The sequence below is a fragment of the Henckelia pumila genome, chromosome 1 (assembly GCF_033568475.1).
Source record: "Henckelia pumila isolate YLH828 chromosome 1, ASM3356847v2, whole genome shotgun sequence".
NCBI lineage: Eukaryota > Viridiplantae > Streptophyta > Magnoliopsida > Lamiales > Gesneriaceae > Henckelia > Henckelia pumila.
In genome coordinates this window covers 138,865,609-139,000,008 of record NC_133120.1, presented here as the reverse complement: position 1 = coordinate 139,000,008, position 134,400 = coordinate 138,865,609, and the positions used below count along the sequence as shown (strand labels likewise).

Sequence of the window (134,400 nt, the reverse complement as noted above, 5' to 3'; positions counted from 1 at the left end):
TAAGAGTCAGGACAGAAAGAACCAAGACTTTAAGAGTCAGGATTCAAGATAAAAAGTCGGGAGACAAGAAAGTAAGAAAACAAGACGGCAAGAGTCAGGAAGCAAGAATTAGGAAGAAACACGTTATCTTCTTGGCTCTTGATTCTTGACTTCTTGTATCTAACCAAATATGAGAGATTCGTTATTAATAAAAGCGGCATTTTCGGAGCAAACAGAACGCCCGCCCGTTTGGATGATGAGGCAGGCAGGCCGCTTTATGAAAGAGTATTGGGACATTAAAAACAAATACATCGTTCCTTGAAATGTGTAAAACACCGGAGATTGCTGCCGATGTTACCATGCTACCTGTTGACCTGTTAGGGATTGACGGTGCAATTTTGTTTTCAGATATCCTGGTAACAGGCGAAGCCATGGGCGGCGACCTGAGCTTTAATGCAGGCGTTGGTCCGCTGTTTGCAAACCCGGTACGTACACAGGCCGATGTTGACAACCTGCAAACAGATGTATTGGACAAACTGCAATATGTTGGCGATGCTATCAAAGTTATTCAGCAACGTCTTGCCGGTCGTATTCCTTTAATTGGTTTTGCAGGCGCGCCATTTACGTAATGAGTTATTTGGTTGAAGGTGGATCATCAAAGATTTTAAAGCGTACCAAACTGATGCTGCACAATGAGCCTGAAATGGCCCATCAGCTGTTATCAAAAATTGCAACTGTTACAGCCGATTACCTGAACATGCAAATTGCAGCAGGCGTTAACGCCGTGCAGATCTTTGACAGCTGGGCACAGGCTTTAGCATGGGATGATTATAAAGAATTTAGTCACCGTTATATTGCCGAGATCATCAGCAAGCTGAACCGTAAAGATATCCCGGTGATCTCTTTCTGTAAAGGCAGCTCGGTTTTCGCGCCGTTAATGGCCGAGGCTAATCCTGATGTGATCTCAATAGACTGGAATGTTGATTTGTTGGATATCAAAAAACGTTTACCGGCATGTATAGCGGTACAAGGCAACCTTGATCCGCATATTCTTTATGCCGATAAAAAAGTAATTAAAGAACGCATCTACCGCTTGTTCGACCGTATGAAGGGCGAAAACGGCTTCATCTTAACCTGGTCCACGCATTATGCCCGATATCCCGTTTGATAATGTGAAGTACGCGATAGAAGTGATAAAAGAATATGCCCCCCAGCCCCCTAAAGGGGGAGCTTAACAGCAAAGGGGCTTTAACAATATAATAAGCCTGTCCCTCGGGACAGGCTTTAGGTTTTACAAACTCCCCCTTTAGGGGCCGGGGGGCAAATGTACCAATACGTTCTCGCTATACACATCATTTTTGTAGTCCTGCTGGATGGCGGGGCTGTTTTATATTGTGCGCTTGTTTATCTATCATACCGAAGCACAGGATAAACCTGAACCCGAGCGCACCATCCTTTCCAAACAATTTGAAATTATGGAAAGCAGGCTATGGAACGTTATAGCCAAGCCATCCATGTTGCTTACCATCCTGGCGGGTTGTACCATGCTGTATTTATATCCGGCTTGGCTAAAAATGCCCTGGCTGCATATCAAATTGCTTTCGTAGTAGGCTTGGTGGGCTATCATCACATTTGCGAATCCAAAATAAAACAAATGCGTAATGGCGTTTTCAAATGGACATCGGGTCAGCTACGCCTTTGGAATGAACTCGCAACCATTTTTCCTATTTGCCATTGTTTTTCCTCGCTGTAAAAAAAGACACTTTAAGCTGGGTGTTTGGCGTAGTTGGAATAGTTTCTTTAGGCGTGATATTGATGATTGCCGTTAAGATTTATAAAAGGTACAGGGAGAAGAAATAAACACCAAATCCGCTATCTCAATTTTCCTGCCAATTCAATAAATCTCTTTTGGCAGATGGACTACTCTTATAAATTAACCATCTACACGAGGCACCTACGGAGCCCCCTTTCCGATTTGATTGTTTGCTACAAACACGATACTCCTAACGGAGTTTTGAAATCGCCGTTTACCCCAGCGGGGTAACGTGTTTATAGAAAATATTAAATCAATTTTAAGGGCTCCGTAGGTGCCTCGTATTTTAAAGCGATATCCTCTATTTTGCATTGCTTTTTATCCAATAAAACTATTTATCAAAATATTTACACCACCATGCAAACCATTTACATCACTCCGCCATCTTACTTATAAATGATGTTTTTGGAACCTAAATATACCATTCAGCAATTGATAGACCGCTGCCGGGCCGGCGAGCGGAAGGCACAGGAACTGCTTTATAAACAGTTTGCCTCAAAAATTGCTGGGTATGCATGCGCTACGCTACCGACCGCATGGAGTCCGAAGACCATGTTGCAGAATGGTTTTATAAGGGTGTTCAAAAAAATGGATGATTACCGGGCGAGGGATCGTTTGAGGGTTGGGTTAGGCGCATCATGGTTCACAGTTCAATTGAGTATTACCGTAAACATCATAAAATGATGCAGGTAATTGATATTGAAGAAGCAGGGCACGAGCCGTCGGTTAATCCGCTCGCAGCGGCTAACCTGGATGCAAAAGTGCTGATGGGCATGATACAGCGACTGGCACCGGGATACCGCATAGTGTTTAACCTTTACGCGTTGGAAGGCTATTCGCACAAAGAGATAGCAGAAATTGTTGGCATTACCGAGGGTGCCTCAAAATCGCAGCTATCAAGGGCTCGTACAATATTGAAAGAACAAATTGCTAAAATGGAGGGCAAAAGTTATGGATATGCAGGATAAGGAACTGACAGGCTGTTTCAACGAAAGCTTGATAAACTGGAAATACAACCATCGGCGCGGGTATGGCAGGATATCAGTGCTGGTTAAACGCCGATAAGCGTAAAAGAATATTATTGCCCTTGCTAAGCGCTGCAGTGGTGTAATATTGCTGATTACTGCGGGAATCTTGTTTATTCCTAAGCAGCCTGTTAAAGATAATGGCAAACATCATTCAACAGAAATAGCTAAAACCCGTGAACCAATAAAACAGCCGTCAGCAGTTAAAGTTGAGCCTGTGGTGCCTCCAACCCCGGCCCAAAACAAAGTACCTGCAAATCCGGTTATAGCATCAATTAACAGTATAGCGCAAACCAGGAAATTAAATCAAAAAACAATTTGACACAAGCCATACCGGAGTCAACAACCGCTGCCCCATTACCTGTAATTACCCATGAAGCGGAACCTTTATTTGCAAGCGACCCTGCCACAAATCACCCTGTTGTTAAAACCGCGGCCCCGGATTCAACAACAACAATCAGCCCTAAATCAGCTATCATTAACGGTGAAAAAGTGCAGCCCGTGTTAATAGCCCAAACACCTGTACAGCCTGCTCCGGCAGCTTCAAAACCTGTTAAAAAAACATCGGATCCGTAGTCTCGGCGATGTTTTTAACGTGGTAATTGCCGCTGTTGATAAACGTAAAGACAAAGTAATTGAATTTAGCAATACCGACGAAGACGATGCCACTATTACCGGCTTAAATCTTGGCTTTATTAAAGTGAAAAAAGACAAAGACAAATAATATTTTTAGCGAACGATATATATACCACAATAATATGAAACGCCTGACTTTTACCATCATAATGTGCCTTGCCGCGAGTTTTGTTTTCGCTCAAAGCACCCCAGCTGATTCTGCACAAAGCGCTACAGACACTACCACCCATAAAAAGCACGTCAAAGTAAAGCTCGGCTTTGGTGATGATGTGGCACAGGTTAATATTAACAATGACAGGTCTGATACCGCTTACCATGCTCACAAAGCGCCTGGCTTTTCATTCGGTGTAACCTTTTCAAGGATCGACCTTGGCTTTGCTACCTTAGTAGATAACGGCAGCTTTACCCTATCTAACAAGAATAAATTTTTAAGCTATCGCCAGTGGAAAACCAGCAATTTTGGTTTTGATGTGCTGCAATTTGGTTACCGTTTTAACAGCGCTTTCAAGATCTATGTTTCCGGCGGATTCGACTGGACACATATCCGCCTGCGTAATGATATCACCATACAGCGTAATGCCCCTGTGTTAACATACGTTCAGGACAGTATTCATTATAGCAAAAACCGTTTTCATCAAGCTATCTCCGCATTCCGCTATCGTTCTACTACCGCAGCCATGAAGACGACCGCGGAAATTACTTCAGGTTAGTTGCCGGTCCGGAGATTGGCATCTTGCTCAATGGTCGTGTAAAACAGATCAGCGATGAAAATGGTAAGCAGAAATTTAATGATGATTATCATTTTGCCAAACTTCGCAAAGGTGTATTTGTACGTATGGGCTACGGTATCATGGGCCTGTATGCCAAATATTACTTCAACGATATGTTTGAAAACAGCCCCGATCAAAAAGGCCTGAGGAACTTCTCGTTTGGATTAACATTTGGCTTCTGACCGTTGATCTTTTTTGATTACGTTGATTTCGCTGATGTTGTCCGCTCTTAAAAGATCAACGCAATTGGCCTAATCACAACTAATCAATGGTAAAAAATCAACGCAATCAACGTAATCATAACCATCAACGGTTTATCTTTGCCCTTGATGTCAGATATTCCTTTTTTGCAGGCGGTTGCCGTAACTAAAATATATCCTGGGAAACAGCAATCCGGTGTAAAAAAGACCGGATTAGTTATCGAACCGGGCAAGATCACAGCGATAATTGGCGAAAGCGGAAGCGGCAAAAGCACCTTACTGCGGTTATTGTACGGTTTGCTTTCTCCGGATGAAGGTACCGTTTATTTTAAAGGCGAACGCATCTGGGGCCCGGAAGAAAAGCTGATTCCCGGTCATGACGCCATGAAAATGGTTACCCAGCATACCGATGATCTCAACCTTTTTGCCAAGGTTTGGGATAATGTAGCAGCCATGCTTCCTGCAACCAATCTTAAAGCTAAAGCAGAAAAAAACTGAAAGGGTACTTAAGCAACTTAATATGTTTGCTATGGCCGATAAGCGGGTTGCCGACCTAAGCGGTGGCGAAAAACAACGTGTAGCCATTGCACGCGCTATTATCACCCATCCTGAAGTATTACTGCTCGACGAACCCTTTAACCAGGTTGATACATCATTCAGGGAAGGTTTGCAGCATGATATCAGGCAGATTGTTAAAGAGACCGGCTTAACGGTGATCATGGTATCACACGACCCTGCTGAAGTACTCTCGATGGCAGATGAGCTCATCGTACTGAACAAAGGTGAAATAGTTGAGCACGGTAATCCGAAAGCACTATATAAACATCCTAAATTTCTTTATACCGCCCAGCTGCTCAGCAACTGCAACGTACTTAATGCTGCTGAAGCAAAACTTTGCGGTGTCGAAATATCGAAGGATTACGCGGTTATTTATCCCGAACATATTAAAATCAAATTAATAGCTGCTACCCGCAGTTGGGTTGTTAAACAGGTATTATTTAAAGGTTTTTATGAAGATCTGATCCTTGAGCATGGTGATATTATCCTACGGGTTTTGAGCGAAGAAACAGGGAAATATACTGAAGGAGATTCGGTAGCGGTGCGGGTGGAGAAATACCTGGAATATTAAAAAACAAACCGGCGCCATACCTCGCGTTGGCTACCGGTTTTCTTAAACGTATATTTAAAAAAATCTTAATTCCTTAAATTAAGGCTTAACATTACCAGGTTTTTGTTTTCGATATATGCGGTGCGCTCGTTTAGCCTATCCAATATCTGATCAAGTGCAAGGCGGGTCTTTTTCTTTTTGATATTAAGCTTGCTGTAAACCGTTTCCTCGTACATCAGCTTATTATTATCATTATAAAATCTAACGGTTTGTACACGGGGTAAATCAACGTTGTGTTCTACCACCCAAAAACCGTGGGTGTTTGTTATTTTATTCTGAGCCTGCACTGCAGCTGCTGCAAATGCCAGGATGCAAATTGTGATAATTAACTTTTTCATGGCGTTATTTTTAATTTATAAACTAAAATTAAACGCCGTTAAATTGAGGTAAAAGTAATGTAGGCACACTACCCGCCAGTTACGATAAACTGCATTTTAGCACGACGAATAAACTTTCGACAGTAGAAAGCGATGGTAACTGCCCTATTCCCGGCTGTTCGTCATTAGTTGATTGCCGTTTGTCGCACTTTTGGGTAAGAAACCATTCAATTAAACTGTTTTACAGTAAATTAGCATTATGAATAATGGCTTCGATATCATGCTTAATAATGTCAGGCTGCCGCGCTTTTGGCAGCATGTGATATTTTGGGTGATTGTATCATTTTTCATCACGACACTTTATTCGTTCCAAACCAATTTTTGGGTATCTATGCGTAATAACGTTTTGTATATGCCTATACAAATTGCTTATTATTATGCCATTGCCTATTGGCTAATCCCCAAATATGTTTTTGAAAAGCGTTATGTGATGTTTTTCCTGATGCTGATCCCGCTGGTGTTTGCATGTATGTTCATCAGTCGCACAATCGGGATCTTTTTTGTTGCTCCTTATCTCATCAGGGTGATGCATGTTACTGATGCAGGTTATATAGCCTCAACCCAGCGTCCGTTTTTTGAGCAATTAATGGATGGGCAAAGCCTGGTAAATTCGTTTAAAGGTACCAACCTGTTCACGGGTTTTGTGATTGCCATTAAGCTGTTTAAAATGTGGTATGAGCGCAAACAAGCCGCATTGGAAGCCGAGCTTAATTGCGCTGAAAGCCCAGGTACATCCACACTTTTTATTTAACACACTTAATAACCTTTACTCTTTAAGTCTTAACAACTCGCCAAAATCACCGCAGGCTATTATCGGCCTGTCGGATCTGCTGCGTTACATGCTTTATGAATGCTCCGATAATGAAGTTCCTTTAGAGAAGGAAGTGTTTATGATTGCAGCAGTATGTAAAGCTGGAAAAAACTCCGATACGAAGACCGTATTGATATTAACTTTACCATCACCGGTAACTTGAAGGATAAAACCATAGCACCGCTGCTGATATTGCCTTTTATCGAAAACGCTTTTAAGCATGGCACCAGCGAGCAGGTTGGCGCTACCTGGATCAATATTGATATAAGTGTAACGTTAAACCATTTTAAGCTAAAGGTAGCCAACAGCAAACCTGATCATCCTGTTGATACAAGCAATACGCCGGGGCATATCGGGTTAAAAAATGTAACCAAAAGGCTCGACCTGCTTTACCCTCATTCGTCACGGTTGAAAATTGTAAATGAAGATGATACTTTTTTTGTGGCGCTCGATCTCGATCTGAAAACCGTAAAACAATCCACAGCACAACAAATGGTAACCGCATGAAAATACGTACCCTCATAGTTGACGACGAACCGCATGCCATTGAGGTGTTGAAAAACTACCTTGCGCGCTTTAGCGAGATGGAGGTTACCGCCACTTGTACCGACGGTATTCAGGCTTTCAGGCTGCTACAACAAAAACCTATCGACTTGATGTTCCTCGATATCCAGATGCCTGGGATAAAAGGAACAGATCTGCTGAAAAGCCTAAAGAATCCGCCCAAGGTAATATTCACCACAGCCTACAGCGAGTATGCGCTCGATGGCTTTGAATTAAACGCGGTTGACTACCTGCTCAAACCTATATCTTTTGAGCGCTTTTTGCGGGCAGTTGATAAAATTTATCAACTTAACGAGCATAAAAGTAAACCCTTGATCGCTCATGAGGAGCCGGTAAGCGATGCGCAATACATTCATTTATTTGAAGGTAGATAGAAAAACGATCAAGGTAAATATCAATGATATTTTATGGATAGAAAGCCTGCGTGATTATGTTAAGGTCGTTGCCGTAAATAACCAGACGCACATCACCCGGCAAAAGATCAGCTTATTGGAAGAAATGCTGCCCGAAAACAGTTTGTACGCATTCACCGCTCATTTATAGTTGCGCTCAACAAAATAGATTCTTTCTATGCCTATAGCATAGATGTTGCAGGGCATGAGTTGCCTATCGGTCGTAATTATAAGCAGGACGTGCAGAAGAAATTAAAGAGCGAACGGTTGCAGATGGGGTAAAGGGTGTTACCTCAATTAACAGACTTAAAACCGGCAAACATATCACCGGCTTCTTTTAGCGTATTAAGCGGAACATAATCACACACTTCGGCATATTCGCCCCACATTTGTTGTACAGCCTTATTGCTATGCGCATTGGCAATAGCTTCGGCACTCAGCCATTCAAAAACTTCAATGATGGTACCGTCAGTTGCCTCCATAATGATGGATTCACGGTTGGTTACCAAACCTTCCTGTTTTAGGCGCGGCAAATGCGTTTTCATTAATTGTTTGAGTGCTTCCTCTTTGCCCACTTTAGGTTTATAGGCTACAATTACAATCTGTCCCATGATTTTCAGGTTTTTATGGATGTAATTTACGAAAAAACTGTAGAGCTAATAAGGCTTAATCGTCTATGGCTTGAATTCAGACATTAGCAGTGTCCACGTCATATGAAAAAAGCGCGGGATTGTGTGATTCCCCTCTTGAGAGGGGTGGAGGGGTGTGTTACTGTGCTTTGCTTATCGCATGCAGAAACACACCCCTGCTGCCACTCATTCCTACGCGCCCCCTCTCAAGAGGGGATTTTTAAAATGAAGAAGATGTTTAAATCTGTAAAGGTTAAAGTAAAACCTTTATTCCCCTTCAGGGAAATCAGCACCTACAGTAGTTGCTTCCCAGGTATCAAAATCCTTTTGTAATTCCTGAAGCTTGTTGCGCGCGCCTTTTAAGGCTGCCTTGCCTAACAACAAACGTAACGGTGGATTTTCGGTTTCAACCGCGTCAACAATAGCTTTGGCAGCACGTTCCGGATCGCCGGGCTGTTTACCACTGTAACCACGGATATTGTTTTTGTTAGTGCCTGCTGTTTCTTTATAATCATCAATAACGATTTTGCTGTTATTAGCCGAGCGACCAGCCCAATCGGTACGGAAACCGCTCGGAGCAATCACAGTAACCTTAATACCTAAATGTTTCGTTTCTTTAGATAATGCTTCAGAGTATCCATCAACAGCAAATTTAGTAGCGTTATAAAAACCTACTGCCGGGAAACCAACCAAACCACCAATAGAAGCTATGTTAAGTATATGTCCACTTTTGTGTGCGCGCATAATTGGTAATACAGCTTTGGTCATGGCTGCGAGGCCAAAAAAATTAATCTCAAACATACGGCGTACTTCCTCATCCTCGCTCTCTTCAATAGCGCCAAAATAACCGATACCGGCATTGTTTACCAATACATCGATAGTGCCGAATTTCTGCGTAACCGTTTCAACAGCAGTTTTGACCTCCTCTGGCTTTGTTACATCAAGTTTTAATGCTACCGCGGTTTCAGGATACCTTCAACAATGTCCTTTACATCATCGGTATTACGCGCGGCAACGCCCGCTTTATAACCTAACTGCAAAACAAGCTTCGCCAGTTCACGGCCGAAACCGGTTGAGCAGCCTGTTATTAACCATACTTTGTTTTTCATAATAGTTTGTGTTTGATACTGTGAAATTAACGGTAGCAGCCGCAATTGTTTGTCAGATGAACTTCATTGTTACACTGTGACTGCTCACAATCCCCGATATAACTAACAAAAAACGGCGATGAGCTTTTAACTCATCGCCGTTTCTATAAAGTCACCCCTTTAGAGAAAATTTAGAGGGGAATTATTTTTTCCAAACGTTATTGTCCTGGTTGTAATCAGGTAATACTTTGTCAGGATCATAAGTAACCGATTCAATTTCTTCGGTTGATGGATATTTGAATGTCCATGACGCGTAACGCTCCCAGATTTCAACCGGAAGTTTCATACGCTCAACTTTACCACCTTTTGTTTTGATTTCCAGGATAACCGGCATTGCCATTTTACCCAGGTTATCTAAAGTGATCAACGCGCCTTTAGTTGGATCGTTATCAACATATTTTACATCGCTTACGGCAACATCTAAACGCCAGTCGTTCAGGAACCAGCCTCTCCAGAACCATTGCAGGTTTTCGCCGGCAGCATTTTCCATAGTGCGGAAAAAGTCGTCAGGTGTTGGGTGTTTAAATGCCCAGCGGTTGATGTACGTTTTAAACGCGAAATCAAAACGCTCAGGGCCTAATACCTGCTCACGCAGCAATACTAAACCAGCACTTGGTTTTGAGTAAAGCAGGGTACCTGTATTTCTTTCTTTCAGGTTAGCCGGCTGGCTCATAATAGGCTCAAGATCTGGCCTGGTGAAGTTACTGCCAGTGGCATGCATATCAGGCACACGGGTGCTTTTGTACTCGCCGTTGTTGAAGTTAGCTGTAGACAGGGTGTTGATGAAAGTGTTGAAACCTTCGTCCATCCAACCGTACATACGCTCGTTTGAACCTACGATCATCGGGAACCATGTATGACCAAACTCGTGGTCGTTAACGCCCCAAAGGCTTGCTTTTTTAGCTTTAGATCCGCAGAAAACAATACCTGGATATTCCATACCGCCTACAATACCGGCAACTGCTGTAGCTGCAGGGTAAGGGTATTCAAACCATTTTGATGAATTATACTCGATAGATTTCTTTACATACTCGGTTGAGCGGCCCCATGCATCGTTACCATCGCTTTCAACCGGGTAAGCAGATATCGCGGTTGATTTTTTTCCGCTTGGCAAGTCCATCTTGGCAGCATCAACAATAAATGCGGCAGACGAAGCCCATGAGGCGTCACGCGCGTTTTTGATTTTAAAGTGCCAGGTTAATTCGGCTTTACCGGCAGGGCGTGATTTTGGATCGGTAACTTCATTAGCCGAACGGATGATCACAGTACTTTCGCTTTTTTCGGCGGCTGCCCAGCGTTTCAATTGTTCAGGAGTATATACTTCCTGTGGGTTCAATAATTCGCCGGATGCTACTACGATGTGATTTGCAGGAGCAGTGATATTCAAGTCAAAATCACCATATTCAAGGTAAAACTCGCCCGGACCACTGTACGGTAAGGTGTTCCAGCCCATTACATCATCATATACACATACGCGTGGGTACCATTGTGCAATGGTATAAACTTTACCATTTTTAGTTTGCAGGTAACCCATACGGTCTGATCCGTAGTTTGGAGAAACGAATGAATATTCAATTTTCAACTTAGCCTGACCGCCGTTGGCAGCAATTTCCTTCGGAAGGAAAACCTGCATCCTGGTGTCGGTAATTAGGAACTTCACATCAACATACTCGCCTTTCAGGCCTGCAACTTTAACCGATTTAATTTTATAACCGGCGTCAAATGCTTCACCACGGCCCCAGTTACGGCTACCCGCAGGCGGAACGATGGCTGTACCACGAGAATCAAGCTTAAATAAGTTTTGATCCAGCTGCATCCACATAAAACCTAATGTTTGCGGACTGTTGTTTGGTGTAAGTTAAAACTTCTGAACCGGTAATTTCATTGGTTTGATCGTTCAGTTTGGCAGCCAACTGATAATCGGCACGGTTTTGCCAGTATTTATATCCTGGTTCTCCGCTTGCTGCGCGAAATTCGGTACCGTTTTTAGTATAAAACCCAGGACCAAAAGTTTCGTGATAATCATAAACAGATCCGGCGGGTGTTGTAGTGGTGGGAGGCGCTGGCTGTTGCGCGTAACTGGCGCTCGCGGCCAACATAAAGGCAAGGCTGCAACCTGCCATCAGTTTTAATTTCATGTTCAGTCAATCTATTGAGTAAAAGAACAAGTATACTACAAATTAGGTAAATGCAAGGGATGGTAAAAACGATTGTTACGGATTTATTAAATAATTTAATTCATCAGCAATATCTATATGTAAAGTAGATTTAACCAGAAGTTGTCTATCATCGGCAGGTCTAATTATTATTTCAAAACATATACTTTAACTTTTTATGTTACGTTTGTGCCATAGAAATGTAAAGGTTAAAAAATAAATAACCATAACCATCCTAATTACCTATGATCAAATCGAACTTCCCCTGGATCGAATCGCCGTTTTTTTATAAGATCCTCGAGACAAAAAATCTAAGTGCCGAAGAAAAAAAATTGTGTATTGATTATCACGAAAATGGCTTTACGGCATTAAGCAACTTTTTCCCTGCCGACCTTATTGATAAAGTTCAGCAAGAAACAGAAAATAAGGCTTTCGACACCAACTTCCCTATAAAAACGCATCGCACCAAAACCAGGGTTCAGGATTTTTGGGAGGTTTCAGAGTCTTGCAAAGATTTAGCTGCTTATCCCCCCTCCTTAAATTGCTCGAAACTTTATATGGCAGGAAGCCTATTCCCTTTCAAACATTAAATTTTAGTGAGGGTACACAGCAACTCGCCCATTCTGATACCATCCACTTTAGCTCGTTACCGGCCAAGTTTATGTGTGGTGTTTGGGTAGCACTGGAAGATATAAATGAAGAAAACGGTCCGCTATTTTATTATCCGGGTTCACACCGTTTACCTGAATATAATTTTGCCCAGATTAAAGAGAATGCCACCAGCAACAACTATGACAACTATAACGAATACGAAGACTTTATAGAAGAAATTGTAAAGGTAAGCCCTTTGAAAGGAAAATTTTTCACGCGAAAAAGGGTGATATGCTAATTTGGTCGAGCAATATCCTGCATGGCGGTATGCCCGTTTTAAAGGAAGGTTCATCAAGATGGTCGCAGGTAACGCATTACTTTTTTGAGGATTGCTATTATTACACCCCAATGCTTAGCAATATGGTTACTGATGAACTTTTCTTAAGAAATAACATAACCAACATTGCAACCGGCGAAAAAGTGACACCAAATTATAACGGTGAAAAAATTGATTATTTAAGGGTAAATAAAACCCAATATATATTTAACCCAACCCGGGACAAGAAAGCCCTGCTTAAGCTGTTATATAAAGCAGTATTCAAAAAGGAATAATGGTTTAACGAAAAAGCAAGTCATTGCAGTATCTGTAATGACTTGCTTTTTATAGGTCGTTCACCTCGCCGTTGTAGTGTTGTCACCAACAAGTGTCCGGAAGATGAAATTATATCTTAAAAAAAGTATGTCATTGCGAGCGCAGCGTGGCAATCTCGTAGCTATTCAGGCGGACATGCATTAGCTACGAGATTGCTTCGTCTTGCCTCCTCGCAATGACATGGCTTTGAGCGTGTTCATAATATTAAGCTTTGCTCAAAATCAAATTACTTCCCCAAAAAATGATCGGCGTAAACCTTTTCATCAAAGCCGAAGAACAGGAAACCATTATCCTCAATAACCGGGCGTTTGATCATGCTGGTTTTTTGCTGTAATAATTGCAGCGCGTCGGTATTGGTTTTGATGCTTTCTTTAACTGCCGGGTCAAGCTGTTTCCAGGTGAGGCCCTGTTTGTTCATGAACTTTTCGTAGCCTGCTTTAGTATCCCATTCCTGTAGCTTTTCGGTGCTTACACCCAGTTTTTTAAAATCCTGAAAATCGTAAGCTACCTTATTTTCTTTAAGCCAGTCGAGGGCTTTTTTTACTGTATTGCAATTGGTTATTCCGTAAACTTTCATGGCGTAAATTTACGGTTTAAACCAATATGCCTGTAGTTACAAACTACAAGTTTATCGATTCGAAGTCCGGAGACTTCGAACAACTTGTACCTCTATACCTCAGATCAATCTATTTTATAATAAACAAAAAAGGCGCTATTACGCACCTTCTTCACAAATATCTGTTAACAATTATCCATTGCCACCGCTGCTGCTTTTGCCCCCGCCTTTGGTATCATCATTATTAATACCGCGCTGGTTCTTTTTAATATCGCTGCTCAACCTACCAAACTTATAGTTAAGCCTGATTGCGAAGTGACGATAGCGGTTATGGTATAATGATTCCTGGTCAAAATCGACGGTGTGAGTTGTTGACCGGAAGGTACGGTACTTGCTGTATGGGTTGTTGGCCACTAAGGATACTGTCAGCTTTTTACTCAGGAACTCTTTTGAAACAACATAAGAGTTATAAATAAAATTGCTTGATTTACCCTGTAAGGTAACATCGCCACTAAAGAAACCGGCATCCAAACCAACGCGGTAACCACCATCAAACTTGTAGCCGATATTGGCGAAAGCATTACCTGTATAGCCGTCGTTTTTATAAAACTGACCGTTATAAGTACCTTTTAACCAGATGTGCGAAATTTGTCCGTTGATATTAACGGTGAACTTTTTAGTAATGGAAATATTGGTATTGAGGTTTAATCCTAACGAGCGGTTACTTCCCAAATTCTGATATGTAGTAAAAGTAACTGTATCAATATGATCGCCCATGTTGTTTTGAATAAGGCTTGTTACATTCTGGATAGCATTATTGGAGAACGCATAACTTAAACCTACGTTGATAGATCCTTTTGAAAAATTGCTATAGTTCAATTCAAAAGTATTGTTCAACTCAGGTTTCAGATCGGGGTTACCGGTACTGATAAATTTGGGGTTCGATTTATCAATAAAAGGGTTCAACTGGTAAATACCCGGCCTTTGAATACGCTGGGTAAAGCCTAAGCTAATGCTGCTGCTTTTCAGCGAGCGCTGGATAGATACCGACGGAATAAGGTTATTATAGTTTTTATCAAGCGGCGTACCTGTAAACACAGCACTTACCTGGGTATGCTCCAAACGTACACCTGCCTTACCTGTCCATTTATCAAATTTTAACTGGTACGAGTTATAAGCACTGTACACATCCTGGTGATAATCAAACTCACCGGTTTGCCCGGCATTTACGTTATAAACAGAGCTTGTTGAATCTTTATCCTCACGTCTGTAATCGCTAAAGTTATTACGGAGGATAACTTTACCCCCAGCCTCAATACTGATCTTTTTTAACGGGTAGGCATAATCTAACTGAAATGTATGTTCGCGGTTACCGGCATTATTATACTGCCTGAAATCGGGCTGAAGGGCGTTGTAATAATTAACCCTGTCCGAAAACTGGTTATCAGTAAAGTTTTTGCTTGGCCCGTAGCTGTATTTGTAAGATAATGTCAGCAACTCATCTTTATGCCCTTTAAAGCCTAACTGGTAGTTGATAGACGCGTCAAGGCCCTGGTCGTGATTGTAGCCATTGCTCAACAGGTTATACCCCTGGGTAAGCGCACCTGCGGCGTTTGTTTGTGCCGACCGCTGTGAACCGTCCTGGTCAAATTCACCATGAAAGTATTCAAACGAACCTGTAAGCAGGTTCAGGGTATCTATTTCGTAACTCAACTCGGCATTGGCATACCGATATTTACCACCAAATGAGTTATCGCCTGTTTGCAATATCTCTGATTCGGGATTAAAGAAAGTTTGTTTTATGCTTGATGTATTGGTATTACGTTTCTGGTTACCAAAACCGGCATAACCCGAAACACCAAACTTACCTTGCTTAGCCGTCATGTTCAGGTTATAACCCGGCCCCCATACACTGTTATAACGCATGTTGACACTGCCGTTATAACCCTGATCGGCATTCTTTTTGGTGATAATATTGATAATACCGGCCAAGCCTTCCGCATCATATTTAGCGGGTGGTGTGGTGATTACCTCTATTTTTTCGATATTGGTAGCAGGCATCGCTTTCAATACGTCCGACGGGTTTTTAGCCATCAGTGCCGATTCTTTACCGTTAATCAATATCTTGTATTTGCCGCTGCCTTTCAGTTTAATGTTATCGTCACCATCTACCGCTAAAAGGGGCACTTTACGCATCATATCCAACGCGGAAATAGCCTTACTTTCCGGATCGGCAGTTACGTCATAACTAAGACGGTCAACCTCCTGCTTCATTACCGGCCTTACGGCAGTTATTGTTACCTCGTTTAGTTGTTTGTTTGATGTAGCTACCAAAATGCGTCCGGCATCAAACGTTTTACCAGTTATTTTTACAGGGAGTACTTTGGTCGCGTATCCAACCGAAGCAACAACCAGCTGGTAAGTTTTACCCTCGGGAGCTTTCAGTTCAAAGCTGCCGTCATCTTTGGCGAGTGTGCTTTTTACGGGCGCTTTGGTAGCGGCATCCTGCAAGGCCACCGTGCCATACCCCAATGGCTTGTTGGCTGCCGAATCTATCACGATACCTTTAACCGTTATATTTTGAACAGGTGCCGGTGTTGCTGCCTGCCCCATCACCATGCCCGTGACACAACAGCATAGCACTGTTAGTAGAAATTGTTTCATAATTGCGATTTTGGTCATAAGACGTTTAAGATACCCGGGTGTGACAGCAAAAAATATGCGTTTAACACTTTTTAACGTTTGTTTCTGTCACCCAACGGGTTAATTGTATAAGTTTTTAATTGCGGCTTCCGCTGCTGGTATCATCATTGTTAATACCACGTTGATTTTTCTTTATGCTGCTGTTAAGCCTGCCAAATTTGTAGCTCAGGCTCACGTTAATGGTGCGATAAAAGTTGTTGTTGGCTGTGTAAGTATCAAAGTCAGGAGTTTTGGTATAGAAATCGAGTTTGTTGAATTTTTTGAACGGATTGTTAACATTTACCGATAAGGTGGCCTTTTCCTTAAACATGGTTTTGGTTCCGCTGATGGAGCTGAAGAAGTAATAATTGTCTTTTCCCTGCAGCAATACATAACGGCTGTCATAACCTATGTTTACACCCGCGCGGTAGCCGCCATCAAACTTGTAACTGGTATAAGTAAAAATATGCCCCTGGTTGCCGCTATTCTTATATAACGACCCATTATAATAGCCCTTCAACCAAACAAATAATAATTCGGCATTTACGTTTACATTTAGTTTTTGGGTGATAGGATAATTAATATTTGCATCAAAGCCCCAGTTTTTGTTAGAGCCTACATTATCATAAGTATTGGTAGTTACCCCTGCCGAATCAACACGTGCCAGGTTTTGTACCGTATTATTGGCAAATGAGTAGTTGGTGCTCAGGTTAATGGAACCTTTGGCAAAATTGCTGTATCCCAGCTCAAAGTTATTGGTAACCGCGGCTTTTAAATTAGGGTTACCCATGTTAACATATTGCGGGTTTGTCCTGTCGGTATAAGGATTTAACTGGTAAATGCCCGGGCGCTGGATCCGTTGGGTATAACCTAAGGTAAGGCTGCTGCTTTTTAACGAGCGTTGAATAGATACCGATGGAACAAGATTATTGTAATTCTGGTTAACGGTACTGTTAGTGGTTGAAAAATCGGCATTTACTTTGGTATGCTCTAAGCGTAAGCCCCCTTTAAAAGCCCATTTACTAAGTTTTACCGAGTATGAATTGTATAAACTATAAACATCCTGATTGTAGGTAAAATCATTAGTTTGGCTATCATCGGTTTTATAGCTTCCGTCAGACTGTTTCAGGTCGGTAAAAAAGTTACTGTAGTTATCCCTTAAAATAATTTTACCACCAGCTTCAAGCGTTAATACTTTGCGGGGCTGAATATAATCGAGCTGGAAAGTATGTTGTTTTGAACCCGATTTGTTGTATTGCCTGTAATCGGTAGGCGCTTTACCAATGGAATCGGCAGCTACAGTAGCGCCATTGTTTTGGCCATTATTATTGTTATTGTATTTATAAGATACGGTAAGCAATTGGTCTTTATACTTCCTGAAACCTATCTGGTAGTTCAAGCCTAAATCCGACCCGTGAAAAGTGCTGGTTCCGGCATTAAATAAGCGGTAAAACTGGGTAACCGCGTCTACGCTATCCTTAATACTGGTAACCTGGTTGTTTTGCTGTTTACCCTTACCGTCATAAAAATCATACATACCGGTAATCAGGTTAAGGCTGTCAATTTCATAACTTAACTCTCCGCTACCATAAACGTTATTGGCTCCGTTACCTCTTGTACCGGTTTGGCTAAGTGATGATGGCGGATGATAAAAGTTGCTAATGTTTTCAAAAGTTGAAGTTTGCACCGGCCTGTGATTGTATCCGGCGTAGCCGCTAAAACCAAACTTGCCCTGCTTAACAGTTACGTTCACATTAGCGCGTTCGCCAAAAACATTATTGTAACCGGTGTTGATATTTACGTTATAACCCTGGTCTGCATTCTTTTTGGTGATGATGTTGATGATACCCGCTAAACCTTCGGCATCGTATTTTGCTGGCGGTGTGGTGATCACTTCTATCTTTTCGATATTGGCAGCCGGCATTGATTTTAATACGTCTGATGGATTTTTAGCCATCATGGCCGATTCTTTACCGTTGATCAGGATCTTATAGTTATCGTTACCTCTGAGCTTAATATTATCACTTCCATCTACAGATAGTAATGGCACTTTACGGATCATATCCAAGGCTGTGATCGATTTGCTTTCCGGGTCGGCCTGCACATCATAGCTCAGGCGGTCAACCTCCTGTTTCATCACGGGCCTTACCGCGGTAACCGTAACCTCTTTCAATTGCTTACTCGACGCCGAAAGCAGGATCCTGCCCGCATTAAATGTATTACCGGTAAGCTTTACGGGGATGGTTTTAGTAGCGTAACCTATAAATACAGCTACTAACTGGTACGTTTTACCTTCGGGTGCTTTCAGTTCAAAACTGCCGTCGTCTTTTGCCAGGGTACTTTTTACAGGGCTTTGGTAGCCGCATCCTGCAGGGCAACGGTAACATAGCCCATAGGTTTGTTTATAACCGAATCAATGATAATACCTTTTACAATAATATTGGGAACTGCCGGAGCTGCGGGAGTTTTTGTTTGAGCAAATAAGAGCGTGGAAAAGCAACAGCAAAGTACCGTTAGTAGGATTTGTTTCATAAGGTTATTTAGGTTTACAAGACGTAAGAACATCATGCCGCGTTACAACGCGAATCATGATTTGAACGGGAATTTAACTAAAATATTAGTTTGTAACAGCCATGTTACTTATTGTAACGAGTCATGGTAAGCTCGGTACCAATGGTAGCAAAACTCTTTACCATTTCTATCGAGCGATCAATAAGTGCGGGAAGTTCGGGCTGTTCATCTTTATCAAAAGCACTAAGTACAAAATCAACCTGACGACCTTTGGGGTAATTATCGCCAATACCAAAACGCAACCGCGCGTAGTTGCTATTGCCAAGCACTGCCTCAATATTTTTAAGGCCATTGTGCCGGCGGCACTGCCTTTCGGTTTTAAACGCAGAGTGCCAAGCGGCAGGGCAAGGTCATCTACAATAACCAAAACATTCTCAACCGGAATTTTAAGATCTTTCATCCAATGGTTAAGGGCTTTACCACTCAGGTTCATGTAGGTAGTAGGTTTATAAGGCAAAGGATACGGCTTTTAAACGATACCTCGGTATAGTAAGCTAAACGTGAGTTTTGAAACCTTGTTCCCTCCTGCTTAGCCATTTCATCCAATACCATAAAACCTATATTATGCCTGGTATCCGCATACTCCGGACCAATATTTCCTAAACCTACAATTAAATATTTCATGCCCCTAACCCCCTAAAGGGGGAATTTTTGATTAACTTAAATTTTATGCGAAGATATTATTTATTGCTCAAACAAAAACAGCGATAGAGATACTCTACCGCTGTTTCTTGTTTTAAACTCCTGCTCCCCTTTAGGGGGGGGGGCTTATTTTTTACCTTGAGCTGCTTCTTGCTCTGCCTGACGTAATGCACGTGAGGTAGTTACAGAAACAATGGTATCTTCTTTAGCGTTGGTGATAGTTAAGTTATCTAATTTAATATCAGATACTTTTACTGATTTACCAACTTCTAAAGACTCGATGCTTACTTCAATAGCATCAAGATGATCTTTAGGAAGCGCTTTGATACGCAGTTTCCTTAATTTTTGAACCAGTTTACCACCTACTTTAACACCTGGAGAAGTACGGTTAATTTAACAGGGATCTCGATGGCGATAGGTTTTTTCTCGTCTAACAATAAAAAGTCAACGTGAGTGATTTTTTCAGTTAGTGGGTGGAACTGAATGTCCTGGATGATAGCTTGTGATTTAACACCGGCAACTTCAAGATCGATGAAATGAACAACCGGAGTGTAAACTACGGCTCTCAAATCAGCTGCGGACACTGCAAAGTGGGTCTGGGTAGCACCACCGTAAAGAACTGCAGGCACCAGGCCATTGTAACGCAGCTCTTTCGCGTCTCTTTTCCCTACGTTCTCTCTTAGAGAACCGCTAATAGCAATTGATTTCATTTTATTTATTTGTTTATTTATTTAGTTCATGGTTCATAGATCATTGTTCTACTTTCCACAAAGCTTTTTTTAGTTCATGGTTCATAGATCATTGTTCATGGCCTAATTTCCCAATTACTTTATTCTTTTTTATTTTCCATGATAAATGTTCACTATGATCTATGAACCATCAACCATGATCTACCTGCTACTCTACCCTAAACAACTGGCTTATCGAGCCGTGTTCGTTTACGTTGCTTATCGCTTTTGCAAACAATTCGGCAGTTGAAAGCACCTTAATTTTAGGGCTTTGTTGTTTAAGCGGTATGGTATCTGTTACTATCAGTTCGGTTAAAGCCGAGTTTTCGATAGTTTCATAAGCCTTACCTGACAATACCGGGTGTGTACAAACGGCGCGTACGCTGCGTGCTCCACGCTCCATGATCAGTCCGGCTGCTTTTGCCAATGTACCTGCTGTATCGCAGATGTCGTCAATCAATACAATGTCCTGATCGGTAACATCACCTATCAGCGTCATTGCCTCAATTTCGTTAGCACGTTTACGGCGTTTATCGCAAATTACCACTTCGGCATTAAAGAACTTGGCAAAGCTACGGGCCCTGTATGAACCGCCCATATCAGGCGATGCAATAGTAAGGTGACCTAAGCCAAGGCTTTTGATATAAGGCACAAAAATGATAGAAGCATCCAGGTGATCAACCGGAACATCAAAAAAGCCCTGAATTTGCGCTGCGTGCAAATCCATGGTCATGATACGGTTAATACCGGCTGCAACCAACAAGTTAGCTACCAGTTTTGCACCAATGGCAACACGTGGTTTATCTTTCCTGTCTTGCCTTGCCAAACCAAAATAAGGTATAACGGCATTTACATAATGGGCAGATGCGCGACGAGCGGCATCAATCATCATGAGTAACTCCATTAAGTTATCGGTAGGCTGATGGGTAGACTGGATCAGGAAAACATCACATCCCCTTACAGATTCATTAAAATGCGGCTGATATTCACCATCGCTAAAGCGCGATATAACAACTTCACCTAATTCGCGGCCGTAAGCATCAGCTATAAGATGCGCAAGATCCTGCGAACCGGATCCTGAAAATAATTTAACCGGGTTAAATTGTAAGGGCATTTTCTTTGATTTTGGATTTCGGATGTTCGATTTCGGATTGATTACTCTGCCTTATAAACAATAAGACTCCCGCTTCACAAACGCCTTAAAACACAATTCGGATTTCAAGTTTTCCAATCAGAATAAATCCGAAATTGAAAATCCGAAATCCGAATTTTTATTGTTGCCCGACCAGGATTCGAACCTAGACAAACGGTACCAAAAACCGTCGTACTACCATTATACTATCAGGCAATCTCCTTTGGTTTGTATTACTCCCGAAAAGGAATGCAAATATAGCGCTAAGATTTGAAAGTCAAAATAGAATTTAAAAAAATTCATTAACACCTCAAATACAGCAAAATAAAATTCAAATACGCTTCAAAAGCCCGTTTTTGATGGCAACATCCCAATAGTTTTGTTATTTTCGGCTGCATTAATCCTGTTTTTTATATAGCATTCAAACATGAATTACAAAAAACTCAACAATATATTTGGCTGGGTAGCCTTTATTATTGCCACAGTAACCTACATTTTAACCCTTGAGCCATCGTCAAGCTTTTGGGATTGCGGCGAGTTTATTGCCTGCATCTATCGCTTACAGGTAGCTCACCAACCCGGTGCCCCATTATTTACCATGATAGGCAAAGTATTCACCCTGTTATCTATGGGTGATAATACTAAAGTAGCCTACTGGGCCAACATGGCATCGGCACTGGCCAGCGGCGCTACCATCATGTTCCTGTTTTTGGACCATTACCGCCCTCGCCAAAAAACTTTTGGTTAAAACAGAAGAGCAGCTTAATAACACCAACCTGATCCTGATCATTGGCTCCGGCCTTGTAGGCGCTTTAGCCTATGCCTGGTCGGATACTTTTTGGTTTTCGGCTGTTGAGTCTGAAGTTTACGCGCAATCATCACTTTGCACTGCCGTAGTATTTTGGGCTATATTAAAGTGGGATGCCCACGCTGATGAGCCTCATGCCAACAGGTGGATAGTTTTTATCGCTTATGTAATGGGCCTTTCTATAGGCATCCACTTATTAAACCTGCTGGTGATACCTGCCATTGGCCTCGTGATCTACTTTCGCAAGGCTAAAAGCGTTACTACCAAAGGTACATTACTTACCTTTTTGGCCAGTGTTGTGGCATTAGCATTTGTGCTTTGGGGAGTTATCCAATACACCGTAAAAGGCGCGGCTTTTTCCGATCTGCTTTTTGTAAATACCCTGGGCATGGGCTTTGGCAGCGGCGCTGTGGTATTCTTTATTTTATTGATCATCACCATTGTAGCGGGTATTTATTATACTATAAACCCGGTTAAACCTGCCATTATTTTAGCGGCAGCATGCTTTGTGCTGATATTAGGTATTAGCGGTGGCATTATTGGCCTTATAGTAAGCGTAGGTATTTTAGCCTTATTAGAGTATGGTGTAAAGATCCGCGAAAAGCGCTTTGCGCTTAACAGCTTTTTGATCTGTTTGCTGTTTATCCTGTTTGGTTACAGCTCATTTGTAATGATTGTGGTACGTGCAAAAGCTAACCCTAACCTTAATAACAGCGACCCGGAAAATGCCTTCGCCCTGAATAGCTACCTTAACCGCGACCAGTACGGCGATACCCCATTATTGTACGGTCAGTTTTTTGATTCGGAAGCTACAGCACAAACTGAAGGCGCTAATATTTACCGTCGCGGTGCAACTAAATATGAGGTTGCAGGTAAAAAATTAAATACGGTTTACGACCGCAATACCATATTCCCACGCATGTTTAGCGACAAACCTGGTCACCCGGAATTTTACCGTGAATGGACCGGCCTTGGTGAAAGCGAGCATCCAACCTTCGGTTCAAACATTAACTTTTTTGCTAAATGGCAAATTAACCAGATGTATACCCGCTACTTCCTGTGGAACTTTGTTGGCCGCTCTAACGACCTTGACGGCCAAAGCCTTGGCTCCGGAGCCGATGGTGAATGGATTAGCGGATGGGATTTCAGCAAGCCCCTTCCCTACTCAGTTACCGAAAGCAAAAGCTATAACCGCCTGTTCTTTTTACCGCTTATCATAGGCCTTTTTGGCGCGGTGTTTCATTTTGCCCGCAATCAGCGCGAAGCCGGTGTTGTTGCTATCCTGTTTGTTTGTACCGGTTTAGCAATTGTGCTTTACCTGAACCAGGATCCGCTGCAGCCTCGTGAGCGTGACTATGCTTATGCAGGCTCCTTCTATGCCTTTGCTATATGGATAGGTTTAGGCGTGATAGGCATTGCCGATGTATTGAGCAAAAAGCTTAACGCCAGGGTAAGCGCTATCATCTCTACAGTAGTTTGTTTAGTTGCCGCTCCTTTACTGATGGCTAACCAGGAATGGGACGATCATAACCGCTCAACCAAGCTTACCCCGCATGATATGGCTTACAACTACCTTAATTCATGCGCGCCAAATGCTATTTTGTTTACTTATGGCGATAACGATACCTATCCGCTTTGGTACATTCAAGAGGTTGAAAACGTCCGTCCGGATGTTCGTATCGTAAACCTGAGCTTGCTGGGTACCGACTGGTACATCCGCGGTATGAAAAATAAGATGAACGAGTCGGAACCATTGCCTATCAGCATGACTAACGATAAGTTTAAACCCGGTGTACGCGATGTGATCTATTTCAACGACCAGAAAATCCCGGAAGCAACCGAGCTAAAAGATGTTTTTGACTTTATCACTTCTGACAAAAAAGAAGCTATGGTTGAGTACAATAACGGTGATGTTGCCAACTACCTGCCAACCAACAAATTCAAATTAACGGTTAATCCCGACGAAGTTGTTAAAACAGGCACCGTAGCAGCAGCCGATAAAGACAGGATAACACCTGAAATGGACTGGACATTTAGCGGCCGTTATGTTACTAAAGATGTGTTGGCCATGATGGATATCCTGACCCATAATGATTGGAAACGCCCTATTTATTTTTCGGTTACCGTACCAAACAGCAATATGATTGGTTTGGATAAGTATATGTATAACGAAGGTTTTGCGTATCGTTTATTGCCGCTAAAACCGGATACAGCTGTTGGACCGCTTGAGGCCAGCAACACCGGTAAAATGTACGAAAACATGATGACCAAATACAGGTGGGGCAATATGAAAAATGCCAGCTACCTTGATCATGAATCAATGACGATGTTTTACCCGCTTATCACCAGGCTGTACTCAACCCTGGCCGATGACCTGGCAAAAGCAGGCAAACCTGATTCGGCCCGTAAGGTGCTTAAGAAATATGATGACGTAATGCCAACCACCATCAACTCGCTGGAGATTGCGGTACGCAAATATTACATGATTGAAAACGCTTACCGCCTAAACGACATTCCGTTAGGCAACAAGCTGGCAAACCTGGTTGACGATTATGTAAACAATCAGCTTACGTATAGCTATGCCCTGTTGCAAAAAGGCGAAACCAACCTCGAAAACCGCGATCTGCAATATTCTATGCAGATACTGGGTGGCTTGGTTGAGTTTAGCAAGCAGTATAAACAGCCGCAACTGTTCAACAAATTCAGTACACAACTGAGTGGCTTTGAAAAGAAATTTGGAGTGACAGGGAAGAGATAGATTGCTTCTTTGATATTTTGAAAATGCCCGCCAATGAGCGGGCATTTTTTGTTTTTAGCGGTCTTTATACTGGTCGAAGTTTAGCGAAGCGTAACTTCGTCCTAAAATAGTCCAAGCTTTCAGCTTGAGTGCCTTTATCTGAATACTATTTGAAATAAATTTTAACCGGAATTGCGGAAGCAGAATGCTTCCGGGGTTTTAGGACGAAGTTACGCTTCGCTAAACTTCGACCAGTGACGGAAGGATTGCCTTGACCAGTTTAAACCATCACATAACTGATAGAAATTTATAAGGATGGCGTCCGTCCGGTAGCAGGGGCGGTACCTTGCGGACAGAGGTACTGATACAGTAGCTTACCAATAACTGGCCGAAGCTACAATACCGCCAAACTTCGACCATTTTTAGATAAAACTTCATTGCCGTTGGTTTTAACCAACGGAATAATAAATGGCGAAAAGAGGGGCTTCAGCCCAAATCCGCTTGCATAATTAGGCTAAAGCCAAGACTTTTCAGCTTTTTCTACCGTTGGTTAAAACCAACGGCAATGAATATTTTGTATCCTATTTGCAAGTATCTGGGGACTTGGCAGAAGTTACATTTACAGAGTATCATTTATGCTTAGGTGTTCAGGAGGTTCGTTTTGATAATTCTTTATATTATTCAAATAGTGAAGTATATATCTTTTCTTCTTTTTATTAAGCATCATCTTTTTTAACTTTGATGATAGGCGTTTATAAACAAAAGCTCGTTATCAATAAGGTAGCATGACAATATTTGAGGCTTGTTTATTTTAGATGACTCAAGCCGCGCTTCTAACTTTTTTGTTTGTGCATTCCAGGTATACTTTACCAATGTTGAATCATCAACTATCATAGGCCCCCGCTTAGGATCAGCTACATAATGATCATATTCGGTGGTATCCTGAAATTGTTGGTGGTAAACAAACTTCATGACTAAAGGATTAGTATGTTGAATGGTCGATTCCAGCCAAATTTCACGAATGCCCCATGGCGAAGGCTGTAACAAGTTTGAATTCATTAATTCATTTAATACAGGGATTAATTTATCGCCATCGTATTTATAAAAGAAAGAATTAAACCACCAAATACCCGAACCCTCATTAAATTCCATTCGCCGGTAACTATACTTTCGCCATCCACATTTTTAAAGTATTGCACATTATCAGTATACCTACTGTAGCCACTTTGCTTTGCTATTATTTTATTACCCTTAAAAAAATACAGTTCCGAGCTGTCGCAATGTCCCGCATCCCCTACTAATATTCCAAATTCGTCAAACTTGCTTTTCTTACCGCCAAAAGGATAATATTGCAAATAAACATTTCCTTTTTTAACAGAATCAAACAACCCTTTCGCTGTACAGGTGCTATCAAATTTTAGTTCGCCAAATATGCTTCTGGCATCAACTGGTTTTATCATCCCCTTACGTATACAGCTTTTCAATAACGTGAAATCAGCATCAGACAGCACCCTGCTCATAGGCTCTGTAAAATTCTCAAAAACAGAATCAGCCCAAAAAGCAGCTTTATTAGCTAAAGGCTCAACAGGCAACCTACCCACACTATCAAAAAAAGCAATAAGCTGCGGCTCGGTGTATTTAACCTCTACATATTCCTTTGCTTTTGCCTTAACCGCTTTTTTAGACGGCTTTTTATGTATCGGCTTGCTTTCATGATGACAGCCTAATATGCCTAAAAGTAGCACAAGGCACACCGCGTTGCTGATGATTTTGAAAGGATTAGGCATAAGCTGGCTTACAATTAATATCGCTTTAATTTAACGATATTCCTGATCAGTTTAACTAAAACATCACATAACTGGTTGAAGTTTATAAGGATGGTGTCCGTCCGGTAGCGGGGGCGGCACCTTGCGGACAGAGTTGCTGATACAGTAGCTTACCAATAACTGGCTGAAGCTACACTACCGCTAAACTTCGACCATTTTTAGATAAAACTTCATTGCCGTTGGTTTTAACCAACGGAATAATGAGTCGCAGTAAGACGGGCTTCAGCCCAAATCCGCTTGCATAATTAGGCTAAAGCCAAGACTTTCCAGCTTTTTCTACCGTTGGTTAAAACCAACGGCAATGAATATTTTGTATCCTATTTGCAAGTATTTGAAAATCTCGCAGAAGTGACATTTAAAGAATAATACTCATGCTTACTGACCTTCACCAGATTCCGTCAGTGGTTGAACTTTATAAGGATGGTGTCCGTCCGGTAGCGGGGCGGTACCTTGCGGACAGAAGTGATACAGTAGCTTACCAATAACTGGCCGAAGCTACACTACCGCTAAACTTCGACCATTTTTAGATAAAACTTCATTGCCGTTGGTTTTAACCAACGGAATAATGAGTCGCAGTAAGACGGGCTTCAGCCCAAATCCGCTTGCATAATTAGGCTAAAGCCAAGACTTTCCAGCTTTTTCTACCGTTGGTTAAAACCAACGGCAATGAATATTTTGTATCCTATTTGCAAGTATTTGAAAAATCTCGCAGAAGTGACATTTAAAGAATAATACTCATGCTTACTGACCTTCACCAGATTCCGTCAGTGGTTGAACTTTATAAGGATGGCGTCCGTCCGGTAGCGGGGGCGGCACCTTGCGGACAGAGGTGCTGATACAGTAGCTTACCAATAACTGGCCGAAGTTTACCGATATTCCTGTTGAGTTTAACTAAAACATCATGCTTATTTATTGTTTATACTAAGCGTAATATATATTTGCCACAATGAAGATCTTGTTAATTGAAGATGAACCCAAACTGGTATCCATTATCCAGCGCGACCTTACTGCCGAAGGTCACGAAATAAGTGTTGCCCTTGATGGTACAACCGGGCTGGATATGGCCATGAAAATGGATTTTCAATTGATCATTCTGGATATCATGCTACCCGGCATTAATGGCATTGAGGTTTGCAGACGGTTGCGGCAGGCCAACCAAAACGCTGCCATACTCATGCTTACCGCCCTGGGCACTACCGAAAACGTGGTGGTAGGCCTTGACAGCGGTGCCGACGATTATATGGTTAAGCCTTTCAGTTTGGCCGAGCTTAACGCCCGCATCCGTACCCTCGCCCGTCGTAATACAAACCTTGCGCAACCGGCAAACGTGATCCAAATTGCCGACCTGATCATCAACGGCGACGAAAAATCGGTTAAACGGGGCGATAAGATCATTGACCTTACGGCTACCGAATACCGCCTGCTGGAGTTTCTGGCCAAAAACAAAAACCACATGCTCAGTCGTATTGAAATACTGGAGCACGTTTGGAACATTGATTTTAACATGGGTACCAACGTGGTTGATGTGTATATCAACTACCTGCGTAAAAAGGTTGATAAGGATTTTGACAACAAGCTTATCCACACGGTTATTGGCATGGGTTATATTTTAAAAAATAACGCCGCATGACCATTCAGAAAAAAGTAGCGCTGCTGTTTTTTTGGGCTAACAGTATCGGTAATATTGATACTGAGCAGCGCTGTTTTTTATTTTGTACACCAGTTTACCTTTGATGATTTTTATAAACGGTTAGAAACCCGGGTAAACATCTCCTCGCAAATTCATCACCTTAATGACCGCGACAGCCTTGGTATGTACAAGGAGATCAGGCAGCGCTATCTTGAACGCCTCATTGCCGAAAAGCAGTATGTTATTAAACCCGAAGTTTATACCAAAGGCAAAACTATAAAAGGCGTTCCCCGCGAACTGATAAATAATATCCTCTACAACGGAAAATCAAGGTTTAAAGCCAACAATGTATTTTACGCCGGCAATATATTTCATTTCCCGAGGGGGATGCCATTATTGTTGTTTCGGCAACCAACCCATCGGGCCTTAGCGAACTTAATGACCTTGAACAGGTGTTGATCATCTGCTTTCTCAGCTCCATATTAATCGTTTATATTATCGGTCGCCGGTTTTCATACCATACTTTTAAGCCGGTACGTAAGATCATAAAAAAGGTAAATACCATTACAGCAAGTAACCTGCACTTGCGTTTGGAAGATTACAGCGGTAAAGACGAGATAGCCGAGCTTACCCAAACGTTCAATAACATGCTCGACAGGCTGGAAACCGCCTTTGAAACCCAAAACAACTTTATCAGCAATGCCTCGCATGAGTTGCGTACCCCGCTGGCTATTATTAAGGGCGAAGCCGAACTTTCGCTCAAAAACATTGATACACCGGGGGCCGATCTGCATAAAAACCTTAAAGAAATCCTGACCGGCACTCAAAGCTTGCAGGATATTATTACCAGTTTGTTAGGATTGGCACAAAGCGGATTCGACGGTAAAAAGCAGAATTGGGAACAGATCCGTGCCGATGAACTGGCCTTTATGGTAAAAGATGCAGTAGACCATATCATCCCCACCAATAACCTCAGCATCGATTTTTCGTCGCTGCCCGATGATGTGGATAGCCTGGTAACGCAGGGAAACATCAACCTGCTTAAACTGGCTATAAGTAATATAGGCCTCAATGCCTGCAAATATTCTGAAAACAAGCCGGTAACGCTTAGGGTGTATACCGAAAACAACAGCATCATCTTTAGCATAAAAGATCAGGGCATAGGTATCCCCGAAAGCGATGTTCAGCATATTTTTGAGCCATTTTTCCGCGCGTCAAACACGGGCAAGTATGAGGGGCATGGTGTAGGTTTGCCCCTGGCGCTGAATATTGTGCGACTGCATAAGGGTAATATCGGCATTATCTCTAAAGAGGGCGAAGGCACCGAGATCAGGGTGATGCTGCCGGTTTATAAGGGGTAGATCCGTTGAACTCTGAAAGAGAAATGACAAAAGGGGATGTCACCCTGAGCCTGTCGAAGGGTCGCGCGCAGAGGCCCTGCCCACCATGCTTCGACAGGCTCAGCATGACACCCGTTATAGGTAAAGTGAAATGACAAAAGGGGATGTCACCCTGAGCCTGTCGAAGGGTCGTGCGCAGAGGCCCTGCCCACCATGCTTCGACTGGCTCAGCATGACATCCGTTATAGGTAAAGTGAAATGACAAAAGGGGGCTGTCACCTTGAGCCTGTCGAAGGGTCGTGCGCAGAGGCCGCGTTAGTGATAGTAGCGGATACCTGCCTTGTGGATAATGCCTGTGCAGTATGAGCGGATAGCACGGGCCGGAGGCAACGCCCATAGTCACAAAACGAAAACTTAATAGTAATAACTCACAAATAAGTTTTTATAAAACACTAAGATAGCCGGCTGAAGGGCGCTCATTAATACCCATAAAAAGCAAACTATAATCAATAATCCCCAGCTTACAGCGCAGCTATGCAAATCCCTCTGTATGGTTCGCGATTGCTTCGTACCTTGCAATGACGCGGTGGTGATGCAACAAAAATCAATTCTAATCACATTCTAATTTCTTTCTTAAACCGCTTTAATGCCCGGTACCTACTATTGTATCAACAAACAGTAGTAAACACAAAAAAGGTATCATCATGAAAACATTAAACATCATTATCCCGTCTGATTTCACCTTATCATCATTAAACATTATACCTGTTTTAGCCCAGCGCTATTCAAAACAAAAACTGAATATATCGCTTGTTCACTTCCTGCAACTATCCGACTCTATATCCGACCTATTATTGTTATCCCGCCGCAGCCGGGAATACCAACTGATCGACGACGATTTTTACGCGGGCTGTACCATGCTGAAAAACGACTATGCAGATCAGATAGAGAACATTACGCCCGACTTTTTTTATGGCAACACCGTAGCTGTATTCAAAAACTATCTGGAAGCAAAAGAAACCGAACTGATTGCCATGCCCGAAAATCATAGCTACGCAAGGCTAACACCCAACAGTTTCGACCCTACTATACTCATGCAACGAAGCGGGTATAAGATAGTTACCATTAAAACTGAGGTTAAACAGCCTTTAACCTTGGTGAAGAACGAAGCAGAGCACGAGCTGCTGGAGGTTTAATATTTATTAATATCATTTAAAACATTTATCTATGTTACTAAAAGAAAATATCCCGGTAAAGTATGTGGTGGGAAAAATCAAGAACGAGCTTTTACTTGTTGCCGGTTATGCCATAACTATCGCCCTGTTCCATCGCTTTTTCCCTGAATACCGCATTTCAATCCCGATAGCTGTTCCGGCTATATTGGCTACCATCATATCATTGTTGCTGGCCTTCCGCTCAAACCAGGCTTATGACCGCTGGTGGGAAGCCCGCAGCATTTGGGGAGCCATAGTGAACGATTCGAGGTCGCTTACCCGCGAGCTGATTAGCTTTTTAGATGGCGATAAAGCTGACTGCGAAGAAATAGAAGGTTTTAAAAAGCGCTTTGTTTACCGCCAGATAGCCTGGTGCTACGGCTTAAGTCAATCTTTACGCAAGCAAGACCCTTATGCCAAAAACGCCCATTTACTGGTTGATGAAGAAGTGAAGTTTACCCACCGCTTTAGCAACGTACCTAACAGCTTGTTAAAACTGCACGGGCTGGATTTAAGGCTGGCCTACAAAAACGGATGGCTTAATGATTATCAGCAGGTACAAATTGATGGTACACTTACCCGCCTGTGCGATGCCATGGGTAAATGCGAGCGGATCAAGAACACCGTGTTCCCGGTTACGTACAGTTTATACATCCATTTTTGCCTGTACCTGTTCATCATCCTGCTGCCCTTCGGCCTTATCGAGTTCTTCGGTATGTTTGAAGTACCGCTTATCATAGCTATAGCAGCAGCATTTTTACTGGTAGAGAAAATGGCTATTCATCTGCAAGACCCATTTGAAAGCAAACCAACAGACACCCCAACAACTGCCATTTCGCAAACCATTGAACGCGATTTGAAGCAGATGCTTAACGATAAACATGAGAGTGAAAAGGCAGCAGTTCAACCTGCCGCCGCTAAAGCAAACGTGTATTATATACTGTAAGCTTTACACCCTGTGCGGGAAGGCACAGGGGTTCACTTATTTATTCTTTAAAGCCTAAACCTTCTTCTTTCATTTTCTCCTTCACTATCGGCACCGAACTTTTGCCCACGCCGTGCAAATGCAAAAACTCTTTCTCGGTTAGTTTTGATAACTCAAGCAACGATGTAATACCGGCATTAGCCAATGCACGCCGCGCCGGGTTACCCAGTTTACCAAAGGGGCTGTTTAATTCTTCAGTGTTCATAACAAACGGTTTAATTGATGATCAAATTTAACGATCATATTAATAAAAGCCATGTCATACAGCTACGCAATTTCTTGCGCTCGTTTGTAACGAGCGCTTAACATGGGCTTACGTTTGTAACGTAAGCAAACTAAAAGCTTACAGTTATAAAGCCTCTTTCCAATAAGGTAACTTCCAATAAACCTGGTTGCCCGACATAATTAGCCGCCGAACTATAAATATAATGTTCAGGATAGCTTACAATCTCTGCTTTGACCGGATTGTCATGAATGTAATCTAATTTTTGGAAAAGTATGTCTTCCCGGTCGCATTCAATCGAGTGATAACCATCTTGCCATACTTTATGATTTTGTATACGGTCGTCAAATTTTGCATGGTACTTGAACCGATATAACATCCAATCTCTGCGACTCTCATTTTCTGTTTCAATGAGCTTGATGATCTGTTTATTGGTATGCTTTTTAAAGTCGCGCACAATGTCGGGTAACCTGTTGGGCGCTACAGCGGATACTAACAAATGAAGGTGATTGCTCATCAAACAAAATGCGTATATGTCAAGACCTTTATTTTTCTGACAATAAATAAGTGAGTCAATAATAAGTTGCTTGTAACCGGGCCGTATAAATACATCAATCCAGTCTACTATCGTAAAAGTTATAAAATGAATTTCTTCATGGTTTCTGACTCTGTATTGATGTGACATTGTGAAAAAGAGGTTTAGGCTAAATTAACGATCGTGCGATGCAATCGCAAGACCATGTTAAGCACTCGTTACAAACGAGCGCAAGAAAAGTTCCTCTATGGAATACTCAATAAAACCACACTGTTCAATTTTTGAAAGTGTAAACACTTTACGTTTTGTCCCGAAACTGAACATCTAATAATCAGACACTTACAAATCATCGAGTTTATTTAAAAACACTATTTGAACAAATTACTACTGGCAATCAACCACTTACAATGCCTATTTAAAAAACATTGAACACCTCGTTTTTTAAAATTGAACACTGACAAAATAGTGCCACCAACCGCAGGCTTTTTAGTGGATAAATTTGAGTGCCCTTCATGATTGCCGGCAGGTTTGCGGCAAATAGCGATGGATTGTACCGCTTTAACTGCGGGACGGGGCAATAATTGTTATGGACCATACTTCGGAGAAACCTCTGGTTGTTCAAATGATTCAAAAGGATGTGAGGGATATGGCGGATGCAGCCGCGCGTAAGGGGCAGATTGTGATGTCGGACCCGGATGCTGTGGTTGAGCTATTTGACATTTACCCGGCCAATGAGTGGATGGTTATGGAAACCGAACACGAAACGCCGCAGATGCTGTTTGGCAACTTTTGGCTGCAGGGCGAGTTGTGCATCCTGTTTGCCGATACCAATATGGGCAAAAGTCTGCTGGCTGTACAACTGGCCGACAGCATTAGTCGCGGTGAGCCTATAGCACCTTTTACGCTTGGGGCCGAAGCCTCGCCGGTATTGTATATTGATTTTGAGCTTAGCGGCAAGCAGTTTGAACAACGCTATACCGACGGCCAAAACCGCTATCATTTTGCCACCGAATTTTATCGCGGCGAATACAACCAGTTTAACCGTGCCAGCTCGCACTACCAAAAGCTCGATAAGTATGTGATTGAGGCTTTAACACGGGGCATTAAGCGTACCGGCGCAGAAGTGCTCATTATTGATAACATTACCTGCCTGCGCAACAGAACCGAGAGTGCCGGGGCCGCCCTCACCCTGATGAAGGAACTGAAAAAACTTAAAACCCGCCACGGTATCAGTATACTGGTGCTAGCCCATACGCCTAAGCGTACCCCCGCCTGCCGCTTAGCCGCAACGATTTACAGGGCAGTAAAATGCTCATCAATTTTTGCGACAGCGCCTTTGCCATGGGCGAAAGCCACTCCGCCCCCGGCCAGCGGTACCTAAAACAAATTAAGCAGCGCAGCACCGCCGAAACTTATGGCGCCGATAACGTATGCCTTGCCCAACTGGAACGGCACAACGGCTTTTTAAAGTTTGTTTTTACGGTAACGATTGCGAGAAAAACCACCTGCGCGATACCTCCCGGCAAGAGCGTGAACGCATGAACCGCGAGGCTAAAAAATTAAGCGATGAAGGTTTGAGCCAGCGGCAGATAGCCGAGCGGCTTGATATGAGCGTGGGGAGTGTGAACAGGATGTTGAATAGCCGCTGGTAAATCGAATAATAAAAAAGATCGGGAGTATCCCTCCCGATCTTTTACGCTGTTAGTTATACAGAAATTATATTGTCCACCAGGTGTTAGTCGTAGCGTTAAAAAACGAAATCTAATCGCCCTTGTGCAGTTAAGGTATTCGTACCCGTAACATTGGCTACTGTAACTACATTTGAGGTTGAATCTGTTTTTATAACTGCAATCTTGTAACCTGCAAAGGCTGCTCCAACCGGCGGAGTTATAGTGAGGCCTGCAGGAGTTGCATCGGCAAAAATCACTAATGAAGATGTTTCCTGAATGGAAAAATCGGTGGCAAGTACAGTGTATGAAGCATTTTTAAATAATACATTTCCTTTTGTAGGGTTTAAAGATGTGATATTAGTATTGCTTCCGGTACCGTACGTAAAAAGATTGCTGTAGCTCCCTGAAATATCCAACGAACCAAATACTACAGAATCATTACTATTGAGTAATGCATAAATATTCAGTTGATGAGTTGCATCCATTCCGGTAGTGCCTGTAATACTAACCGTGTTTTTATCAATTATAGATTTTTCGCAATCGGCAATGGTGATCAAATTAATGGTATTTGTTAATGTAACCCCACTTAAGGTAATGTGATTGTTTGATACGATAAAATTATCAGTTTTTCCTGTGGTGTTTCCCTGTATATAAATAGCCCGTTGTGCAAGCGTAGCGTTTGGAGAAATATTTATATCGTTGTTCGAAATCCGCAAATTGGTAAATTTTTGCTTATATGGATTCGTTGCTTCCGCTCCACGACAAAGAATACCATAATTTTCATTAATGATTGTGTTGTTGCTAATATCAATATTGCTGGCATCACATCTGATACCGTAATTCCCTGATCCGGCAGAAAGATCATATTGTATGGTGTTATTAATAATAAAGGTTGGTCTGTTGGTGGTAAAGGTATTAGGTTGAATAAATATCGCTTCCTGCGAAAAATTCTTCATGGTATTTAAAGCAATTACCGCACCACTTGGGTTGCCAAAAATAAACCCGTCAAGCGCCCCGGGAAATGAACTATCAACCGTACCGCTAAATCCTTCAGCATAGCATTCTGTAATAGTCGGGTTAATGTTAACACCATTGTCGTTATCAGTAAAAAGAATATAAGCTGCAGGGCTTCTATTGGTTTGTGCGTTATTATGTCCAAGTGGCGAATAAAATTTGCACCTGTTTACAACTAATTGTTCTGAGCCATTAATAAACAACGCTTGGCTAAATCCTGTAAAACTACAGTCAATTATTTGAGTGCCGGTTCTCGTTCCATTACCATTGTGCCCAATACAATGAGTAGAGCCTGTAGTTAGCCCATGGGTGCTCTCGAATTCTATATTCATTATCTTAACATTCATGAATTGGTCTTGAAACCTCAAAAGTGTATTACCGCTACCATCAGCGGGGGTAACAGACGAAGTTATTTTTGTCCCTGTTTCTCCCAAAAGCTCCAATCCATCAGCCGCACTGCTTCCGTTAACCTGTATACTTGTTGTAGTTCCAGCTTGTACAGTTTGTATAGAATATGTGCCTGCTGGTATAAATAAGGATTTATTGGCAAGCTTGGCAGCGGTAATGGCACTAGTTAAAGTAATTCTATCATCAGCAATACCATCACCTTTTGCACCAAACCACCTGGCATTCATGGCACCTTCATATTGTCTTACCCATTTGCCCGAGCCACTGCCAACAACAGTTCCGCCATCTGCAGAATGGCTTCCTGATGTATCCCAATTAAAAAGACCTTCGCCTCCATCTCCAGTTGAATAATAGCCCAGAAGAAAAACAGATTCATTACCTGGTGTGTACACGTAGGTTGTAAGCACACCATAATTTGCAATTGTTGTCATAGATTTAAGATTTATTTTAAGATTTAAAGATTTACGATTGAACGTATTGACTGCTGTTTACCACGGTGGTGAATATGCTTTTATTGTGTAAGTTATTTAATGGGTTTTATAGCATTCACGCAGCTCATGTTGTTAAATTGTTAACATAATATATCAGATTGCTTCGGCTTTCTGCGTACCGGGTTATGCTTTGAGAGTTTGACATAGCCCGGGCAAGTTTCCCAGAAACTTGTTTTGATTAGGATCCACATTAAGTGTAATACAGAACTATGAATAAACCGTTGCCAACTTTTTAGTGACGGCTTAATGGTTTTCTGGTGGCCAATGGTTGCTATAGTATTCAGGTCCATGAAAAAAATAAGGTTTGATTGCAAATATACTAATATTTTTAGCAATTTCACAAAGTAAACCAACCATTAATTATGCACATGGAAAAAATAGCATGGGTAGTAACCGACCTCAGCAGTGGGCAATCGACCTGTATATCAGTATTGTATTCAATACCCCCTGCTACCGCCAGCAAATCCAACACTTAGCAAATAGCCCAAAAGGCACAGCCTTGCAATAGCAAAAAAATCAAAACGCTGCCGCAAGGTTGTACCTTGTGGCCAGCATGCAGGACTAAACAGTAAGCAGAGCTTGCAACTGTATTCCCCCTCTTTCGGCCCTTGAGCCCCGGCCACGTTAGGGATTGCAACGGAAAACCCACAGCCCGCACAGGCCTTCGCGCGTAACGCCCAGGGCGAGGATTTGGAGTGTAAAGCCCGGGCCGCAGGCAACGCCATTGTTTTAATTTCGGAATAGGGATTTTTGATTTCGGGGTTAAGGGGTTGTGGTGGATATTACAACGGGTGTCATGCTGAGGCCCTCGAAGCATGGCGGGCAGGGCCTCTGGGCGCGTCCTTCGACAGGCTACCCATGCATAATTAAAAATGGGGTCATGCTGAGCCTGTCGAAGCATAGCGGGTAGGGCCTTTGCACACGAGTCTTCGACAGGCTCAGACTGACAGCCCTCCTTTTTTCATTTCTCCCTCACGGAACATCCCAACGCTAAGCCGGGTGCTGAGCAAAGCGTTTACCTGTCGCGCGTATCCCACTGTTACTTCTGAGTTCACAATTCCCTCCCTGGGAGGGGTGCGTTAGGGTTGCGGGTTGGCAGGGAGGGGTTTATACGCCATTTAGTGAATAAGCCTGTCGATGAAACCCCTCCCTACACCCTCCCTGGGGAGGGAATCGCACAGCCCGCACGCTTAAAAACTTCTTACTGTCTTTTGATGGGCTATTAGCCTCTCAAGAGGGGTTTTTTTTTGCCCAGGGCAACTGCTCACTGCCAGTGCTACTAAAAAAACTGCCAACTGAAACTACTGCAACGACACCACCTTGTACAAAATCCAGCTATCGGTTTCGTAAACACGTTTGTAGTTTACGCCGCTGTTTAGCCTACGGATTTCGGGAAATGTATCTGTCGTTGAGTTGTGTGTAGCCGGTGAATGGGTTTTTAGGGGTGGCTATCAGGATATAGTCGTCGTATTTATATGGGGTTTCAATGGCCGATAGGAACGTGTCAAGCTGGTACGGCAGGGTTAGCTTTTTTACATTATTGGTAAATGCTACAATGGGGTATGATACGGCATCGTCCATAAGGATGTGCGTTTCATCGGGCAGCTTGTTGATATACTCTGCCATCTCCTTGCTTTCGCTTTGATCTGTATTCGGGTTGAGGCGGTTAAGCGTGGTAATAAAGCGGCGCTCGTCGGTAATAAGCGAATGGGTTAAAAAGATGTAGCCTGTATATAGCTGCAATACAATAACAAAGGCAAGTCCTAATTTAACTGCCAGCTTGTTTTTGATGGTATGCACCTTAAATACCATACACAGTAGCGACACAAACAAAAAGATCAGATAATACTGGTAAGTGAGGAACAGCTTATCGTACTTAATGTGCAAAAACTCAACAAAGGCAAACAGGGTGATAACGGTTAATACCTGGTAGGTGCTTTCGCGCAGCAGGTACATGCCAAACAGTATAAGCGGGCAAAAATAAATTACCCTTAATGATATCAGGATGCTGAGTTCGGGCAGCTGGTAGTTTACCGCGGTTGAAACGGTATCGTAATTAAGCTTATCAACCAACACGTTCCAGGTAGCCAGCGGACTTTCAATAAAGTAATTAAGATCGCTGGCGTGGGTTTGGTTAAGCAGCTTGTAGCATATCAACGACGCTATTGGCAGTATAAACAATATCACGTAAATGGCAAAGGTTTTATTAATGAGCTTACGCCTTAACGAGGGACTGTTAAAGCTCATGAACAACCTGAAAATAGACTCCTTTTCGCCAAGGTTAAGGCTGGCCAGCGTTATAGACAACACCAGCGGAATAAAGAACAGCGTAAGCCAGATAAAGCGATAATCGCAAAAAATAAGTGTTACCAAACACATACTGGCTACCGATACGTGAAATGTAGTATTGGAGCGGTAAAACTTAAGCAGGTTAAGGAAAAACAGGTACAAAAACGTAACTACCAGGTAAATGGCTTTGCCCGAGCAGGCCATATAAATAATACCAGGGTGCAGCACAAACAGAATGGCTACCATAAACAGGTAAAAATCGTCCTTAACCCTGATCAAAAACGAGCGCGAAATAAGGTAGAACAAACCTGCCGTACCTATTGCCGATGCCATTACCGGCGCCAGGTAACTGTTTATTGACGAAAATATAAAAGTGGAATAAAAAGGCAACAGCGGCGCAGTAAGGCCCATTACCTTAAGGCGGTTGCCAAGCCCTTCAAACACTATTTTGGTTTTTTCGATATAAAACAGGCTCTCCTGGTTATAGTAGCCCAACTGGTTAAGGTAGATACCTATAAACAGGTACCAGCCTGCCAGTGCAAGGGTAAAAATAAACAGGTATGTACTTTTGGCAATTTTCATTTAACAACGTTTGTGGGGTTATTAACCTTACTTAAACCGTGGTTGGTTTTTTTCCCAGTAAAAACGGATTGGTGATAAGCTGATACAAACCCATGTATGCGGCAACCGAATGCAGCAGCCAGTAAATAGGATTAGCTATAGCAAACAAAATAAGCTCAAAATAACGGCGCTTAAATACGGCCATCATGTTAATATATATCATGAGGATATTACCCACCATGAGGTTGAATATGGACATGAACAGCACCCAATCCGGAAACAGGTTGCGGATGGTTGAAAAATCAAATATCAGGTAACACACAAAAATGATAAGCAGCACCGGGTAAATCAGGAATGTTGCAGATGTAGCACCGATAAAGAAGTTAAAACCCAGGAAGCCTTTAAAGCCTATCCTTTTTATAAGGCCTACAGGGTTACGCATGTGCACCAGGTAGGTTTGCATGTAGCCCTTGATCCAGCGCGAACGCTGACGGATCCAGTTCCAGTAGTTGTTGTTGGCTTCCTCGTAGGTAGATGAGTTTACGATGGCCACCTTATAGCCTTTGGCATAAGCACGAACGCCAAGATCGGCATCTTCCGTTACGTTAAATGGGTCCCAGGCGCCAAGCTCAACCAGTGCATCCATTTTAAAGTGGTTGCTGGTGCCGCCAAGCGGGATGGGGATATCCAGTGTATCCAGGCCGGGCAACATATAATCAAACCAGTACGAATACTCAAGGGTAAACATCCGGTAAGGAAGTTCTCGTTGCGGTTAAAGTAGTTGAGCGCACTTTGGATGCAGATATAGTTTTCGGGCAGCTTTTTAAACAGGGCTACCACTTTTTTAAGCTGATCGGTATCGGGGATATCTTCGGCATCATAAATGGTAAGATACTGCCCCCTTGCAAAATGCAGACCGTAGTTACAGGCCTTGGGCTTGGTTTTAGGCATGTGGAAAGGCACCACAATAACCTCAAACACCGATGGAAAGTCGAGATTTTTTACTGCGTTTAATGTTTTCTCATCATCCTCTTCAATAACCAGTTTAATATCCAGCTGCTCGCGCGGATAGTCAAGACTTTGAAGGTTCCAGATAAGTTTTTTGATCAGCTTATCTTCCTTGTAAACGGGCAGCAATATGGTGTATATAGGCAGCTCATCGTTTATAATATTGGCGAGGTCTTTTTTAGTAACAGCCTGATGCAGTTCAAAGCGCGAGCCTACCAGTGCTAAAAACAGCTTAAAGATTATCGCCACTAAGAAAAACGAACTGATAACCAGGTTAATGCCGATGGATACTGTTTTAAAGTTAAGGAACAGGCCAATGGCGATAATGCCCCATATGATAAAAATAAAGGCGAGTTGCCGTGGCGTGAAAGTTGTTGATGCCGAACTTTTAGGATCGCGTTTAAACCAGGTCAAAAACTGCTGCCTTAACATATTTATCACCCAGAAGCTTGTGGCTTAGCCAGGTAATTTCAAGGTCGGACGCTACAATAACTTCAGGTTCAAGATCGTAAGTAAACCTTACAAAATCCAGGAACAGGTCATTACCAGGGTCGGCCATGATGGTAACCACCTTATTATTTTCGATACGGAGCGGAAGGCCCAGTTGATCGTTCACAAATTTCAGCTCTGCCTTGTCCAGAACATTTGGTCGAAGGCTTCATTGCGGATGTCGGCAAACTGGTAGCCGGCATTACCTAAAGCGCGTTCGTAATTTTTACGGGAAACATAGCCAAAGTTAAGGGCTATTTTAAGGTATGACATACCCGATCTTTCCGAAAAAGCGTGGATCTTTTCCTGGTCGGCCGGCGAAATAAATCCGTGGGCAACCAAAATTTCAGGAATAGAAATACTCAGTGTATCCATATAAGGTGTCTAAACAAAAGCTAAAAGAGCCTCACCCCGGCCCTCTCCAAAGAAGAGGGAGCTCTTTTTTTAAGCCCTCTCTAAGCTTTTTTTCTTAAAACCCTCCTTTGGAGAGGGCAGGGTGAGGTATTAATCGTTAAACAGATCCTGCGATTTTTGAACTTTCGAACGCACATACAGGAACGAAAGCAGGATCAGGATCAGGATGCCTAACAAAATGTACAGGTTATAGCTGTCCCAGAAACGCGTAAGGCCGCTTTTGGTATCAATATATTCCAGGTTTTCGCTCGATTTGTTGATGTTGAACAGGTATTTGTTAGAGTTAACATCAGAGATACAAACGTTGCTCGACAGGGTTGAAAGCTGCTCGGTAATTGATTTTGATACCGCCAGAAAAGCTTCGGCAACATGACTACCCGTTGCGGTAAGCACCAGCGTGGCATTATTACTTCGCCCGTAAAGATCTGGGCCAAACCGTTTGATACCGTATCAGACAGGGAGTAAACCGGTTTATTGTTATCGGTATAGTACAACCTGAAATCTTTATCAAACTGAATTGGCGCATCGGCAAACTCCTTCAGGATCTTGTCGTCCTTTGAAAGCAGGGCTATGATGTTATTTTTCTTCAGTTCGTTAACATCAATGTCTTTTGAGTAAACAAACTCTGGGAAGTTATTGGCGTTGATGTATTGTTAAGCTCGTAAATGATCTCGCCCATAGCAGCGGCAGCATATTTGGCGTATTGTTCGCTTACTACAATTTTGGTGGTACCGCTGTTAAACGCCTCAGGATACTGGTTAAAAGCTCAGGTCGCTGGTGATGAACGGGTTTTTTGATTCGAGGTATGATTTATCAACATCAACCTCGGCAAAAAAGTTGGTGAAGCTGTTACGGCAGTTACCATTGGTAGGGTAAAACCTGAATTCGGCCTCAAGCGTGTTGTATTTATGGTGCTGATAGCGGTTAATGGTAATATAGAATGTTGAGCTTACCTGAAGCATCAAGCTTTTCACTGCTGATCAGTAAACCATTCAGGTATATATTGAAGAAACCACGGTCGCCAGGGGCAAGACCGCTGTAGTTAGCTACAAAACGGATCTCCACTTCTTTAGGAGTAAAGCTAAAATCACTGTTTTTAAAGCTGTAAGCGCTTTTTAACGAACCAATACCCGATAGAAAATCGCTTACACCACCAATTTGTTTCAGCGATAATTTCGAGCGGTTTCATCAATGGTTTTGAAGAAGGTATTCTCGGCTTTTTCAATCAGCAGGTAATCGCCATAGGTTGAATTAAGGATATTCATGTTACCCAAAGCAGTAATTGCTTTTTCATAACCGGCAGGGTCGCCGCCGGTAACAACAAGATCTCTTTAGGGGCTTGCTCCTGTGTTACTGTTTTTAACAGGGGTAAGCTGGCCTTTAATATCAATCATCCGGGTAATGGTATCCGTTATAAGGCTTACCGATTTATGCAGGTAAAACAACCCTTGCGAAGCCTGTGGTGTAACTTTTACCAATTCACGCTGATCGGCAGGCAGTTTATCTACAGTACCTACCTGATGTAGTTGCGCACGCTATCTGGCAGTTTGCTTTCTTCATAAACCGCTATTTCACGAGTTTGGGTCTTTTTTAACCTCGAATAAGCCCAGGCCACAGCCTTAAGGTCATGCAGGCTTGGGTTTGAAGGATAAACTATCGCTTTTTTTGAATCGAAGCAGTTGCTGATATTTACGTTATCGAAGAAGTTTTTATTGCTTTTAACCAAACTCAGGTAGGAGTAATTCTTGATTTTAACCACATAGCCGGGTTATCCAGGTCCTTACACTGGTCATCGGTGATGGTAAGCAGGGTTTTAAACCTGAATTTTCAGGAACTTATCAGGGCTCAGGTCGGCACGGCTCAGGTTAAGGGTAATCTTCTGGATAGAATCCGGACCTAAGCGACTGCTGTATGCCGGCTTATTATTAATAACCAGTTAATATATGAATGCGATTTTATCAGTGCCTGCGATGGTTCAAAGAATAACACCAGCTTACTGCCATTCATTTCAACCAAAGGCGTGATCTTGAAATAAAATGAAGTTGCACCGCTCATGCCATATATCATGTCATCTTCATGGCCATAAGCTTTAAAGGATGCAATGCTGTTGCCCTGAGCCTGTGAAGCCGTGCTGAATAATAAAATAAAGGCTAATAAGGTAAAAAACTTATTCATTGGGTATAAATATTAATTTATTACGTAAAATTCTACTCTGAAATAATTGCCGTTGTCATCGCTGCGGTAGGTTAATTCGCCGCCCATTTCCTGCGTCATCAGTTTGGCAATTGATAAACCCAAACCCAAACGGCTTTCAGTCATGCCATGGGTGTCGTTAAGGGTTTTAAGCTTATTGAACATCATCTCCAATTCCTGCTGACCTATCGCTATACCTTCGTCAATGATCTCGAAAACAAATTTCTGACGTTGCAGGCTGGTTATTACTTTAACTGTATTATTGGTTTGCGAAAACTTAATAGCGTTTGATAACAGGTTTTGAAACACCTGGCCGGTAAACACCCTGTCGAGCCTTACGTTCAGGGCAGTTTCAGGATATTATCTACCAGGTGGATGTTTTTCATTTGGGCCGTTTCGTACAGGCCTTTAAAAACGTGCATTACTTCAACGTTGATATCAAAGATCTCCATGTTAAACTTCATCTCCGGCGATTCGATCTCCTTAACATCCATCAGTTTGTTAAGCATGTACTGCATTTTCTCGGCCGATTCGGAGATATAACCAACAAACTCTTTCTGATCGGTACTCAGCCTGAAATCTTCCTCCTTGATCATGTTGTTGCTCATTACTATAGAGCCAATGAGGTTCTTAAGGTCGTGTCCGGCTATGTTAATGAAGCTGTTTTTCTGGCTATCGAGCTTACGAGCTGCTCGTACTGCAAATCGATCAGGTTATTTTTTTCGGCGATATCCTTGTTTTGCTGTTTAAGCTGCTCGTTTGATTTTTCGATCATGATCTGTGAGCGTACCTCACGCTGATAACTTTGTAACGGGCCGGGTATTAAGCAGGAAATACCCGCAATAATGAAGAAGATCTGCCCGCCATTGCTTAAAACCAAATCAAGGTTGTATTCGCTCAGCAGGTTAAAGAAAATGGCAAGTAGCAGCAATGCCATTAAGGTTTGGATAATAGAATTTAACGGCTCCCAAAACACCTGCAGGTTAAAAAACAGCAGTGTAGTAGCAAACAACATAAAGTAAATGGTCAAAAACTGAATATTTACCAGGTTGCACAATATAGCTGCCGTTACCGAGAGCATAAAAAGCTGATATGCAGCAATATGCGATAACTGAACTGTTTATGCTGAAAATAGCTAAACAGGCCATATATGATCAGGATGGTTATAATGCGGATAATGAAAAACTGCAGCCAAAAATTTGTAGCGTAGATAAAATCAACAATGCTGAAAAGCGGGTATAAGAATATAATTGTCCATATTATATTATTGGTTTGGTACCATGCTTTTTTGAGGTCTCTCTAATTAATTCTTCGTTAGTAATTTGAACAAACATTATTCGTTATCTTGAATTGTAATTAAAAATTAAGGCCGTTGTTTTAAATTAATCCGGTTAAAAAATTGGTTAATAAAAATATTCGTTATACGATAATTCAAACAAGTTTGTTGTTGCTGGTGTCAATAGCATAAACCTCCGTTGCAAAAAGTCGTCCAAATCCTGAACAAGCGCGTTTAATGGCGTTTCAACGTGCCAAAAATCTAAATAATGGCATCAGTATTTCATGGCTCGAGCAAACCTGGAATGAAAATTCGCTGGCTCAAAACGCGCCTAAAAAATCTGTTTTTCTGCTGCTCAAAAAACTGGGCTTTAAAAGCATCAGGTTGCCTGTGGCTTTTACTTCCTTTAATCCTAAAACAAATGCACAGCTGTTTACCTATATAGATAAAGTTATTGAGCAGTGCGAAACTTACGGATTTAGGCTGGTGATAGATTACCATTATGGCCGTTTAAGCGATAATAATTATCTTACCGAAACACCACTGATAATTGATTTGTGGCTAAAATTAACCAAAAGGTATAAAACTGCAAGTTATGACAACCTTTATTTTGAGATCTATAATGAGCCGCCCCACATCAACCCCAAAGTGTGGAAAGATGCCGCGTACAATATCGTAACTGCCATCCGTAAAATCGACAAGCAACGTACGCTGATTGTTGGCGCTTCAAACTATAACAGTATCTACGAGTTAAGCAGGTTTGAAAGGCTTGCCGATGAAAATATTATTTACACCTTTCACTTCTACGAACCTTTCTTTTTTACCCACCAGGGTGCAAGCTGGGTGGGCGACCAGGCGGCTACCACCGGGGTATCATTTCCATACAATGCGGAAAATTTTCCTGCACTTAATCCCAAAGCAAAAAATACTTCAGGCGAAAGTAACTACCATATGTACCGCGCGAATGGCAATGAACAATCAATAAATGATAAATACAAATTGTTAAAAACTGGGCGCTTAAATATGATGTTCCTGTTATATGTGGCGAATATGGCGCGTATAATAAATATGCGGATTTGGATAGCCGGTGCCGTTACATCAAAGCGGTTCGTAAAGCGTTAAAGCGGCTTGATATTCCTGGCATACTTTGGGAGTATAATAGTAGTTTTTCGCTGTTTAACGGCAGGCCGTCTATTGAGAATTTGCCCCTGTGTATGAAAGACGCAATTAGCGCCACACAGTGAAATTTTAAACATTAATGTAACAAATTTAGTTACCTTTGCTCACTAATATACAGTTATGAGATTTTTTGAAGAAAAGCGCAGAGAAGTAATGGTGCACATCGAAAAGTTCATGTTAGAAAAAATACATGAATACCTGAAACCGATTGACACCATCTGGCAACCGTCTGATTTTTTGCCTGATTCTTCGAGGGATTCTTTCTTTACTGAGATCAAAGAATTACAGGAAAGCGCAGCAGGCCTTTCATACGATCTGATTGCCGTTTTAATTGGCGATACCATTACCGAAGAGGCCCTGCCTACTTACGAATCATGGCTTACCATGGTTGAAGGCGTATCTGACAGCGAAGAAGGTGGCTGGATGAAATGGACCCGCCACTGGACTGGTGAGGAAAACCGCCATGGCGACCTGCTGAACAAATACCTGTACCTGTCTGGTCGTGTGGATATGCGCATGATGGAGATCTCTACCCAATACCTTATTTCCGATGGCTTTGATATCGGTACCGGTCATGACCCTTACCGTAACTTTATATATACTTCTTTCCAGGAGTTGGCAACCAATGTATCTCACCGCCGTGTAGCTTCACAGGCAAAAAAATACGGTGATCCCCTGCTATTCAAAAATGTGCGGTGTTATCGCATCTGACGAAGCTCGTCACGCCAAAGCTTACAAATACTTTATCGAAAAAATATTGAGGTAGACCCAAGCGAGGCTATGATAGCTTTTGAAGATATGATGCGCAAAAAGATTGTGATGCCTGCCCACTTCCTGCGTGAAGTTGGTTTAAAGGTTGGTCAAACTTTTGGTCACTTTACCGATGCTGCACAGCGCTTGGGCATTTACACAGCTATCGACTATGTTGATATCCTGAAAGAGCTTTTAACCGACTGGCATATCGAAAGCATAACAGGTCTGGATGAAGCCGGCGAAAAAGCCCGCGATTACGTGGTAAACCTTCCGGCCCGCTTACTTCGTGTAGCCGAACGTATGAAAAACCCAATGCTGGAGTACAAATTACCTGGATAAACGGGTAAGCAATCAAATAACTTTAAGGAGAAAATCTATCCGCGCGTCATTGCGAGGTACGAAGCAATACCCGATAGGCAGGTCCGCCCTGTGTAGCTTGGGATTTCTTCATACATTGCAATGACGTTTTTTATAACGTCTATTAAGCTTGGCCCACAATTCACGCTACTCCTCCCGCTCTATTTTATACCCCGGCTTTTTGTACCCATCAGCTACAATTTTCGGGGATCTGGATATGGCTTCCGTCACGTATGGCTGTAAAATGCGGCGACATAATTTCCATACCCGCTTCATTAAACTTATCCTGGATGTTTTGATATAGCGCTGAATAGATCATGGCCATTTTACCCGGCTTAATCGGTATAGGCGTTTATCTGGTAGCTTACGTTAAAATCATTTAGCGCTGTTTGCAGTACAAAAGGTTTAGGCTCGGCAAGGATCCCATCTGTAGCCTCGGCCGCGCTGATGAGCAGGTTATGAATAGTTTGCCAGGGCGCGTCATAACCAATGGTAACACTTGTGTTCAATATCAATCCCAAAGTTTTTGACGACGAGGTATAGTTAACAGTAGCCCCGCTTAAAATGGAGGCATTAGGCACGGTTACATCTTCGTTTTTAATAGTACGCACACGGGTAACCAGCAGGTTTTTCTCAATTACATCGCCCATAATTTCGCCAACCTTTATCCTGTCGCCCAATTTTAAAGGGACGCATATAGGTAAGCACAATCCCCGACACCATGTTAGATATAGCAGATGATGATCCCAGCGAAAACAGCACACCAATAAAAACAGTCACTCCCTGAAATACCTTGGATTGCGATCCGGGTAAATAAGGGAATATCACCACAAACATAAAAGCATACATCAGCACGCGGATGATATTGTAAGTAGGTATAGCCCATTCGGGATAAAAACCTTTTAAAGTGATGGTACCGTTGGCAATTTCGGTAGCTACAAACTTTACCAGTTTCACAATGTAGCGAGTAACCAAATAAATAACCGTTATGGTAAGCAGGTTGGGGATAAAGTGAACAATAGCCAGCAAGATACTCTTCAGCGGATCGACCACAAAACCAATAAGCTGCGTAGCTATAGATTGCGACGAAGGGAAAATATAAAACAACAAGGGCAAAGCCAGGTAAATCAATAACAGGATAATAAGCAAGCGCCCGATATTGATCAACCCGCTGATAAAAGGAAGCAGACGCGAAGCATAAGCTACAGGAGCCCCTTTTGCTGCCAGCTTTTCAACCCTACGCTCCCAGCCTTGTATACTTTTTAGTTTTATCCACCTGAATCCTTTATTAACAACCCATATCAACACGATAAGCAATATGATAACAGCAACCGCTTCCAGCACATTGGTTATCAATTGCTTTGGGGTATTGCTTTCAAAAACATTGCCCAGCTTGCTTTTAAGAATAGCTAGATAACTCGCTGCCAATTGTGGCCTGGTCAATTCGGAGTAAGAAGCATCGGCATTATTAACGCCCATGATCATTTGCCCGTTGTAGGTTATCAGGGATATGGAAGTATCATTTTTAAGCGTCAGTGAATCGGCGTTGAAATCTATCCGGCTCATGAGGGCCTCAATGCGTTTGGTAACAATTCCGGCCCGTTCCTTTGGGTCAAACAAGCCCTGCGGAGCGTAAAACTTAAACAGGGTATCCCGGTTAACAATTACCGGTTCGCCATTTTTTTCGGGGAGTTTTTGTGCCTGTGCGGTAAATACGGCAAACAGAAAAAGGATGAGCAGGTTGAAAAATTTAGGCATAGGGATGTTTTTCTGTTAAAGCTAAAAATTATTTAGCTCATTTCAACCTGCTTACGTTGGGTTGTGCTATCCCTCCTGCACCAAATCCGTACCCAAATTGCCTGCAACCTTACCAAACAGGTCATTCAGAATAGATTCGATAGTAAGGAATTTACATCATCTACATAATGTTCATTACGGGTGATCCATAGTTCATGACCATTGATCGCAATGCTAAACAAAACGCCATCATAACAGCAGGTAACGAAATGGTCACTTCTTCGCCTTTACGCTCAACTGTAAAATTTAAGTCGCTTTGACGTTGTTCATGAAACAAGGTGTTCAGCTTTTCGTGTAGTAGCAGGTATAACTGGTTAAGGTCGATATCGGTATGAAGGGTGATGATTTTCATAATTTGGTATATTAGCGATGTATTTAAATAGTACAAAATTGAGGGAGGGATTGTTTGGGAAGAGAAAAGAGCAGTGCATGACGCTGAATTACTCACCCCTCTCTACTCTGCGCGTAAAGAGGGTATAAAACAGAAATAATAAAATCTAAAATTCCCTCTTTCTGGCGTAGCCAAAGAGAGGGATGTCAAGCGAAGCGATGACAGGGTGAGTAGCCTCTGCAGTGGCGTACTAAATCTACAAGTAAACTACACAAAACATCACCATATATGAATTACAAATTATTAGGCCGCTCGGGCCTTAAAGTTTCTGAACTATGCCTCGGGGCTATGGGTTTTGGTACCGAAGGTGGCTGGGGAGCCGAAAAGGATGCCAGCTTTGCCATTATGGATGCCTTTGCCGAAGCAGGCGGCAATTTTATTGATACAGCCAACGTATACAAACTGGGCACCAGCGAAAAGATCATCGGTGAATACCTGGGTAATCATGACCGCGATTATTTTGTGCTGGCCACCAAATACACTTTAAAAGATAACACCACCAACCCCAACGCGTCGGGCAATAACCGCAAAAACATGATGCGCAGTGTGGAGGAAAGTCTTAAGCGTTTAAAAACTGATTTTATTGATGTGCTGTATCTGCACATCTGGGATAACATCACCCTATTGACGAAGTGCTGCGCGGCCTGGACGACCTGATTAAACAGGGCAAAGTAACCTATGCAGCTATCAGTGATACCCCAGCCTGGGTAGTATCGAAAGGAAACACCCTTGCCGAACTGATGGGCTGGAGCCAGTTCATTGCTTTACAGGTTGAGTATAGCTTACTTGCCCGTACAGCCGAGCGCGAACTGATCCCGATGGCGAAACACTATGGCATGACAGTTACCCCCTGGGCCCCGCTGGCCGGCGGTGCTTTAACAGGCAAATACCTGCGTGGCGAACAAGGCCGTGTAAAAGCTGAAAGTAACCGCCGTAACAACAGGGCGCAAACTATCACCGAAGCCGTTGTTGACATAGCTGCCGACCTGGGCGTATCCGAAAGTCATGTTGCCCTACAGTGGATGATGGACAGGGATTTCAGCTGTATCCCCATCGTAGGTGCCACTAAAATTGACCAGCTAAAGGATAACCTGAAAGCAATTGATACCAAACTGTCTCCCGAACATTTCAAAAAGCTTAATGAGGTAAGCGCCATAGAATTAGGCTTCCCCGGAGATTTTTTTAATGAGGATGCTGTAAAAATGAACAGCTTTGGCGGGTTTTATGACAGGGTTGAGAAAAGGTAATTACCCCTTGCCTTATATAAAATGTCATTTCGATTGAGCGAGGGCTGGACTTGAGCATAGGGGCGAAAGAGAAATCTTATACACCATGTTAAGCGTTTTACAGCATGGCGTATAAGATTTCTCCTCCCCCCTGCTCTTACCCCAACAGGTTCGTCGAAATGACAATTTGATATTTATTGATGCCCTAAAACCGCTTCAAATAATTCTTGCTGATAAGCTCACCGTAAAGTATCCCACTGTGCTGATCCATCGCAAACCATGGTGAACCATATTGAAGTACCTGAATATTTTGCGCTGGCATAAAGCTCTGGGCAAGCAAAAATTGCTTTTGATGAGTTGCATTCTCCACTACATCCAATACAATAAAACAATGCCCAGGCGAACCGCCGTGAATAAACACATCCCCCGGCTTAAGATCATTGGGGTTAGCTACAGTTTTTAATTCTTTTTGCAGCGATATAGTTCCCGCATAGCTGAACACAAGGTTCATGTAATTTAAAAACGTTTGGTATGAATAATCGGGTTTGGCTTTTAAAACCCAGTGGTCGTTTTTATAGCGATAGCCTTTGGCGTAGTGCTCATAGTCGCATTTAAAGTCGCTGGTAAAGTTGAAGGAAATTTCGCTGTACTTTTTTTGTTGATAGAGATATTCGCCACGTAAGCGCATTACCGCGTCGGCACATTGTTGCAGATCTTGATTGCCCACACTCATATCGATAACCGCGGCAGTGTAAACATCTGTCCGGGCAATATCCCTTTATAGGTTTTGGTTGGGGTACCTGCAGGTTTTAAAGGCAAAGCCTGCAGCCAGGCCCCGAAGCTACCGGGCGAGGCCGGGATACGATGATAACCTGTGGGCACTGCAAATCTTTTAACTACATTATCCGGAGGCGGGAGAATGTTTATATTCAAAAGCAGCAGCAGGCAGGCGATCATGGCTTTCATAGTGTTCGGGCTTTTTTTAACTGTTCATATGGATTAAAAGGTACGGAAATCCCGTCAACCAGTTTAAATTCCGAAAAATGCAGGTGCGTTGGCGAACGTTTTTTATAAGCATTATAACCTGTACGGCCAACCTCTGCAATTTTCTGCCCCTGCGTAACATAGCTGCCAGGTTTAACAAAAATGGCGCTGTTATGGGCGTAATAGGTAAAAACAGCCGCCTTAGGATGATAGATCCAGATGAACTTGCCGCCCCGCATATTACTGTTAGGCTCCCACTCGTTACAGCAGGCTATCACCCAGCCGTCATCTACACTAAGCACATCAACAGGCTTGCCGGTACGGTCGTCAATACAGTCCTGATTTTTATCGTTAATAAAAATATCGTGGGCAGGATGAGCGCCGTGTTTGTTTCCGTCAAGGTAACGATAACCTTTATCAAAATAGCCATTGCCATGTGTACCGCCTATCGCGCTGCTGTTATACCCTTTAAGCGGGAATACCCATTGCAGTTTGGGCTGAATGAATTCGGCCCGCAGCATTTCCAATAAAGCAATTCGTTTTAATACCATATCGAATTGCTTCTGCGCCTCCGCTTTTTTTATGCCGCCGTTTAAAACCGCGTTATTAAAACTGTTGAATTTGGTGAAAGCAGCTGTATCGCGCTGAGCCAAAGCTCCGGTACTTATCAATAACAAAGAAAAAAACAGTATAAGTTTTTGCATAAGGTTTATAATCAACAACATTAACTAATAAAACAGATAAAATATTGCTACCTATCCGGATATCACATTTTAATTAAGTATTCAATAGGATATTGGGAATAGCGAAGATGTATGGCGTATACATCAGGGTCCTCTATGAGAGACCCTGATGGGACGTTTAAATATTGCTATCCTATCCGGATATCATATTATTGAGCAACCGGGCAAACCATGAAGCGAGAACTTCGCTTTCTTGATCATGTTGTCATCCGGATCAATAATGAAATTGTAGGAAGTACTCAGGTCGGCATTTTTAAGAATAGTGCGACTAAAGAACGCGTTTTTAAGATTGCAGTTATTGAACTTACAATCGGTTAGGTCGGCTTCGGTAAGATCGGTTTCGATCATGGAGCAATCGGTATATGTAGCCTTTTTGTTCTTCTTTTTGTAAAACACGGCATTATCCAAAATGCAATCCTCAAAATGCACCTCGAATAAAAGTCGTTGGCCTTACCAAAGTTTACCCCGCTTATTTTGCAATGTTTTAAAGCAGATATTTTGCAAACCGGTATTACCTAACTCTGCCAGAAGCAGGTTGCAGGTATCAAACAAACAATCAACGAAAGTGATGCCCGCAAATTGAGCGTGGGCAAAATCGCAATTGATGAATTTGCAGTTTTCGTAAGTCGCGTTGCTGAGTTGCCCAGCAGTTATTTTGGTAAAAGTTTGGTCTTCGAGGGGTAGGGTTTGCATGGTAGCAAATGTAAAGTTTAACAGTAACATGCCCCCGGGTAGCAAGCGATTTGAAGAAAAAATGTATGTTTGAGTTGAAACCTACTGTTGATTTTAACTTATTAGCCTTATCAATAAACATGGGAAACACCTATACCCAATTATATATTCATTTTGTATTCGCGCGTAAAATATCGTGCATCTTTAATTGACGAAACATGGGCAGAAAGATTACGACAATACATAACTTCTATTGTTCAAAAACAAGAACATAAAATCATCGCCATTAATAACATGCCAGACCATCTACACTTATTTGTTGGCTTAAATCCTAACCAGGCAATTTCGGATTTGATAAGAAACAGTCAAAAGTGATTCTTCTGAATGGATCAATAGAGAAAGATTAACGCACGGCAAATTTCAATGGCAGCAGGGATATGGTGCTTTTAGTCACAGCAGATCCCAAGTAAGTAAGGTTGCCAACTACATCGCAAATCAACAAGAACATCATAAAAAGAAAACATTTTTAGAAGAATATCAACAGATTTTAAAGGATTTTAATATCGAGTTTGATGAGCGATACATTTTCAAATTGCCAGAATAAAATGCTTCATAAGTGGAGCTCCTATGGAGCTCTGAAATATCTGTGATAAACATATTCTACAGACTGTTGTCCGCTGGGACAATCACAACGTAGAGATTGATTGGCTGCATTAGAAGTTAACAGCATGATTGGTTGCACCAGAGGTGCAAAAGGTCTGTAGAAACAAAACAAAATAAAATTTCTTAGTGTGCCGTAGGTACAACACAACTCCGGTGTTCCGTACCTCTGGCACGGGTGTTTTTGGATATACTATTCCTACAAACCTTTACCTCCTTCCAGGAGATTTCCCTTAACTTAATTACTCGCTGGGACAATCACAAAACAGAAATTGATTGACGGCATTAGAAGTTAATTACATGATTGGTTGCACCAGAGGTGCAAAAGTTCTGTAGAAAACAAAATAATAAAATTCGTTGTGTACCAGAGGTACACAACTCCGGCGTTCCGTACCTCTGGCACGGGTGTTTTTGGATATACTATTGCTACAAACCTTTACCTCCTTCCGGGAGATTTCGCTTAACTCAATTACTCGCTGGGACAATCACAAAACAGAAAATTGATTGACGGCCATTAGAAGTTAATAGCATGATTGGTTGCACCAGAGGTGCAAAAGGTCTGTAGAAAACAAAATAATATTTCATAGTGTGCCGTAGGTACACAACTTCTAAATGTGATTATAAATATTTATTCCCCACCACTGGCACAGCTATTGTTTTAACTACCCTGCATCAAAACTATACGCTATGAAAGCATTGAAGATAAAACTGGCCACGGTGTTACTGGGATTAACATTAGGCGCTACTGTCCCGGTTTGGCACAATCATCAAAAGATACATCATCAGCCACTACCAAAGCCAATGGCGCGGGTGCCGGAAACGGGGTGAGCCAGGGCGCACCCGGAACTGCCACTATATCGGGTACAGGAACGGGCACTTTGCAGGATAGCGATAAAGCCAGCGTGCCCAGCGGCGATGCCGGCGTAAAACAAATTACCGACCAAAAAACGGTGAATCCATCGCAAGTGACGGGCTACTGGATTTTGGGCGCCTTTAGCTTTATCGGCCTCATCGCGTTAATCATACTTCGGAGTACCGGAAAGCTAATCCATAATTAGTTTACCTCGATGATCCTGATGCCCCAGGGCTCCAGTTTTTAAGCTGGCATCTTTGCTGATATTATCGCCCGATAGCAGCTCTTTACCATTGTTATAAGGATAAGTAAGGCTGACTTCACTGGCCGAATAATTGAAATAATAATGCACCGTTTTACCACCCTCGTTTACCCTTGTTTGGTGATAACAGGCCAGGCTATTTGCTGATCGGCCCCCCATAAGCCAATGGATTTTCACCTCATCGGCAAGCAGTTTATCGGTAACGGCGTTGGTGGTGAGCGTACCAATATAAGTAGCTACGCCTTACCATACTAGTTTTGGGTAATGGCCGCGTATTTGCCCCAAACCGGGTGATCGTAATAAGCCAATACCTTGGCTGTGGTTGGGGTGATCAGTTCCATCCAGGTGTTTAGCTTTTTATCTTCGGGTTTCAGGTTCCAATTATCTACTTTTAATGAAGCGTTGCTTGGCTCGGTAAACTGGCTGTAGTAAATACCGCAAGCCTCGTCAATAATGCCCGGCTGATGCGTAGTGCGCACCTTTACATTTTCATCGGCAAAGCCACTTTTGCAGGTATAAATGATATGGCCACCGTTTTTAACATAGGCGTTAAGGCGTTTCAGCAGGCTATCGGGCGCTGCATAAAGCAGGGGCACTACGAGTAGCTTATAGTCTTCAATATTTTTGCTTGTCGGGTCTACAAAATCACAGCTAACGTTCATGTGGTACAGGCCATCGTAAAAACTGACGTAATACATCATTATAACCGGTCCGTGTTCCAGCCAAAAGCCGAAAGCTTTAAAAGCGGTAAGGGCTTCGTTGCTGAACAGGATAGCTACATCATTTTTCTTTTTCAGGTTGATGAGTTTACTGCTTAACCTGTCGAAATCTTTGCCTATCGTTTTAGCTTCGTCATAAACAGGGTTAGGCTCAAAATCATGGCTTAACAAACCTTTCCAATAGGTTTCGGCAGAGTTATGGATAGAATGCCATGGCCAGTAAGCTTACCATGTTGGCACCCGATGCCAGGTGACTAAAAGCCTGCAACCTCAGCTGACCATGGATATGGTACCCACTGCGGAAAGCCCTGTGCTTCGGTTTCGATAGTGAGGTAGTTTTTACCACCTTTCATGGAACGGGCTACATCGCCCCCAAAAGAAATTTCCACGCCGGTTAAGTTTATCCTGGCTGGGATGATAAAATATTATGCCTGCAATATCTAAAGCTTTAGCTGCTGCAAAATGATCAACATCGGGCTGGATACCGAACGAATAGCCGTGCCATTCCAGGTCGAAGTTTTGGGTGATGAACTGGTCGGGGCGTTTATATTCGCGCACTATGGCGGCCTGCCATGCTAAGTAATCGGTAACCAGCTGGCGCTGAAACTTGGCAAACTCCGACGAAAGACTACCATTAATAGTATTAACCATCGACGGAAAATCGTCCCAGTTATTGATGCGGTTGCTCAGTAATCAAGCCCGAAAATGTGGTTAATGTTATCCAGCGTTTTATATTTCGCCTTCATGTAGTTAACAAACAACGCTGCACATTTGGTCCCGCAGTCCGTACGATTTGGTTTCGTTATCTACCTGGTAACCTATCACCGCCTTGTTATCCTTCACATGCTCCATTATCTTTCGGATAACACGCTCGGCATAAAAACGATAATCTTTATTAGTGATATCCATATTTTGCCTTGGCCCGTACTGGTTTTGGCCCGATGGGGTAATGGCCAGGATCTCGGGATGCTTTTTTACCATCCATGTAGGTACGGCATAGGTTGGCGTACCTATAATAACGTGGATCCCGGCTTTTTGCATGGCGTTTAATACCTGTCGATATGCGTAAAATCGAGAAAACACCGTCTGAGGCTCTTCCGTGCTCCAGGTCGATTCGGCAATGCGCACCACGTTAATGCGCAGGCTTTCATCATTTGCACATCCTTTTCCAGCCTTTCATAAGGCATATATCGTCATAGTAAGCTACCCCGTAAAGCAGCTTATCCATTTTAGGATATTGAGCAAACGCAGACGCGGCAAAAACTATATTGCGCGATAACGAACAGCAGGTATTTCTTGTTCATAAAAAGCGGTATTTAAGATAATTGGCTTGTTGCTGATGAAAGTACGAATTAATTGTATTTTTAACACACATTAATAAAATATTTTATGATGTGAAACAGATGTAGTAGTACACAACATTTTTATTGCTGTTTAAAAACTGATATTAGCGCCTGTTGTAATACCATTATAACCTGTTATATCCTTTATGAAAACAGTTACCCGTACCCTGCTCATCCTGATGTTTTGCTGCGCGATGAGCGCAATGCCAACAAAGCGCCTTACTTATTGTAACCCGCTTAACCTTGATTATGGTTATACCCCCTTCGAAACCTTTGCAGGCTGGGGTAAACACCGCGCCACTGCCGACCCAACCATGACCCTTTTCAAAGGTAAATATTACCTCTTCTCTACCAACCAGTTTGGTTACTGGTGGAGCGATGACATGCTGAACTGGAACTTTGTTTACCGTAAGTTCGTCCGCCCGTATAAATGAAGTAAAGGGCGATGAGCTTTGCGCACCGGCAACATTGGTTTTGGGTGATACCCTGCTGGTGATAGGATCTACCTATAATAAAGATTTTACCTGTGGATGAGCACCAACTACGCATGACGACTGGAAAGCCGCCAAAGACCTATTTTAAGGTAGGTGCATGGGATCCCGGTAGTTTGCCGATGATGATGGCAGGGTTTATATTTATCATGGCTCCAGCAATACGCTGCCGCTTTACGGGCAGGAGATAGACAGGCATACCTTCGAGCCTATTGGCCCTAAAAAAGAGATGGTAAAGCTTAACCGAAGAGCATGGCTGGGAGCGTTTTGGCGAACATAATGATAACGTATTTCTGCTGCCGTTTATCGGAAGGCTCATGGATGAACAAGTATAAAGGCAAATATTACCTGCAATTTGGCGCTCCGGTACCGAGCAAAGCGGCTATGGCGATGGCGTTTTTGTAGGCGATCATCCGCTTGGGCCTTTCACTTATCAAAAGCATAACCCATTCTCATACAAACCGGTGGCTTTGCCAAAGGCGCAGGTCATGGTGCCACCTGGGCCGATAAGTAGGTAATTACTGGCATATCAGCACCATGGGCATCTCGGTAAAAAATAACTTTGAGCGCCGCATCGGTTTCTGGCCTGCGGATTTGATAAGGATGGTGTGCTGTACAGCAACACTGCCTATGGCGATTATCGCACTACTTATCCAACGGGCCCGAAAATCACCTGAAAAGCAATTTCACTGGCTGGATGATCCTTAACTACAATAAACCTGCCGAAGTTTCATCAACCTTGGCACCTATGCTGCCAACAACGCGGTGGATGAGGATATCAAAACCTACTGGAGCGCCAAAACAGCCAACAAAGGCGAATGGTTTAAAACGACCTGGGCGAGGGTAAGCACCGTAACGCCATCCAGATAAACTATGCGACCAGGATGCGGAGGTTTATGGGGAAATCATTAGGCGTGTATCACCAGTACATCATCTACTCATCCCTCAACGGCAAAACATGGCAGCCCTTATCGACAAAAGCAAAAACCGTAAAGACGTACCGCACGATTACATCGAACTAAAAACCCCAGCCAAAGCCCGCTATATAAAAATGCTGAACCTGCACTTGCCAAACAGGTAAGTTTGCCTTATCGGGCTTAAGGGTATTTGGTAAAGGTGCCGGCGCCAAGCCCGATACCGTACAAAACCTGATTGTGCTGCGTGGCGTTAGTGAGCGCCGTTAACGCCTGGCTTAAATGGAAACCTAATGATAATGCAACAGGCTACACCGTTTACTTTGGCATAGCGCCCGATAAATGTACAACAGCATGATGGTTTACGGCAAAAACGAATACTATTTTAATGGAATGGATAAAGCCTGCCATACTATTTTCAGATAGAAGCGTTTAATGAAAAAGGCATTTCGAAAAGAACCAAAGTTGTGAAAGTGGTGTAATGTTGACTCACCCCGAACATCGCTGCGCGGTCCCCCTCTTTGCTTCGCAAAGAGGGGGATTTTTACTACCTTACCTTCTTTCCGCCAAAGGTGAAGAGAGGGTGGTCCAGCGAAGCGCAGACCCGGTGAGTAGACTATGCATCGTATAAGATTATTGCTAAATTTAGCGTTTTCTTAGAAGCTATTTTAAGTTAATAAATATGGTTTTCGGATAGGTACTTCATTGCTGTTGGTTTTAACCAACGGGATAATGAGCAATTCAAAGAGGCTTTAGCCTAATCCGCTTGTATAATTAGGCTAAAGCCAAGACCTTTTTTGCTTTTTTACCGTTGGTTAAAAACCAACGGCAATGATTGTATATTTAAACAGCATCTTACATATTCAAATATTCTTCAACATAAGGCGTTAACTCCCCATGCTAAAAACCATCCTCCCATCATTATAACTAATGCTTGGCATCACAGCCAAAGCACAGCAGGTCGATAGCACTCTGAAAAAGTCGCCCATAAAAACACTGAACGATAAACAGTTTACCCAGTTAATTACCGGCGAGTATTTGTTTGACGATATTGACCAGGTAGCCCGGCTTAACCATTACCCCATGCCCGAATGCCGCATTGAAGTTTAAAAAAGAGCTTAGCCCTGAGCCCCGTACAGGTTACCAAAATAACCGCTATAGTACCGAGCTGCACCGCAAACGGATAGAGATGGGAATTTTATAGTAACTAACGAAACCACGCTTGATAAGCTAATGAAAAAAGGAACGGATAACGGCAGCATCATATTTTACGCCAACCGCTCGGGATTGTATTATGGTGAGCTCCGGAATGCCATTTTACAGGCCTGTTTAAGTACCGGAAACGCCCTTGCTCCACAGCAACTTACCAAGTTAGAAACACTCAACGTTCATAATTGAAAATATACCATTTGATTTGCTTAATTTAGCGCCTCCAAATAAAGTGTATGAAGATGACGTTTGATTTTGAAAAACCACTGGCTGAGCTACAGCAGCAGATAGAGAAGTGAAACAGGTTGAGGAAAAAAACAAACTCGACATGTCGGCAACTGTTGCCGAGCTGGAAGGCAAGCTGGAAGAAGCCAAAAAAGATATATACAACAACCTTTCAGGCTGGCAAAAAGTACAAATTTCGCGTCACCCGAAAGACGTATACCTGCAGTACATCGAGCTGATGTGTGATGATTTCATTGAACTGCATGGCGATCGTACTGTAGGCGATGACAAAGCCATCATGGCGGTTTCGGCACACTAAATGGCCAAACAGTAATGTTTATCGGTCACCAAAAAGGCCGTAATACTAAAGAGCGCAGTACCGCAACTTCGGTATGGCAAACCCCGAAGGTTACCGCAAGGCACTAAGCTCATGAAAATGGCCGAGAAATTCAACAAGCCGGTTGTTACCCTGATTGATACTCCGGGAGCGTTATCCTGGCTTAGAGGCGAAGAACGCGGTCAGGGTGAAGCCATTGCCCGCAATTTGCTCGAAATGTCGATATTGAAAGTTCCCGTAATTTGTGTTAGTCAATTGGCGAAGGAGCATCGGGCGGTGCGTTGGGTATTGGTATTGGCGATAAGGTGCTGATGCTGGATAACTCATGGTATTCGGTGATTTCGCCCGAAAACTGCTCAACCATCCTTTGGAAAACCTGGGAAAACAAAGAACGTGCAGCCGAAGTACTTAAATTTAACCTCAACAGAGATGTTAAAAAAACAAGCTTATTGACGGCGTGATCAAAGAGCCTCTTGGCGGCGCACATCAGGATCCTGTTGCTATGGCCGGCATCCTGAAGAAACAATTACTAAAAGACCTCAAAACCCTTACCGAACGCAATATCGACGAGCTTGTAGCCGAGCGTATCGACAAATTTTGCTCAATGGGCGTGGTTAACGAATAAGATCTATTTTTTTGATAATAAAAGAGCCGCCCCTAAAAGGCGGCTCTTGTTGTTTATAGGCAGATTTTACCGAATACCCCTATGGCATCTCCTCTATCACGTCATTGCGAGGCACGAAGCAATCGCGAACTGCACAGAGAGATCCTCCTACAGCTGCTCCGTAATTCGGGGATTGCTTCGTGCCTCGCAATGACGTTGGTGAGTTCATGGGGCGACGTGGCGGGATGGCAGCAACTGGCTGCAATACCCCATCCCCCGGGGGGCGGACGGACACCTCACCGCCGATAAACAAGAAAGGCCCGCCGAAACCCGGCAGACCTTTTAAAATTCTTTTTGAACCCGTACGCTTACTCTTTGCTTTTCTTTTTAGCCGGTTCAACATATTTTTCGCCGAGGGCTTCCAGTGCTGCAATTAGTTTTTTTGCGTTCCACATTGTTATCGGGCACGGTAGCCAGCTTTTCGCGGCGGGCTTCCTCCACTTTACGGATCTTCTCGTCCGAAAGCTTTATTGATCTTATCAAGCTCGGGGGTAGTATCCAGTTTGGCTATTTCTAATTTAATTTGGGCTGCTAATTTTTTCAAATTCCATGAGGCTATTTTTGGAAGCGCAAACATAAAAAAATGATTCTAAGTTATTATTACCACAATAAAAAGTATGTTGCGTTAACTTGTAATTTTTTGTTGGTTCGGTATGTATAATATCCTAACAATTTTATGATACCCGATCGTCCGTAAGTGTCGGGCAAAAACGGCAAAACAATCTATAATTAAATAATTGCAGGAGCATAGTAAGTTTTTTCGGGTAGCACTATAGCTGCAAAAGTTTATATAATAAAACAAGCGGCATTTTGTGTGCCTGAGGCCAATGTCATTAAGTTAAGAGATTGACAGGCTGCACCAGAGGTGCAAAAGGTTTGTAGAAGCTTACCATTTGTCCCGGGAATTATTAAATAATATAATGGGCGTTGCCTTCGGCCGGGCTATACGCTCATACGCCTGCAGGCATTACGCTCACTGGCCGGTATCCGCTCCTATCCCTAACGCGGGTAGTGGTGAGAGGGGAGGGGAGAGTAGTGAGTGGTGATTGGAGAGTGGCTGGGATGGTTTTATTGTTGCCGGAGATATAATACGGTTTTAAACGCAAAAAAGCCTTAGCGGTTAGCTAAGGCTTTGCATTGTTGCACCATTAAAGGTGATAAAGGGTGGCACCGAACCTACTCTCCCACGTTTTAAACCGCAGTACCATCGGCTCTGGCGGGCTTGACTTCTCTGTTCGGAATGGGAAGAGGTAGACACGCCGATATAGGCACCTGAATTTCTTTTTATTAAGGTCAAAGCTTAAAGGTTAAAGCTCAAAGGTCTTTTAACCTTTCGCCTTTATTCCTTTGGCCTTTCAGCCTTTATAAATGACATATTATTGAAAGAAGTACTTGAATTTAAGAGAAAACAACAGCATTCGTTGTTTTTGTTTTCGCGGGGTACAATCTTTGGGATTGTACCCACACTGTTTCTATCTGAAGAAAGCTTCGGGCAATTAGTATCACTCGGCTATGATGTCACCACCTTTATACCTATGACCTATCAACGTAGTAGTCTCCTACGACCCTCAATGGAAGTCTCATCTTGTGGCTAGTTTTCGCACTTAGATGCTTTCAGCGCTTATCTATTCCCAACGTAGCTACTCTGCAGTACACCTGGCGGCATAACAGATTCACCAGAGGTTAGTCCAACCCGGTCCTCTCGTACTAAGGTCAGCCCACTCAAACTTCCTAACGCCCACACCGGATATGGACCGAACTGTCTCACGACGTTCTGAACCCAGCTCACGTACCACTTTAATGGGCGAACAGCCCAACCCTTGGAACATACTACAGCCCCAGGTGGCGAAGAGCCGACATCGAGGTGCCAAACCTTCCCGTCGATGTGAGCTCTTGGGGAAGATCAGCCTGTTATCCCTAGAGTAACTTTTATCCGTTGAGCGACGGCCCTTCCATGCGGAACCACCGGATCACTATACCCGACTTTCGTCCCAGATCGGCGTGTAGGCCTCACTGTCAAGCTCGCTTTTGCTATTGCACTCCGCGTACGGTTACCAAGCGTGCTGAGGGAACCTTTAGAAGCCTCCGTTACCTTTTGGAGGCGACCACCCCAGTCAAACTACCCACCAAGCAATGTTCTCCACATCGTAGAGTTAGACACCAAATACAGAAAAGGGGTGGTATTTCAACGTTGACTAAATGACTCCTAGCGAAGCCACATCACAGTCTCCCACCTATCCTACACATCCTGTATCCGATATCAATGTTAAGCTGTAGTAAAGGTGCACGGGGTCTTTCCGTCCCGTTGCGGGTAACCGGCGTCTTCACCGATACCACAAATTTCACCGAGCTCATGGCTGAGACAGTGCCCAGATCGTTACGCCTTTCGTGCGGGTCGGAACTTACCCGACAAGGAATTTCGCTACCTTAGGACCGTTATAGTTACGGCCGCCGTTCACCTGGGGCTTCGATTCAATGCTTCGCCTTGCGACTAACATCCCCTCTTAACCTTCCAGCACCGGGCAGGTGTCAGGCCTTATACGTCATCTTTCGATTTTGCAAAGCCATGTGTTTTTGTTAAACAGTCGCCCGGGCCTTTTCACTGCGGCTGACATTGCTGCCAGCGCCCCTTCTCCCGAAGTTACGGGGCTATTTTGCCGAGTTCCTTAGCCATGAATCTCTCGAGCACCTTAGGATTCTCTCCTCGACTACCTGTGTCGGTTTACGGTACGGGTTTTTAATACCTGAAGCTTAGCGGGTTTTCTTGGAAGTCTGATTACCTGAACTATCACCTCGTCCGAAGATTTGGTTGTACTATCAGCTTTCAGCATAATCTGCGTACTTAACTACAGTTTATTTACCCTACAGCCTTTAAACGAACTATTCCGTCAGTTCGCGTCAAGTGTCACTACTCCGTCACCGCATCGCAGTATTAAAAAGTACTGGAATATTAACCAGTTGTCCATCGGCTACGCCTGTCGGCTTCACCTTAGGCCCCGACTAACCCTGATCCGATTAGCGTTGATCAGGAAAACCTTAGTCTTTCGGTGGGCGGGTTTCTCTCCCGCCTTATCGTTACTTATGCCTACATTTGCTTTTCTATTCCCTCCACAGTCGGTTGCCCCTCCTGCTTCGCCGGATAATAGAATGCTCCCCTACCAGATGCATTGCTGCAAATCCATAGCTTCGGTATACTGCTTGATGCCCGTTTATTATCGACGCCCGCCCCGCTCGACCAGTGAGCTGTTACGCACTCTTTAAAGGAATGGCTGCTTCCAAGCCAACCTCCTGGCTGTCTGTGCAATCGGACCTCGTTAGTTCAACTTAGCAATAATTTAGGGACCTTAGCTGATGGTCTGGGTTCTTTCCCTCTCGGCCATGGACCTTAGCACCCATAGCCTCACTCCAGCGTATATTATAAAGCATTCGGAGTTTATCTGGATTTGGTAGGATTTGACTCCCCCGCACCCAATTAGTAGCTCTACCTCTTTATAACTCAACCGCCAGGCTGTTCCTAAAAACATTTCGGGGAGTACGAGCTATTTCCCAGTTTGATTAGCCCTTTCACCCCTACCCACAAGTCATCCGGAAACTTTTCAACGTTTATCGGTTCGGTCCTCCAGTACCTGTTACGGCACCTTCAACCTGCCCATGGGTAGATCACAAGGTTTCGCGTCTACCTCCCCTGACTATACGCCCTTTTCAGACTCGCATTTCGCTTCGGATCCGAGTCTTAAACACTTAACCTTGCCAGGGAAGAGTAACTCGTAGGCTCATTATGCAAAAGGCACGCCGTCACCCGTTGCCAGGCTCCGACCGCTTGTAAGTACACGGTTTCAGGTTCTATTTCACTCCCCTGTTCGGGGTTCTTTTCACCTTTCCCTCACGGTACTGGTTCACTATCGGTCTCTCAGGAGTATTTAGCCTTACCGGATGGTGCCGGCAAATTCCCACAAGGCGTCTCCGACCTCGCGGTACTCAGGATACCACTATCCTACTATCAATTACCCGTACGCAGCTCTCCATGCTCTTTGGCCGGGTTTCCCACCCCGTTCCGGTTTCTCTTTAATATTCATGTTGTGGTCCTACAACCCCCATATTGCCGTAACAATATAGGTTTGGGCTTCTTCCATTTCGCTCGCCACTACTCTGGAAATCACTATTGTTTTCTCTTCCTCTGCTTACTTAGATGTTTTCAGTTTCGGCAGGTTAGCGCATTCCTGCAGTTATTCTTCAAATAACTAGGTTTCCCCATTCGGAAATTACCGGATCAAATCTTATTTGCAAATCCCCGGTACTTATCGCATGCTTATCACGTCCTTCATCGCCATCTGAGAGCCAAGGCTCCCCCGTGTACCCTTTCTTACTTTCTTCTACGCTTGCGCCTTTTGCGCCGCAAGGTATGTCTTTATTTTAGTCCGTCATTGGTTCATCTGTTCATTGGTTTCATTAGTATTGCTACTATTTTACCTTTGAAATCCCGAACTCAACAACTTCCTATCTGTTTGTTTTCTCTTGTTTTCAATTACTTCTTCCAATATGTCAAAGAACGTTAGTTTTCATCTGTAGCGTAACCTATATTATAGTTACTGTTAGAATACTTGGTGGAGAATAACGGATTCGAACCGTTGACCCCCTGCGTGCAAGGCAGGTGCTCTTAGCCAGCTGAGCTAATCCCCTTTCGGATGAAAGTTCGCAGTTTGTAGTTACCAGCTTCCAGTATCTTATTACTGCTGCTGCTACTTCTTACCGCTACTTACCCTTGTAGTCCCGGGCAGACTCGAACTGCCGACCCCTACATTATCAGTGTAGTACTCTAACCAGCTGAGCTACAGGACTCTTTTTAGTTGCAGTTATCAGTTGCAGTACGCAGGACTTTTCTGCCTACTGCTGCTGCCACTGCTTACTGCCACTTGTCCTATGCTTAACTCGCGTCTCACATTTCCACAGATGGCTTCATCTTCTGGGTTTCCTTTTGTCTTTTTTTTGTGTTTTAAGAAATTATCATGTAGGTAACAGTCTTGAGCCACCTGCTCGCGATACTGCTCCAGAAAGGAGGTATTCCAGCCACACCTTCCGGTACGGCTACCTTGTTACGACTTAGCCCCAGTTACCGACTTTACCCTAGGACGCTCCTTACGGTTACGCACTTCAGGCACTTCCAGCTTCCATGGCTTGACGGGCGGTGTGTACAAGGCCCGGGAACGTATTCACCGCGTCATTGCTGATACGCGATTACTAGCGAATCCAACTTCACGGGGTCGAGTTGCAGACCCCGATCCGAACTTGTGAATGACTTTATGAGATTGGCATCCTGTTGCCAGGTAGCGGCCCTCTGTATCATCCATGTAGCACGTGTGTAGCCCGGACGTAAGGGCCAATGATGACTTGACGTCGTCCCCTCCTTCCTCTCTATTTGCATAGGCAGTCCTGTTTAGAGTCCCCACCTTAAATGCTGGCAACTAAACATAGGGGTTGCGCTCGTTGCGGGACTTAACCCAACACCTCACGGCACGAGCTGACGACAGCCATGCAGCACCTAGTTTCGTGTCCCGAAGGACTAGAGCGTCCTCTGCTCTATTCACTAACTTTCAAGCCCTGGTAAGGTTCCTCGCGTATCATCGAATTAAACCACATGCTCCTCCGCTTGTGCGGGCCCCCGTCAATTCCTTTGAGTTTCAACCTTGCGGGCGTACTCCCCAGTGGAACACTTAACGCTTTCGCTGAGACGCTGACCGTATATCGCCAACATCGAGTGTTCATCGTTTAGGGCGTGGACTAACCAGGGTATCTAATCCTGTTTGATCCCCACGCTTTCGTGCCTCAGCGTCAATCATACCATAGTAAGCTGCCTTCGCAATTGGTGTTCTGTGACATATCTATGCAATTCACCGCTACTTGTCACATTCCGCCTACCTCTAGTATATTCAAGCCCATCAGTATCAAGGGCACTGCGATAGTTGAGCTACCGTCTTTCACCCCTGACTTAACAGGCCGCCTACGCACCCTTTAAACCCAATAAATCCGGATAACGCTCGGATCCTCCGTATTACCCGCGGCTGCTGGCACGGAGTTAGCCGATCCTTATTCCTCAAGGTACATTCAACTCGGTACACGTACCGAGTTTTATTCCCCTGCAAAAGCAGTTTACAACCCATAGGGCCGTCTTCCTGCACGCGGCATGGCTGGTTCAGACTTCCGTCCATTGACCAATATTCCTTACTGCTGCCTCCCGTAGGAGTCTGGTCCGTGTCTCAGTACCAGTGTGGGGGGTCATCCTCTCAGATCCCCTAAACATCGTAGCCTTGGTATGCCGTTACCACACCAACTAGCTAATGTTGCGCATGCCCATCTTAGTCCTATAAATATTTGATCATCAAACGATGCCATTCAATGATGTTATGCGGTCTTAATCTCTCTTTCGAGAGGCTATCCCCTGACTAAGGTAGGTTACATACGTGTTACGCACCCGTGCGCCACTCTCATCGGAAGCAAGCTCCCGAATCCGTCCGACATGCATGTATTAGGCCTGCCGCTAGCGTTCATCCTGAGCCAGGATCAAACTCTCCATTGTAAAATGTTTTGTTTAATTTCCCGACCCTATTATTAATTAATAGAATCTGTATTATTATATCTTTTATACAGTTCGCCTTGCTTTTTTTGGTAACTCTTCAGCTTGCTTTAACCTTAGTCTCCGCTTGCCTCCCGTTACGCTACATGATTTCCATTTCTTAAAAGAACTTGCTCGCTTCCCTTCTCAGATCAGCTATATAATCTTTCGGCTCTTACAAACCGTTTCGATTTGTCAGTTTTTACGGCGAGAATCGCTCTCTTTCCGTTTTGATTCCAAAGGTTTAAAACCCCCATCCTCTTATCTTTAGAAGCTTTTAAGCTTCTCTCCCGCTTGGGGCTGCAAAGGTAACAATCTTTTTCTCTTTTCCAAAACTTTTTTTTCTTTTTGTTCTGGACCCGCTCAACCTCTCTCTTCTCCTCGTTTGCGGGCTGCAAAGGTGTGAATTATTTTCCAGTCTCACACAAAGATTTTAACAATCTTTTTTCGCTTTCCTCATTCACTTTCAACCTTTAAAGAACAACCCCCGCTTCCTCGTTTGCGGGCTGCAAAGGTAGACACTTTTCGACCCTTTCCAAATTATTTATTGCTATCCCCCCTTACTTTTCACTAACTCGCTATTCTTCAAGGAGAAAAAAGTTTCATACTGACCGTAAGACCCGCGTTAGGGATAGCAGCGTAAAAGCCCGCAGCGCGTTATTGGCCCCGCGTGCCGGCAAAGCGAGGACTTGCAGCGGATAGCCCGCCCGAAAGGAACGCCCTTAATTCAGTTGGCAGTTGTGAGTAGGCAGTGGCACGCAGAAAAATCAGGGAACCGCCATCATTGGGTTCAGCATTTGCAATGCCCTATTATATAGAAAGATAATCGCCGATAGCTCACACCGACGCTAAGTTGTGTACCTCTGGCACACTAAAAATTTGATCCGTTTTGTTTTTCTACAACCTTTTGCACCGCTGGTGCAGCTTACTAATCACTTACAATTAATTATACTTTATGGATTCGTATTAATTTAAAAGAGTTTCTAACTTTTTATTTACAAATACCTAAAACGATTTACAGAAATCTATATTTGTTGAACAACCAGTTTAAACACAATACATCTTTATGGAGGATAAACCGCTACGGAGCCGGCAATGGTTTGGTAAAAAGGGCAAGGATGGTTTTATATATCGTGCATGGATGAAAAAACCAGGGCATTCCGGCACATCAGCTGCAAGGCAAACCTGTGATAGGCATCTGTAATACATGGTCGGAACTTACACCCTGCAATGCTCATTTCCGGGAATTGGCGCAATCTGTAAAAAACGGCATTTACGAGGCAGGCGGTTACCCGGTTGAGTTTCCGGTAATGTCATTAGGTGAAACTTTGGTTAAACCTACTGCTATGCTATACCGAAACCTGGTAAGTATGGATGTGGAGGAAAGCATTCGCGCCAATCCGCTGGATGGTGTAGTGTTACTTTGCGGCTGTGACAAAACCACGCCTGCATTGGTGATGGGGGCCTGCAGTGTTAATATTCCACTATTGTTGTTTCGGCGGGGCTATGCTAACCGGTAAATACCGGGGCAGAGATATAGGCACATCAGATATCTGGCGTTTTTTTGCCGATCATCAAACCGGGCAAATGAACGATGAGGACCTTTACACCGCCGAAGCCTGCATGGCCCGGAGCCAGGGGCATTGCGCTGTGATGGGTACTGCATCAACTATGGCCTGCATGGTGGAATCGCTGGGGCTTTCACTGGCAGAGAACGCGGCCATCCCCGCTGCCGATTCCAGCGAAAAGTTTTGGCGCATCTATCCGGCAACCGAATTGTTGACATGGTGCGCGAAGACCTGAAAACCTTCAGACATCCTTACAAGGCTGGCTTTTGAAAATGCCATTACCGTTAATGCGGCCATTGGTGGTTCTACCAATTTTATTATTCACCTGCTGGCCATAGCGGGCCGTATTGGTATTGCTTTAAATATGGATGATTTCAACACCTCCGCCCGTAAAATACCATTACTGGCTAACCTGCAACCATCAGCAAATACTTTATGGAGGATTTTTATTATGCCGGAGTTTGCCGGCACTGATGAAGAACTACATGAACAGCTTAACAGCGATGCGATAACGGTAAGCGGACATCCGATATCACGAAAATTATGAAAACAGCGAATGTTTTAATCGCGATCTCATAGCTCCGGTTGATAATCCTTTTAACCCAACAGCAGGCATAACTGTACTCAAAGGCAACCTTTGCCAAAACGGGGCGGTGATCAAGCCGTCGGCAAGCGAGTACCGCTTTAATGCAGCATACCGGCAAGGCGGTTGTATTTGAAATATAGAGGATTTTAACCATCGGATCAATGATCCGGCTTTGGATGTGGATAAAGACAGTGTACTGGTATTAAAAAATGCCGGACCAAAAGGCTATCCAGGCATGCCGGAAGTTGGCAATATGCTTATCCCTAAAAAACTGGCCGATCAGGGCGTTACTGATATGGTACGCATTTCGGATGGACGAATGAGCGGCACCGGCTTTGGTACGGTGGTATTACACGTATCGCCCGAGGCTGCCATCGGCGGAACGCTGGCCATAGTACAGGACGGTGACATGATTAAACTTGACGTACCGGCAGGAACTTTGCACCTTGAATTAAGCGACGAGGAAATTGCCGAAAGAAAATCGAACTGGTATTAAATAACAATATCAGCAAACGCGGATACACTTATTTATACCAAACCCATGTAGAGCAGGCGCACCTTGGTGCCGATCTGGATTTTTTAAAGGGAAGCTCGGGAGCGAGGTTTTGAGGGATTCGCATTAATATCAATCTAAAAAATGATAACTGATAAATTTAGCGGGCAGGTAGCCATAGTAACAGGCGCAGGACAAGGGATAGGTTTTGAAATAGCGAAACAACTAAGTACCCGCCGGCGCTGCCGTGTTACTGAACGATTTGAGCGAAGAACTGGCAACCAGGCGGCAGATGCTATAAACAGCATGGGTGGTAATTGCTACCCAATGGCGGGCGATGCTTCGGATATTGATTTTATACAACAATGTTGATGAAGCCGTGCAACGTTACGGTAAGCTTACTATTGCTGTTGCCAACGCAGGCATCACTTTGTTTGGCGATTTTTTGAATTATCCGGCCCAATCCCTGCAAAGTGTCATGAACCTTAACCTGCAGGGTAGTTTTCTTTTTGGCACAAAGGGCAGCCAGCAAATTGTAAAACAAAAAAGCGGGGAAGCATCTTGTTCATGTCGTCGGTTACGGGGCACCAGGCCCATCAGGATCTTGCGGCTTATGGCATGACCAAAGCGGCTTTGGAAATGCTGGCCAAAAGTTTGGTTGTTGAACTATCGCAGCATCAAATTACCGTAAACACCGTTGCCCCCGGCGCTACGTTTAACCGAGCGTACCCTGGAAGACGCCGGTATCAAAAAACATGGGCGCGTATTACGCCAATGGGGCGCCCGGCTACGGTTGAAGATGTGGCAAATGCCGTGTTGTTTTTAGTATCTCCCGGTGCAAGGCACATTACCGGGCAAAACCTGGTTGTTGATGGCGGATGGACGGCGGTTAGTACTTCGCCTTATTAGGTGGTGAATGGTTGGTTTGATTAGGTGAGTGGTTGGAAAATTCCCAAAACCAGATTACGAAGTTTTAAAAACTTCGTAAGTCTTTAGCATTTAGAGATTATTCAACAAATAATCAAATGTAAACTTCGGCTCGTAGCCAAAGTATTGCTTGGCCTTTTCGCTTACATAAACCCTGTCGATACTTTTCGGAAACACCCAGCCCTTTGCTTTATAAATAGCTTCAGCATGAGGATGGTGTTTTTTATTACTTCGGCGGATTTTGTTTTAACTGAATCAATTCATCTTTTTTAAAAGGCGAACTGTTGGTGATATTAAAGATCTCAAATTCCGGAAAAGTTTTCTCCAGGGCTAATCGTAAACCTTCGGCGCCGTCATGTTCATCGAGGCCGCGATACAAACGATGATTTAGTTTGAGATTATCAGCCTCCGGCAGGAAACGACCAAACCCGGTAAACTGATGTTTGCAATCCTTCGCGGTAAAAAAAATCTTTACAAAGCTGTTCGGCAGTTTTGTTTGGTGATATCATAGATATCACGGGGTTTAATCATTAGCTCTTCATCAACCCAAACAGCCCGACTGTCATCAACCATCGCATCGCCATAAATAGACGTTGTACTGGTGTACATCAATTTTGATACGCCATTGGCTATACACGCATTGAGTAAATTAAGCGTGCCATAAATATTTACATCGATAAATGCCTCGCGGGGATAGTTCAATTCATAATGTTACCATGGATGGCGGCAGTAATGAACAATTGCATCAATGTTTTTGGTGATGGCTAAAACGGCCTCTTTGTTCAGGATATCGATCTGCTCATCAGTTGTTTCCGCCGGGATCACATCAATACCGGTAACATCATGCCCGTGCGAGCATAAATGTTTAACCGTAACAGCCCCTAACCTGCCCGATGAACCTGTAACTAAAACACGCATTTTTTAATGACCTGAGCGATAGCCAATATTCGTGTCCACTCCGGGTGACGCTTAAGATATGATGCCACGTAAACACAAAGCGGCACAAGCTTCAGGTTATGTTCTTCGATATAGTTGAATGCTTTTTCGACTATAGCCGACGCCACACCTTTACCTTCCAGTTCAACCGGTACTTCGGTATGGATCAGGTAAATTTTATCATCCTTTTGCTTGTAATCGATAAAAGCGCGGTGGCCTTCAACATGCAGTTCAAATTATGGATGGCCTCATTATTTACCAGGGGAATTTCTTCGTATTTCATAGCTGTATTTATTACGGGGTTAACAAATGTATAAAATGTTAACCCCGTTTAATATAAATTACTTTTTAATTCCCCACACCGATACCGTTCCCGCTTTAACTTTAAACTCGGCCCAGCCATCAGCAGTAATAATTACTTCTTCACCATCGTGCTTGTTCAGATAGTCAAAACAAATATTTTGCCCGCGTGCCCGGCCCCAATCTCCATTTCTTTAAAGCCATCCTCGCTGTTTGATAGTACAACTGCACATCCGGAATCTTCATGGTCTGTATCGCCCTCGCGGGTCCAGCCTATACAATTAGGGTGGTCAAAATAATCGCGCTGGGTACCGTAGGCAAGGTTTTTTCCTTACATAAAGTAAGGTTTCCAGTTCAGCAACTATTGGCAGCTCAATGCTATATTCCTTTCCATCCCCGCCTTTATCGGTATATTTTGAGCCGTACATATCGGCGTAAAAAACACAGGGATAACCGGCTTCGCGCAGCAAAATCAGCGCATAGGCCAGCGGCTTAAACCAGGCGTCAACCGGCTGCTCCAACGATTGCAGCGGCTGGGTGTCATGATTTTCAACCAGGTAACGGCACGCTCGGGATTGGCACTTACCAGGGTATTATCAAAAATTGTGGTGAGATCATAATCTTTACCTGCTTTTGAAGCTTGATGAATATTATCATGCAATGGCGCGTCAAAAAGCGACATAACGCCCTTCTGTTGCCTCAATATATTTCAACAGTTTGGGCAAATCAAAAGCCCAGTACTCGCCAACGGTAAAAAACTCATGCTTAAACTCATTGCGCATATAATCAAGCCATTCGTTATAAAAGCCATGATCCATATGTTTAATAGCATCGAGCCGGAAGCCATTGAACTTCGCGGTTTCAAAATACCACTTGCCCCAGTTTTTCAGCTCCAGCCTCACACTTGGGTTGCGGGTGTCAATATCTGAAAGCATGAGGTAATCGTAGTTACCATTTTCATCGTCAAGCACATCCTCCCAGCCTTCGCCATATTGGTTTTGAATACTGAATATGGCGGTTTTCCTTTTTATACGCATCATAGTCGATACCAGAAAAGCACTGCCAGTCCCATATAAATTTGGAGTATTTGCCTTTACGGCCAGGAAAGGTGAATTGGTATACGCCCCTATCTCGTAAACATCGCTTATAAATTCGTTACGGTTAGCCGGGTCAACCTTGCGGGCGTTCACTTTTTCAATTTCGTCGGCCCCGCCCATGTGATTTAGCACCACATCAACATAAACCTTTAATTGGGCTTTTTGCGCGGCAGCAATAGCGTCAAGGTATTCCTGCTTGGTGCCGTATTTTGTGGGTATGGTACCTTTTTGATCAAACTCACCAAGGTCATAAATATCATAAACATCATACCCGGCCGAATAGCCACCGCTTGCTGCTTTGTAAGCCGGTGGCAACCAAACCGAGTCGATCCCTTTTTTCTTTAGATTTTCCGCGTCATTTTTTAACTGATTCCACAATCTGCCTCCGGCGGGGTAATACCATTCAAAAAATTGCAGCATTGTAAAATTTTCCATGCGTTTAAATTAAGTATGCCATTTTATAGTTGATACTTAACTAAATATACGCAGAAAGGTTTTATCGGCCTTAACCTCAATATTAAATCACTGTAAATCAAAAAGCTCAGGAGGCGTGCATTTGATGGATTTTTTCTTTGGCACTATCCAGTAACGACTCATTACAACCACTTTCGTCAACAAGCTCGGCAATACGGTAGCTATAATATTCACGCTTCAAAACCGTAGGCGTAATACCAAACACGTTGGCAAGCAGCATCAGTTTTTCGGGATTGAAAGCAACCTCGCCCCGTTCTACCTGGTTTAAATTTTCTGTTTCTAAACCGAGCTTTTCGGCCAGTGCCGGCTGTGTTATGTTAAGTAAATTTCGTTGCTGGCTAATGAAAAGGCCAAAATGGCTTAAAGTGGGCATTGAATTGCGGATGTTAACCGCCGGGGTAACTTCCGCAGCCTCATAATCGGTATTGATATGTTGTACAAACAGATGCCTCGCACTTTTAACAACATAGAAAAACGATAAGCCATCTGATCGAACAAGCTTTCGTCTATACTGTAATTAACATTGCCCTTGATCCCGTAAACTTTCAGAATGCCCAGGTTTTTAAGCTCGGCCACATGTTTGTTTATGGTTTCGATGTTAAAGGGGATCTCATAAAGCATTTCGCGCTTTACCACATTATTATGTTCAATAATGATCCTGATAATGGCTACCCTTACCGGCAGCGCCAGGGCCTTGGCAAAATTTGATAACTCTTTATCGTTATCGTCAAAATTGTATATGAATAGGAAAGTGGCATTTTAATAAATATGAAAGTTTATCACGCTTAAAACCGCGGATAAACAATGGTGACACGGCCCGGAAGCCGGATAAAATAAACCGAAAATCAACTAAAATAGAGTTGCCGCAGATAGGTTATCAATTACTGAACGGCTTTGCCATCCGTTAAACAATAATTTGCCGGTTGACCAGATACAGAGGATGGGATAAAGTTTTACTGAGGTTTAAGAACCTGATATGCCGGTAGGTAACCCGCTTCCTAAATCCGAAAAGAAAAGGGTAACAGTAGTAAAAAGCAGGAGAGCCTTAAACGTAAACTGACAACGGGTGTGCCAATTTTTTTTGAATGGCCGTCATTATGGACAGGCTACCATCCCGGTATTGAATTATCCTTTTGCTAAATGATTTATCGAGCAGGAAGATGTTGATTTTTACCGGAGGATGCTGCCTGTTAAAGATCATGAAACCAACAAAAGGCTTGGCCACAAACATTAGTGTAGCAAACAATAAGACAAGCTTAAGTTTATATTGCGGTTTCATTAACGTAAAGTTATATCTCTAATTTAACCTCAATGTTAAATTTCAGATTACATCAAAGTTATCTGAAGATTATTTTTGCGCACTAATTACAAGCGCGCCGTAATTGAGCAGCGCTGTTTCCACTTGTATTCTGCGATTGGAACAATGCCGCAACCTCTTCCTTTATTTTATTCCTGGTCGGCTCATCGGCTTGCGACATGGCAGCTACTATTGGGGCGCCAACTTCCAGCATCATTTGCCAGTAACGGTCAAAGCTTCCGTAGTCTACCTGTCCGGCTATTTCACTTTGGGTTATATCATTAAAACCCGCCTGCTTTAACAAATTGACAACAACATCCGGCTTTGCACAGCGAAACATACCCGGCGCTCCGGAGCCGGGGCGGGCAATATCACGTGCTTCTGGATAACACTCATAATGGTGGTAACCCAGTTATTTTGTTCGGGGCCTGCCCATACAGCAGTGGCAAAGCGGCCACCAGGCTTTAGTACCCGGTAAATTTGATTGGCAGCCAACTGCATATCTGGAAAAAACATGAACCCCATGCGGCAACTGACGGCATTAAATGATTCGGTGTCAAAGGGCAACTCGCTTACGTCCGCAATTTGAGCTTTGTAATTTTTTACTCCCTTAGCCGCGGCATTTGCCCTGGCTATTTCCAGCATGCCTTCGGCGAGGTCGGTACCCGTTACTGTTCCATTAGGTGTTAAAGCAGCAATGGTTAAGCCGGGTTCGCCGGTACCGGCGGCAATGTCCAACACATCGTATCCATCTTTTATTTTAAGGTTATCAATAATAGCATCGCCCATGGGTTTTAAAAACGCATGTTAAACTCGTCCCACTTTTTCCATCCGGGCGAAAATTTATTCCATGATTGCTTTTGCTGATCACGGATTTCTTCCAATTGATTTTCCATAGCCAATAATAATACAGTATGATCAGCATAAAATTTAACACAATTACCGTCAATATGTTACATCAAAAATCCCCTCATTATTTAAAACAAAAATCCCCTGCCGGTTATGGCAAGGGATTTAAAGACCTTAACTACAAATGCTATTTATCTTCCCGTATCGCTTTCATGCCTTTAGTCCAGCGCACCAGTTGGTCAAGCATGATCTTAGCGTTTTTATCCAGTCTTTCATCCGCGGTAAAATTATTATCCTCGTCAACAAACTGATTCAATTGCGGGATATTGACCATTTCGCCAAGGGCTACATTCTTTAACGAAAGCAGATCTGTTTTTAAACTCATAACCGCCCTTACACCGGCAAACGGACCAATAGAATAGCTTACAATGCCGCTTGGCTTATAGGCCCATTCGTGTACCAGGTATTCTATGGCATTTTTAAGTGGCGCGGGATAGCTGTAATCATATTCGGCAGTCACAAAAATAAAAGCGTCGGCTTCTTCAATTTTGGCGCTCCACTGCTTGGTGTGCTTCATGTTCATATTGTTTTAGGGCCGGTGAACAGGCTCGTTCATCAGGGGTAGGTTAAGCTCGCCCAGATCAACCATTTCGGCTTCAAAGCCATGATTGTTAGCCCCCTCGGTTATCCATTTCGCAACAGCAGGCCCTTTACGGCCCGGACGTACGGTAGAAGTTATTACTTTGAGTTTATACATGTTTATCAGTTTAGTTGCCGTAAATATTGGCAATTCAAGGCAACTACACCTAAACAAAAAACAACATTGATAAAAACTTTACAAATACTATTTGAGTATCAGCACTGGGTTTGTAGCGTTTATTGACAAGGCCTCCGTGATACTGCTATGGGTTAAATTATAGAAAAAGCTATGTTTGCCCGGCAAAGCTATGATCAGTTGTACAGATTGCTCTTTGGCAAAATTAAGTATCCCCCGTACAATATTTTTATCGTCCGAGTAGTGAAGCTTACACTCATAGCAATTTACGAGTTGTTTTACCGAAGCCTCAAACTCCTCTTCGCGCCCGATGTGTTTGTTTTTCGGGTCGACATAAAGCAGCATCAGCTTGGGGTTAAGCCAGCTGTGCGAGGTATTAAGCCCTTGTAAAACACCAAGCCGGGCTACGGCTTCAAGATCACAGGGCACCAGTGCCTGCTCTATTTTCTGATAATTACAATTGGGTGGGATAACCAGCACTTTTACAGAACTGCTTTTTGCGATTTCGATAACCTGCTCGCCAATCATGCTTAGTTCGTGCCCCATATCGCCCCCAACAATCATCAGGTCGGGACGCTGATCATCAACTACATCATGTATGGCCCTGATAATTGGCTCGGTGCTAACTACTGTTTCTATCTCAATATTTTCGTGGCAGCGGTTTTTCAGTTTTTTCATGAGCTCCTTAAGCTCAACTTCAATTTTTTGCCGTTCATTTTCAATATCATCCGGCTTATCAGCAAATAGTCCTGGGGAGGGAAGGATTTGTTCATATACCGATGTGTAATAGCTTTTAAGGAGGATAATTTTCTTTACCGGCATATCACACCCCATATCGGCTGCATATTTAATGGCGTTGGTATTGGTGTCCGAAAAATCTACAGGTATTAATATAGTTTTCATAACAAACAATTTAGGTACGTACGAGACCCGTACGCTTAATGCTAAATTTACGATTTGTTTAACTATTTTAATACATTATTTTGTTGTTAAAACTCCAATAAAACCTTCCCTCCTTTATCATAAGCCAAAGCCTGCCCAAACTCATCAACCGGGTAGGTTGCCGCCGGCGAAAGCTTAAATTCGGCCCGACCAATAGAGTGTACCAGATGGCTGATCATATGTGTCCGTTCCTCGTGCGATAAGCTCTCAACATATCCCCTTACGCCAAATCCTTTAATCATCAGGTTTTTAAAAACAACTTCCGCATTTAAATAGGAAGTTGGTTTGGGATCAAGTAGCCCATAAGCGATAAGGCGTCCGCCTGGAGAAAGAGAAGAAATTATTTCGGTAGCCAGCGGACCGCCAACCGCATCCAATGCGGCTTTGATCCCCTTGCCTTTAGTAAGCTCATTAATAGTTTGTTTAAGTTCGCCGGGGCCGGCACAATTACCTGTTCGGCCTTTAACGCCAGTAACTCTTGTTTTTGTTCTTCGTGCCGTACGGTGGCTATTACGCAAATGCCTTTCTCGGCGGCCAGTTGTATTATGATGCGCGATACTGTAGAGTGACCCGCGGTGAGCAGCAGCCAGTCACCACTTTTAACTTTCGCTTCCTGTATTAAACCATAAGCGGTATAAGGATTGAGCGTGAGCTGAGCAGCTTTTTGTACCGGAAAGTATCGGTAATAATACTACATCCTGCTCATCAACTATCACGTATTGCGCCCATGCCCCTATTTTGCTAAATGCTACAAGGCTCCCCCTGGGGATTATGCTATCGTGACCGGCTTCTTCTACATAACCTGCGCCTTCCAGTCCGGCTATTTGAGGTAACGTAGGTTTATAGCGATATTTCCCTTCGATGAAAAGCAGATCGGCCGGATGTATAGGACTGGCCTTTACCCTGACAAGTAACTGGCCGGGGGCCGGTTTGGGGTAAGCCAAATGTTTTAGCTGAATCACATCAGCGGCATTGCCCGCCTGCTCAAAAACCAATGCTTTCATAGTTGAAATACAATTTTCAGCTATGAAAGTTTGAGTTATGCCAATATATGGGCCCTAAAATTTATAGCCCAAAGCTATACCCAAGCTCCTGGTCTTTGTACTTTCGTAAATATATCTGTCATTTCCCTGGATATTAGCTATCCCTAAGTTATAAACTGCGTTGATCATAAAACCGTTATTCAAGGCAAAGCCCGCAACCGCGTTCGCGCCGTAATCAAACGATTTAAAATTGCTAAAGTTATCATTACCGAATTTTGCATTAAAAGGAGGCGAAGCTGCTAATGATGAAGCATTTGGCAAAACCGGATCCACGGCAGGTGTAAACCTGCCCGATAAAGCATTAGCAATATAAGGTCCGGCACCTACATAAAAACCACCACCCTGCACCGGGATATTATATATCAGGTTAACAGGCACCTGTAAATAGTATAAGCGCCATTTGCCGTACGTTCGGTAAATAATATCACCGCTTATTGCATTTTGGGAGCTCTGGCTGCTTAAAGCATTGAAAATAATGGCAGGCTGCAATGAAAATCTTTTAAAATTAAAGCTGGCAAAAGCTCCTGCAAAATAGCCAAACCCGCTTTTATCGGCCTTATCAAGCTTGATATCTGTACCGGGAGTGCGCGATAACGAAGTTGTCGCAATCCCCGCTTTAATACCAAACTGAATAGCTTTGGTTTGAGCCGATAATTTTAAGCATGCCAATAATAACAGGAATGATAAGGTTAAAGGTAATTTCATATTTGTGAAAGTTTGGTTTGTATATCAATAATACGGGCATACACAAAAGAATGCTACACCTGATTTGAGTTTTTTTGTCTCCCCCTGGGCCTCTCGGTGTTTAAGTTAACCTGCAAAATTAATAGTCAAATGTCTATTGCAAGTGGAGTAATCAGTATAAGTTGAACCCCTCTGGGGTTCGGATAAGGGCGAGGAAACATCATTTCTACAAACCTTTTCCCCCTCCGGGGGATTTTTACAATTTAATTAAGATCATGTTAGTTTTAGATGCTTTGAAAGACAGATGCACCAGAGGTGCAAAAGGTTTGTAGCATAAAAAATATAGAAATATCCTTTGCCCCAGAGGGGCAAAACAAGACGCCTTGCTCATCAAACGACAAAGCGCTTATGTCTCCTCAGGGTCTCTCGGAGAGGACCCTGAGGAGACATAAGCCTTTCCTGTTAATGATTATCGCTTTTAAAACTTGATGCTAACGCTCAATGTTCCTCGGGTTGGATTTTGCGGCGCCAACGGAACGACCAGTAATTTTCGTTGGTAAGGTTATCCAGTTTAAAGCCTACGCGGTATTTAGGCTGATCGTAAAAATACCGTAGCATCAACTGTAGTATATGACGGTATAGTAAACTTGAATGTTTGCGTATTGGTTTGGTACGAATCGCTGCCGTAATTGCCACCCACACCAAAACCTAAACCCTGAACGCTGCCATGCATAATACGGTAAACTCATCCAAATGTTTGCCAACCTGGCCGGGCCCGAGTTAGCCGGGCGTAAACCCTGTACCGAAGCTGCCCCGTTAGTTATTTTGCTGTCGTTATAAGCAAAACCGGCAACAATGTTAAAACCGCTAAACGGATTGGCTATAACTTCGGCTTCAATACCTTTGCTTAATTGGGTACCAGCCTGTGTTATAAAACCAGGGTGCGCCAAATCGTCCATGATGGTATTGGTTACATTAATATTATAGTAACTTACGGTTGAGCTTATTTTATGATCCCAGGCATCAACCTTTACACCACCTTCCCATTGATTGGCATACTGGGGCTTAAAGGTTGAATTATCAAAGGCCGTAGCTGTAGGTGTAGCATTATTAAAGCCGTTCATGTAGTTACCAAATAATGAGATCTGGTCTTTAACCAGTTGGTAAACCAAACCAAATTTTGGCGATAATGCCGTTTGGCTAAAATTGCCCGTTATTTTGCCATTGGCCGGAGTATAAGCGCCTTTGTTCATAAACCTATCTATCCTGAGGCTGGCCATCGCGTTCAATCTTTCGGTAATATTAAATACATCCGAAACATAAGCGGCATACGAGCTTTGATTATTCTGCACGTACGAATTAGCGTTGGGAGCTAAAGCCGCTACCAGCGACGATATTTTATCGGACATTAAAGTTATTGTAAGCCGCGCCAGGGTTTTTATAGCTGATACCAGGCAGGGTAACCGTGTAGTTTGTCCAATTGCTTCTTTGGTTATAATATTCCAGACCGGCAACTATACGGTTACGAAAATGACCGATCTTAAAATCGCCGATAAAGTTTTGCTGAACATTGGTGATATAATAAGGATAATCCTGGCTGATGGCCTGCTGCTTAATCAGGGTATCGGCAAGACTTAACTGCGTAACATAACCTTTGGTAGAGGAATAGGTTTTGTTGAACATGGTTTGCGATTTCCAGTGATCCGAAATTTTATAGTTGATCAGCGAGTAAAGATCAATCTGCCTGCTCAGGTAATCAACACTGTTGTTAGCGAATGAGCGTTTATAATCGATACCGAGATCTTTGATATTATAAATTTTCCCTTTGGCATCTGGAGCAAGCCTGTATGCCGATGTAGCATTTGAATTACCTATTTCAGCATCTACATCAACAGTTAAGCGGTCGTTAACAATGTAAGTGATACTTGGGCAACAAAAATACTACGTGTAAAGCCGGCATCCTGAAAACTATGTCATTATGCAAGGCGGCGTTAACCCGAAACAGCACGGTTTTATCTTTATTCAACGGCATATTAACATCCGCGGTAAGGCGATTAAGGTCAAAGCTGCCGGTTTGATAGGCTATTTCGGTACGCGGCGTTTCATTGGGTTGCTTGGTAACCCGGTTAAATAAACCGCCAAATGAAGCAAGGCTGCTGTTGTACAATGTACCGGTAGGGCCTTTTATAGCTTCAATCTTTTCAATATCGGCAGGATCAATGCTGTTAAAATTGTAACCGGCAACGCTGTTACGGATAAAGTTACCGGTAACAAAACCGCGCGATAATAAGGTTGTGCGCCCGTTGTTATAAACCAAAGGCACGCCGGTACCCGGGATGTTTTTAAAAACCATCTACATAACTGGTTACAACCTGCTCTTTCATCAGCTCGCTGGTCACTACGCTATATACCTGCGGGTTCTCAAGGTTTTTTAACGGCAAACGGGCAACATCTTCAGTCTCCTTTTTCAGGAATTTGTTGTGTTTTGCGCTTTTTACGTAAACCTCCTGCAAGTCTTTTGCGCCCTCGGATAAAACAAAGTTCACGGTGGTGGTTTCGCCCGCGGTAACGGTAACCTGTTTGGTTTGGGTTTGCAGACCGATAAAGCTGGCAACAATGGTGTAGGTGCCTGTCGGAACATTTTTAATGGTGAAATGCCCGGTTTGTCCGGCGGTGGCACCAAACTGCGTATTGGTTAAAACTACATTCACAAACTCGGCAGCTTTACCGTCAGCTGTTTTTACGGTACCTTTTATTGAACCGGTAGTTGTTTGAGCTTTTACATTGATACCTAACAGCAAAAGCATCAGCAGACAGGTAAAAGCTTTAAAGAAATTATTTTTAACGTTTATTACGGCAGACTTGCCAAACGCGCAAATAGGGGTAATTGTAAAACGCATATTTTACTTAAATAATAAATTGATTAAAGGATCAGCATTAACTGAATCCAGCCATGAAGTTTTGGCGACCAGCAAGACCGGATTCGGGCGCAAAGGTATATTTATTTAGATTAATTACAAATAAGGTTTTAAAATAGTAGTTATTTAACTGATATAGAGAACCTAACAATTAAACAGAATGATAACCGTAAATCATTAAAATACGGTAAAAATTAACCTGAAGAGTTATTTAAAATTAAGCAAAAGCGAGGCTTTTATTTGCCTTACCCTCCCGGATGGGAAAGTTTAAGAAAAGAGTGGAGATTTTGCCGGTAAGGCACCGGGAGTTTGGGGCTCCAAGCATCAATCTATACCAACCCGCTTATTCAAAGCTTCATTGGTTGTTTTGTAAACCCTTTCAAGGGGTATTTCCAGTTCATGAGATCTGCCGGTATCCAGCAACTGTTTTTGTTGCTTTACAAAACCGGTGATATCCTCAATGCGGGAAATTTGCTTTTTTCCGAAGTTTTCAAGCATCTCCCCTTTTAATCCTAATTGTATTGCCCGGCGTTCCTGTTTACGCCCATAAGGATCCGGATCCCATTGCAGGCGTACTTCTTTCTCAGCTAAATCGGCCCGCCATTGTTCGTGGCTATCATGATATTGGGGATTAAAGGACGATATCACGGCTTCATTTAAAATGGCCTCGAAATCTTTTTTCTGGATCCACAAAGCCAGCACACTTTCCTGGTTTTCTTTTTCGGCCCAGCCGCAGCGGTACATAATCCATAAAAAATTGGGCTTAATCCACGACATACGGTTGTAGCTGTATTCGCTTCCACCCAAAAATTGGTTTTCGACGGCAAACCTTGCAATGCTTTTTTTGTAGGCCTGGTAAACTACAATTTCTTCGTCTGTTTGATGGGCAAGGATGTGCTGCCCTGTTTGGGGCCAATGTTCAAGACCCTGATTGTAAAATTCTGTTATAATATTCATACTATAATATAACGAATTTTCAGGACAATATCAAAAGGCCCTTAGAAGTTGTTTAGAATTGATGAATATCGTTTTACAAATAGATAAATTTCATTGCCGTTGGTTTTAACCAACGGAGTAATAGATAGCGATGAGAGGGCTTCAGCCCAAATCCACTTGCACAATTGGGCTAAAGCCAGGATTTTTCATTATTCTTCACCGTTGGTTAAAACCAACGGCAATGAATATTTTGTAAGAATAAACAGTTCTTACAGACGGGAAATTATACTTTCCCCGGAAAGCTTTCGCTGCCCCGCATATAGCTTCCCAAACGTTTAAGCAGGTAGGTGGCCTTTATCAACAGGGTTTTATCGGCAACAAAATCGCTGATATCATCGGCTTTATTCATTAGCTCCTGTTTGTACACGTCTTTAAAATCAAAATAATTGAGTGAAAAGTTCCATTTATCAGTTAAAAATGAAAAAACCTCGCTGTCATTTTCAAGCAGTTGGGAATAGTTTATCACCAGGTAATCATCCGGCTGAAGTTTTTTTGAGCGAGTTCAGGATGGCTTCATTATAGCTGATCCATACTTTCAAATAGTTTTCGGCATGGTCATGATAGAATGCCTTAAGTCGCCGGGCCCGCCTGAAATGAACCCAAACCAATCGTTGAATATATTTACGGGCCATGTACTTTTTATCAACATAAACAAAATCGCGCCTGAGCAGTGAGGTAACCACCGACTGATAGTTACGCAAAATCACCAGGTACCTTGCACCGGGCAACAGCTTAGCGTAAGTGTCCAAAAACAGGCAGGTACGCGGGTCTTTCCAGGCCCATTGCTCATAAAGCTGCTGTTTGATGCCGATAACCGCCTTTAGCTTTTCCAGTTGGTAAAGCGGGATCTCAATATCTTTCTTGTCAATCAGCCCCGATGTTTCCAGACTATTGCGATCAAGGATCTCTTCGTGCAGCTTCAAAAATTCCATATCTTCAAAATGCCCGTCAACATTGCCTGTCCCACTCCCGCAAAGGCGCTCGCCAATTTGCAGCCCGCAACGGCTAAGCCAATTTGTTACAAGCGATGTACCTGAACGGTGCATACCGGCAATAATTAATGTTTGCCTCGGTGTGAATTTGACTGTAGTATTGATCATGGTTTAGTTAATAGCGACCGGTTTGGTATAGTTGTTTGATTTGCGCCTGCTGATAGTTTTCAAGAATAAAACCAGCCAATATTTCCGTAGCATCTCCCTGTTTTGTAATATGAGTGTTGATATACAAATCGGGCGACGACGGGATTGGAAAGGATCATTAACGCCGCTCAAATTAGTTACCTTATCCGGATGCCCTTCGGGCAACAGCGCGCGTTTATAAAGGCCTTTAGTATCTCTTTGCATCAGCGTTTTAACAGGGCAATCAATATGTATAAGCTTGACATCAGGGTATGTGGCTATCAGTTCCCGGCGAATAACATCATAGGGATTTATAGCACTGATAATTGTTACCACGCCGTGTCCGGATAATTTGCCGGCGATGAAGCCAAGCCTGCGGATATTGTCGAAGCGATCTTCCTTAGTATAACCTAAATTGGGAAACAGCTTTTGGCGATATACGTCGGCATCAATAATTTCAACCGGAACATCGGTATCAGACAGCCGCATTTTAACATTTTGAGCAAGGGTAGTTTTACCTGATCCGGATAAGCCGCAAAGCAGAATAATCATAAGGTGGTGTGTTAAGCGTTAAATAATAATCGTTGTTTAACCCGTTATTGTAGGCTTAACGCAAATATTTCAAGCGAAATTGCCGTTAACACTTTGTGTATCGATACACAGGTATATTGTATCGATGAACCGGTAAATGACGTAGACGGAGAGAAGGGAAAAAGCCTGGCGGCAATTATGCGTTTGTTTTTTTGCATGCACCAGGTTGTCATGCAGCGCAGGTTTTGCACGTTGGTAGTTTTAATAGGTTCATAAAGTTGCGCACCAGTTCGCGGGTATACTCAAGCAAGATATCTTCATTTACCAAAAACGTTCGGAGCCGTCCGGCAGTAAATAGCGGTAATTACCAAGAGGTTGCACCAGGGTTTCGATCCCGATGTCGGATGCCAGCCTGGCAAAAAAGTAACCGCCGGGTTTCAGTACGCGCCACAACGAACGCAGCATATTGTCAAAATGCTCGGCATCATTGGCAAAGTGCAGCACCGCGCTGCAAATTACCAGGTCAAACTGAGCATCGTCGAAAGGCAGGTTTTCAACAGCCGACAGTTTAAAATTATCAGGAGAATGATCGGGACATAAATCGGCCGATAGGCGTTTGGATAATTCAACAGCATGCTCGCTTTGATCAACGCCGTACACCTTATACCCGTTCTGCAAAAAATAGGTAATGTTACGCCCGCTGCCACAACCGGCATCAAGCACGGTGTGGCAATTATCAAAACGACCTTTCAATAACTGATCGAACAAATAGATATCGATATTACCGTATAAATTGCGGAGGTTGCTGCTGTTCATGACCAAGCTGTTTTCAACCCGAAATTACTGTTTTATTAAATGCTGTGGGGAAAACTTATTAACTTTAACTATGGCTACCGATATGCACATCTTTTTGCAGTTTATGAAAAGCACGTTGTTGCCGCTGCCAGGTGTTACTACCAAAATGCATTTTGAGTACCCGGCGTTTTATGTTAACGACAAGATCTTCGCCAACATACATGAAAAGGATGAGCTGCTGGCCATTTATACCACCGAGCGTGAAAAGTGGATAGCGCTTGATCCGCGTACGTATTTCATTACGCCGCATTACCAAAACTACAAATACATGCTGGTACGCCTTGAAACCGTATCGCCCGATGACCTGAAGCTATTGCTGATAACAGCCTACCTTGCAAGGGCCACCAAAAAGCTGATTAAAGAATATGAAGAATTGAAGGCAAATAATTAAATGTTAACGTAGAGACGCATCACATGAGTCTTAATTGCTAATTATTGCAGTTAAAGATTTGCAAGAGAGCTTATCATACGGGAGACGCATGTGATGCGTCTCTACTAAAATTTCTTCAAATAAAATTTAACTATGGCTACCGATATGCACATCTTTTTACAGTATTTGAAAAGCACGCTGTTGCCACTACCGGGTGTTATGCATAAGATGTGCTTTGAAGACCCGGCTTTTTATGTTAACAACAAGATTTTCTGCAATATAAAGAGAAGGATGAGTTACTGGCCATCCATACCGCCGAGCGGGAAAAATGGATAGCGCTTGATCCGCAGACGTATTTCATTACGCCACATTACCAAAACTACAAGTACATGCTGGTACGCCTCGAAACCGTATTGCCCGATGATCTGAATCAACTATTAATAACAGCCTACCTTGCCAGGGCTACCAAAAAGCTGATCAGGGAATATGAAGAAATGAAGGCAAATAATTAATGTTTTATGTAGAGACGCATCACATGCGTCTTACGCCTGCAAATTATTGCAGTTAAAGATTTGCAAACCCGCTTATCATACGGGAGACGCATGTGATGCGTCTCTACCTAAAACCTCTTCAAATAAAATTTAACGGCTTTTTCTTATGGCTTTATGCCGTTAAGTGCCTCACGGTTAAGGTAAACGTAGATCAAAACTCCAACTACCAGTGCAGCCAGCACAATAAGCCCAATCTTTCCCTTTTTTTTATCCTGGCGTATAAGCCAAACCATAGCGGCTATTAATGGGATAACAAAAACAATGTAAAAAATATATCCTGATGCGTTCATATGCCCCCTACCCCCCTAAAGGGGGAATGTTAATGTGTTATTTGTATCTAATTCTAAACTTAAGCTTATCCCTCCATAGCTCCCCCTTTAGGGGGCCGGGGGGCTAAAAGGCCATCCTTGCCATTGGGGCAACGTCCTGCCCTATAAATTCGCCTTTTAGGTATTTGTGATAGCCGGCTATGGCAATCATGGCGGCGTTATCTGTACAATATTCCATTTTAGGGATAAAGCTGTTCCAACCGTTTTGCTCGGCCATGGCCTGCAGGCCAAGCCTCAAACCGGTATTGGCCGATACACCACCCGCCAAAGCTATATCTTTTATACCATAAGCCTGCGCTGCTTTTTGCAGTTTGTTAAGCAAAATGGTAGCAATGCGTTTCTCTACAGAAGCACAAATATCGGCCATGTTCTCGCTGATAAAATCCGGATTTGCAGCTACGTTATCGCGAATAAAATACAGGATAGAAGTTTTTAAGCCACTAAAGCTGAAATCATATCCTGGAATCTGCGGTTCGGGGAACTTATAAGCATCCGGGTTTCCCTGGCGTGCGTACTTGTCAATGAGCGGTCCGCCGGGATATGGCAGGCCTAAAATTTTACTGGTTTTATCCATGGCTTCGCCGGCGGCATCGTCAAGCGTCTGGCCTATGATCTCCATATCAAAATAATCTTTCACCAGCACAATTTGTGTGTGCCCGCCCGATACCGTAAGGCAAAGGAAGGGGAACGATGGGTTTTTATCGCCTATAAAATGAGCCAGGATATGGGCCTGCATGTGATTAATATCAATAAGCGGGATCTGTTTAGCCAGGGCAAAAGCCTTAGCAAATGAAACTCCCACTAAAAGAGAACCTAAAAGTCCGGGACCGCGTGTAAAAGCTACCGCATCAATATCATTTTTGCTTACTTTTGCGTTCAATAATGCCTGCTGAACAGCCGGAACAATATTTTGCTGATGAACCCTTGAGGCTAACTCCGGGACAACGCCTCCATAGGCCTCGTGTATGGTTTGATTGGCAATAACATTGCTCATGATCACACCATCAACACAAACCGAAGCTGAGGTTTCATCACATGATGATTCGATTCCTAAAATTACGGGCACGTTTGTTTAATTATTGAGTTATTGAATTAGCGAATCAGTGATTTATTATTTAGCGGCAAACCATCTTTCTTCAAAATTGTAGAGGGATAGTAAAGAACTCGCTAAATCACTAATTCACCAAATCATTAAATAGTTTAAAAGGCAAAGTTATTAAAAAAGTACTCAAAATATTCCTGGGCCTGGTATTGTTCATTTTATTGACATTGAGCATACTTTTACTCACGTTTCAGTTTAAGCCGGTACAAACCTGGGCTGCCAAGAAAGCGGCGGCATACCTCGCCGGCGAGCTCCATACCAAAGTAGGCATCCAAAGTCTTTACCTCAGGCCATTTCGCTCGGTAGTAATTGAGGGGCTTTATATTTTAGATAAAAAACAGGATACTATTTTAAGCACGCCAAAGCTGGCCGTTGATATTGATGATTTTTACCTTTTCAGCAGTATAAAGCGCCGCACCATCAACTTTGCCAATATTGAATTGGATAATGGTTCCTTTTACCTCAAAAAACAAAAGGACAGCACTACCAATCTCCAGTTTGTTATAGATTATTTTAACTCGGGCGATACCACCAAAACGCCTGCAGGCAAACCCTGGACGCTCAATTTTGGCACCATCGCTATTAAGAATTTTCATTTTAGATATAAGAACAGCCTCAGGGATACCGTAATAGCAGGTGTTAACTTTAATGACCTTGATGTTCAGCATTTCAGCACCGAGATACAGGGTATGGATTTAAAAAACCACCTGTTTAAAGGCAACATTAAAAGCCTGAGCCTGCATGAAAAAAGCGGTTTTACGGTAAAACATTTTGCTTCAGATGCTACCATTGATACCAATCAGATTATGCTGAAGCACCTGGCCATTCAAACGCCAAGATCGGATCTGAAAGATTATTTCTGGATGAAGTTTAAAACTTTTGATGATTTTGATGACTTTGAAAATAAGGTGCACATGGATGCCAACTTTAAATCGTCGCGCATTTCATCATCAGATATCGCCTACTTTACCGGCGCGCTTAAAAAAGTAAGTTTTGATCTGGGTATAGATGGACAAGCTAAAGGTTACGTGAATAACCTCAAAGCCAAAAAAGTAACCATCACCGGCGGACAAGCAACCTTTGTTAAGGGAGATTTTAACCTGCATAATCTTACCGATTGGGATAACGCTTTCCTTGAATTGAAATTTGAACAGGTTGCGTCAAACAAAAAAGACCTTGATTACCTGATCAGCCATTTTTCGGGAACACCTACAGAGAAAGCCCCCGCTATCCTATCCAAATTTGGCAATTTTAATTTCACCGGCAGATTCACCGGTTCACAAAATGACTTTGTGGCTTATGGCGTTTTTAAAACTGCTCTTGGTCGTTTTGATTCAGATATCAACCTTAAAATTGATAAAAACGACCGCCCAAGCTATAGCGGCAGGATTAATACCTATGCTTTTGATATGGGTACTTTGATTGATGAAAAAGACCTGGGCCGTACCACATTTTCATCAACCATTGAAGGCAGCGGCGATCAGCTTAAAAGTCTTACCGAAAAAGTTGATGCGAGGATAGCTTCGGTTACCTATTCTGGCTACACCTATAACAAGCTTACCCTTAAAGGTACTTTTATCAATAAACTGGCCAACGCCCACATTACCATTAACGACAGGAATGTAAAGCTTGACCTGAAAGGCAAAGTTGATCTTAAGCCCGCCTTGCCTACTTATGATCTTACTGCCGATATCAAAGATGCCAACCTGAACAAACTTGGCTTTACTAAAGATACTTTAACCATAACCACACTGCTTAAAACCCAGTTTAAAGGTGATGACCTGGCCAACCTGCAGGGCAATATCCTGTTTTCGCCTGCAAGAGTTGTTGATCCGCGGAATAACTATGTGGTTGATTCCTTATACCTGTCTGCCGAAGGTTTTGGTAACAACCGTACTATCGCACTAAAATCTGACTTTGCCGATGGCAGTATTAAAGGAAAATATGATTTGGCTACCCTGCCGTCATACTTTAAAACCATCGTTAAAAAGTATATCCCGTCTATCAAAACTACTATAGTACCGCCTAAGCCGGAGGAATTTGATTTTAATCTTAACCTCAAAAACCTCGATCCACTTACGGCGATATTCCTGCCTGATCTGAAAATTCCGGACCAGGGAACTTTTGTTGGGCAGTTTAATTCGGAAAAGAAAACGGCTACCTTATCGGGATATATCAAAACGCTCAAATACGGCAAAACGGTTTTCCATGATTTCATTATCGACGAAAACACAACCGAAAGTATGCTTGGCCTCAACTTATCCCTGAGGCGGGTTGACCTTACCGATAGTCTTTTCATTAAGGATATCAACATTACCAACTTCCTGAAAAACGACAGCCTTAACTTTAACGTTAAGCTCTCCGATAAAAATGCTGTTAATCAGCTTGACCTTTACGGTTTGGTTGAATTTGGACGGGATACTACGGCCAAGCTGAAACTGCTTCCATCGGATGTGATACTGGAAAAAGAGAAATGGAAGATCCAGGAGCAGGTACGCATCCGCTTACTTGACGGTAAAACCCAGGTGTCGGGCTTCGAGCTTTCAAACGGTGCACAAAAAGTATTTATCGATGGTTTTATTTCCGATAACCCGGCCGATCAGTTAAAACTTAAGTTCCAGAAGTTTAACATGCGTACGTTTAACCAATTAACACGTACCTCCGGAGTAAACTTAAAGGGATATCTTAACGGGATATCAACATGAGCTCGGTACTTAAATCGCCGGGGTTAGATTCGCACTTAAACTGTCGATTCACTTACCATGAACAAAACACTGGTGGGTGATGTAAAACTGGTTGCAGCACTCGGCAACGACCGTAAACAGGCCGATGTTAATATGAATATTATAAACCGGGGGCTGGAAACCATGAATATTGGCGGTACCTATTCGTTTGGTAAAGAAACCGATGATAACCTTGATTTTGATATCAAGATGAACCAAACCGAAGCCATCATATTTGAACCATTTATCAAAGATCTGGTTTCGGATGTGAAAGGCCACGTTTCAACTGATCTGAAGCTTACGGGTAAACCGTCAAATCCTCAGCTTAATGGTACCGTTACCCTTGTTAATACCGGCCTTACTGTTAATTATTTGAAAACAGCCTATACCGTTAATAACAAACTTGATGTTAATAACAGTGTTATCACCCTCAAGGATATGGTGCTTAAGGATATTCATAAAGGTACCGGAACCGCCAATGGTACCGTGAACCTCAACAACCTGAATAACCCGGATATTAATGTAACCCTCAAGGCTGATAACCTGATGGCCCTGAACACCACATTTAAAGATAACCACCTTTATTTTGGTACAGCCTATGGTACCGGCACGTTCAGCTTTAACGGCCCGGTTGATAACATGAAAATTGATATCACAGCCAGCACCAACGCCGGTACCATTTTCAATATCCCGCTTAACACCTCATCAACCGCCAGCGATTACGACTTTATTAAATTTGTAAGCCACAGCGATACTGCCAAAGTTGTACCTAAAACACGCGCGTTTAATGGTGTTACCCTAAACTTTGATTTAAGCGCCGACGAAAAAACTATCGTAAAAATTGCTACAGATTACGGCCAGTTGGAGGGTAGCGGTGTTGCCCGAAATTTAAAGCTGAATATTAACAGTCTTGGCGATTTTGAGATGTATGGTGACTTCCTGATATCGTCGGGTAAATTTGAGTTTACCGCCAAAAACTTTATCAGTAAAAACTTTACCGTAAGCCAGGGCGGTACCATCAGGTGGACAGGTAACCCGTCAAACGCGGAGATCAACCTTAAGGCCCTGTATGAGGTGCGTACCAGCAAAGCGCCACTTTACACAGCAGCGGGCCTGCAAACACCAACCTCCGGACAGCAAACTTTGGTGCAGGCCGAACTTATTTTAACCAAATCGCTGTTACAACCAAATATTGATTTTGACTTTAACTTCCCTACCGATCCATCGGTTAAGGACGATCTGTCAACCTATCTTGCTGATGCCAATAACAGAAGTCAGCAGGCTATCAGTATTATTGTACGCCGTAACTTTACATCAAACAGTAATAACTTAACCAACCAGGTGCTGGGCACCGCGGGCGAGGCCGTGAGCGAGTTTGCATTTAATAAATTAAACAGCCTGATATCGCAATCAAACATCAAAAACTTCGATTTAAATATCCGTTCATTTAATGAGGCCAGCGCTTCGCTGCGTTTCTTTGATAGCCGCCTATCGTTTAACGGCAGCTTGTTTAGCAATAATGGATCAAACGATATTTTTAATAACAATAACAACAACCTCTTTAATCAACGGTTTAACAGTCTTACCAAAGACTTTGAGGCCCTATACAAAATACGCCGCGATGGCAATTTAACGGCAAGATATTCATACAGGGCTTTAAATAACGTAACACTAAGCAGCCTTACCGACGTACTGGCACCGCAGTATGTAAACGGTTTTGGTTTGGTTTACCAACGTGACTTTGACACCTTGGTGAGTTTATCAGGAACATATTCAGGCAGGGCCGCCGTAAAACCGCGCCGGTTAATCCAGCTCCCATACCTAATTCTACTACAACAACACCGGCCACAAAGCCCGATGAGGATGATGACCAGTAAAGTTAAAAAGCAGGGGATTGCTTCGTTCCTACCCATGACATAATTAAAACCGGATGTTTTCGCAGCAGATCAGCTTCGGGTGAAAACGGGCAGAACAATGCGCGGAATGTGCGGCTGCAGGGGCATAGCAAGTTTTTGCAGAAGCGGGGCAAGCGCGCAAGGGCCAAATAATTGCAGCCCGTGGTTCTGTTCGTTTTGCAGGGCAAAGGCCGTGCGGTGGACTTATGGTTGGATGTGCGCAAAGAAGCCTTTCTGCTGCAAGCCTTTTTGGGTACTTTTGTGGCGACAAAAGTACCTGGCTTCGCGCGGCCAGGAGCGCGACGATGTAAGTTCATTATAACAATAGTCGTTACCTGCCTCTGTGCGATTGCTTCGTGCCCCGCAATGACGTTGGGATATCGATTTTGTTAAATCGTTTTAAACAGCTTTCCAGAAAATGCTTAAAACCAAAAGGCTTAAAGCGGAATGCTTTAAGCCTTTGTTCTATTATCTGTTTTAGCCTTGAGCTTTAAGCTTCAAAATTAATGATCGCGCATAATAGCGTGATCCATCCTGTCGCGTTTAGTGCGCAGGTAAGCTTCATTATGTGGGTTTGATGCAATCTCGATTGGTACGTTTTCAACCACTTCCAAACCGTAGCCGATAAGGCCGGCACGTTTTTTAGGGTTGTTGCTCATCAAACGCATTTTGGTAATACCCAGGCTACGCAGGATCTGTGCGCCGATACCATAATCGCGCTGATCCATTTTAAAGCCGAGCTTCAGGTTTGCATCAACAGTATCATAACCGTTTTCCTGCAAATGATAGGCCCTTAGTTTATTGATAAGACCAATTCCGCGGCCTTCCTGGTTCATATATACTATGGCGCCCTTACCTTCTTTGCTGATCATCTCCATAGCTTTATGCAACTGCGGACCACAATCGCAACGGCATGAGCCAAAAATATCGCCCGTCATGCATGAGCTATGCACGCGTACCAAAATTGGCTCCCCAGGCTCCCAGGTTCCTTTTACCAAGGCAAGGTGATTTTCGCCGGTGTCAACCTGGGTATAGGCTATCATATCAAAATCGCCCCATTCGGTTGGCATTTTAACAGCCACTTCCCTCCTTACCATCGATTCATGTTCTAAACGATAAGCGATAAGGTCTTTAATGGATACTATTTTGAGATTAAATTCTTTAGCTATCTCCAACAGATCGGGCAGGCGGGCCATTTCGCCGTCTTCCTTCATAATTTCGCAGATAACGCCTGCTGGTTCAAAACCCGCTAAAACGGCCAGGTCAACAGCTGCTTCGGTATGCCCTGTACGGCGCAATACACCGCCATCTTTTGCTATCAGCGGAAAAAATATGCCCCGGGCGACCCAGGTCTTCGGGCTTGGTAGCCGGATCAATAAGCGCAAGGGTGGTTTTTGACCTGTCGCTTGCAGAGATCCCGGTAGTACAACCATGACCAAGCAAATCTACCGAAACCGTAAAGTTAGTTTCGTGCGATGTGGTATTATGGCTCACCATCGGCATCAGGTCGAGCTCACGTGCCCGCTGTGCTGTAATAGGAGCGCAAACCAGGCCGCGACCGTGGCGAACCATGAAATTAATTGTTTCGGGGGTGGCATTACGGGCGGCCGTTAAAAAGTCGCCTTCGTTTTCACGATCTTCGTCATCAACTACGATAATTGTTTTACCGGCTTTGATCTCCTCGATCGCTTCTTGTATGGTGTTTAACATTATATACTTGCTTATTGGGGTGCGTTTAAACGCTTGTTTAATCTAAATCAAATTTAACGCATATTACCAAGACTTGGGTCGGCGTTGTGTAAAATGATATTGCTTCTATAATATGGCGTTTATTAATAATACCGTTAATGACTGCGGTGGGTTGCCTTAGGCTTAAATTTTGCTATAACACGGTTTACAAAACGTTTATAAATGTCCATATCAAATAAGGCTGAATCAGTAGCCGCTTTATATGACAGGAACAACCCTATAGGCAACAGCGTGATAATGGAGATCCACATACCCAGGTACTTGTTGATATCACCACCCTTAACTGACTTTTCGCCAATGGTGGTAATAATATAGTAGATGAGGAAAAACACAACCGAAACTACTACCGGCAAGCCCAGGCCACCCTTCCGGATAATAGAACCCAACGGCGCGCCAATTAAGAAGAGCACCAAACACGCTACCGAAAGGTTATACTTTTTCTGGTACTCCACAAAATACCTGCGGATGTTTTCAGAATCGCCTTTATACCTGTCGCTCCGGTTTTTGATCACATCTTTAATTGACCTTATCTCAGACGCGGCACTGCTGAGGCTCATCTGCTGCTCAGATAAAGTAAGGCCCTGAAAAACATCCTTTTTAGGGTCAAACTCCTTATACTTTTTAATAACCTTTGATTGGGCTGGTATTGAATAGTATTTGATATATGGTGTCACCAGCTTATAATTCACCATCACATTACTATCAACAGAATGCTGCGACGAATCCAGGTAATGTGTCAGCTGTTTAACGTTCATCATTTGTGATGCCTGCTTAAACTCGCTCTCATTTGTCCGGGTAATCTTAAAAGTAGAAAGATCAAATTTGGTTTCTGTTTCTTTAAAACGCTGTCGCATCAGGCGCTGCCGGGTATTATAGGTAGCATTTTCCGGAGCCGATTCTTCGTACCTTACCCCATCCTTCAACCGTAATACCAGGTATTTATCGCCCATAGTACGGAACATGGAGCCCTCGCGGGCCAGCATCACGATATTGTTATTTTCCCCGTTCGGGCTTTTTTGATAGATCATGATATCGTACAAACGCTGCCCATCAGGATCTTTACGCTTAACACGAATGGTATAGCCAGGGAAACTGTTGCTGAATACTCCCTCCGGCAGTAAATCGGCCGACTTTTGTTTCCGGGCATCATACAGCAGCGAAAAGTATTTCAGGTTCGCTACCGGCAGCATGTAATCCGAAAACAGGAACGCGGCAATACTGAGTATGGTAACCACAGTGATCATGGGGTACATGGCACGCTTTAACGAAATACCGGCAGCCTTGATAGCTACCAGCTCATAATTTTCGCCAAGCGAGCCGTAGGTCATGATAGTTGAGAGCAGGATGGATAAGGGCAGCGCCATCTGAACGTTGGTGGCCGAATTATACATCATGAGCTCCAGTATGGTATACCAGGCAAAACCCTTGCCTATGAGGTCGTCAATGTATTTAAACAAAAACAACATCAGCAGCACAAACATCACTATGAAAAGTGTAACCAAAAAAGGCCTTATAAACGATTTAAGGAGTAAAAGGTGGATTTTCTTCATTAGTGCTATTTGCAATTAACAGGGGCAAAACCAGTCAGCCGCACAGTTAAACCCATTAACGTGCAAAACATAGTTAAGCGTACAAAATTAGCTAAAATAAAGTTTTTATCAGGCGCCTAATACACTTATAAGGTAATCGATAGAGTTATCCCAGATCAGCTTTCTTTCCGCAATGGCATCTTCGGCGGCAAAATCGGTAATGGCGAGCGCTACATCATTTGTAAGCTCATCCTGCAGTATTTCCATTTCAAAAATAATACTGCGCATCATCATCAATCCATTTAAAACGTACAGATTTGTTTTCCTTAACAGAGCAAAGTTTGGCTTTTTGCGATTCATCATCCCATGTGAAAGTATAAACATGGTCACGAATATATAACCTCGTCGGCAAACCACTGAGACAAGCCGTTAGGCTCGCTTAAGAAGCTGAACAGGATACGCGGAGATGACTTTATCTCGTACTCAATGGTAAATTTTTTCTTTTCGGACATTCGGTTTACACTTAAAAAAGAGGAACAAAATTAAAATGTTTAACATTTTTTCTAAAGAAAACGAATTTCTGCTATATTTGCAAACCTTTTTAGGGACGGCCACTTGTTTTAAAGCAAAGCCACTCTTTTTACTAACCACAAAAAGAGTTAGATACATAAAAACGGCGGGGTAGCTCAGATGGTTAGAGCGTAGGATTCATAACCCTAAGGTCGGCAGTTCGATCCTGCTCCCCGCTACTTGAAGATGAAGCAGCTACGTGAAAATGTAGCTGCTTTTGTTTTTTTGAAGATGCCGAAAAAGTGTTAATAATTATCTAAACCACAAACGCAAATTACCAAAAAATTGATAATCAAGCACATAAACTCAACCCAGAACCCCAAAAGCCCTACGCTCATTTAGGAAATAGCCGGTCATCATTACTTGGATCTTGGGCAGATGTAACACAATTAATTACAAATAACAAGTCTCACAAATATTAACTGCTATAGCTGCAATAAGACGGACCCTGCAATTGCCAATATCTATATAAGATTATGAAATTCTTTCTGCTGTAAATTCATTAGATACCGAACCGACAAGTATTTTTGAGCCAAAGTAATGGCTTCCTAAGGATTACTTTTGATCGGAAACCTTCACAACTTCTATCCAGTCATAGCTAAATAAATTAAGACTTGCATTCATGCGGGATAATCCCATGAACTTTATCTTTAATTTAGCAGCTGGTACACCTGCATTAACAAAGTATGTTTTTACTGAATTAGCTCGCTCTTTCGATAGTGCTGTGCTATATGCTGACGTGGCGATTGGAAAATAAAAGTCATTTTCTCCCCATTTGAGTTTTCGCTGTTTGCGTTTTTCTTCCTTCAAACCTAGCTTTGAAGCGTAACTCCGAATCTCATAAAAAGCGTTTTCTGATTTGATCTTTGAACTTAATTGATCGAGTACCCGATAGTATATTGTTCTTAAAACGCTGCTGTTACGGTCAAAAATGACTACGGAAGGTACCGAATTCATATTGGCGACGGCAAGTCCTTCCTCATCAAAATATATTTTCGGTGTTGCCCCGATTGCTAATTCCCTTTCGAAAGCCTGAAGAAAGATTTCTTCATCCCCGATCAGGTTGCCAATGAAATGAACTAAACTGTCAGTTTTATCATATAAAAAAGCCCCATCCTTATCTGCCTCTGCTATGTTCTTTTTTGCATTTTCTAGTTCAATATTTATCTCCGATAATTTAATTCTATTCGATGCCAAATCTTTGTTAGTTTTCTCTAGAATACCTCGATTCGTGTTTAATTCCGCTGAAGTTTGCTCAAGTTGTTTAGTTTCCTGTGCAATCCTGTTTTGAAAAAAGATGATAACTGCTGCTCCGACAATAAATAAGAGAAATAGAAAGAAAACGGCCCCAGCAACCGCACGTCGAATCCGCTTGCGTTGCCGGCGATAGGCTAAGGTGTTAATGACAAGATCGACAATGGATTCATCAATTTCGGCCCGGGTCAATTGTTCCGCTGGAATCACATTCACCGGCATCCCTGTGACAAGCGGAGCCCAGACGCAAACTCCTGAATCGTCAATTGGCGGCCCAATTAGTATAATCGGCCGCTTAGTGTCTAAAAATAATTTGACCTCTTGTGCGACATTTTTGGATTTCTGAGCGGAAAGTGTGGTGACAACGACCAGAACGCTTGACTGCTTGAGATTTCTTAATACCGTTACAGGTGTTGTTGTGCCCGGTTGGGTATCCAGCATGTCAATAAAACAGCTGACATCCCGTTGTTGAAGCGCGTTTGCCAACGCAACTGTAAATCCACGGCCGTCGAAACGACTATAAGAAATAAAAAAATCACTTCCTTGTAAATACCTAAACATGATACGGCTGCTTTAATAACAAACATGCACCACATTGAGTGCGGAGATAATCTTATCTTGCTGAAATGCTGCGGCGAATGCCGTGCCGCTGCATAGTAAGTCGACTGATGTGATATTGGCATCGGAAATTTCTCCCGCCACCAGCCTTAGCCGGATATCATGCGTTTTAGCCCGCTCACTTTCCCATTGCATCCAGGCACGTTTATGCGATTTTTCACCAATGATGACCGGTAGATATTCGGATGACTTTAACATTGTTGTGAGCGCCTGCTTGATCTTTATGGCATCTAAACTGTTGATTGGGACATTTGGCGACCGCTGGCCGAATTTAAATTCAAACTGGTCTTTTGCACTCCATGCGCTCAACAGGTTCTTGTAGAGAATATCTTCGCTGGGATCGTAACTAATAATCACTTTTTTCTTGGTCATAAGTTTAGGTTGCTATTGCTACTTAAAAATAGGTAAAACCATTTGAAAAAGTCAAAATTTTCCAGAAAATGACCTTGGCTTAAATAAGCCCGTCTGCTCCATATCAGGTTGACTTCATAAGCCCAAAAGTCGGCAGTTCGATCCTCCCCCCGCTACTTAAGGAAACAACACTTCGGGGTTGTTTCCTTTTTTATATTCATAAAAACGTATTATCCAGATTATTACAATCAAACTTTAAACAGTCCGATTTTGACAAAAGAAATCGTGAACCACTTGTCCTAACGGTCTAGAAAATAGAATAGAGATGCAATTAGTGTAATTCGATTTCTTTTTAAAGTTTGTGCTATACTTGTACTCCGATTAATTTGTATACCCAATGTTAGATAATTTTCCAGGGCTTTTAGGATACGGTAACATTATTGCCATTCACGCTGATTGGCCAGTATATCCGCCAGAAATGGGTTGGCGAAACGCCTTGCTAACATTAGGGAACTTCCCCCATGAAACCCAATTATACGAAATTGATAATATTGATAAATGTATCTTATTTATTAACAAAAACAGCCAAAGCTTAACTGATCCTTTTGATGATAAATATTATCATGCTGCAATATGGCACGAGGATTTAATTGAACTTGAAGAAAGAGGTTTTGTAAGCGGAGTAAATAAAAAAAGCAACTATGAATTTGATTTATTTAAGTTTGAAAATTTTAAGAAAAACCTGGGCTCTAACCTAAAAGAAGATCAGGAAGGCAATATAATTCTCCTTATTAAAGGGAATAATGGCAAGTTTGAAGAAATCAAATATAATAAGCCAGTCGGCAATCAAGAAGAAGAAGAATTAGAATTTAAAAATTGGGCTGTAGTAACTAAATATTTAAGCTTAACAGATAAAGGAATTGAAGAACTGATAAAACTCTCAACTGAAATCTGTTACATTGACGAATTATTTGAATTAATCAATCCATTAGTTAATATGGGACGGTTTGACACCGCAATTAGAGAAGCGTCTTTGTATTTAGAATCTGCTATAAAAGAATTCCATAATGTACCTAGTCTATATGGTCAGAAATTATTAGAATATCATATTGAGCAATTGATTAGAAAGAATGGAAATTTCAATTCGGCAGCGATAAAATGTTATAGAAGTGAGTTAAGAACAATATTTAAGTTTATACGAAATGACTTTGCGCACAATTTTAAGGTATTGACGCGAGAGCAATGTATACTGATATTATTCAGGCTTAACAATGTCTTAAAAGAGTTTAACGAAGTAATTAGTATTTATCTAAATACTTAGAATAGGTTCAAATTAAGCAGTCAAAAGCATCAAAACGTACTCTATACAAATCAGCCAAGAAAAGTTCAGTTCTTTTCCAGTTAGGGCAACAGAGCCATTCTTTCGAGTGGCTTCGTATTTTAGGTTTGTTTATTTTAACTACTTACCTACTTTATCCTTTAAAGCAAAAATTAAATTTATATAGCCGTACGCCTGATTTAGATAGTCGTTTTTCTTTCCTACAATAGCCTGACAGCAAAAGGCGACACTATTCAATACTTATTCTGGGCTATCGTTTGTATTGAACAAAACAGCATTCCAACAAATACACTATCATAAAAAAATCCCGGCGCTATCGCGCCGGGATTTTTTTATGCCTATTTATAACCAGGATTCTGATCCTCCGGGGTGATCTGATCGTTGAGCTTCATCTCTACGTCAGGGATTGGGTAAAGCATTTGAAAGGCTTGTAATGAGCCGGATTCTTTTGCCCACTTATTACGTGTCTTTACGTATTCGATAAACTTACCTGTGCGGATAAGATCTATACGACGCCAGTTTTCTGCAAATAGCTCGCGAATGCGCTCATCCATGATCGCTGTCCTGAAAGCATCCTGCGATAGGGCTGTCCACCGTTTATCTGCAGGCAAGGTTCCGCCCCAGGCGCGGGTACGTACTTCGTTCACCACATTAACGGCATCATTGGTTTTTCCAAGTTCGTTCAAACATTCCGCGTAGCAAAGTTTGATATCGCCGAGGCGCAGCACAGGGATATTTTTTCCTGAGTTCCACTCATTGTTGATCTTCTGGTCAGAATGTTTATCCGTGCGGAAATCCTCATATTTTTTCACGTGAGGTTTCAGCTCATCATAATTTGTTCCGAGGTCTTCCCAAAGGATTGGGTCTAAAGTAGGCGTGGTTCCATAATAAGTGAAATCATAACGGATGCTTTCGTCCTTGCGCAAATCACCATCTTCCCAAATACCGCCGTTGGCAACAGTTTCATAAGCATGAACGGTTGGCACAATCTTATCATAGCCCGAATAGTAACAGCCATCGCCAAAGGCAGCCTGTACTGCACGTGAGCCAATCTGGAACTGCAGTTTATTGTTGTTAGGATAAACCGGACTAAACTGAAACTCGAATATCGACTCAGCTGTATTACTTTTGGTATAGTCCCACAAATCCTTGTAAGCCACCAGCGAATATTTGCCCATCATCTGCTCAAAGGCCAGCCTTGCGCTGTCAAAATTCCTTAAACCTGTACTTTCCGGGGCCGACATATATGCCTTTCCAAGCATGGCAAAAGCAGCACCAATAGTAGCCCTTCCGGCCGTGTTGGTTTGCGGGCACAATTGAGAGGCTTTGGTGAAGTCATTGACGATAAATGTCCACACATCTTTAAGCGGCTGACGTTTAAAACCCAATGTAGATTCTCTGCTGATATCGCGGATCGGGATCTCACCCCAGTACATCGCCAGTTCAAAGTCAACAAAACCGCGGACAAAATAGGCTTCACCCAACAAGTTGCCCTCGCGGGTACCGGCTTTTGCATTCAGTTTCTCCAAACCGTTGATGATCTTGGCCGATTCATTAACCACGGGCCAGCGGATATTCCATTGGTTGGCCAAATGAGGTAATAAAGAATTCAGGTTAAGGTCATACCTGTCGAGGCCTCCCTTTTGCGGATCGCTTTTCATTTGAAAAGCGCCCTGCTGGGTTTCGTCGGTACCCATCATCGTGATCAGGCCCTGTTCATCGGTACGGAAGTTCTTAAAGTTAGAGTACACCCCTTTCAGGCTGGTTTCGATCAAATTGACGTCGGAATAAACCTTCGACTCATCCAGTTTGGTCAGGCTATCCTCGGTCAGGAATTTTTTGCAGGAAACAGTACCTAATAACGCGCCTGCAAGGCATATGGTAAATAATATCTTTTTCATAATCATTCAGGTTTAAAATCCAAAGTTGACGCCTAAAACAAAGCTTCTAACCGGCGGATAGCCATAATCTCCGGTTTCCGGATCTATGCCTTTGTACTTGGTTACCAGGAACAGGTTTGAACCGGTTGCATAAACACGCAGACGGTTTACCTTCCACTGACTTAACAGCTTGTCCGAAAAATTATAAGATAAGGTCAAGGTTGAAAGGCGCAGGTATGATGCGTTCTGAATACTGTAATCCAAATCCGACGGGTTATACCTGTTATAGCTGGTATTAGCAATCACTTTCGGGATATTAGTGTTCGTGTTCTGAGGCGTCCAGCGGTTAAGCAGGTCTGTTGAAGCCATGCTTTCGCCATAACTGTTGATCAAACCTTCATAGTAGCTGCTCACCTTTTTTGCTCCTACCGAGTAAACAAATACCGCGTTTAAAGCAAAATTCTTGTATGAAAAATCTGTTGAGAAACCACCAAAGAATTTAGGATCTGATTTACCTACAACCTGACGGTCATACTGGTCAACAACACCATCTTTTACACCGTTCGGGCCAGATACGTCTTTGGCAAACAGGTCGCCAAGGCCAACTGTTTTTCCGTTGTAATTAAGCCCCTGCCATTCGGCACGGTTTGATTCTTGCGCAATACCACCCGAAACATAGGTATAAATGGTGTGCAGCGATTGACCAAGGAAGATATTTCCTTCACGCTGGATAACGTTCTCGTTCAGGTTATAGATCTCTGTAGCGCCGCCATACAGTTTTTCAACCTTGTTCCTGGTGAAGGATATATTGCCACCCAGGTTCCAGTTCCAGTCTTTACTTTGAACAATTTGACCGTTAATGGATAACTCTACACCCTTGTTGTTGATACGGCCGATATTTTCCCACTCCTGCGTATAGCCGGTTGTGGTGGCTAAAGAACGGTTAAGCAGCAAGTTGTCGTTGTTGATGTAAAACGCGTCGGCGGTTACGTTTAAGCGCGATTTAAAGAACGCCATATCCAAACCTACGTTGGCTTGTTTCTGTTTTTCCCAGGTGATATTCGGGTTGCCTCTTCGGCCGTCATTTACGATCAATGCGCTGCCGTTATCAATCCTTGAACCATAAAGCGTTTGGTAAGCGTAGTTACCAATATCCTGGTTACCAACCACACCGTAACCAACACGAAGTTTCAACAGATCAAAAACCTTCTGACCTTTAAAAAAGCTTTCATTGGTAACAGCCCAGGCAGCAGAAACTGAAGGGAATGTACCCCAGCGCTTGTCAGCCGCAAACCTTGATGAACCATCACGACGGGCGGTTGCTGTTAAATAATACCTGTTGTCGTAATCATAGTTAGCCCTGGCAATTACCGAAAACAATGAATAGGCATAGAAATCCGATCCAAGTACCGATTTTTCTACCGCTGCCGCGCCACCAAGGTCATAATAAGAAAGATCATTGCTGGCAAAACGATCACCCTGGGCAAGGGTATAATTCGAGCTGCGTTTGCTGGTACTTGTACCTAACAAGCCGGTAAAATGATGCTTTCCGGCAAACGTAGTGTTGTAAGTAGCCGTATTATCCCACTGCCAGTAAAGATCGCTCCAGCGCTCGTGTTTTGCACGCGCGTCGCCGTTGTAATTACGGATAGCCTCCTGGATGTTGTTAGGGGTAAACGTAAAGAACGTTTGCTGTGCATAATCAACGGCAAAAGTTGAGCGGATATCCAGGCCTTTGATCGGGTTAATGTTCAGATAATTTGATGTTACCAGCCTGTTCCTGTTTTGTTGACGGGTGATGTCAAGCGAGTTGAAAGGGTTGAAATCGTTATTATTCTGTTCTCCGTGCGACCGGTAATATACCGTAAGATAATCGCTGTTATAACGGGTTGCCGGATCTTTGTAAGGATTATAATTTAAAAGCGGGTTGCCGTTAAGCGCCTTATTATACACATCATCGGTAGGTATATTATCATCAGTACGGGTAAAACCGGTATTGGTACCAACTTTTAACCAGCGTTTAACATCATATTCGGCATTAAAGCGGCCGGTATATTTATTCTGTTTGGTTTCGTCGATAATACCTTTTGTACCCGCGTAACCCATACTTAGATAAAAAGTACCACGTTCTGAACCACCGGAAAACGCAACCGAATGATTTTGCTGATATCCTGTTTGTTTTACCTGGTCAAGCCAGTTAAAACTCTGACCACTGTTATGGGTCTCAAATTCCTGCTGTGAAAAAGCTATATTGGTTTTTAGCAGTGTGTTGTTGATATAATCCTGGCGGTTTGCGGTTGGATTATCTTTTAGGTAACCATTGGCGTATGCATCGGTACGCAGATCAAACAGTTGGTTGGCATTCATGGTTGAAGGCATGCGCATGATGTTTGTAAAACCACCCCAGCCTTCATAAGTAACCGTGCCGTCGCCTGCTTTTCTTTTACCTTTTTTAGTAGTAATGATCACAACGCCGTTGGCACCTCTTGAACCGTATAAAGCAGTAGCAGATGCATCCTTCAGCACCTGAACCGATGAAACATCATTCAGGTTAATAGATTTAAAGCCGCCCAGGTTGTTTTCCATAACCAAACCATCAACCACATATATTGGGCTTGAGCCGGAGTTAATGGTATTGATGCCACGGATGCGGATGCTGGCATCATCGCTCGGCTTTGAACCTCCGCTTACAAAAACACCCGAAACGCGGCCTTGCAATGCTTCACCTACGTTGGTAACCGGCCTTTCTTCAAGTGTTTTTGATTCGATACTGGCTACCGCGCCGGTTAAATCTGATTTTTTAAACGTAGCACCTACAACTACAACCTCGTTAAGGCTGCTGCTGCTGGATACCAGTTTAACTTTCACCGGTTCGGCACCTGCAGTAACTTCCTGGGTTTCAAAGCCAATATAACTTACTATCAAAACTGTACCCGGAGCCACATTTAAGGAAAAGTCACCATTTACGTCAGTCACTGTTCCGGTTTGGGTGCCTTTGATTTTGACAGATACACCCGGAAGCGGCAGGCCTTTTTCATCAACCACATTGCCTTTTACGGGTGCCCGTGATAAATCTATTTCCGGGCGGATAATAGTCATGACGTTTTGCTGAATGTCCTTGTTGCTGATCACAATGACATTACCCGAAGCTTCATAACTGAGATTGATTGGCGATAAAAGCAAATCAAGCACTTCGCTTAATTTAAGGTCGCTTACCGATAAATTAACCTTTTGATCGGCATTGATCAGTTCTGAAACAAAGGTAAAGGAAACATGACTTTTGCTTTCCAGCGTCCGCAAGACACTTTTGAGCGATTTATTTGATTCTGATATCGAAACACGGGTTTCAAGGGCCGCCTGGGCCCTTGAAGTTTTGGCAAAAGCACTTCCGAATAATGTAAGAATTATAGTTAACTGTACAAGCGTAATTCTCATTATTTTTAGGAGTATAGGTTTATATTTCATACTTTAGTTTTGGTTAGTTATTGATTTGGTAACTGGCAAAAAAAGCCCCACCTCGGCCCTGGGCCAAGAAACATTTGAACGTGTGAAAAATGGGGCAAACAACTTAACCGGCAGTACCGCAAATATTGCCGGTTTTTGTTTATTGAGGGTTGATGTCAGGTGATCTGCTTTTCTTCATAATTTGATTTAAATTGTACTAATTGATTATCTGCCGGAACTAAGTTTGTTATCCGGTGAACCTATGATGATCCGTCCGTCCTTAAAACTGCATTCCATATTTAATGCTTTACAAATGATCCTCACCTTTTCATCCAATGGCTTTTCTGAAATGGAGGTTGTCAGGGTAAGTTTTTCCAGTTTCTCGCGGTCGTACTCAATGTTTACGCCGTAGGCTTTATTGATCTTCTCTATAACTGAAATAACCGGGGCATTATCAAACGTAAATTCTTTAGGGGCCCGTACCTGCGACAAGATGAGCGGACGGGGGAGCAATTGTTTTTCATTATTCTGCTTACCGGCCGAGAAAACCACCTGCTGGTTTTGGGTAAGAATAACTTCTTTAGGCCGATCGGGATCCTTTTCATCCGCGGCGCCATCATATACGGAAACACGTCCTGTGTTTACTACTACCTTAACGTCCTGCTTTCCGGCTATGCTTTTAACTGTAAAGCTGGTACCAAGCACTTTAACAATGATATTTCCGTTGTGAACAAGAAATGGTTTATGGGGATTTTTATGTACTTCAAAAAAAGCTTCGCCGGTTAACACAACGTCCCTGGTATCACCAAATGTAGCGGGATATCGCAATGACGATCCGGGTTTTATAACCGCCAGGCTCCCATCACTCATCCGTATCAGTTTGGCCACATGACTTTGGTTGGAGACATTCAGCATATTGACAATCTCAATTACCGGGCCCTGATTAATCTTTTTATAGTATGACAGGTAAAACCAGGTACCAACCGTAGCAAATACGCAAATGGCCGCGGCAATCCTCACCCACATTGTCCGGTAAATAGCGGTTTTCTTTTTTTCCGGCACGCTGATCCTTTGCTGCAAACCGGCAATCATTGCGTTTACCTTTTCGTCAGACAGGCTAACTTTCAGGGGCTTGATCCTGATTGATCCGGCTATTGCCGCTGCTTCATCAATTGTTTTTTGTTTTTCCGGGTATTGGTTCAGCCACGCCGCCCAAAAAGCATCATGATCCGGTTCTTTTTTCAAAACCCAGTCAATAAAAAAATCATCATGCAGAAAGTCTTCAACTTCGAAGTTCGAATAATCGGTCATCTGGGCGTCGGTGTACAGTTGGTTATACCCTATATATCAGAAAACCGCCCCGGAATACTCACTTACTGGTCAAAAAATTGAGGAAATTTTAATTTTATTTACAAATCACTAAATATCAGTGAATTAATTTAGATGTTTTTATAAGCATCAATACAAAAACAAATACCGCCCAGTTGGCTTTGAAGCTTTTATAGGCGCGTTGCAACAGGTTATGCACCGATTGGCGGTTAATACCCATTATCTGTTCGATCTCGTTAAAATCCAGTTCTTCAAAAAAGCGAAGATAAAGTACCTCCCTGTGGCGTGGCGGCAACTCGTTGAGTACCTGTTGTACCCGTGTGCTAAGTAATGTGACATCAACCTCGGCAATCAGCCGGGTTTCAATACTGAAATCAACCAGGAAATCATAGGATTCGTCAAGCGCCTGGTTTCGTTGCCAATTTGCCTGTTCGCGAAAAACACGATGGCGCATCGCTTTAAAAAGATAGCCTTTTACCGCCGGCGTGGCGTTAATGCGCTCCCGCCCCTGCCAAAGATCAAAAAACAGGTCCTGTATACAATCTTCAATAAAAGCTTCATCCTGGTTAAAACGGTAACCATAGTTAAAAAGGGCTTTGGCATACCTGCTCACCAGCTCGGTATAAGCGTCCCGGTTACCCGCTCTGAAAAGATCCCAAAGATCTGTTTCTTTAGCGGCGGCCGTGAAATCCTTTATTGCACCCATTGATCTCGTCACTTTCTGCGTCCCGGGAAGATAAATAGCTAAATTAATTGGTTGATCTCCGGTTTACCGGAAAACGGATTCAACAAAATAAAACGAAAGTTAGATAAAAATCAATTAAAATACCTGAACATCTTACAACTGAGACAAAAGTTACAATTTACGGGGCGATCAAAAGCCCGCTAACTATAGATCTTATAATCCCTTGCCTGAAATTTATTAGCTTTATAATATTATCATAAACCTAATGAAGCCTTATCACTATCTGTTTTATTTGATTGTACTTCTTTCCTTGTCATGTTACTCCTGTGGTTCACGGTCACAAACCGCTGAACTTGATTCTGTGATGAAATTGATTCCGACTAATATTGATACAACAATTTTGGTTAGGGACAATGCCGGCGTATTACTCAATTTCAGGCAATATATGCCTGTACTTCTGAGAAACGAAGGCATGATCTATCGGGAAAAGGAAACATTAAGATTACAGCGGTTCACCACGACGGCTATTGATTCTTTAAATAAAGATGATTATGCCATTTCGCGCTGGGACCGTTGGGCAGCTATTCGTGGCAGCCATTCCAAAAGCCCTGATGAAATTTTAAAAAATCTTGCTGCTATTTGCGCAACGGCCGATAGCGTAATTGTATATAAAAGTGCCCGGACCATGTATCTCAGGAAAAACGGAAAAAATCTTTTTCAATTCAGAATAAGCCTGGGTAGAAATCCCCGGGGAAATAAGATTTCGGACGGCGACTCCCGCACTCCGCAAGGAGTTTATTACCTGGATAACAAAACAGACCGGGATGATAAGTATTACAAAAGCTTCTGGATCTCCTACCCTAACCAGGCCGATCGTACTCTGGCACTAAAAAGGGGAGTTAAACCGGGTGTAGGCGTAATGATACATGGCACCCCTTCACAACGCGATAGCTCTACAGACTGGACTAACGGATGTATCGCTCTAATTAATACAGATATGGATACGCTATTTAAATATGTAATGCCGGGCACATTGATTGATATCAGGAAATAGCTACCGCTTTTCATGGCGTAAAAATATTTTTATCATCAACTTTGAAATACAAAGTTCTTTTATTTAACTTTATATTCGTTAGCAATATTCATTAAAATCACGGCTATGAAGATTTCAAGAACCAAATTTGTTATTCTCTTCCTCGTTATTGCGTTCGTTTTTCAATTTATCACGAACTCACTTTCTTTGTCAGAAATCCGGATGTTTCCGGCGCACGGCGAATCTTTTCTGGAAGCGGGATCACAAACCGGATGGAAGAGCATAATCTCCAACATTTTACTACCTGTTAAAGCAATCTTAATAGGCCACTTGTTGCCTTATATTAACCTTTTGAGGCAAGAGCCGGATACACCGCCACCATTCTTTCTTATCGGGTTTGCCTTCTACTGGACTGTTCTTGCCTTAACTATTTATTATATTTTCAATAGGATAAAGCGTTCCAAAGCCGAACACAATCTTTAGCTGGGTCAATGTTATAGCGATCACAGCTATTCATGAGCTCCCCTCAGATCATACGATTTGAGTCTTCTTATTTTTTTACTCTTCCGGGGCCACTTCCGCTCCCGCCGGTATACCAGCCATCGAGGACGGGGTTACGCCAAAGCGCTGTTTAAATGCCCTGCTAAAATGGGCCAATGTTTCAAACCCGCTTTCAAAAGCTACATCGCTTACCGCTTTCTTACTATTAATGCTTAACAGGCTTTTGGCATAGAACAAACGCTTTTCCAGCAGCCATTTGCCTGGCGTAGTTTTGAATATCGCTTGAAAATCCCTTTTAAAAGCAGAAAGACTGCGATTACTCAACTGGGCAAATTCTTCTATCTTCAGGTTATAGCGAAAATTATCAGTCATGATCCGTTCCAGGGCCGCCGTGCCCGGTTCATTTACCAGCGTACAGAAGTAAGATAACAACTCGGCGTTAACAGGGTTATCGGCTATGGTTAAAATCAGTTCTTTAAATTTTAATTCCAGTAACGAATGTGCAGGCTCCCTTGCTTCGCTGAAATAGGAAGCCATAGAATGAAAGAACCCGGCCAGTGTATCGGAGGAGTTTAACCTGATCACCTGCCGATGGCTGGATTGCTTAACAGGCGGGTTAAATTTTTTACCGAGCGTTTGACAAATAAAATCATCAGGAATAAAAAATAGCACCAGGCAAAAACCTATATCAAAAAACTGCTCCAGCACAAATGCCCCCTTCCTCACAAAAACACAATTGCCGGCCTCAATACTGTAAGAACCTTCAGATGTATGCCAGATCTTTTTACCTTCTACCACATAAAAAAGATAGTTGAATTGCGTCCAAAGCGTCGAGAATTTATTCTTCATCAAACGCGCTTCTGCAGGGCAGCTAAATATGGTGATCAGGGAATCATTACAGCTAGACTGCCGGTGATAATTCGGATGCTGCAACACACTTTCATACAGATTTTTCATAAAACACCTAAAACCTAAATTTTATCACATTTGGACTTCAAAGTCATTTATCTGGACTTTTCAGACAAACGCCCTTTTACTTTCAAAGCTACCTTTGATATTGCTAAATGCAAATAAACAATTTGAAAATCAAATATTTAAATCATCAACATTATGAACCCCAACAAAGCACTATGGGAAAAAGGCGACTTCACACAAATTGCAGCAACTATGCGCGAAAGTGGCGAAGAGCTGGTTAGTAAATTAGGAATTACCAAAAACCTTAGGGTACTTGACCTCGGGTGCGGTGATGGCACAACCGCCATTCCGGAGGCAAGGCTTGGCGCCGATGTTTCGGGCGTTGATATCGCTGCGAACCTTGTGGCAGCAGGAAACGCGCGCGCCAAGGCAGAAGGACTAACCCAATGTACATTCAGCGAAGGCGATGCCAGTGATCTGAACCAATTAAAAGATAATTCATTTGACCTTGTGGTTAGCATATTTGGCGCCATGTTCGCACCAAAACCTTCAGACGTTGCCAAAGAAATGGTCCGTGTTGTACGCCCCGGCGGTAAAATTGTTATGGGTAACTGGATTCCCGGAGACCCTACCCTGGTAGCCCAAATACTAAAAATCAGTTCGGCTTATATGCCGCCGCCACCCGAGGGCTTTATCAGTCCGATGCTGTGGGGCGTTGAAGAAAGTGTGATAGAGCGCTTCGTTAACGCGGGCATCAGGAAACAAAATATTTCCTTTGCTAAAGAAACTTTTACTTTCAAGGCTCCTTATAGCCCGACAAAGTTTGTTGAGGCTTTCAAAAACTATTATGGCCCTACCATGAATGCATTTGAAGCCGCCGAAAAAAATAACAAAAGCGCAGAACTGCAGCAGGAACTGGAAGCGCTATTCAACAGTCAAAACAAAGGCGATACCGCAACCAGTACGTCCATAAACGCCACATACTTAAAGGTTACGGTGATCAAGTAAATCAGGTAAAAGCCTTGGATCGAAGGGTCTGAGGCTTTTCGCTTGATGATATTTTGTAGCTCAGGATCAGGCTACCGGCGCCTACTGCAAACAAAATACCCTATCTTTAAAAATGCAGCACCAGGAATTTACCCCTCCCGAAGAGCTTAAGGATATCATAAAATGCTTTTGGTACAATATCGGCGATTTTGGCGAACAACAATCGGCCTTTGAAGTACAACCTGATGGCTACGCGGAGATCATTTTTTTATTTCGGCAGCATTTTTAGTGCCTCATACAAAGGCGGCTTACAAGCATTACCATCGCCGTTTATGATGGGACTGCTCAATCAACCGGCTATTTTTTACACAAAGAACCGGTTGGAGATCATCGGCGTGCGTTTTTTTCCCTGGACGGTATTTGATCTGCTTGGCCTGCCATCCGGCAAAGGTGGTATGCATGTGTTTGAACATCCTGTCGCCCGGATTCAACCTGAGTTGAATGAGTTGATTAATACCGATAAGGTAGATGAAGCGATAACTGTAGTAAAGCAGTACTTCCTTGATGCACGTCTGCAGCTTGCTGCAAACAATCTGTTATCCAAAGCCGGATCTGCCATGCGGAAGGCAAATGGCACCATGCCCGTGAGCCAGGTAGCAGAGGCGGCCCATGCTACTGTCCGTACATTGGAACGGAATTTTAAGCAGTCTTCCGGCCATACGGTTAAAGATGTATCTGCCCTGATCCGTTTTGAGCAGGTGCGAAACCAATTATGGCATAATCCGGATATCAATCTCGCGGGTTTAGCCCATGAGTTAGGCTATACCGATCAATCGCACCTGAGTCGCGAATTTAAGCGCTACAGCGGCACCACGCCTGCTGCCTTTGCCCGCAAAGCCAATAAAAGGAAGCAGACTGTAAGTGGCAATGATTTTGTCGCGTTTATACAATCCTGATCCAGCGGCATTCCACAATTTTGTGCATCAATTTATTTAAAATGAAAGCACAAGATCAATCTACATATGATGTAATCATCTCCGGCGCAGGGCCTGTAGGCCTGTTCCTCGCCTGCGAACTCGCCCTGGCCAAATGCTCAGTCCTGATACTGGAAAAAGCCGAAGCCCCCAATACTCCTTTAAAGCAATTACCTTTCGGCATCCGTGGCCTCTCGGCACCTACCATTGAGGCGCTTTATCGCCGCGGCTTGCTTGAACAGCTTGAGGTGCATAAACGCATTAAAAACCCTCATTTACATGCCAAAGAGGGAGCTCAACGCCAGGTAGGGCATTTTGCCGGCATCCCGTTTCTGGAAGGCAACGTTGACACTTCGCAATGGCAATGCCGCCTGCCAGGCTCTCCCGCAACAAGTTTAATTTCTGAAATGCAGGAACTTGAAACGGTATTTGCCCGCCGGGCAGAATCACTGGGTGTGGAGATCAAGCGCGGGCTCGCCATTACCGGCTTTCAGCAAAACGCCGATGAAGTTACTGTTGAGGCGGGCCATCAATCTTTTAAAGCCAAATGGCTTGTAGGCTGTGATGGCAGCCGGAGTGTTGTGCGCAAACTCGCCGGCTTTGAATTTGCCGGTACCGAGCCCGAATTTACCGGCTACACCACCCGGATTGATATGGCTGACCCGGAAAAACTCAAACCGGGACGGAACGTGACAGAAAGAGGCATGTACATGCAGTCGCAACCGGGTTACGTAGTGATCCAGGATTTTGATGGCGGTGTGTTTCATGGTTCAGATGAGCCAATTACGCTTGAACATATCCAGGAGGTTTTGCGCCGCGTATCAGGAACCAACGTTACCATCTCCGCCTTGCATACAGCTACCACCTGGACCGACCACGCGCGACAAGCCACAACTTACCGCAACGGCAGGGTGCTTTTAGCCGGCGATGCAGCGCACATCCACTCGCCGCTGGGTGGGCAGGGATTAAACCTTGGCCTGGGCGATGCCATGAACCTGGGCTGGAAACTCGCCGGAACTACCCGGGAGGAAGCCCCCGAAAGTTTGTTGGATAGTTATTATAGCGAGCGATACCCAATTGGTGCACAGGTTTTAGATTGGTCGCGTGCCCAGGTAGCTATTATGAAACCTGATCCGGGTGCCCGTGCGCTGAATGCCGTTATCCGAGATTTGATCAATACGCGAGACGGCGCTACCTATTTTGCAGGCCGCGTGTGGGGCATTCACACTCATTACCAACTTAACGGCAATCATCCGCTAACCGGTCACAGCGTTCCCAATTTTGAGTTTGAAGATGGTTCAACCATTGGCGGATTAATGCACAATGGCAAAGGCATCCTGCTTGATTTCGACGGCAATGATTCGCTTAAAACCTTTGCAGCTGAATACAGTAACCAGATCAGCTATGTTTCTGGCAGAGCGAAAAACCAATTGGGTTTAAACGCTCTGTTGATCCGCCCCGATGGGATCATCGCCTGGGCTTCCGGTCAAGCATCAGATTTGAATAGACTTCACGAAGCTGCCGACCGATGGTTTGTTATTAATTCAAAATCAATTTAAGCACGTTTGACAGCACGGGGTTATGGTCTTCGGCACGCCAGTTAAGATACAAATCGGTTTTAAAAGGGAGTTTGATAAACCGTAATCCCGGGCTTTCATGATACATATAGGAATCGGGCAGTATCGCTACGCCAAGGCCTTTCCGCACAAGCGCTATAATGGTCGACCCAAATTCTGAATGCAGGTAAACATCGGGCACAACCTCCAGCGCCTTAAACATTTGATGAATAATGTCGCTGTAGCTGCTGCCCTCATCTTTTATTGGCAATATGAATTTTTGCTGCCGAAGCGTTTCTTTCGAAAGATCGTCAATGGTACGATATGGGTGGTTTTCAGGAACAACGATTGACAGGTTATCGGTGTAAATTTTCTCCGACCGGATACCGGGAGCGCTATTCATATCCCGGGTAATGATCAAATCAATTTTATAGTTCAGTAAAAATTCCTGCTGATTTTCATAGAGTACCTGTACCAGTTCTATCTGTAACCTGGGAAAAGCGTTAGAAATGCTCGCCATGATATCAGGAATAATTGAGGCGGATATAGAATCAGGATGTGCGATCCTTATCGTTCCCCTTTCGCCCAAATGTATTTGACGGGCAAATTGATGAATAAATTCCAGCTCGTTCAGCTCCACCTCCCACTTATCCTTTAAAAACTTACCTGCCGGGGTTAGTTTAACATTTCGTTTGTTTCTTTCAAATAGCAATACCCCCAACTCACTTTCAAGCGACTGGATCTGGCGGCTCAGCGCCGATTGGGTAATATTCATTTTACCGGCCGTGTTCCAAAAATGAAGCTCTTTTGCTAATGCTAAAAAATATCTGATCTGCTGAAAATCCATTAATGCAATTTACGCATTAATAGATCAAAAAATAGCATTTTATAGCATATAACGATACGGTAAATTTGTGCTATGGAAAATTTAACGATTGATAAGGTTGCACAAACCGATATCATTCAACTTCAACAAATAAGTATCCAAACATTCTTTGAAACTTTTTCGGCAGTTAACTCCGAAGAGGATATGAATGCCTATCTCAACGAGAGTTTTTTCTGTAGAAAGATTGTCCGCCGAGCTAAACAATGAGTGGTCTCAATTTTACTTCGCGGCATTAAACGGCGAAGTAATTGGCTACCTGAAGTTAAACCTGGGGCAGGCGCAAACAGAAATTAAAGACACACATGCGCTTGAAATTGAACGGATCTATGTATCGCAGGCATTTCACGGCAAAAAAGTGGGCCAGTTGCTTTATGGCAAGGCCATCCAGGTAGCAGATGAGATTAATGCGAAATATGTATGGCTTGGGGTATGGGAAAAAAATCAAAGGCTATCAGCTTTTATAAAAGAATGGTTTCGTGGAATTTGATCAGCATATCTTCCGCTTAGGTGCTGATGAGCAAATTGATTTAATGATGAAAAAAATGTTAACAGACTGATAAGAGATGGGTAAAAAAAATATACTGCTTGTTTTATTGATATTGGGTACCGCCTTTTGGGGGATCTCATTTTCGGTGACTAAACTGGCTATTGGCCAGGCATCCTCATCGGCGTTTTTATTTTATCGTTTTTTGGCTGCTACAACGGTGCTTTCCGTCATCTTTTGGAAACGCTTAAAAACAATCTCCTGGGGTGCTGTAAAAACAGGTTTTACTTTAGCTATTCCGCTTACTGCCGGTATCTATTTTCAAACTCTGGGTATTAAGTACAGCACAGCTTCACAATGTTCGTTTGTTGCGGGCATGTGTGTGGTAATTATCCCCTTATGAAAATCATATTATACAGAACTGTAGCACCGGTTAAAATCTGGATCGCGGCAACTATTGCTTTAATCGGCTTATCCATCATTTCAATCAAAAAAGATTTTTCAGTCAACATTGGCGATTTGTATACCATTGCCGGGGCCGTTGCCTTTGCTGTTTACCTTATTAAGGTAGAAACACATTCCAGATCGAAAGATATAGTAAACACCATTGTACCCATGTTTGCCGCGTGCGCATTATTTACCGGTTGCATTGCTGTAACCGATGTTAATACCAACTGGCTACCGGAAAGTAATACTTTCTGGATAGGGATTGCCTACTGCTCCCTATTCTCTACGGCCTACATGTACACGGTGTCAAATATCGCGCAACGACATATCAGCGCCGAAAGGGTATCCATCATCTACCTTTTCGAACCGGTATTTGGAGCTATAGCCGCCTTTTTCATTTTGGGCGAAGGGTTTACCTGGCGTTTGCTTTTAGGCGGCAGTCTTATTTTTGTGGCAACACTTATATCCGAAGTAAAATTTCTACGAAGAGCACGGCAGTCTTAAATCTGTTTAGATCCGATCCAATAAATTACTTCATTGCCGTTGACTTTAGTCAACGGAATAATAGGAAAAACAAAGGGCTTTAGCCAAACGCAACCTGATTAATTGGGCTAAAGCCCTGCTGAGGCGCATTTCGCACCGTTGACTAAAGTCAACGGCAATGAATATAATATTTCCATTTCCGATCAACTTTAGTATCAAAATCAATATTAACTCCAGTAGTATACGCGTAACATAACTGAGCCGTACAGGTAAGCAATTTGAGCCGTAGAAGAAATCGGCCAGGAGCGAACAACCTGCATCTTTGTATTGTTAATTTATAAAACAAAACAACGATGACAACAATATCAAAAATAGCCCTTGGCAAAAACGGCCCCTTAGTTTCAAAACTTGGATTAGGCTGCATGCGTATGTCCTCTGTTTGGGGAAGCCGTGCCGGCGACGAAAATGAAAGTATTGCCACCATTCAGGAGGCATTGGATAATGGCATTAATTTTCTGAACACCGGCGATTTTTATGGCGCAGGCCATAACGAGCTGCTGGTAGGTAAAGCCATTAAAGGCCGAAGGGATGATGCCTTTATCAGCGTAAAATTTGGCGCGATATTTTATGGCGGCCAATGGCTTGGGCTGGATCTACGCCCCGTAGCTATCAAAAACTTCATCAATTACTCTTTAGTACGTTTGGGTATAGATACTATTGATTTATATCAGCCATGCCGGTTAGACAACAGCGTTCCGGTAGAAGATGTGATAGGCACCATCGCCGACCTCATCAAAGAAGGAAAAGTACGTCACCTCGGCGTTTCTGAAATTACATCAGAGCAATTACGCAAAGCCAATAGCGTATATCCTGTATCAGCATTGGAGATAGGCTATTCTTTAGCCGACAGGCAAATTGAAAGCGACCTGCTGCCAACCGCAAAAGAACTGGGTATTGCCGTTGTAGCCTTTGCCAATACAGCCGAAGGCCTGCTAACCGGCGACATGAAAGCCCCACTTCCGGCAGATAGCTATCATAACCATTTTTCACGTTTTCAGGGCGAAAACCTGGTTAAAAACCTGGAGAAAGTTGAGGTGTTAAAACAAATAGCAAAAGATAAAGGATATACGCCTACACAAGTAGCCATTGCCTGGGTAAACGCGCAGGGCGATCATATGATGCCGCTGGTAAGCATGAGCCGCCGTTCACGCCTGCCCGAAAACATAGCGGCCATGGGTATTGAGTTTACTACAGCAGAAATGGACGCGCTTAATACAACCTTTGCGCCCGGCGCGATATTAGGCAGCACCTATTTGCAACGATAATTGCTTGCTACCATAAGCCCTCTTCATTTTATATCTTTACGTAATGGTTAACCCAACTGAAATTATTCCGGCGTGCTCTTTTACTCTTACCTCTCGTCAATGAGAAAGGATAAAGTAGCATTCCTGGAACATACCACCCTGGTATTGCAGGTTTCCGGTCGTTTTACGATGGAAACTGCCAGCGAGAAAATTTCGATGGAAAAAGGCGAGATGCTGCTGATCCATAGAAATCAGTTGGGCGAGCTCACCAAGACGCCGCTTGACGGGGAGGAATATCAAACTATTGTTATTTGTTTAAAAGAAGACCTGCTCAGGAAAATTGCGCTTGACGAACAAATAGAAATAGGGAATAAGTATGTTGGCCCGCCAAACATACTTATTCCTAAAAATGATTTCCTGCATGCTTTTTTTCAATCGGTGATCCCCTACGTCCATCACCCGAACGAGCAGATCACCAATGCCATGGGCATATTAAAAGTAAAAGAGGCGGTGTACCTCCTTATCAATACGATGCCCGAACTAAAGAATTTCTTGTTTGATTTTTCGGAGCCTTATAAAATGGACCTGGAAAAGTTTATGCACAGCAATTTCCATTTCAATATCCCTGTCGAAAAAATTCGCGAGGTTAACAGGCAGAAGCCTTGCCGGGTTTAAGCGCGATTTTCAAAAAATATTCGGTATGGCGCCCCGGCACTGGCTGCAGGAAAAACGGTTAACAGAAGCCCGGCATCTAATAGAAAAAAGAAGCAAAAAGCCATCCGCCATATATCTCGACCTTGGCTTCGAAAGCCTTGCTCATTTCTCATACTCCTTCAAGAAAAAATTTGGCAAGGCTCCTACAGAATGGTATTGGAGACAGGAAGCTCTTTAATTTGATAAGCTTTGCCGCTTACTTTTTACGCTAATGACACTGCTATTACCAATTATAAGCGCCTGCGTAAAAATGTATCAGTGTTCCCTACTTCTGTATAAGTCGCTCTGCAATTGCCGCTTTAATTTTGTCTTATCATTTAAAAACAACAAAAATGGCAAAGACAATTTTCATTACCGGCGCATCACGTGGCTTCGGTAAACTATGGGCCGAGGCACTATTGCAAAGAGGCGATAAAGTAGTAGCAACCGCCCGCGACTTAAGCTCGCTGGATGACTTGGTTAACAAATATGGCAACAATATTTTGCCGATACAGTTAGACGTAAACGACCGCGCTGCTGATTTTGCAGCTATCAACAAAGCCAAAGAACATTTCGGCAGCATTGATGTGCTGATCAATAACGCCGGTTACGGCTTATTTGGTAGCATTGAAGAAACCACCGAGCAGGAAGCCCGCGAGCAGATGGAAACCAACTTCTTTGGCTTGCTATGGTTATCACAAGCGGTACTGCCGGTTATGCGCGAGCAAGGACACGGCCATATCATTCAGCTTTCAAGCGTGCTCGGGCTTATTACCCTGCCTGTACTGGGCATATACAATGCCTCTAAATTTGCTGTGGAAGGTTTAAGCGAAACATTGGCTGCTGAAGTAAAAGGCTTTGGGATAAAGGTATCATTAATTGAACCCAACGGCTTTGCAACCGACTGGGCAGGAGCATCTGCCGCGCAAACTGTGGCAATGCCGGAGTATGATGCCGTACGCGCTGCTTTCCAGGCTGGTTTAACCGATGAAATTTTCGGTGTACCGGAAGCAACTACCGATGCTGTACTTAAATTGATTGACAGCGATAACCCTCCATTGCGTTTATTCCTTGGTAAATACGCATACCCTTGGGTTAAACAAACTTATGAAGGTCGCGCCGCTGAATGGGATAGCTGGAATGAGGTTGCAGCAGCAGCACACGGTAAATAATATTAAATGGTATTATCCTGACATAATCTACGCCGTATTCCGGCGTAGATTTGTTTAACTTTATTCATCATGCAGCATTTTAAAAATTTGGCCGATATGCACCGCTCTAACGGTTTTCCGATGCCGGAGAACCGCTTTTTAGCTTATACAGGTGCACCCATACCTGCGGGTTTGGCGAGAGGGAGTTTACATCCGATTTTTATATGATCGGCTTTAAAAAACTTAAAGCTGGGCATATCATGTATGGCCGCACCAAATATGACCATGATAACGGCAGCATGATGTTTATCAAACCCCGGCAGGTAATTCAGTTTAACAGTGTTGAATATGATGAAGACGCATTTATCATGTTCATTCACGAAGATTTTCTGAACGGCCACTTTCTGCATACCGAAATAAGCAAATATGCTTTTTTCGATTACGAAGCCAACGAAGCCCTGCACCTTTCGCCCTCAGAAGAGCAGATCATGTGGGACCTTTATTACAAGATAGAAGCCGAATACCGCAATAATACCGACGAGTACAGCCGCGATATTATGCTAACCCATATTGACTCGATCCTGAAATACTCGCAGCGGTTTTACAAACGCCAGTTTATTAACCGTACCGAACTTTCGGGCAAAACTGTATCGAAATTTAATGAAGTGTTGGCCGCTTATTTTAAAAATGGATTGCTGCTAACCCAGGGGCTGCCATCTGTTAACGCGTTAGCTTCGCAACTCAACCTTTCTCCGCGTTACCTGAGCGACTTGCTTAAGCAGGAAACAGGAAAGACGGCTATTGAACTGATACATATTTACCTGGTAAACGAGGCCAAAAACCGCCTCAAAAGCGATTATCAAAGTGTTTCAGAAATAGCGTACGAGCTCGGCTTTGAGAACTTGCCATATTTTTCGCGGTTGTTTAAAAAGGAAACAGGTATCAGTCCTAACCAATTTAAAAAAACAGTTGGTTAACTAACGGCTTTTATTCAGCTGTTTCACAATTCTTTTTCTGTTTGGCCTTTGCCAGTAGCGGATCCGCTGAGTTTTGGGTAATCTCCTGGCAGGTTATTTTATTCACATATCCGGCCTCGGTACTAACAACACTTACATAATTCACTTTTCCTTCTTCAACAGTTATTGTTAATGGAGCAGATTTTTTTCCGTTTGACAGGCCGCCGCTAACTACGCTAACCGTATGCTGACCGGGAGCTATATCATGTATGGAAAAAGTTTTATTTTTCATTTTGCAGACAAGTTTATCATCAACATAAAACCTGTAATTAACCGCCGATCCTGCATACCCCGTTACCCGAATCAGGTAGACCTGTCCTGTTTTAGTTTGTGAAAAACCTTTAAAGGACACAGCCAGCATAAATGTTAAAAAAGCGAAGAATTTAATAGTTTTCATAGATATAAAGTTTAAGTAGTAAGTATGTTCAATATAGCATTTTAAAACTTCAAAACCTTGTTAACTACGTTAATTGCGCATTTTACAACGAGGTTCTGATCAGCTTAAGCGTTTCCTTTTCTGATGATGAATCTTTCTCGGCAGATAAAACAGTATACGTGATAACCGCCATCATTCGTTCGGGTTTTATCAATCGCCAGGTAATAAGCGTAATCATTGTACCATTATCGCCCGACTCTTTATAAGCAGGTCCTGCCAAAAGGTTTCCATGTACTGTGGTTGCGTAAGGCAGATCAGCGATCAGCAATTTCAAATTTTCTCTTCAGTTATTCCCGGTGGAGGTATTGCCTCAATAATATTAAAACGCAGGGTACTATTCGATTTCGGGTCAAAACAAGCCTCCTGATCCTCGCCTTCAGATTCATACTGCCAATGCGCAGGAAGGGCAATAATCAAGTTTTTATATTGATGTATTATGAGTGGTATTTGCTTCTTTCTGAATAAATTAAACATGGCAGGGACTTTTGTTCAACATTTCAAGTTTACTAAAATAACCATTTTAAATTCTGTAGGAAATCTGTAGTTCAAAAGTCATGTTAAGTTTCCGTTAATAAGCCTTTCAGAATAAAACGAATTTGTAATTTTGGCTACAATCGTTTTCTTATGAAACTAAAATTCATCGCCGGCATTACCCTTTTAAGTGCGGCGCTACAATCGTTCGCCCAAACTCCGGGTAAAATTGAACAAACAGGACAAGTATTATTACCTAACGGATGGAAGCTTAGTCCCGCCGGGCGTTCACTGCCTCTTGGCGATCTGCCTCTTAATATGCAGCTATCGTCATCGGGCAAATTATTGGCAGTTACCAATAACGGCCAAAGCACACAATCGGTACAGCTGATCGACCCTAAAAATGAAAAACTGCTTGATGAAGTAGTAGTAAAAAATCATGGTATGGCCTTGCTTTTAGCCGCGACGAGAAAAAATTGTATGCGTCGGGCGGTAATGATAACTGGATCCTGGTGTTCAATATCGCAAATAATAAACTCGGAACACCTGATACCATTAAGTTAGCGCCAAATGCCTGGCCTAAAAACAAGGTATGCCCTACAGGTATGGTAACCAACAAAAGCAACAGCCGCCTGTATTCGGTTACCAAAGAAGACAGTACCCTTTATATTATCGATCCTGATAAAAAAGATATCCTTAAACAGGTAAAACTTCCGGCCGAAGCTTATAGCTGCGTTTTATCTCCGGACGAAAAAACGCTTTATATTTCTTTATGGGGTGGCGATATGCTTGGCTTTTATAACATTGCAACCCAAACCTTAAGCACCATCAAAACCAGCAGCCATCCTAATGAACTGCTTTTAGATAAAAAAGGAAAATTCCTGTATGTGGCCGATGCTAATGACAACGCCGTATCTGTAGTAAATACAACCACACATAAAATCGTCGAAACCATTGCTACAGCCCTTTACCCTACCCGCCTCACCGGTTCAACAAGTAACGGCCTGGCGCTATCATCTAACGGAAAAACATTATACATAGCCAATGCCGATAACAACTGTCTCGCCGTATTTGATGTAACCATGCCCGGCAGCAGCAAAAGCAAGGGTTTTATCCCGGTCGGCTGGTACCCTACCAACGTAAAAATGTTAGGTGATAAAATCCTGGTATCAAACGGCAAAGGTTTTTCATCAATGGCTAATCCGAGAGGGCCACAGCCGGTTAAAAAAACCGACAACAGCGGTTATAAACAAGGTGCAATAAACAGCCGTGAGCAGTATATCGGCGGCTTGTTTAAAGGTACCTTATCCTTTATCAATACCCCAACCGATGCCGAGCTGAAAACTTATACCAAACAGGTTTACGCCAATACGCCCTTTACCGCCAAAGTTGAAAAAACAGCCAAAGGAGAAGAAGGGAACCCAATCCCGCGCCGGGTAGGTGATAAATCGCCTATTAAATATGTGTTCTACATCATTAAAGAAAATCGCACTTACGACCAGGTTTTAGGCGATATGCCACAGGGTAACGGCGATACTTCGCTGTGTATCTTCGGTAATAAAGTAACTCCTAACCATCATGCCATAGCCAACGAATTTGTGCTGCTGGATAATTTCTATGTTGATGCCGAGGTAAGTGCCGACGGCCATAACTGGAGCATGGCGGCCTATGCTACGGATTTTGTGGAAAAAACCTGGCCAACCAGCTATGGCGGTCGCGGTGGTAACTATGATTTTGAGGGTACCCGCAAAGCAGCCTATCCGCGCGATGGCTTTATATGGGATTATTGCAAACGCGCGGGCGTAAGCTACCGTACTTACGGTGAGTTTGTAAGCGATGGCAACCCAGGCAAGGCAAACTTAAAATCGCTGGAAGGGCATTTTTGCCAGAAATCGCCGGGATTCGATTTAAATGTTAAAGATATAAAACGTACCGAGATCTGGGCACATGATTTTGATTCGTTACTGACTATAAACGCTGTACCGCATTTCAATACGGTACGTATTTCAAACGATCATACCAGCGGACAGCGCAAAGGCGCCATATCTCCTATTGCAGCAGTAGCTGATAATGACCTTGCCATAGGCCAGTTTATTGAGCATTTATCGCACAGCGCTATCTGGAAAGAGTCGGTAGTTTTTATTTTGGAAGATGACGCTCAAAACGGCCCCGACCATATCGACGCACACGTTCGCCTGTGTTTGTTGCAGGGCCGTATGTAAAGCGTAACGCGGTGATTCATGGCATGTATTCAACCTCGGGCGTTTTGCGCACCATGGAGCTTATTTTAGGTCTTCCTCCAATGAGCCAGTACGATGCCGCAGCTATGCCGTTATACGATTGCTTTACCAGCAAGCCCGACTTCACTCCTTACACCGCAAAAGCAGCACAGGTTGACCTTGAACAGCGCAACATAGCCGTAAACGAAAGCAGCAAACGCTCCGAGCTATTTAATTTTGCTAAAGAAGACGCGGCACCGGATATTGAGCTGAATGAGGTGGTTTGGAAGTACGTAAAAGGCGAATCATCTGTCATGCCTGCGCCAAAAAGGAGCGCCTTTGTAATTTTAGAACCTAAAAAAAGAACAGGATGATGATTGATTTGTTAACTTGTGTCTAAACTCGAATTTTTAGAATTAAAGAATTTATCGAATTAAATTTAATAGCAATTGAAAATTCGTGAAATTCGAATAATTTCTTAGAATTCCGGTTCAGATAACTAATTATACTCCTATGATCACTCATTTAGAAAACGAGCACATTAAAGTAGCTATTGACACCAAAGGCGCACAGCTAAGTTCATTTATTAACAAAGCCACCGGCGTTGAGCATATGTGGCAGGCCGATGAAAAAATCTGGCCATGGCATGCACCAAACCTTTTCCCGGTGGTTGGCGGCCTCATTAATAATGAGCTTTTGGTAGGTGGTGAAAAGTATGCCATGTCGCGCCATGGGTTTGCGCGGCAGTCGGAGTTTTTTTTTGTTGGAGTCGGATGAAACATCAGCAAGTTACTCGTTACCTAATTGCGAAAACACATTAAAAGTTTATCCTTTTAAATTCGACTTTCAGATCCTGTACCACCTTATTGACAATGCGCTCCGTGTTACCTATAAAGTGATCAATCTTGATAAAAAATCAATATATTTTTCGGTTGGCGGGCACCCGGCTTTTAACGTACCTTTCAACAAGGGCGAAAAACTATGAAGATTACTATCTTGAGTTTGAAACCGAAGAACATTTTAATACCCACCTTTTATCAAAAGATGGCTTTTTTAATGGCATAACACATCCGGTACCTACTCCAAATAAAAAACTTTATTTAACCCGCGACTTATTTAATGACGATGCCCTTGTTTTTAAAGATGTGAAATCGCGCATGATAACTATCAAAAGTGATAAGCATGACCAAACCCTTGCTCTTGAGTTTCCGCATTTCAATTATCTTGGTTTATGGGCCAAGCCCGGGGCCGATTTTGTTTGCATAGAAACCGTGGTTAGGATGTGCCGATACCGAGGGGAAACATGTTGATATTAAAGAGAAAGAAGCCATTCAAAAATTAAGCGTAGGGCATGTGTTTGAGTCGGCCTATTTTATTTGTTTGTAAACATTGGCGTTACAAAAAATTTAGATTTGGTTAAAACATTTTTCACAGTTTTTCTCTTTCATAGAGAAATCACTTAAATATTAAAACTAATGAAAACGAAAGTTTATTTATTAGCCCTCACCTTTTGCTGTCATTTACAGCCTTGAATACTTTTTGCTGCCGATAGTCACGCGCTTACTCCGCTAAGCAAAGAAGAAATAGCCACCATGACAACCGAGCAAAAGCAGCCCGTGTTGAGGAGATAAAAGCCCGTGTAAACGAGATCAAAGCAATGGACAAATCGCAGCTTAACAAAGAAGAGCGTAAAGAATTGCGTACCGAGCTTAAAAGCATGAAAAAGAAGCTAATGCCCTTGGCGGCGGCGGCCATTTACCTTTCACTGGGCGCTATCATCATCATTATTTTAGTGTATGATCCTGATATTATAATCTGAATAACTTATATAACAAAAAACGCCCCCGATTTTCATTAGGGGCGTTTTTTTTGGGGCTGTCCTCTGATGTTTGAATAAAACAGTTTTGTCATTTTGACGAACCGGCAGAGAGTGCGCGATGGCGTGAGGAGAAATCTTATACGTCGCACATAGCGGCTTGCATGGCGTATAAGATTTCTTTTTCGCCCCGGTGCTACCCCTCCCCTGCTCTATCGAAATGACATTTTTAGGTAAGTATCAGAGAAGATTGCAGCCATTTTATCCTTAGCTCTCTCGTATAAGCACCACATGAAACCCCAAAAAAGCGTTGTCATTTCGACGAACAGCTTGGGTCTGTGTGGGAGAAGTGAGGAGAAATCTTATACATCATGCATGTTAGCTTGCATGGCGTAATAAGATTTCTCTTTCGCCCCGGTGCTCTTCCCTCCCCTGCTCTATCGAAATGACATATTTAATTATGTGCTGGTGAAGATTGTATCTTAAAACAAAAAAGCCCCTGGATATTTCCAGAGGCCTTCAATATATCTTAGTTAAATACTTTATTATGTTTTGCTGCTGTCTGCTGGCTTTGGAGCCGGTGTAGCAGATGGTGTTAACGCCGGAGTTGCTGAATGGAACCGAGTTAGTTGGTTTTGAAGCTTTTTCAATTTGCTCACGCAAAGCTGGGTTAACATTATTACTTGAAGATGAACCACCTTTTACAGCTACGTTAATAGCCAGTGACAATACCATAAGGGTTATAGCTAACACCCATGTACCTTTTCTAAGAAATCGCCTAGTTTTTTGTACACCCATAAATTGTGATGAGCTTGAAAAATTTGATGCCAAACCACCGCCTTTAGGGTTTTGGATAAGTACGATAAGCCCTAACAGAGCGCATACAATTACGGTAACAATGATTAAAACGATATACATTTCTTTATATTAATTAGTTTTCTTTTCAACTGCTCAATTTGGCTTGCAAAGTAACGGCTTTTTTCCGGGAATTTCAACATCAATTTTTTGTAAGTTGCAATAGCCTTGTGATATAGCATCTGATCGATGTAAATCTGGGCTAAAGTTTCACTTACCAGGTCATTTCTGTCTTCCGAACTTTTCTTTGCCTTGTTCTCATTATCAATTTTTCTCAATTGATGGCGGCCTGATCTGAGGCTCTTCCTTAATGAATATCTCAATAATAAGATCTTCCTTGCTTTTTATCTCCCGAACATCAGGTTGAGGGGTTTTCTCCAGTTCTTCCAGCGATTGTGCATGGAAAATATTTTCATAATACTGATGCTGTAATGCATCGGCAGGCTGCTCGCCTTGCACAACCGGTGCTTTTGGCGGTGCACTGGTTTCGATATTATAGGGCTGATAAGTAGATGCGTATTCTTTACGGGTTTTATCTAACCACCACATAAAGGTATACGGCATTTTTTCATCATGATATTTTGATACAACTTCCGGCTGTTCCGGAGCTTCCTATCTCTGCCAGCTGCGAAACATATTCCTGGGCTGTGGCCTTCTCCTCAATGCGTGTATCAGCAACAGAGTTATCAAATAAAAAGTAATCGGTTGACGCGATATTGCCGATGATCCATTTTTCAGTTACATCGTCTTTTACCGGCCTGGTTTCATTTGGAACCGGCGGCGGCGTCAGAAGTTCAGGATCGGCAATAGCTTCATTTTTAACGCTTGGTTCCGGCTCTGCCTCAACATGGTTAACGGGCTCGTTCGCATTAGCCTGAGCGATACTTATGCTTTCAATCCCAACAATTTCATCATAAACTTCGTCATCTATATCATGTGCAGATGCAACGGCTTCCGGTTCATTTATTACCGGTGCATCGATTATCACTTCCTGTTCAGGCTCGTCGGCAATGCTGAAATCAAAACTGGTTGCTTCCTCAGTTGAACCGGATGATGCCTCTTCAGGTGTCGGCGGTAAAGCATCCTCTGATCATCAGCCGACGCCTATATTAAAGTAGTTTTTCGGTAACCGGAGTATTAACAGCTGGTTCAGCATTAACCAGGTATAATTATCTGCGACGCGTTTATTGGAGCAAGCCCATCGGGTTCATGAATCAGGCTTATGCAGTAAAACAGGCTGATAGTAAACGGCCGCCTTCTGCACCTCCTTATTCGTACCGGCATGCGCAAGCAATGCGCGCAAAATCCGCTTTGAGGATAGGCATCAACCAACTGCTGCAGGTTATAACCATAAAAAGAACCTGTCTCGGCCGGATTGGCCAACAGTTCATCTAATATTTCGTATTGCCTGCTATTCAAATATTGATCCACGTGGTTGAAAATACAAATTGCCTACCAATTAGAAAAGGCTGCGTTAAAAATATCATCAATTAACTGCTTATTAATTTGCTGTATCAGGTTTTGTTCCTGCGAAGAAATATCCCCCGGTAATCGGCAAACTTAGTAAAACTTTGCTCAAAACTAAGCTTTTTATCTGCCGGAGTTTTCGCGGCATCAAATGAAAATTTAAACCCTGGACGGTGATAGTAAGCCTGTTAGCATCAGCAATTGGGGCCACATTATTTGCAGTAGCCTGAATAGATGCGGGAGCGATAGAATAACCGGTGATAGCGCCCGACATGGTTGCATCGGCCTCGCCGCGGACTAAGCTTAGGCTGGTTTGTGTACGGACCCTGTCTTTTAACGCTTCAGTAAAGGTCTGGCTCAGTTATTTACCACCAAAGCCGCGTTATTTTCAAAAAACTGTATATTAATGGTCTTCAAACTGGGCGGGATTGATTGATTTTTGAGGGTGTAACATGATGGGCATATAAGTACCAGCACACACACAGAAAATAATTCCCAAAAGTTTTTTCATCAATTTTATAAGTTTAGCTCTTTAATTTTCCTGTATAAAGTACGCTCAGAGATTCCCCAGTTCGTTAGCGGCAAAGCTTGCGTTTGCCTTTATGTTTCTTCAAAGCCTTACGGATCAGGTCCGATTCCTTTTTCAATCAGCGACAGCGACCTCTTCCACCTCTTCGGCATCGTGTGTTATATTAAAGCCGTCGATAGTATTGCTATTGTTGCTGCTGCTGTTTGTAACGGTATTAACGGGTTGTTGTAAAGTAAATTGTGGCTCGGCATTACCATGCAACTCAATATCACGATAAAGCTGATTTAAGGTCTGCGGATTATTGGCATAATGCGGCGAAACACCACCATGTTCAATAATATCGGCCACCAGTTTTTTCAACTCCACCATATCACGCTTCATATCAAACAATACTTTGTATAATATATCACGCTCAGAAAAATCTTCTTTGGGTTGATTCTCAACACGCCATAGGCAGGTTACGGGCACCGGCCTCATGTGGGATATAAGTAAGCAGTGTTTGCGCGGTAATGATCCTGTCACGCTCCAATACGGCCAACTGTTCAGCCCATATTTTTTAGTTGTCTTACGTTACCTGGCCACGAATAGTTTGATAATACTGCTGCGCCTCGTCATCCAGCTGAATTGGCGGCGTACGGTATTTATCGGTAAAATCGGCGGTAAACTTGCGGAACAGTAAAAAGATATCTTCTTTCCTGTCGCGCAATGGTGGTATTTTTAATGGTACTGTATTTAATCGATAGTAAAGGTCTTCACGAAATTTTCCATTCTTTACCGCCTCGTATACGTCAACGTTAGTTGCTGCAATAACGCGCACGTTAGTTTTTCAACCTTTGACGAACCTACTTTAATATACTGCCCCGATTCAAGCACCCTTAACAAACGGGCCTGCGTACCCAGCGGCATTTCGGCAATCTCATCCAAAAATATGGTACCACCATTTACGGTTTCAAAATAACCTTTACGTTCGCCAACAGCGCCTGTATAAGCACCCTTTTCGTGACCGAAAAGTTCTGAATCGATAGTACCTTCTGGTATAGCCCCACAGTTTAACCGCTATGAAAAGGCCCATGCTTACGCGGGCTCATCTGGTGAATGATGTAGCGAAAAAACCTCTTTACCGCTACCACTCTCCCCGGTAATCAACACCGAAATATCTGTAGGCGAAACCTGGTTTGCTATAGTTATAGCCCGGTTAAGCAATGGCGAGTTGCCAATGATCCCGAAGCGTTGTTTAATTTCCTGTACTTCCATGCCCCCCGGCCCCCTAAAGGGGGAGTTATTGTAAATGTTTATAATTCTTGTTTATCATAGTCCCCACGTTTTTTGTTACACCCCAAACCATCAGGATGTAACTCCCCTTTAGGGGGTTTGGGGGATAACTTTACCGATCAACGTAGCCGTTGTGCTGCGCTCGATAAGTACGTTTACGTACTGAACCGGCTTGTAATTTTCGCCAACCGGGAAAATTACCATCGCGTTTTGATCGCTGCGGCCGCAATAGTCTTTGTCTGATTTTTTGGAGAAGCCTTCTATCAGCACACGCTCTACCCTGCCTATGCGGGCTTGCATCCTGTAAAATGAATACTCCTGCTGTTTGGCTACTATTTCGGTTAAGCGTTTTTGTTTTATCTCTTCCGGGATATCATCAGCATAGCGTTTTGCAGCTAAAGTACCTGGCCTTTCACTGTATTTAAACATGTAGGCGAAATCGTACTTCACATCCATCATGCTAACGGTATCCTTGTGCTCATCGTCAGTCTCACTGCAAAAACCAGTAATAAACATCGGTTGATATCGCGCAATCAGGAATGATGCTGCGAATGGCGTCTATCCTGTTGATATAACCATTCACGGTCATAAGTACGGTTCATCAGATCAAGATGCGGCTATTGCCCGATTGCACCGGCAGGTGGATATAATTACAGATATTATCGTATTTTAATGGTATAAAAGGACATCATCGGTAATATCCTTGGATGCGAAGTTGAAAAACCTAACCCTCAGATCAGGATTAATCAGCGCTACCATCTCCAGCAGGTTACAAAGTTTGTAGTTATAACTTCTTCTCCGGTGGATAGAATATTTATATGAATCTACGTTCTGGCCTAACAAGGTAACCTCACGGTAGCCCCTGTCAAAACAGATCGCGGCATTCGGCTACTATCGATAATGGATCGCGGCTGCGTTCGCGGCCACGGTGTAAATGGCACCACGCAAAACGAACAACATGTTATCGCATCCGCGCATAATGGATACAAAGTCATTGATGCCATTGCTGTTTAAACGCACCGGACTGATATCGGCATAAGTTTCCTCACGTGATAACAATACGTTAACCGCTTTTTTGGCCATCGTCAACCTGGTCAATCAGGTTGGCAAATCGCGGTAAGCATCCGGACAACAAACACGTCAACTAATTTTTCTTCTTCCAGGAATTTGATTTCAAAACGTTCGGCCCATGCAGCCCAGTACCCACAACCAATCCCGGATTTTTTACTTTGGCAACGGTGAACTCTTTTTAAACGGTTGCGCAACGTTTGTTCGGCGTTTTCCGCGGATAGAACAGGTATTGATGAAAATAACATCGGCAACGCTATAGTCGGATTGTAGTTTCAAAACCACGCTCGGCTAAAATATAAGCTACGATCTCACTATCAGAAAAGTTCATGGCACAGCCATAGCTTTCGATATAAAGCTTACGCCATTATTTTTAGCTGCTTCGGCTTTTAACATTAACGCCTCACCCTGCCTGCTCTCATCATGTGTTTTATCCGGAATAAGCAAATCATCATTTATATAAAAAATTAGTTTGCAAAAATAAACAAAATTTAAATACCTAAATGACATATTGTCAGTATTAAATAAAATCAATGTTTACCTTTACAAAAAACGGGTAATACGCTTGTATTACCGTTCATTAAATTCGGTTTCAGTTAAGCTTACTGTGTTAAAGCTACGGTATTGGTGTTATTGATTTGCCATATAGCCGCACCCGGCGTAGGGAAGCTAACACCTTTGGTACTACCTTTAACACCATTATCCTGCCAAAATAATACAGCGGATGCCCGTTGTATACCAGTTGTGTTTGCCCAAATACGGTAATTACATCAAAATCGGCCTTGTTTAAAATAGATGGAACGTTTTGAACGGCCGTTTCGCCCCATCAAATTGGCCAGTTTGCAATCAGGTGCGCCCGGCAACGCCGGTGCTAAAACTTGTTTGTTTTAAAAAATAAGCATCTTTTGTAAACAGGTACAGGGTACGTCCGTTAGGATTGTAATATACTGCGAGTTTTCGGTACCGGCTACGCCTTTACTGGTGTATTGGTTTCCGTCGTTGCCTATCAACTGCGCGTATGAAACATTACGCTATAATCAGCTTTAGCAATAAACCATGTTTTGCCTACACCATCGCCGTTAACATCAGTAGTTGCAACGTCTTTTGAATAGTAATACAAGGGCCAGCCTTTATAAGTGGTTTGTTTGCTTCCTCAGCATTGGTAATAACACCAAAATCGGTGGCGGCCAGGCCGGTGCCTATTGATGGATTTTCTTTGTAAAAGGCGGGCCAAAACCACAGCACAGCCGCCGGTACAGGTCGAAACGTTAGCAGCATCATCAGAAAAAAAGTAAAGCGCACGGCCGTTGTTGTCTGTAATAACACTACCAAAAGTGCTATTTGAAGTAAGCTGCACGCCGGTAACAACGGTTAGACTTGGTTGGGTTGTTGTCGTGATTTTTTTTACTTGATGCCGCTAATAAAGTTAAGGCAATTGAGCCCGTCAGGGCTAAGTACATTTTTGTTTTCATCGGGAGTCCTAATTAGATGTTAATAATGGTTATTGTTTAGATATAACGCCATGAAATTCCGGGGGTTGCTTCGTGGTTAAGCAAAACCACAACATTAGTTAACCTCGTAGCTATAAACCATATTGAAACGATTCCTGACGAACAATGAATTAAGTATGAGTTTTAACAAAAAAAAACCGATCCATCCACCAACACTATAACAAAGTTACTAACTTGCTGTTAAAGCATTAAGACACATGTAAAATTAATAACCGGTAAATGGCGTTAAATTTTTTAAAGCACAAGTGGCAAAAAAGGACATTTAAATTTGTGCTGATACCGGTAATCGTGATATTGCTGCTGGCCGTAGTTGTAAACAGGTATTGGTCGCCCATATTGGCCGCAAAGTAAAGGATGTTGTATTAAGCAGCAGCGACAGCCTTTATAAAGCCGATTTTTCGGATGCGGAATTGCATATCCTGCAAGGAAAAATCATTATATACAATATAACGCTGAAGCCCGTCACCGCCGTTTACAATCAAAAAAAACGCTTGCGCCTCGCGCCTAATACACTGGTTGAACTTAAGGTAAACGCCTTGTGCTTAATCACGTTCATCCTTTCAGCCTGTATTTTCAGAAAAAATTAAATATTGGCTGATCATCTTGAACGAGCCACAATTAAATGTAAGCTACCAGTTAAACCTTACTAAAGATACTGTTGTTAAAGACCGCCGTACTGCTGGCAGCGCATCTCCAAAGCCTGAAATGTATCCAAATCGGTGCTATTTTACTTAACGATGTTAACTTAAAATATGAAGATTACTCGGGCAATAAAGTAGCCATTTCCAGGCTGAAGGAGCTGAACTTAGCGCTACCGATTTACTGATAGACTCGGCTACGCAGTACGATAAATCGCGTTTGCTTTACTGTAAGGATATTATAACCGAAGTAAATAATTATACCGGAGAAACGCCGAGCGGTTTATATATCTATAAGATCAGGCATCTTAAACTTTCAACGCTTACTTCAAAGCTTAACATCGAAGGGCTTGCCATGCAGCCGGCCAAATCAGATGTATTCTGCGGCAAGAGTCAAAAAGACCGTCTGGGCTTACTGGCTGATTCTGTACAGCTCAACAATTTTGATTATTTAAATTATCATAAGTACCGTATGTTTCTGCCTCAAGTTTAACCTGGCCAATGGCAAAGTAACTGCTTTCACAAACCGGGTAAAAAGCCCGATTCATTGACGGATAAGGTTAAAACTTTTTCTAATATGATGATCAGAAAAACTAAATCTTGATCTGCGGATCGACACCCTGAAAATCCGCCACATGGATGTGATCTATAACGAGTTTAATAAAAAGTCGCAGAAAACAGGTACGGTTGCATTTAAACAATACCAGCGGCAATATTTATAATATTACCAATAACCCGTCGGCCATCGCCAAAAAACACTTACCTCTATCAACCTTACAACTATTTCATGAACGCGGCCGCTCGATGTTCAGATGAAATTTAATTTAACTGATGATGATGCCGCATTCAGCTACAAAGGCACATTGGGGGCCATGGAATTTTAGCCGGTTAAACCTGCCACCATGCCCTTGGCCATGGTAAAAATGACCTCGGGTAGCGTTAAAAAATTCAGTTTTGATATCCAGGCCAACAGCAAAGTATTTAAAGGCAAAGTTGATTTTTTATTATAACGATTTAAAGGTGGGTTTTTGCTAAAGGTCCCGACACGGCTAACGACCGCTCTTCAAAAGGAAAATCGATCATGTCGATATATTGCAAAACCTGCCTCTTGTGATCAGGCGCAGCAACCCGGATGACAAGGGTAAGCTTACCTCATCATTAGTAATCTAATAACGCCCTAAAGATTCTCCAGTTTTTTAAAACCATCTGGAAAACGCTGCTTACCGGCATAAAGCCATGCGATCGGCCTTGATGAGGAAAAACAGAAAAAGCTAACTAAAGACCGTATGACGAGCATAATAAAAACAAGAGAGGAGCGCTTAAAAAAGAAATCAAAGCAGAACGCCAGAAAAAGAAAAAGCAGAGCGTAAGGAAATTGATGGATCAGGGGAAATTTTGATTGGAAGAGCCCGTAATATTAAAACAATTGATCCCTTACGGTCCCTATCTAAAAAATATAGACCAGATTGTATGGATGTTTACTGCAACTCTACGCCTCTAAAATCCCTTATAACGAGGTTTTTGTTTGCCTTAATCACTCGCCATCCTTACATTATCATCTATTGATGTGGCTTTATACATAATGTGGATGCTCTGCTATTAGCTCGTCAACAACTTCAGTTTTAATTTTGAGAAAATTTATCAGGCAGCCTTTTTTTTTTCCACCAAATCAAACTCTTCAATGAAAATCATAGAATCGCGATGAATGTCGTCCTGAATTTTGGAGTAGATACAAATCTTTAAATCATCTCCGTGTTTAGTAAATCCTCTAAATTCCGGTAATATGGATTTTAGCTTCCCTTTCGTTTAGCGTTGCTTCGCACGCGATTCTTTTAAACACCCTTTATCCAATTAAATATCAGGATAGATTTCACATTTTTTGCTCAATAGAGATTTTCATGGCTTTCATAATAACTGCCTTTAAGGCCGCCATCTGTTCCTTATTCTCAGGGGTAAGGCGTAAACAATTTAATTGCATCCACATATCAACAATTATACGAATTATCGAAACAGATTTAAAGCTTGATACGACATACATTCCCCACAGGGTCTCTCGGAGGAGGACCTGTGGTAATAACGCCACGCATAATGTTCAATTATTTTCTCAATTAGGATGGATTTCGTTTTATGAAACATTTAAAGGTTAAACTGAAAGAGAATTGCTCAGCATCAGGGTCCTCTTCCGAGAGACCCTTGATGGGACGGAATGCACGGATGGTATTTCTATGTAAAGTTCTCCTCATTTCTTCAAATAGGCATTACATGCAAACAACAACTTCAAACTTAAATGCCCAAAGTTGGTAAACGAGGTATTAAAGGGTTTGCGAAGTGTAAGGCTTGGTAAAGGTTTGAAAGTCGTAAAAACAAATTCAGGTTAAAACGCTGATTGATCACATAATCAATAGATGGCCTAAACGGTTATGTTTCTGCCGCACCTGATGAAATCTCGGCCGATTCAACCATCTGCAACGATAGTATGAGTGTTTTTGTTATCGCGGGAGTGAAAAATCAAGTTTAAAGTTTACGTCTTTATGCTGAATACCCTTTCAAACCAGTCCAAACGGGAAATGAAAAATCATTTAGTGTGATAGCCAAAAGCCCAGAACAATTGATCTTTTCATTTTGCTGTGCCAGCTGGCTGTTAAGCATACTTATAGCTTAGGCGAACCGTGGCCCCCCCTTTGACGATACTCGGCATTGGCGGTCATGCTGTTTTTGAAACGCATACTTGCACCCAGTAATGGTACAAATTGTTCAAAAATGGTAACTCTTGCGAAAAACTGGTAAGCACGCGCAGGAAATCATTATTCAAATCGCGTGCAGATGATGCCCCGTTTTGGCTTGTTGGTATTGCAACAA

The 134,400-nt window shown here is 43.0% G+C and overlaps 20 protein-coding genes and 4 non-coding genes across 24 annotated transcripts; 11 read left to right on the top strand and 13 right to left on the bottom strand.

The window, feature by feature from the left end:
• The first annotated feature begins 607 nt into the window (after positions 1-607).
• Positions 608-2,760, top strand: LOC140874101 (uncharacterized). Its single transcript, XM_073277377.1, has 2 exons — positions 608-1,141; positions 2,482-2,760. Exons 1-2 carry the CDS (start codon positions 608-610, stop codon positions 2,758-2,760), a joined length of 813 nt encoding a protein of 270 aa, XP_073133478.1.
• Positions 2,761-20,259: 17,499 nt separating this feature from the next.
• LOC140874100 (uncharacterized) lies at positions 20,260-21,204 on the bottom strand. Its single transcript, XM_073277376.1, has one exon. It carries the CDS (start codon positions 21,202-21,204, stop codon positions 20,260-20,262), a length of 945 nt encoding a protein of 314 aa, XP_073133477.1.
• Positions 21,205-21,367: 163 nt separating this feature from the next.
• Positions 21,368-21,438, bottom strand: TRNAQ-UUG (transfer RNA glutamine (anticodon UUG)). The gene has a single exon. It is a non-coding gene; the product is annotated as a tRNA-Gln (tRNA).
• Positions 21,439-30,790: 9,352 nt separating this feature from the next.
• LOC140874099 (uncharacterized) lies at positions 30,791-33,101 on the top strand. The gene is made up of 2 exons (XM_073277375.1): positions 30,791-31,719; positions 33,047-33,101. The coding sequence occupies exons 1-2, from the start codon at positions 30,791-30,793 to the stop codon at positions 33,099-33,101; spliced, it is 984 nt and encodes a 327-aa protein (XP_073133476.1).
• Positions 33,102-45,665: 12,564 nt separating this feature from the next.
• On the top strand, positions 45,666-46,223 carry LOC140874098 (stearoyl-[acyl-carrier-protein] 9-desaturase 5, chloroplastic-like). Its single transcript, XM_073277374.1, has one exon. The coding sequence runs from the start codon at positions 45,666-45,668 to the stop codon at positions 46,221-46,223; it is 558 nt and encodes a 185-aa protein (XP_073133475.1).
• A 2,815-nt stretch (positions 46,224-49,038) lies between these two features.
• Positions 49,039-49,467, top strand: LOC140874097 (norsolorinic acid reductase stcV-like). Its single transcript, XM_073277373.1, has one exon. The coding sequence runs from the start codon at positions 49,039-49,041 to the stop codon at positions 49,465-49,467; it is 429 nt and encodes a 142-aa protein (XP_073133474.1).
• Positions 49,468-49,550: 83 nt separating this feature from the next.
• LOC140874096 (putative aryl-alcohol dehydrogenase YFL057C) lies at positions 49,551-50,227 on the top strand. Its single transcript, XM_073277371.1, has 2 exons — positions 49,551-50,053; positions 50,161-50,227. Exons 1-2 carry the CDS (start codon positions 49,551-49,553, stop codon positions 50,225-50,227), a joined length of 570 nt encoding a protein of 189 aa, XP_073133472.1.
• Positions 50,228-54,461: 4,234 nt separating this feature from the next.
• LOC140874095 (uncharacterized) lies at positions 54,462-55,580 on the bottom strand. Its single transcript, XM_073277370.1, has 2 exons — positions 55,361-55,580; positions 54,462-55,102 (listed from the first exon to the last, which is right to left on the bottom strand). The coding sequence occupies exons 1-2, from the start codon at positions 55,578-55,580 to the stop codon at positions 54,462-54,464; spliced, it is 861 nt and encodes a 286-aa protein (XP_073133471.1).
• Positions 55,581-64,717: 9,137 nt separating this feature from the next.
• Positions 64,718-64,792, bottom strand: TRNAA-UGC (transfer RNA alanine (anticodon UGC)). The gene has a single exon. It is a non-coding gene; the product is annotated as a tRNA-Ala (tRNA).
• An 85-nt stretch (positions 64,793-64,877) lies between these two features.
• On the bottom strand, positions 64,878-64,951 carry TRNAI-GAU (transfer RNA isoleucine (anticodon GAU)). The gene has a single exon. It is a non-coding gene; the product is annotated as a tRNA-Ile (tRNA).
• Positions 64,952-67,788: 2,837 nt separating this feature from the next.
• LOC140874094 (uncharacterized) lies at positions 67,789-69,485 on the top strand. Its single transcript, XM_073277369.1, is given in 11 exon segments — positions 67,789-67,866; positions 67,868-68,217; positions 68,219-68,457; positions 68,460-68,524; positions 68,526-68,712; positions 68,715-68,755; positions 68,757-68,825; positions 68,827-68,961; positions 68,963-69,005; positions 69,008-69,364; positions 69,367-69,485. Coding segments are annotated over 11 exon segments (1,683 nt in total).
• A 28-nt stretch (positions 69,486-69,513) lies between these two features.
• Positions 69,514-70,278, top strand: LOC140874092 (uncharacterized). Its single transcript, XM_073277368.1, has 3 exons — positions 69,514-69,682; positions 69,792-69,904; positions 69,961-70,278. Exons 1-3 carry the CDS (start codon positions 69,514-69,516, stop codon positions 70,276-70,278), a joined length of 600 nt encoding a protein of 199 aa, XP_073133469.1.
• Positions 70,279-72,200: 1,922 nt separating this feature from the next.
• Positions 72,201-73,064, bottom strand: LOC140874091 (uncharacterized). Its single transcript, XM_073277367.1, has one exon. It carries the CDS (start codon positions 73,062-73,064, stop codon positions 72,201-72,203), a length of 864 nt encoding a protein of 287 aa, XP_073133468.1.
• A 2,372-nt stretch (positions 73,065-75,436) lies between these two features.
• On the bottom strand, positions 75,437-75,826 carry LOC140874090 (NAD(P)H-dependent FMN reductase LOT6-like). Its single transcript, XM_073277366.1, has one exon. It carries the CDS (start codon positions 75,824-75,826, stop codon positions 75,437-75,439), a length of 390 nt encoding a protein of 129 aa, XP_073133467.1.
• Positions 75,827-86,136: 10,310 nt separating this feature from the next.
• LOC140874089 (uncharacterized) lies at positions 86,137-87,355 on the bottom strand. The gene is made up of 2 exons (XM_073277365.1): positions 86,444-87,355; positions 86,137-86,337 (listed from the first exon to the last, which is right to left on the bottom strand). Exons 1-2 carry the CDS (start codon positions 87,353-87,355, stop codon positions 86,137-86,139), a joined length of 1,113 nt encoding a protein of 370 aa, XP_073133466.1.
• Positions 87,356-92,584: 5,229 nt separating this feature from the next.
• Positions 92,585-93,791, bottom strand: LOC140874088 (uncharacterized). Its single transcript, XM_073277364.1, has 2 exons — positions 93,576-93,791; positions 92,585-93,526 (listed from the first exon to the last, which is right to left on the bottom strand). Exons 1-2 carry the CDS (start codon positions 93,789-93,791, stop codon positions 92,585-92,587), a joined length of 1,158 nt encoding a protein of 385 aa, XP_073133465.1.
• A 2,243-nt stretch (positions 93,792-96,034) lies between these two features.
• On the top strand, positions 96,035-96,108 carry TRNAM-CAU (transfer RNA methionine (anticodon CAU)). The gene has a single exon. It is a non-coding gene; the product is annotated as a tRNA-Met (tRNA).
• Positions 96,109-99,829: 3,721 nt separating this feature from the next.
• LOC140874087 (uncharacterized) lies at positions 99,830-101,392 on the bottom strand. Its single transcript, XM_073277363.1, has one exon. It carries the CDS (start codon positions 101,390-101,392, stop codon positions 99,830-99,832), a length of 1,563 nt encoding a protein of 520 aa, XP_073133464.1.
• Positions 101,393-106,241: 4,849 nt separating this feature from the next.
• LOC140874086 (uncharacterized) lies at positions 106,242-106,850 on the bottom strand. Its single transcript, XM_073277362.1, has one exon. It carries the CDS (start codon positions 106,848-106,850, stop codon positions 106,242-106,244), a length of 609 nt encoding a protein of 202 aa, XP_073133463.1.
• Positions 106,851-108,420: 1,570 nt separating this feature from the next.
• LOC140874085 (uncharacterized) lies at positions 108,421-109,320 on the bottom strand. The gene has a single exon (XM_073277360.1). The coding sequence runs from the start codon at positions 109,318-109,320 to the stop codon at positions 108,421-108,423; it is 900 nt and encodes a 299-aa protein (XP_073133461.1).
• Positions 109,321-109,473: 153 nt separating this feature from the next.
• On the top strand, positions 109,474-110,286 carry LOC140874084 (uncharacterized). Its single transcript, XM_073277359.1, has one exon. It carries the CDS (start codon positions 109,474-109,476, stop codon positions 110,284-110,286), a length of 813 nt encoding a protein of 270 aa, XP_073133460.1.
• Positions 110,287-111,262: 976 nt separating this feature from the next.
• Positions 111,263-112,798, top strand: LOC140874083 (monoogygenase CPUR_05431-like). Its single transcript, XM_073277358.1, has one exon. It carries the CDS (start codon positions 111,263-111,265, stop codon positions 112,796-112,798), a length of 1,536 nt encoding a protein of 511 aa, XP_073133459.1.
• A 126-nt stretch (positions 112,799-112,924) lies between these two features.
• LOC140874082 (uncharacterized) lies at positions 112,925-113,642 on the bottom strand. Its single transcript, XM_073277357.1, has 2 exons — positions 113,001-113,642; positions 112,925-112,951 (listed from the first exon to the last, which is right to left on the bottom strand). Exons 1-2 carry the CDS (start codon positions 113,640-113,642, stop codon positions 112,925-112,927), a joined length of 669 nt encoding a protein of 222 aa, XP_073133458.1.
• A 1,806-nt stretch (positions 113,643-115,448) lies between these two features.
• On the top strand, positions 115,449-116,420 carry LOC140874081 (probable aldo-keto reductase 2). Its single transcript, XM_073277356.1, has one exon. The coding sequence runs from the start codon at positions 115,449-115,451 to the stop codon at positions 116,418-116,420; it is 972 nt and encodes a 323-aa protein (XP_073133457.1).
• The last annotated feature ends 17,980 nt before the right edge of the window (positions 116,421-134,400 follow it).

What these genes read in the sequence shown, in the direction of transcription:
- LOC140874101 (XM_073277377.1), top strand. Translation starts at nt 608, where the DNA reads ATGAGTTATTTGGTTGAAGGTGGATCATCAAAGATTTTAAAGCGTACC. An exon ending in CGCATTATGCCCGATATCCC is followed by an intron (nt 1,142 to 2,481) that starts GTTTGATAATGT and finishes AAAATGATGCAG; the next exon opens with GTAATTGATATTGAAGAAGC.
- LOC140874100 (XM_073277376.1), bottom strand. Translation starts at nt 21,204, where the DNA reads ATGCCCTTACAATTTAACCCGGTTAAATTATTTTCAGGATCCGGTTCG.
- LOC140874099 (XM_073277375.1), top strand. Translation starts at nt 30,791, where the DNA reads ATGTTACTAAAAGAAAATATCCCGGTAAAGTATGTGGTGGGAAAAATC. An exon ending in GCAAACGTGTATTATATACT is followed by an intron (nt 31,720 to 33,046) that starts GTAAGCTTTACA and finishes GATTGCCGGCAG; the next exon opens with GTTTGCGGCAAATAGCGATG.
- LOC140874098 (XM_073277374.1), top strand. Translation starts at nt 45,666, where the DNA reads ATGGTGCACATCGAAAAGTTCATGTTAGAAAAAATACATGAATACCTG.
- LOC140874097 (XM_073277373.1), top strand. Translation starts at nt 49,039, where the DNA reads ATGAATTACAAATTATTAGGCCGCTCGGGCCTTAAAGTTTCTGAACTA.
- LOC140874096 (XM_073277371.1), top strand. Translation starts at nt 49,551, where the DNA reads ATGGGCTGGAGCCAGTTCATTGCTTTACAGGTTGAGTATAGCTTACTT. An exon ending in TATGACAGGGTTGAGAAAAG is followed by an intron (nt 50,054 to 50,160) that starts GTAATTACCCCT and finishes AGCGTTTTACAG; the next exon opens with CATGGCGTATAAGATTTCTC.
- LOC140874095 (XM_073277370.1), bottom strand. Translation starts at nt 55,580, where the DNA reads ATGGTTAATACTATTAATGGTAGTCTTTCGTCGGAGTTTGCCAAGTTT. An exon ending in TAAAGCTTTAGATATTGCAG is followed by an intron (nt 55,103 to 55,360) that starts GCATAATATTTT and finishes CCTATTGGAAAG; the next exon opens with GTTTGTTAAGCCATGATTTT.
- LOC140874092 (XM_073277368.1), top strand. Translation starts at nt 69,514, where the DNA reads ATGATAACTGATAAATTTAGCGGGCAGGTAGCCATAGTAACAGGCGCA. An exon ending in TGCTATAAACAGCATGGGTG is followed by an intron (nt 69,683 to 69,791) that starts GTAATTGCTACC and finishes TTGCCAACGCAG; the next exon opens with GCATCACTTTGTTTGGCGAT. An exon ending in CAAAGGGCAGCCAGCAAATT is followed by an intron (nt 69,905 to 69,960) that starts GTAAAACAAAAA and finishes ACGGGGCACCAG; the next exon opens with GCCCATCAGGATCTTGCGGC.
- LOC140874091 (XM_073277367.1), bottom strand. Translation starts at nt 73,064, where the DNA reads ATGGAAAATTTTACAATGCTGCAATTTTTTGAATGGTATTACCCCGCC.
- LOC140874090 (XM_073277366.1), bottom strand. Translation starts at nt 75,826, where the DNA reads ATGAAGCACACCAAGCAGTGGAGCGCCAAAATTGAAGAAGCCGACGCT.
- LOC140874089 (XM_073277365.1), bottom strand. Translation starts at nt 87,355, where the DNA reads ATGAGCAATGTTATTGCCAATCAAACCATACACGAGGCCTATGGAGGC. An exon ending in GGCAGGACGTTGCCCCAATG is followed by an intron (nt 86,338 to 86,443) that starts GCAAGGATGGCC and finishes TTCCCCCTTTAG; the next exon opens with GGGGGTAGGGGGCATATGAA.
- LOC140874088 (XM_073277364.1), bottom strand. Translation starts at nt 93,791, where the DNA reads ATGTTAAACACCATACAAGAAGCGATCGAGGAGATCAAAGCCGGTAAA. An exon ending in AGCTCGACCTGATGCCGATG is followed by an intron (nt 93,527 to 93,575) that starts GTGAGCCATAAT and finishes CGGTTTCGGTAG; the next exon opens with ATTTGCTTGGTCATGGTTGT.
- LOC140874087 (XM_073277363.1), bottom strand. Translation starts at nt 101,392, where the DNA reads ATGAAAAAGATATTATTTACCATATGCCTTGCAGGCGCGTTATTAGGT.
- LOC140874086 (XM_073277362.1), bottom strand. Translation starts at nt 106,850, where the DNA reads ATGGGTGCAATAAAGGATTTCACGGCCGCCGCTAAAGAAACAGATCTT.
- LOC140874085 (XM_073277360.1), bottom strand. Translation starts at nt 109,320, where the DNA reads ATGAAAAATCTGTATGAAAGTGTGTTGCAGCATCCGAATTATCACCGG.
- LOC140874084 (XM_073277359.1), top strand. Translation starts at nt 109,474, where the DNA reads ATGAACCCCAACAAAGCACTATGGGAAAAAGGCGACTTCACACAAATT.
- LOC140874083 (XM_073277358.1), top strand. Translation starts at nt 111,263, where the DNA reads ATGAAAGCACAAGATCAATCTACATATGATGTAATCATCTCCGGCGCA.
- LOC140874082 (XM_073277357.1), bottom strand. Translation starts at nt 113,642, where the DNA reads ATGGATTTTCAGCAGATCAGATATTTTTTAGCATTAGCAAAAGAGCTT. An exon ending in AAATGTTTAAGGCGCTGGAG is followed by an intron (nt 112,952 to 113,000) that starts GTTGTGCCCGAT and finishes CGACCATTATAG; the next exon opens with CGCTTGTGCGGAAAGGCCTT.
- LOC140874081 (XM_073277356.1), top strand. Translation starts at nt 115,449, where the DNA reads ATGACAACAATATCAAAAATAGCCCTTGGCAAAAACGGCCCCTTAGTT.